Source organism: Capricornis sumatraensis, unplaced genomic scaffold (genome assembly GCF_032405125.1).
Source record: "Capricornis sumatraensis isolate serow.1 unplaced genomic scaffold, serow.2 scaffold10, whole genome shotgun sequence".
Classification (NCBI taxonomy): Eukaryota; Metazoa; Chordata; class Mammalia; order Artiodactyla; family Bovidae; genus Capricornis; species Capricornis sumatraensis.
The window spans coordinates 2,332,045-2,472,469 of NW_027184621.1; positions in this window are offsets into that span (position 1 = coordinate 2,332,045).

Below are 140,425 nucleotides of genomic sequence, written 5' to 3' on the forward strand. Positions count from 1 at the left end.
AGGGCTGTCCCACGTGCCACCGTGGTGTGAGTCGATCCTCGGCGTGAAAGATGAGCCAGTGCAGGGCAAAGAGGTTCCTCTGGAATGGACTGAGACATCTGGGGGACTCTTGGAATGGTGGTACGACCATGGAGTTCCTCTCGCCTTTCCTGTTGAGAGTGCCTCCTCTTGAGATGCGACGGGAAAGCCGGGAATTCTTTCCCGTTGAAAGCAGGGAAAGGATCCCTCATCTCGAGCTACGAGGGGGAAACGGGGCTCCTCTCGATGTGGGCGGGACCATCGTGCTTCCTCTCGAGTGGACACGGGAATGGCGGTGAACTTCTTGAGTTGCAGCAAGGGTGTGAAAGACCCTTTCGAAGTTCCAGAGGTTGGGTGTCATTAGTCTCCAGACGCCTCATCGGAAATAGGCCTCATCTCGCCTGGAAGGGAGAACTTCCTGGATTTTCTCGAGTTGCGGCAGGTGTTCTCGAGTTACGACGGGGACCTCAGGGACCCGCCCTGGTGGCCTCAGGAGAGGCCAGTCCCCATGCGAGTTGCTAGGGGGCCTCTCGGGATTCCTCTCCCGTCGATACCGGGGCCAAAAACCTTGTGTGGAGTCAGGGCCGGAACCGAGGATTCCTCTCAGGGGCTGACATGGATCTTTGGGTACTTCTGGAGTCTCCCCAGGGGAGTCAGGCCTCGTCTCGAGTGGGGGCATGCACGTGCGCTTTCCTTCCAGGCTGTAGCAGCAATGTCACGCTTCCCGTCGCGTGGATCAAAGGATCTGTGGTTTTCCCTCGAGGCTTTCCCTCGAGGCTTTCCCACAGAGCTGTCCCACGTGCCACCGTGGTGTGAGTCGATCCTCGGCGTGAAAGATGAGCCAGTGCAGGGCAAAGAGGTTCCTCTGGAATGGACTGAGACATCTGGGGGACTCTTGGAATGGTGGTACGACCATGGAGTTCCTCTCGCCTTTCCTGTTGAGAGTGCCTCCTCTTGAGATGCGACGGGAACGCCGGGAATTCTTTCCCGTTGAAAGCAGGGAAAGGATCCCTCATCTCTAGCTACGAGGGGGAAACGGGGCTCCTCGGGATGTGGGCGGGACCATCGTGCTTCCTCTCGAGTGGACACGGGTATGTCGGTTAACTTCTTGAGTTGCAGCAAGGGTGTGAAAGACCCTTTCGAAGTTCCAGAGGTTAGGTGTCATTAGTCTCCAGACGCCTCATCGGAAATAGGCCTCATCTAGCCTGGAAGAGAGAACTTCCTGGATTTTCTCGAGGTGCGGCAGGTGTTCTCTAGTTACGACGGGTACCACAGGGACCCGCCCTGATGGCCTCAGGAGAGGCCAGTCCCCATGCGAGTTGCTAGGGGGCCTCTCGGGATTCCTCTCCCATCGATCCCGGGGCCAAAAACCTTGTGTGGAGTCAGGGCCGGAACCGAGGATTCCTCTCAGGGGCTGACATGGATCTTTGGGTACTTCTGGAGTCTCCCCAGGGGAGTCAGGCCTCGTCTCGAGTGGGGGCATGCACGTGCGCTTTCCTTCCAGGCTGTAGCAGCAATGTCACGCTTCCCGTCGCGTGGATCAAAGGATCTGTGGTTTTCCCTCGAGGCTTTCCCTCGAGGCTTTCCCACAGGGCTGTCCCACGTGCCACCGTGGTGTGAGTCGATCCTCGGCGTGAAAGATGAGCCAGTGCAGGGCAAAGAGGTTCCTCTGGAATGGACTGAGACATCTGGGGGACTCTTGGAATGGTGGTACGACCATGGAGTTCCTCTCGCCTATCCTGTTGAGAGTGCCTCCTCTTGAGATGCGACGGGAACGCCGGGAATTCTTTCCCGTTGAAAGCAGGGAAAGGATCCCTCATCTCGAGCTACGAGGGGGAAACGGGGCTCCTCGGGATGTGGGCGGGACCATCGTGCTTCCTCTCGAGTGGACACGGGTATGTCGGTGAACTTCTTGAGTTGCAGTAAGGGTGTGAAAGACCCTTTCGAAGTTCCAGAGTTTAGGTGTCATTAGTCTTCAAACGCCTCATCGGAAATAGGATTCTTCTCGCCTGGAAGGGAGAACTTCCTGGATTTTCTCGAGTTGGGACAGGTGTTCTCGAGTTACGACGGGGACCTCAGGGACCCGCCCTGGTGGCCTCAGGAGAGGCCAGTCCCCATGCGAGTTGCTAGGGGGCCTCTCGGGATTCCTCTCCCGTCGATACCGGGGCCAAAAACCTTGTGTGGAGTCAGGGCCGGAACCGAGGATTCCTCTCAGGGGCTGACATGGATCTTTGGGTACTTCTGGAGTCTCCCCAGGGGAGTCAGGCCCCGTCTCTAGTGGGGGCATGCACGTGCGCTTTCCTTTCAGTCTATAGCAGCAATGTCATGCTTCCCCTCGCCTGGATCAAAGGATCTGTGGTTTTCCCTCGAGGCTTTCCCTTGAGGCTTTCGCACAGGGCTGTCCCACGTGCCACCGTGGTGTGAGTCGATCCTCGGCGTGAAAGATGAGCCAGTGCAGGGCAAAGAGGTTCCTCTGGAATGGACTGAGACATCTGGGGGACTCTTGGAATGGTGGTACGACCATGGAGTTCCTCTCGCCTTTCCTGTTGAGAGTGCCTCCTCTTGAGATGCGACGGGAACGCCGGGAATTCTTTCCCGTTGAAAGCAGGGAAAGGATCCCTCATCTCGAGCTACGAGGGGGAAACGGGGCTCCTCTGGATGTGGGCGGGACCATCGTGCTTCCTCTCGAGTGGACACGGGTATGGCGGTGAACTTCTTGAGTAGCAGCAAGGGTGTGAAAGACCCTTTCGAAGTTCCAGAGGTTAGGTGTCGTTAGTCTCCAGACGCCTCATCGGAAATAGGCCTCATCTCGCCTGGAAGGGAGAACTTCCTGGATTTTCTCGAGTTGTGGCAGGTGTTCTCGAGTTACGACGGGGACCTCAGGGACCCGCCCTGGTGGCCTCAGTAACGGCCAGTCCCTATGCGAGTTGCTAGGGGGCCTCTCGGGATTCCTCTCCCGTCGATACCGGGGCCAAAAACCTTGTGTGGAGTCAGGGCCGGAACCGAGGATTCCTCTCAGGGGCTGACATGGATATTTGGGTACTTCTGGAGTCTCCCCAGGGGAGTCAGGCCTCGTCTCGAGTGGGGGCATGCACGTGCGCTTTCCTTCCAGGCTGTAGCAGCAATGTCACGCTTCCCGTCGCGTGGATCAAAGGATCTGTGGTTTTCCCTTGAGGCTTTGCCTCGAGGCTTTCCCACAGGGCTGTCCCACGTGCCACCGTGGTGTGAGTCGATCCTCGGCGTGAAAGATGAGCCAGTGCAGGGCAAAGAGGTTCCTCTGGAATGGACTGAGACATCTGGGGGACTCTTGGAATGGTGGTACGACCATGGAGTTCCTCTCGCCTTTCCTGTTGAGAGTGCCTCCTCTTGAGATGCGACGGGAACGCTGGGAATTCTTTCCCGTTGAAAGCAGGGAAAGGATCCCTCATCTCGAGCTACGAGGGGGAAACGGGGCTCCTCTGGATGTGGGCGGGACCCTCGTGCTTCCTCTCGACTGGAGACGGGTATGGCGGTGAACTTCTTGAGTTGCAGCAAGGGTGTGAAAGACCCTTTCGAAGTTCCAGAGGTTACGTGTCAGTCTCCAGACGCCTCATCGGAAATAGACCTCATCTCGCCTGGAAGGGAGAACTTCCTGGATTTTCTCGAGGTGCGGCAGGTGTTCTCGAGTTACGACGGGTACCACAGGGACCAGCCCTGATGGCCTCAGGAGAGGCCAGTCCCCATGCGAGTTGCTAGGGGGCCTCTCGGGATTCCTCTCCCGTCGATACCGGGGCCAAAAACCTTGTGTGGAGTCAGGGCCGGAACCGAGGATTCCTCTCAGGGGCTGACATGGATCTTTGGGTACTTCTGGAGTCTCCCCAGGGGAGTCAGGCCTCATCTCAAGTGGGGGCATGCACGTGCGCTTTCCTTCCAGGCTGTAGCAGCAATGTCACGCTTCCCGTCGCGTGGATCAAAGGATCTGTGGTTTTCCCTTGAGGCTTTGCCTCGAGGCTTTCCCACAGGGCTGTCCCACGTGCCACCGTGGTGTGAGTCGATCCTCGGCGTGAAAGATGAGCCAGTGCAGGGCAAAGAGGTTCCTCTGGAATGGACTGAGACATCTGGGGGACTCTTGGAATGGTGGTACGACCATGGAGTTCCTCTCGCCTTTCCTGTTGAGAGTGCCTCCTCTTGAGATGCGACGGGAAAGCCGGGAATTCTTTCCCGTTGAAAGCAGGGAAAGGATCCCTCATCTCGAGCTACGAGGGGGAAACGGGGCTCCTCTGGATGTGGGCGGGACCATCGTGCTTCCTCTCGAGTGGACACGGGAATGGCGGTGAACTTCTTGAGTTGCAGCAAGGGTGTGAAAGACCCTTTCGAAGTTCCAGAGGTTAGGTGTCGTTAGTCTCCAGACGCCTCATCGGAAATAGGCCTCATCTCGCCTGGAAGGGAGAACTTCCTGGATTTTCTCGAGTTGTGGCAGGTGTTCTCGAGTTACGACGGGGACCTCAGGGACCCGCCCTGGTGGCCTCAGGAACGGCCAGTCCCCATGGGAGTTGCTAGGGGGCCTCTCGGGATTCCTCTCCCGTCGATACCGGGGCCAAAAACCTTGTGTGGAGTCAGGGCCGGAATCGAGGATTCCTCTCAGGGGCTGACATGGATCTTTGGGTACTTCTGGAGTCTCCCCAGGGCCGTCAGGCCTCGTCTCGAGTGGGGGCATGCACGTGCGCTTTCCTTCCAGGCTGTAGCAGCAATGTCACGCTTCCCGAGGCCTGGATCAAAGGATCTGTGGTTTTCCCTCGAGGCTTTCATCCGAGGCTTTCACACAGGGCTGTCCCACGTGCCACCGTGGTGTGAGTCGATCGTCGGCGTGAAAGATGAGCCAGTGCAGGGCAAAGAGGTTCCTCTGGAATGGACTGAGACATCTGGGGGACTCGTGGAATGGTGGTACGACCATGGAGTTCCTCTCGCCTTTCCTGTTGAGAGTGCCTCCTCTTGAGATGCGATGGGAACGCCGGGAATTCTTTCCCGTTGAACGCAGGGAAAGGATCCCTCATCTCGAGCTACGAGGGGGAAACGGGGCTCCTCTGGATGTGGGCGGGACCATCGTGCTTCCTCTCGAGTGGAGACGGGTATGGCGGTGAACTTCTTGAGTCGCAGCAAGGGTGTGAAAGACCCTTTCGAAGTTCCAGAGTTTAGGTGTCATTAGTCTCCAAACGCCTCATCGGAAATAGGATTCTTCTCGCCTGGAAGGGAGAACTTCCTGGATTTTCTCGAGGTGCTGCAGGTGTTCTCGAGTTACGACGGAGACCTCAGGGACCCGCCCTGGTGGCCTCAGGAGAGGCCAGTCCCCATGCGTGTTGCTAGGGGGCCTCTCGGAATTCCTCTCCCGTCGATACCGGGGCCAATATCCTTGTGTGGAGTCAGGGCCGGAACCGAGGATTCCTCTCAGGGGCTGACATGGATCTTTGGGTACTTCTGGAGTCTCCCCAGGGGAGTCAGGCCTCGTCTCGAGTGGGGGCATGCACGTGCGCTTTCCTTCCAGGCTGTAGCAGCAATGTCACGCTTCCCGTCGCGTGGATCAAAGGATCTGTGGTTTTCCCTCGAGGCTTTCCCTCGAGGCTTTCCCACAGGGCTGTCCCACGTGCCACGGTGGTGTGAGTCGATTCTCGGCGTGAAAGATGAGCCAGTGCAGGGCAAAGAGGTTCCTCTGGAATGGACTGAGACATCTGGGGGACTCTTGGAGTGGTGGTACGACCATGGAGTTCCTCTCGCCTTTCCTGTTGAGAGTGCCTCCTCTTGAGATGCGACGGGAATGCCGGGAATTCTTTCCCGTTGAAAGCAGGGAAAGGATCCCTCATCTCGAGCTACAAGGGGGAAACGGGGCTCCTCTGGATGTGGGCGGGACCATCGTGCTTTCTCTCGTGTGGAGACGGGTATGGCGGTAAACTTCTTGAGTTGCAGCAAGGGTGTGAAAGACCCTTTCGAAGTTCCAGAGGTTGGGTGTCATTAGTCTCCAGACGCCTCATCGGAAATAGGCCTCATCTCGCCTGGAAGGGAGAACTTCCTGGATTTTCTCGAGTTGCGGCAGGTGTTCTCGAGTTACGACGGGGACCTCAGGGACCCGCCCTGGTGCCTCAGGAGAGGCCAGTCCCCATGCGAGTTGCTAGGGGGCCTCTCGGGATTCCTCTCCCATCGATACCGGGGCCAAAAACCTTGTGTGGAGTCAGGGCCGGAACCGAGGATTCCTCTCAGGGGCTGACATGGATCTTTGGGTACTTCTGGAGTCTCCCCAGGGGGGTCAGGCCTCGTCTCGAGTGGGGGCATGCACGTGCGCTTTCCTTTCAGGCTGTAGCAGCAATGTCACGCTTCCCGTCGCGTGGATCAAAGGATCTGTGGTTTTCCCTCGAGGCTTTCCCTCGAGGCTTTCCCACAGGGCTGTCCCACGTGCCACCGTGGTGTGAGTCGATCCTCGGCGTGAAAGATGAGCCAGTGCAGGGCAAAGAGGTTCCTCTGGAATGGACTGAGACATCTGGGGGACTCTTGGAATGGTGGTACGACCATGGAGTTCCTCTCGCCTTTCCTGTTGAGAGTGCCTCCTCTTGAGATGCGACGGGAACGCCGGGAATTCTTTCCCGTTGGAAGCAGGGAAAGGATCCCTCATCTCAAGCTACGAGGGGGAAACGGGGCTCCTCGGGATGTGGGCGGGACCATCGTGCTTCCTCTCGAGTGGACACGGGTATGTCGGTGAACTTCTTGAGTTGCAGCAAGGGTGTGAAAGACCCTTTCGAAGTTCCAGAAGTTAGGTGTCATTAGTCTCCAGACGCCTCATCGGAAATAGGCCTCATCTAGCCTGGAAGGGAGAACTTCCTGGATTTTCTCGAGGTGCGGCAGGTGTTCTCGAGTTACGACGGGTACCACAGGGACCCGCCCTGATTGCCTCAGGAGAGGCCAGTCCCCATGCGAGTTGCTAGGGGGCCTCTCGGGATTCCTCTCCCATCGATACCGGGGCCAAAAACCTTGTGTGGAGTCAGGGCCAGAACCGAGGATTCCTCTCAGGGGCTGACATGGATCTTTGGGTACTTCTGGAGTCTCCCCAGGGGAGTCAGGCCTCGTCTCGAGTGGGGGCATGCACGTGCGCTTTCCTTCCAGGCTGTAGCAGCAATGTCAAGCTTCCTGTTGCGTGGATCAAAGGATCTGTGGTTTTCCCTCGAGGCTTTCCCTCGAGGCTTTCCCACAGGGCTGTCCCACGTACCACCGTGGTGTGGGTCGATCCTCGGCGTGAAAGATGAGCCAGTGCAGGGCAAAGAGGTTCCTCTGGAATGGACTGAGACATCTGGGGGACTCTTGGAATGGTGGTACGACCATGGAGTTCCTCTCGCCTTTCCTGTTGAGAGTGCCTCCTCTTGAGATGCGATGGGAATGCCGGGAATTCTTTCCCGTTGAAAGCAGGGAAAGGATCCCTCATCTCAAGCTACGAGGGGGAAACGGGGCTCCTCGGGATGTGGGCGGGACCATCGTGCTTCCTCTCGAGTGGACACGGGTATGTCGGTGAACTTCTTGAGTTGCAGCAAGGGTGTGAAAGACCCTTTCGAAGTTCCAGAGGTTAGGTGTCATTAGTCTCCAGACGCCTCATCGGAAATAGGCCTCATCTAGCCTGGAAGGGAGAACTTCCTGGATTTTCTCGAGGTGCGGCAGGTGTTCTCGAGTTACGACGGGTACCACAGGGACCCGCCCTGATGGCCTCAGGAGAGGCCAGTCCCCATGCGAGTTGCTAGGGGGCCTCTCAGGATTCCTCTCGCGTCGATACCGGGGCCAAAAACCTTGTGTGGAGTCAGGGCCAGAACCGAGGATTCCTCTCAGGGGCTGACATGGATCTTTGGGTACTTCTGGAGTCTCCCCAGAGGAGTCAGGCCTCGTCTCGAGTGGGGGCATGCACGTGCGCTTTCCTTCCAGGATGTAGCAGCAATGTCAAGCTTCCTGTCGCGTGGATCAAAGGATCTGTGGTTTTCCCTCGAGGCTTTCCCTCGAGGCTTTCCCACAGGGCTGTCCCACGTGCCACCGTGGTGTGAGTCGATCCTCGGCGTGAAAGATGAGCCAGTGCAGGGCAAAGAGGTTCCTCTGGAATGGACTGAGACATCTGGGGGACTCTTGGAATGGTGGTACGACCATGGAGTTCCTCTCGCCTTTCCTGTTGAGAGTGCCTCCTCTTGAGATGCGACGGGAATGCCGGGAATTCTTTCCCGTTGAAAGCAGGGAAAGGATCCCTCATCTCAAGCTACGAGGGGGAAACGGGGCTCCTCTGGATGTGGGCGGGACCATCGTGCTACCTCTCGTGTGGAAACGGGTTTGGCGGTAAACTTCTTGAGTTGCAGCAAGGGTGTGAAAGACCCTTTAGAAGTTCCAGAGGTTAGGTGTCATTAGTCTCCAGACGCCTCATCGGAAATAGGCCTCATCTCGCCTGGAAGGGAGAACTTCCTGGATTTTCTCGAGTTGCGGCACGTGTTCCCGAGTTACGACGGGGACCTCAGGGACCCGCCCTGGTGGCCTCAGGAGAGGCCAGTCCCCATGCGAGTTGCTAGGGGGCCTCTCGGGATTCCTCTCCCGTCGATACCGGGGCCAAAAACCTTGTGTGGAGTCAGGGCCGGAAACGAGGATTCCTCTCAGGGGCTGACATGGATCTTTGGGTACTTCTGGAGTCTCCCCACGGGAGTCAGGCCTCGTCTCGAGTGGGGGCATGCACGTGTGCTTTCCTTCCAGGCTGTAGCAGCAATGTCACGCTTCCCGTCGCGTGGATCAAAGGATCTGGGGTTTTCCTTCGAGGCTTTCCCTCGAGGCTTTCCCACAGGGCTCTCCCACGTGCCACCGTGGTGTGAGTCGATCCTCGGCGTGAAAGATGAGCCAGTGCAGGGCAAAGAGGTTCCTCTGGAATGGACTGAGACATCTGGCGGACTCTTGGAATGGTGGTACGACCATGGAGTTCCTCTTGCCTTTCCTGTTGAGAGTGCCTCCTCTTGAGATGCGATGGGAACGCCGGGAATTCTTTCCCGTTGAAAGCAGGGAAAGGATCCCTCATCTCGAGCTACGAGGGGGAAACGGGGCTCCTCGGGATGTGGGCGGGACCATCGTACTTCCTCTCGAGTGGACACGGGTATGTCGGTGAACTTCTTGAGTTGCAGCAAGGGTGTGAAAGACCCTTTCGAATTTCCAGAGGTTAGGTGTCATTAGTCTCCAGACGCCTCATCGGAAATAGGCCTCATCTAGCCTGGAAGGGAGAACTTCCTGGATTTTCTCGAGGTGCGGCAGGTGTTCTCGAGTTACGATGGGTACCACAGGGACCCGCCCTGATGGCCTCAGGAGAGGCCAGTCCCCATGCGAGTTGCTAGGGGGCCTCTCGGGATTCCTCTCCCGTCGATACCGGGGCCAAAAACCTTGTGTGGAGTCAGGGCCAGAACCGAGGATTCCTCTCAGGGGCTGACATGGATCTTTGGGTACTTCTAGAGTCTCCCCAGGGGAGTCAGGCCTGGTCTTGAGTGGGGGCATGGACGTGCGCTTTCCTTCCAGGCTGTAGCAGCAATGTCACGCTTCCCGTTGCGTGGATCAAATGATCTGTGGTTTTCTCTCGAGGCTTTCCCACAGGGCTGTCCCATGTGCCACCGTGGTGTGAGTCGATCCTCGGAGTGAAAGATGAGCCAGTGCAGGGCAAGAGGTTCCTCTGGAATGGACTGAGACATCTGAGGGACTCTTGGAATGGTGGTACGACCATGGAGTTCCTCTCGCCTTTCCTGTTGAGAGTGCCTCCTCTTGAGATGCGACGGGATCGCTGGGAATACTTTCCCATTGAAAGCAGGGAAAGGATCCCTCATCTCGAGCTACGAGGGGGAAACGGGGCTCCTCTGGATGTGGGCGGGACTATCGTGCTTCCTCTCGAGTGGAGACGGGTATGGCGGTGAACTTCTTGAGTTGCAGCAAGGGTGTGAAAGACCCTTTCGAAGTTCCAGAGGTTACGTGTCAGTCTCCAGACGCCTCATCGGAAATAGACCTCATCTCGCCTGGAAGGGAGAACTTCCTGGATTTTCTCGAGTTGCGGCAGGTGTTCCCGAGTTACGACGGGGACCTCAGGGACCCGCCCTGGTGGCCTCAGGAGAGGCCAGTCCCCATGCGAGTTGCTAGGGGGCCTCTCGGGATTCCTCTCCCGTCGATACCGGGGCAAAAACCTTGTGTGGAGTCAGGGCCGGAACCGAGGATTCCTCTCAGGGGCTGACATGGATCTTTGGGTACTTCTGGAGTCTCCCCAGGGGAGTCAGGCCTCGTCTCGAGTGGGGGCATGCACGTGTGCTTTCCTTCCAGGCTGTAGCAGCAATGTCACGCTTCCCGTCGCGTGCATCAAAGGATCTGTGGTTTTCCCTCGAGGCTTTCCCTCGAGGCTTTCCCACAGGGCTGTCCCACGTGCCACCGTGGTGTGAGTCGATCCTCGGCGTGAAAGATGAGCCAGTGCAGGGCAAAGAGGTTCCTCTGGAATGGACTGAGACATCTGGGGGACTCTTGGAATGGTGGTACGACCATGGAGTTCCTCTCGCCTTTCCTGTTGAGAGTGCCTCCTCTTGAGATGCGACGGGAACGCCGGGAATTCTTTCCCGTTGGAAGCAGGGAAAGGATCCCTCATCTCGAGCTACGAGGGGGAAACGGGGCTCCTCGGGATGTGGGCGGGACCATCGTGCTTCCTCTCGAGTGGACACGGGTATGTCGGTGAACTTCTTGAGTTGCAGCAAGGGTGTGAAAGACCCTTTCGAAGTTCCAGAGGTTACGTGTCAGTCTCCAGACGCCTCATCGGAAATAGACCTCATCTCGCCTGGAAGGGAGAATTTCCTGGATTTTCTCGAGGTGCGGCAGGTGTTCTCGAGTTACGACTGGTACCACAGGGACCCGCCCTGATGGCCTCAGGAGAGGCCAGTCCCCATGCGTGTTGCTAGGGGGCCTCTCGGGATTCCTCTCCCGTCGATACTGGGGCCAAATACCTTGTGTGGAGTCAGGGCCGGAACCGAGGATTCCTCTCAGGGGCTGACATGGATCTTTGGGTACTTCTAGAGTCTCCCCAGGGGAGTCAGGCCTCGTCTCGAGTGGGGGCATGCACGTGCGCTTTCCTTCCAGGCTGTAGCAGCAATGTCACGCTTCCCGTGGCCTGGATCAAAGGATCTGTGGTTTTCCCTCGAGGCTTTCCCTCGAGGCTTTCCCACAGGGCTGTCCCATGTGCCACCGTGGTGTGAGTCGATCCTCGGAGTGAAAGATGAGCCAGTGCAGGGCAAAGAGGTTCCTCTGGAATGGACTGAGACATCTGGGGGACTCTTGGAATGGTGGTACGACCATGGAGTTCCTCTCGCCTTTCCTGTTGAGAGTGCCTCCTCTTGAGATGCGACGGGAACGCTGGGAATTCTTTCCCGTTGAAAGCAGGGAAAGGATCCCTCATCTCGAGCTACGAGGGGGAAACGGGGCTCCTCTGGATGTGGGCGGGACCATCGTGCTTCCTCTCGAGTGGAGACGGGTATGGCGGTGAACTTCTTGAGTTGCTGCAAGGGTGTGAAAGACCCTTTCGAAGTTCCAGAGGTTACGTGTCAGTCTCCAGACGCCTCATCGGAAATAGACCTCATCTCGCCTGGAAGGGAGAACTTCCTGGATTTTCTCGAGGTGCGGCAGGTGTTCTCGAGTTACGACTGGTACCACAGGGACCCGCCCTGATGGCCTCAGGAGAGGCCAGTCCCCATGCGAGTTGCTAGGGGGCCTCTCGGGATTCCTCTCCCGTCGATACTGGGGCCAAATACCTTGTGTGGAGTCAGGGCCGGAACCGAGGATTCCTCTCAGGGGCTGACATGGATCTTTGGGTACTTCTGGAGTCTCCCCAGGGGAGTCAGGCCTCGTCTCGAGTGGGGGCATGCACGTGCGCTTTCCTTCCAGGCTGTAGCAGCAATGTCACGCTTCCCGTCGCGTGGATCAAAGGATCTGTGGTTTTCCCTCTAGGCTTTCCCTCGAGGCTTTCCCACAGGGCTGTCCCACGTGCCACCGTGGTGTGAGTCGATTCTCGGCGTGAAAGATGAGCCAGTGCAGGGCAAAGAGGTTCCTCTGGAATGGACTGAGACATCTGGGGGACTCTTGGAATGGTGGTACGACCATGGAGTTCCTCTCGCCTTTCCTGTTGAGAGTGCCTCCTCTTGAGATGCGACGGGAATGCCCGGAATTCTTTCCCGTTGAAAGCAGGGAAAGGATCCCTCATCTCGAGCTACGAGGGGGAAACGGGGCTCCTCTGGATGTGGGCGGGACCATCGTGCTTTCTCTCGTGTGGAGACGGGTATGGCGGTAAACTTCTTGAGTTGCAGCAAGGGTGTGAAAGACCCTTTCGAAGTTCCAGAGTTTGGGTGTCATTAGTCTCCAGACGCCTCATCGGAAATAGGCCTCATCTCGCCTGGAAGGGAGAACTTCCTGGATTTTCTCGAGTTGCGGCAGGTGTTCTCGAGTTACGACGGGGACCACAGGGACCCGCCCTGGTGGCCTCAGGAGAGGCCAGTCCCCATGCGAGTTGCTAGGGGGCCTCTCGGGATTCCTCTCCCGTCGATACCGGGGCCAAAAACCTTGTGTGGAGTCAGGGCCAGAACCGAGGATTCCTCTCAGGGGCTGACATGGATCTTTGGGTACTTCTGGAGTCTCCCCAGGGGAGTCAGGCCTCGTCTCGAGTGGGGGCATGCACGTGCGCTTTCCTTCCAGGCTGTAGCAGCAATGTCACGCTTCCCGTCGCGTGGATCAAAGGATCTGTGGTTTTCCCTCGAGGCTTTCCCTCGAGGCTTTCCCACAGGGCTGTCCCACGTGCCACCGTGGTGTGAGTCGATCCTCGGCGCGAAAGATGAGCCAGTGCAGGGCAAAGAGGTTCCTCTGGAATGGACTGAGACATCTGGGGGACTCTTGGAATGGTGGTACGACCATGGAGTTCCTCTCGCCTTTCCTGTTAAGAGTGCCTCCTCTTGAGATCCGACGGGAACGCCGGGAATTCTTTCCCGTTGAAAGCAGGGAAAGTATCCCTCATCTCGAGCTCCGAGGGGGAAACGGGGCTCCTCTGGATGTGGGCGGGACCATCGTGCTTCCTCTCGAGTGGAGACGGGTATGGCGGTGAACTTCTTGAGTTGCAGTAAGGGTGTGAAAGACCCTTTCGAAGTTCCAGAGGTTAGGTGTCATTAGTCTCCAGACGCCTCATCGGAAATAGGCCTCATCTCGCCTGGAAGGGAGAACTTCCTGGATTTTCTCGAGTTGCGGCAGGTGTTCTCGAGTTACGGCGGGGACCTCAGGGACCCGCCCTGGTGGCCTCAGGAGAGGCCAGTCCCCATGCGAGTTGCTAGGGGGCCTCTCGGGATTCCTCTCCCGTCGATACCGGGGCCAAAAACCTTGTGTGGAGTCAGGGCCGGAACCGAGGATTCCTCTCAGGGGCTGACATGGATCTTTGGGTACTTCTACAGTCTCCCCAGGGGAGTCAGGCCTCGTCTCGAGTGGGGGCATGCACGTGTGCTTTCCTTTCAGGCTGTAGCAGCAATGTCACGCTTCCCGTCGCGTGGATCAAATGATCTGTGGTTTTCCCTCGAGGCTTTCCCTCGAGGCTTTCCCACAGGGCTGTCCCACGTGCCACCGTGGTGTGAGTCGATCCTCGGCGTGAAAGATGAGCCAGTGCAGGGCAAAGGGGTTCCTCTGGAATGGACTGAGACATCTGGGGGACTCTTGGAATGGTGGTACGACCATGGAGTTCCTCTCGCCTTTCCTGTTGAGAGTGCCTCCTCTTGAGATGCGACGGGAACGCCGGGAATTCTTTCCCGTTGAAAGCAGGGAAAGGATCCCTCATCTCGAGCTACGAGGGGGAAACGGGGCTCCTCTGGATGTGGGCGGGACCATCGTGCTTCCTCTCGAGTGGACACGGGTATGGCGGTGAACTTCTTGAGTTGCAGCAAGGGTGTGAAAGACCCTTTCGAAGTTCCAGAGGTTAGGTGTCATTAGTCTCCAGACGCCTCATCGGAAATAGGCCTCATCTCGCCTGGAAGGGAGAACTTCCTGGATTTTCTCGAGTTGCGGCAGGTGTTCTTGAGTTACGACGGGGAACTCAGGGACCCGCCCTGGTGGCCTCAGGAGAGGCCAGTCCCCATGCGATGTGCTAGGGGGCCTCTCGGGATTCCTCTCCCGTCGATACCGGGGCCAAAAACCTTGTGTGGAGTCAGGGCCGGAACCGAGGATTCCTCTCAGGGGCTGACATGGATCTTTGGGTACTTCTGGAGTCTCCCCAGGGGAGTCAGGCCTCGTCTCGAGTGGGGGCATGCACGTGCGCTTTCCTTCCAGGCTGTAGCAGCAATGTCACGCTTCCTGTCCCGTGGATCAAAGGATCTGTGGTTTTCCCTCGAGGCTTTCCCTCGAGGCTTTCCCACAGGGCTGTCCCACGTGCCACCGTGGTGTGAGTCGATCCTCGGCGTGAAAGATGAGCCAGTGCAGGGCAAAGAGGTTCCTCTGGAATGGACTGAGACATCTGGGGGACTCTTGGAATGGTGGTACGACCATGGAGTTCCTCTCGCCTTTCCTGTTGAGAGTGCCTCCTCTTGAGATGCGACGGGAACGCCGGGAAATCTTCCCTGTTGAAAGCAGGGAAAGGATCCATCATCTCGAGCTCCGAGGGGGAAACGGGGCTCCTTTGGATGTGGGCGGGACCATCATGCTTCCTCTCGAGTGGAGACGGGTATGGCGGTGAACTTCTTGAGTTGCAGCAAGGGTGTGAAAGACCCTTTCGAAGTTCCAGAGGTTAGGTGTCATTAGTCTCCAGACGACTCATCGGAAATAGGCCTCATCTCGCCTGGAAGGGAGAACTTCCTGGATTTTCTCGAGTTGGGGCAGGTGTTCTCGAGTTACGACGGGGACCTCAGGGACCCGCCCTGGTGGCCTCAGGAGAGGCCAGTCCCCATGCGAGTTGCTAGGGGGCCTCTCGGGATTCCTCTCCCGTCGATACCGGGGCCAAAAACTTTGTATGGAGTCAGGGCCGGAACCGAGGATTCCTCTCAGGGGCTGACATGGATCTTTGGGTTCTTCTGGAGTCCCGCCAGGGGAGTCAGGCCTCGTCTCGAGTGGGGGCATGCACGTGCGCTTTCCTTCCAGGCTGTAGCAGCAATGTCACGCTTCCAGTCGCGTGGATCAAAGGATCTGTGGTTTTCCCTCGAGGCTTTACCTCGAGGCTTTCCCACAGGGCTGTCCCACGTGCCTCCGTGGTGTGAGTCGATCCTCGGCGTGAAAGATGAGCCAGTGCAGGGCAAAGAGGTTCCTCTGGAATGGACTGAGACATCTGGGGGACTCTAGGAATGGTGGTACGACCATGGAGTTCCTCTCGCCTTTCCTGTTGAGAGTGCCTCCTCTTGAGATGCGACGGGAACGCCGGGAATTCCTTCCCGTTGAAAGCAGGAAAGGATCCCTCATCTCGAGCTCCGAGAGGGAAACGGGGCTCCTCTGGATGTGGGCGGGACCATCGTGCTTCCTCTCGAGTGGAGACGGGTATGGCGGTGAACTTCTTGAGTTGCAGCAAGAGTGTGAAAGACCCTTTCGAAATTCCAAAGGTTAGGTGTCATTAGTCTCCAGACGCCTCATCGGAAATAGGCCTCATCTCGCCTGGAAGGGAGAACTTCCTGGATTTTCTCGAGTTGCGGCAGGTGTTCTCGAGTTAAGACGGGGACCTCAGGGACCCGCCCTGGTGGCCTCAGGAGAGGCCAGTCCCCATGCGAGGTGCTAGGGGGCCTCTCGGGATTCCTCTCCCGTCGATACCGGGGCCAAAAAGCTTGTGTGGAGTCAGGGCCGGAACCGAGGATTCCTCTCAGGGGCTGACATGGATCTTTGGGTACTTCTGGAGTCTCCCCAGGGGAGTCAGGCCTCGACTCGAGTGGGGGCATGCACGTGCGCTTTCCTTCCAGGCTGTAGCAGCAATGTCACGCTTCCCGTGGCGTGTATCAAAGGATCTGTGGTTTTCCCTCGAGACTTTCCCACAGGGCTGTCCCACGTGCCACCGTGGTGTGAGTCGATCCTCGGCGTGAAAGATGAGCCAGTGCAGGGCAAAGAGGTTCCTCTGGAATGGACTGAGACATCTGGGGGACTCTTGGAATGGTGGTACGACCATGGAGTTCCTCTCGCCTTTCCTGTTGAGAGTGCCTCCTCTTGAGATTCGACGGGAACGCCGGGAATTCTTTCCCGTTGAAAGCAGGGAAAGGATCCCTCATCTCGAGCTACGAGGGGGAAACGGGGCTCCTCTGGATGTGGGCGGGACCATCGTGCTTCCTCTCGAGTGGACACGGGTATGGCGGTGAACTTCTTGAGTTGCAGCAAGGGTGTGAAAGACCCTTTCGAAGTTCCAGAGGTTAGGTGTCATTAGTCTCCAGACGCCTCATCGGAAATAGGCCTCATCTCGCCTGGAAGGGAGAACTTCCTGGATTTTCTCGAGTTGCGGCAGGTGTTCTTGAGTTACGACGGGGACCTCAGGGACCCGCCCTGGTGGCCTCAGGAGAGGCCAGTCCCCATGCGATGTGCTAGGGGGCCTCTCGGGATTCCTCTCCCGTCGATACCGGGGCCAAAAACCTTGTGTGGAGTCAGGGCCGGAACCGAGGATTCCTCTCAGGGGCTGACATGGATCTTTGGGTACTTCTGGAGTCTCCCCAGGGGAGTCAGGCCTCGTCTCGAGTGGGGGCATGCACGTGCGTTTTCTTTCCATGCTGTAGCAGCAATGTCACGCTTCCCGTTGCGTGAATCAAAGGATCTGTGGTTTTCCCTCGAGGCTTTCCCACAGGGCTGTCCCACGTGCCACCGTGGTGTGAGTCGATCCTCGGCGTGAAAGATGAGCCAGTGCAGGGCAAAGAGGTTCCTCTGGAATGGACTGAGACATCTGGGGGACTCTTGGAATGGTGGTACGACCATGGAGTTCCTCTCGCCTTTCCTGTTGAGAGTGCCTCCTCTTGAGATGCGACGGGAACTCCGGGAATTCTTTCCCGTTGAAAGCAGGCAAAGGATCCCTCATCTCGAGCTACGAGGGGGAAACGGGGCTCCTCTGGATGTGGGCGGGACCATCGTGCTTCGTCTCGAGTGGAGACGGGTATGGCGGTGAACTTCTTGAGTTGCAGCAAGGGTGTGAAAGACCCTTTCGAAGTTCCAGAGGTTAGGTGTCATTCGTCTCCAGACGCCTCATCGGAAATAGGCCTCATCTCGCCTGGAAGGGAGAACTTCCTGGATTTTCTCGAGTTGCGGCAGTTGTTCTCGAGTTACGACGGGGACCTCAGGGACCCGCCCTGGTGGCCTCAGGAGTGGCCAGTCACCATGCGAGTTGCTAGGGGGCCTCTCGGGATTCCTCTCCCGTCGATACCGGGGCCAAAAACCTTGTGTGGAGTCAGGGCCGGAACCGAGGATTCCTCTCAGGGGCTGACATGGATCTTTGGGTACTTCTGGAGTCTCCCCAGGGGAGTCAGGCCTCGTCTCGAGTGGGGGCATGCACGTGCGCTTTCCTTCCAGGCTGTAGCAGCAATGTCACGCTTCCCGAAGCGTGGATCATAGGATCTGTGGTTTTCCCTCGAGGCTTTCCCTCGAGGCTTTCCCACAGGGCTGTCCCACGTGCCACCGTGGTGTGAGTCGATCCTCGGCGTGAAAGATGAGCCAGTGCAGGGCAAAGAGCTTCCTCTGGAATGGACTGAGACATCTGGGGGACTCTTGGAATGGTGGTACGACCATGGAGTTCCTCTCGCCTTTCCTGTTGAGAGTGCCTCCTCTTGAGATTCGACGGGAACGCCGGGAATTCTTTCCCGTTGAAAGCAGGGAAAGGATCCCTCATCTCGAGCTACGAGGGGGAAACGGGGCTCCTCTGGATGTGGGCGGGACCATCGTGCTTCCTCTCGAGTGGACACGGGTATGGCGGTGAACTTCTTGAGTTGCAGCAAGGGTGTGAAAGACCCTTTCGAAGTTCCAGAGGTTAGGTGTCATTAGTCTCCAGACGCCTCATCGGAAATAGGCCTCATCTCGCCTGGAAGGGAGAACTTCCTGGATTTTCTCGAGTTGCGGCAGGTGTTCTTGAGTTACGACGGGGACCTCAGGGACCCGCCCTGGTGGCCTCAGGAGAGGCCAGTCCCCATGCGATGTGCTAGGGGGCCTCTCGGGATTCCTCTCCCGTCGATACCGGGGCCAAAAACCTTGTGTGGAGTCAGGGCCGGAACCGAGGATTCCTCTCAGGGGCTGACATGGATCTTTGGGTACTTCTGGAGTCTCCCCAGGGGAGTCAGGCCTCGTCTCGAGTGGGGGCATGCACGTGCGTTTTCTTTCCATGCTGTAGCAGCAATGTCACGCTTCCCGTTGCGTGAATCAAAGGATCTGTGGTTTTCCCTCGAGGCTTTCCCACAGGGCTGTCCCACGTGCCACCGTGGTGTGAGTCGATCCTCGGCGTGAAAGATGAGCCAGTGCAGGGCAAAGAGGTTCCTCTGGAATGGACTGAGACATCTGGGGGACTCTTGGAATGGTGGTACGACCATGGAGTTCCTCTCGCCTTTCCTGTTGAGAGTGCCTCCTCTTGAGATGCGACGGGAACTCCGGGAATTCTTTCCCGTTGAAAGCAGGCAAAGGATCCCTCATCTCGAGCTACGAGGGGGAAACGGGGCTCCTCTGGATGTGGGCGGGACCATCGTGCTTCGTCTCGAGTGGAGACGGGTATGGCGGTGAACTTCTTGAGTTGCAGCAAGGGTGTGAAAGACCCTTTCGAAGTTCCAGAGGTTAGGTGTCATTAGTCTCCAGACGCCTCATCGGAAATAGGCCTCATCTCGCCTGGAAGGGAGAACTTCCTGGATTTTCTCGAGTTGCGGCAGTTGTTCTCGAGTTACGACGGGGACCTCAGGGACCCGCCCTGGTGGCCTCAGGAGTGGCCAGTCACCATGCGAGTTGCTAGGGGGCCTCTCGGGATTCCTCTCCCGTCGATACCGGGGCCAAAAACCTTGTGTGGAGTCAGGGCCAGAACTGAGGATTCTTCTCAGGGGCTGATATGGATCTTTGGGTACTTCTGGTGTCTCGCCAGGGGAGACAGGCCTCGTCTCGTGAGGGGGCATGCACGTGCACTTTACTTCCAGGCTGTAGCAGCAATGTCACGCTTCCCGTCGCGTGGATCAAAGGATCTGTGGTTTTCCCTCGAGGCTTTCCCTCGAGGCTTTCCCACAGGGCTGTCCCACGTGCCTCCGTGGTGTGAGTCGATCCTCTGCGTGAAAGATGAGCCAGTGCAGGGCAAAGAGCTTCCTCTGGAATGGACTGAGACATCTGGGGGACTCTTGGAATGGTGGTACGACCATGGAGTTCCTCTCGCCTTTCCTGTTGAGAGTGCCTCCTCTTGAGATGCGACGGGAACGCCGGGAATTCTTTCCCGTTGAAAGCAGGCAAAGGATCCCACATCTCGAGCTACGAGGGGGAAACGGGGCTCCTCTGGATGTGGGCGGGACCATCCTGCTTCCTCTCGAGTGGAGACGGGTATGGAAGTGAACTTCTTGAGTTGCAGCAAGGGTGTGAAAGACCCTTTCGAAGTTCCAGAGGTTAGGGGTCATTAGTCTCCAGACGCCTCATCGGAAATAGGCCTCATCTCGCCTGGAAGGGAGAACTTCCTGGGTTTTCTCGAGATGCGGCAGGTGTTCTCGAGTTACGACGGGGACCTCAGGGACCCGCCCTGGTGGCCTCAGGTGAGGCCAGTCCACATGCGAGTTGCTAGGGGGCCTCGCGGGATTCCTCTCCCGTCGATACCGGGGCCAAAAACCTTGTGTGGAGTCAGGGCCGGAAACGAGGATTCCTCTCAGGGGCTGACATGGATCTTTGGGTACTTCTGGAGTCTCCGCAGGGGAGTCAGGCCTCGTCTCGAGTGGGGGCATGCACGTGCGTTTTCTTTCCAGGCTGTAGCAGCAATGTCACGCTTCCCTTCGCGTGGATCAAAGGATCTGTGGTTTTCCCTCGAGGCTTTCCCACAGGGCTGTCCCACGTGCCACCGTGGTGTGAGTCGATCCTCGGCGTGAAAGATGAGCCAGTGCAGGGCAAAGAGTTTCCTCTGGAATGGACTGAGACATCTGGGGGACTCTTGGAATGGTGGTACGACCATGGAGTTCCTCTCGCCTTTCCTGTTGAGAGTGCCTCCTCTTGAGTTGCGACGGGAACGCCGGGAATTTTTTCCCGTTGAAAGCAGGAAAAGGATCCCTCATCTCGAGCTACGAGGGGGAAACGGGGCTCCTCTGGATGTGGGCGGGACCATCGTGCTTCCTCTCGAGTGGAGACGGGTATGGCGGTGAACTTCTTGAGTTGCAGCAAGGGTGTGAAAGACCCTTTCGAAGTTCCAGAGGTTAGGTGTCATTAGTCTCCAGACGCCTCATCAGAAATAGGCCTCATCTCGCCTGGAAGGGAGAACTTCCTGGATTTTCTCGAGTTGCGGCAGGTGTTCTCGAGTTACGACGGGGACCTCTGGGACCCGCCCTGGTGGCCTCAGGAGAGGCCAGTCCCTATGCGAGTTGCTAGGGGGCCTCTCGGGATTCCTCTCCCGTCGATACCGGGGCCAAAAACCTTGTGTGGAGTCAGGGCCGGAACCGAGGATTCCTCTCAGGGGCTGACATGGATCTTTGGGTACTTCTGGAGTCTCCCCAGGGGAGTCAGGCCTCGTCTCGAGTGGGGGCATGCACGTGCGCTTTCCTTCCAGGCTGTAGCAGCAATGTCACGCTTCCCGTCGCGTGGATCATAGGATCTGTGGTTTTCCCTCGAGGCTTTCCCTCGAGGCTTTCCCACAGGGCTGTCCCACGTGCCACCGTGGTGTGAGTCGATCCTCGGCGTGAAAGATGAGCCAGTGCAGGGCAAAGAGCTTCCTCTGGAATGGACTGAGACATCTGGGGGACTCTTGGAATGGTGGTACGACCATGGAGTTCCTCTCGCCTTTCCTGTTGAGAGTGCCTCCTCTTGAGATTCGACGGGAACGCCGGGAATTCTTTCCCGTTGAAAGCAGGGAAAGGATCCCTCATCTCGAGCTACGAGGGGGAAACGGGGCTCCTCTGGATGTGGGCGGGACCATCGTGCTTCCTCTCGAGTGGACACGGGTATGGCGGTGAACTTCTTGAGTTGCAGCAAGGGTGTGAAAGACCCTTTCGAAGTTCCAGAGGTTAGGTGTCATTAGTCTCCAGACGCCTCATCGGAAATAGGCCTCATCTCGCCTGGAAGGGAGAACTTCCTGGATTTTCTCGAGTTGCGGCAGGTGTTCTTGAGTTACGACGGGGACCTCAGGGACCCGCCCTGGTGGCCTCAGGAGAGGCCAGTCCCCATGCGATGTGCTAGGGGGCCTCTCGGGATTCCTCTCCCGTCGATACCGGGGCCAAAAACCTTGTGTGGAGTCAGGGCCGGAACCGAGGATTCCTCTCAGGGGCTGACATGGATCTTTGGGTACTTCTGGAGTCTCCCCAGGGGAGTCAGGCCTCGTCTCGAGTGGGGGCATGCACGTGCGTTTTCTTTCCATGCTGTAGCAGCAATGTCACGCTTCCCGTTGCGTGAATCAAAGGATCTGTGGTTTTCCCTCGAGGCTTTCCCACAGGGCTGTCCCACGTGCCACCGTGGTGTGAGTCGATCCTCGGCGTGAAAGATGAGCCAGTGCAGGGCAAAGAGGTTCCTCTGGAATGGACTGAGACATCTGGGGGACTCTTGGAATGGTGGTACGACCATGGAGTTCCTCTCGCCTTTCCTGTTGAGAGTGCCTCCTCTTGAGATGCGACGGGAACTCCGGGAATTCTTTCCCGTTGAAAGCAGGCAAAGGATCCCTCATCTCGAGCTACGAGGGGGAAACGGGGCTCCTCTGGATGTGGGCGGGACCATCGTGCTTCGTCTCGAGTGGAGACGGGTATGGCGGTGAACTTCTTGAGTTGCAGCAAGGGTGTGAAAGACCCTTTCGAAGTTCCAGAGGTTAGGTGTCATTAGTCTCCAGACGCCTCATCGGAAATAGGCCTCATCTCGCCTGGAAGGGAGAACTTCCTGGATTTTCTCGAGTTGCGGCAGTTGTTCTCGAGTTACGACGGGGACCTCAGGGACCCGCCCTGGTGGCCTCAGGAGTGGCCAGTCACCATGCGAGTTGCTAGGGGGCCTCTCGGGATTCCTCTCCCGTCGATACCGGGGCCAAAAACCTTGTGTGGAGTCAGGGCCAGAACTGAGGATTCTTCTCAGGGGCTGATATGGATCTTTGGGTACTTCTGGTGTCTCGCCAGGGGAGACAGGCCTCGTCTCGTGAGGGGGCATGCACGTGCACTTTACTTCCAGGCTGTAGCAGCAATGTCACGCTTCCCGTCGCGTGGATCAAAGGATCTGTGGTTTTCCCTCGAGGCTTTCCCTCGAGGCTTTCCCACAGGGCTGTCCCACGTGCCTCCGTGGTGTGAGTCGATCCTCTGCGTGAAAGATGAGCCAGTGCAGGGCAAAGAGCTTCCTCTGGAATGGACTGAGACATCTGGGGGACTCTTGGAATGGTGGTACGACCATGGAGTTCCTCTCGCCTTTCCTGTTGAGAGTGCCTCCTCTTGAGATGCGACGGGAACGCCGGGAATTCTTTCCCGTTGAAAGCAGGCAAAGGATCCCACATCTCGAGCTACGAGGGGGAAACGGGGCTCCTCTGGATGTGGGCGGGACCATCCTGCTTCCTCTCGAGTGGAGACGGGTATGGAAGTGAACTTCTTGAGTTGCAGCAAGGGTGTGAAAGACCCTTTCGAAGTTCCAGAGGTTAGGGGTCATTAGTCTCCAGACGCCTCATCGGAAATAGGCCTCATCTCGCCTGGAAGGGAGAACTTCCTGGGTTTTCTCGAGATGCGGCAGGTGTTCTCGAGTTACGACGGGGACCTCAGGGACCCGCCCTGGTGGCCTCAGGTGAGGCCAGTCCACATGCGAGTTGCTAGGGGGCCTCGCGGGATTCCTCTCCCGTCGATACCGGGGCCAAAAACCTTGTGTGGAGTCAGGGCCGGAAACGAGGATTCCTCTCAGGGGCTGACATGGATCTTTGGGTACTTCTGGAGTCTCCGCAGGGGAGTCAGGCCTCGTCTCGAGTGGGGGCATGCACGTGCGTTTTCTTTCCAGGCTGTAGCAGCAATGTCACGCTTCCCTTCGCGTGGATCAAAGGATCTGTGGTTTTCCCTCGAGGCTTTCCCACAGGGCTGTCCCACGTGCCACCGTGGTGTGAGTCGATCCTCGGCGTGAAAGATGAGCCAGTGCAGGGCAAAGAGTTTCCTCTGGAATGGACTGAGACATCTGGGGGACTCTTGGAATGGTGGTACGACCATGGAGTTCCTCTCGCCTTTCCTGTTGAGAGTGCCTCCTCTTGAGTTGCGACGGGAACGCCGGGAATTTTTTCCCGTTGAAAGCAGGAAAAGGATCCCTCATCTCGAGCTACGAGGGGGAAACGGGGCTCCTCTGGATGTGGGCGGGACCATCGTGCTTCCTCTCGAGTGGAGACGGGTATGGCGGTGAACTTCTTGAGTTGCAGCAAGGGTGTGAAAGACCCTTTCGAAGTTCCAGAGGTTAGGTGTCATTAGTCTCCAGACGCCTCATCAGAAATAGGCCTCATCTCGCCTGGAAGGGAGAACTTCCTGGATTTTCTCGAGTTGCGGCAGGTGTTCTCGAGTTACGACGGGGACCTCTGGGACCCGCCCTGGTGGCCTCAGGAGAGGCCAGTCCCTATGCGAGTTGCTAGGGGGCCTCTCGGGATTCCTCTCCCGTCGATACCGGGGCCAAAAACCTTGTGTGGAGTCAGGGCCGGAACCGAGGATTCCTCTCAGGGGCTGACATGGATCTTTGGGTACTTCTGGAGTCTCCCCAGGGGAGTCAGGCCTCGTCTCGAGTGGGGGCATGCACGTGCGCTTTCCTTCCAGGCTGTAGCAGCAATGTCACGCTTCCCGTCGCGTGGATCATAGGATCTGTGGTTTTCCCTCGAGGCTTTCCCTCGAGGCTTTCCCACAGGGCTGTCCCACGTGCCACCGTGGTGTGAGTCGATCCTCGGCGTGAAAGATGAGCCAGTGCAGGGCAAAGAGCTTCCTCTGGAATGGACTGAGACATCTGGGGGACTCTTGGAATGGTGGTACGACCATGGAGTTCCTCTCGCCTTTCCTGTTGAGAGTGCCTCCTCTTGAGATGCGACGGGAACGCCGGGAATTCTTTCCCGTTGAAAGCAGGCAAAGGATCCCTCATCTCGAGCTACGAGGGGGAAACGGGGCTCCTCTGGATGTGGGCGGGACCATCCTGCTTCGTCTCGAGTGGAGACGGGTATGGAAGTGAACTTCTTGAGTTGCAGCAAGGGTGTGAAAGACCCTTTCGAAGTTCCAGAGGTTAGGTGTCATTAGTCTCCAGACGCCTCATCGGAAATAGGCCTCATCTCGCCTGGAAGGGAGAACTTCCTGGATTTTCTCGAGATGCGGCAGGTGTTCTCGAGTTACGACGGGGACCTCAGGGACCCGCCCTGGTGGCCTCAGGAGAGGCCAGTCCACATGCGAGTTGCTAGGGGGCCTCGCGGGATTCCTCTCCCGTCGATACCGGGGCCAAAAACCTTGTGTGGAGTCAGGGCCGGAAACGAGGATTCCTCTCAGGGGCTGACATGGATCTTTGGGTACTTCTGGAGTCTCCGCAGGGGAGTCAGGCCTCGTCTCGAGTGGGAGCATGCACGTGCGTTTTCTTTCCAGGCTGTAGCAGCAATGTCACGCTTCCCGTCGCGTGGATCAAAGGATCTGTGGTTTTCCCTCGAGGCTTTCCCACAGGGCTGTCCCACGTTCCACCGTGGTGTGAGTCGATCCTCGGCGTGAAAGATTAGCCAGTGCAGGGCACAGAGGTTCCTCTGGAATGGACTGAGACATCTGGGGGACTCTTGGAATGGTGGTACGACCATGGAGTTCCTCTCGCCTTTCCTGTTGAGAGTGCCTCCTCTTGAGGTGCGACGGGAACGCCGGGAATTCTTTCCCGTTGAAAGCAGGGAAAGGATCCCTCATCTCGAACTACGAGGGGGAAACGGGGCTCCTCTGGATGTGGGCGGGACCATCGTGCTTCCTCTCTAGTGGAGACGGGTATTGCCGGGGTCCAGCCCCGGTGGATCCAGGGAATTCGAAGGGTGGACGGCGTTGGCGTGGAAAGACTTGTTTTTTTATTAATATAAGATTAGATTAAGAAACTGTAGTGCAGTAGGAAGATTAAGTGGAGAAAGAGGGCTGAATAGCTTGGTTTCTGCGGAAGACCAATAAAATTCCAGACAAGGAATTTGCACCATCTACGTTGGGCCACCGGTGCCCGCTTGAATATCTAAGGGTGCCTCGCCTTAAGCTCCCTTTCTCGCGGATCTTAATAACCAGGGCCAATAAGTAGACCTGGCGAGCCTCCGCGCCCCAGATGGAAATTCAGCCTGAAATTAAAGTAAAGAGCAGAGGGAAGAAAAGGGAGAGAAAAAGAGAGAGAGAGAGAGACAGGGGGGGAGCCATATTCCCAAGACACCAGGCCGAGACTAGTCCGAGAAACTGGTCTGAGAATCTGGTCCCGTCCTTTATTGTTCAGAAGACCTTTTATACTTTTGATAAAACATGGAGATCAATGGGTAACACAAAGTTATGCAGCGTTAGCAGTCCAGACTCTTATCAAAACCAGGCTTTTCTCTCTGCATACCTAATTGTATACACAAGTCTTAGGTAATTTACATCATCTTCCAACCAAAAGGGCCAATTAACATTTTACAGCCTTTTTTCTGATAAGGGTTTGTCAACCACAAGACTTATTTGTGTTGATCTTCCCAAGGTCTGGTGCCACTCTCGGAAAGCACTAAAGAAAGTTACATTCTTAGACAGCAAGGATACAGCAACTTATAACAAGTAGAGGGAGTGCAGTGATTTATAGCAAAAGAGAAGCAATTAACTCAAAAGTCTAGTGTTGCTAACATCAAAACTACTATGTATCTTTTTCTACATCCTGCTTACATTAACATCCTTCCAGGTGCCTAAAAGATAAAGAATAAGGAGGTCTGGCAGCAATCCTTGAGTCAACAGTGAAAACCCTCTACCAATATAATTTTTAACTCTTTAGAAAAGGCTCTGTATCTTTAAGATGCTTTTAAGCTTTGTGCCTCCCGCGGTTGGGGGGCTGTAAGCAATTCACAAGCTGTAAGCTTTGTGCCTCTCGCGGTTGGGGGGCTGTAAGCAATTCACAAGCTGTAAGAGGTCTGGGGAACCTGTTAGGCAGACTAGAGAGCTATCAGAGGGGTTTAACTGAAACATCCCTTTCAAATGCAGAAGACTAAAACCCTGAATTGACTTTTTTCCAGAGAATATCAGAAAAGTGGAAAAGCAGAGCACAAAAGCCGGCAGATTTTTGCTGGGGTACATGCTTAGGAATATCCAGAGGGGTCCCTGAAGTCTGAGCACGCCTTGCGTATGTCAGCTTCCTTCCTCATGACCTTGTCACGGGCGGGATTCCTCACACTGGCTTCCGGCAACTCCCCCTTCTTTATTAGTTTTTTAAAAAAATTAGGTGCAGTTCAGTCGCGAGATTCCGAATGCTCTGCCGAAGAGTCCTGACAACACAAGGAAGCACGATTACAAGGAGCAGGATTATGGCACCCACAGCAGCATAGCTAGAGACAGTAGTCAGAAGAGTTTTTCCAGAAATGAAGTCAGAGAAGGTGTGGAAAAAGTCATTGGCTTCTCCTGCGGCGGTAAAATCTAATCGGGAGTGTTCCAAGGTCTGAATCTGATTATGAAGTTTCCCTAAATCTAAACTAATATCTGAGCTGTTCCAGACACCTAAAATATGATTTTTGACCCTCTCCCATTTAAAATCTGTCTCATTTACTTTCAGGGATGTAACACATATCCACCGGTAATCGGCATGACATGAAAGAGCCAATTTCATTTTCAGACTCTGTAATTCATTCCCAATATGCATTACTGCTTCTTCTAAGGCATCAATCCTTATTTCTAGCTTCCTATCTATAATTTCCTGGGTTGCCAGCGTTAGAGAAACATTTTTGGATATGGTGTCAACATATTGGGCAGTATACACTTGTTGAGACAATGATAATGCCGCCACAGTAACAGAAGTAATTGCGGTTATCAAAGCTGATATTCCCAAAACAAGTAAGCCCACAAACCGTCGTGTTCGCATTAAATCTTGTAGCTGTTGCAGTACAGCTAGGCCATGGTTATCATACCAATACGTGGCTACAGTTACAGGTACCATGAGATAGGGCGGACGTTTTAAAACCATGAAAGAGCAAACTTTATATTGAGGAGTTAAACAGGATGAAAGCATACATTGTTCACAAGACACTACATGGGGTCCACCTGTATAATTCAATTGTATGTTAAGTCTTTCAGAATCATTAGTGAAAAGAAAAACATAAGGAGAGGGTAGACAAGCTAAAATAGAGTAAATAGAGGTATTTTTTGGTCGGATTAAAATAATAGGGGCGGTAGCCGCAAGGGCTCTCCAAATTTCTGGCTGCCAAAAGGTTTTACCTCTAGTTATATAAGACAGCATAGGGGGAACAAATTGGTTATGATGCCGTCTGGTGGCAACTAACGGCCAAGAAATTGAATATTCTTTCCAATTATCCAATCTATTGATAAAGTCATCGTCAGACTCAGGGTCTTGACCTGGATTTGGGTTGCTCCAGTCCTGAATCGCACAATTTCTTCCTCCCGGCATATTGTAATCTACTCTCGAATTATAAATACAAGATTTCCAAATCGGATATCCTGAATGATCATCTATAGTTTTCCAAATAACATCTGAGGGAGCAACATCATCACAATTTGGATATTCTGATGGAGTTTTGAGAGACAAAGACTTATAGGGGCCAAGGACCCCAGGCATACGGGCTCGTAATATCCAAGCAGACCGATCCCCTATAGATGCAAATTTAGAGGTTGGGGAATCTGTCATAACTGCTTTTGTGGAGGCTCCAATGCATCCTGTCTTGGTAAAGAAGTCTCCTGTAAGGCCAGGAGGAAAATTAAAGCAGACAGGAAAATCATCTGCTAGTCCTTTAAAGGTATAATTGAAATTAATAGGGTATTGGTCTTTTGTATAGGAAGTATAAGATCCTCCCAAAAGGCGAGGCTGGTCTGTACTAACTCGTATGGGGTCACTGTTCCAAGTAACAACTTGGAAAGTTGGAGGATCCGGGAGAAACGCCCAATATTTGGTTGGAATGGGAGCAGCGCTTACCTGGCAAGAGAGCAAGGCAAGCATGGCAATAAACACCTTTTCAGGAGAGACTGACGATCCCTGTAGGGTAGCTATCCCCTGTGCCTGGCGACAGAGAGCTTTAATCTGTCCCCAGGTGGGCAAGGAGGCTTGTTGGGTTGACTGAGCTGGGCGTCCTAATGGATTCCTGCGAGGCAAAAAATCAGGGGGTGCAATATCCTGTATCTGAAGTCGTGACATCTGTCCAGTGGGTGGCTCCGATCCGCGCCTATCCGGGATCTCCAATGTCAGCTGTCCTGGGGTCAGCGGCGTTTCCCGTGCTGGCGGAGGGAGCGGGGGAAGAGGGAGTTTCTTCCTTTTTAGAGATCGCGGTGGCGGGGGATTCTGGTATCCGGGGAGCTGAGACATGGCGAATTAGTCTGTCTGGAACCCAAATCGGAGCGTCCGCGTCCTGTGGAAAAACACAAGCATACCCTCGCCCATTGGTTAATAAGGGGTCAGGACCTTTCCATTGTCCGGAAAGAAGGTCCCTCCATTTTACTAATGGTTTTGCATTCAATTGCTCTGGGCACCAATGGCGAAGCATTGCAGTGTTTCCGGATGAATCAGCATTTAAGTTATTTATTACGAAAAGAGCATGTTGCAAAATCTGATGGGGGGAACTATATTTAAATTCCCCTTCTTTTAGTTTTTGAATATGGATTTTCAGTGTTTGATGTGCTCTTTCCACAATGGCTTGTCCTTGTGGGTTATAAGGGATGCCGGTGTTATGTTTAATTTGAAATCTTGTACAGAATTGCTGAAAAGATTTAGAAGTGTAAGCAGGAGCATTATCAGTTTTTAAAGCTTTTGGCAAGCCCAGATAGGAAAAGCATGTAAAAAGATGTTGTATTACATCTTTAACTGCTTCCCCTGTACGAGCAGTGGCAATAATAACATGAGAGAAGGTATCTACAGTTACATGAACAAAAGACAGTTTTCCAAATGAAGAGACATGGGTTACATCCATTTGCCAGAGTGCATTAGGTTTGAGACCGCGAGGGTTAACTCCCAGAGGCAAAGCATTCACGGTAGTAGGACAATGTGAACAAGAACGAACAATCTCTCGGGCAGATTCTCGAGGAATTTGAAACTGGTATCGTAAGGCAGTGGCATTTTGGTGATGAAGTGAGTGAGAAGCTCGAGCTTCTTCAAAAACAGAAGCCACTGAAATCCTGGTTAACGAATCTGCCAATTCATTGAGAGCATTTAAAGGGCCAGGCAGGCCGGAATGAGCCCGAATGTGGCCGATAAAGAACGCCCGATTTCTTTTCCATATTTGCTGCTGCAGTTTAGTTAACAAATGGAAGATAGCAGTTTTGTTTTCAGGCAAAACTGCAGTCTCAATGTGTGGAAACAGCCTGACCACATACTGAGAGTCAGAATAAAGGTTAAATTCTTTCTCCGCAAACATAACAAAGGCCTCAATAACAGCTGTGATTTCAGCCCTTTGAGCTGAAGTTTCTTGTGTTTCCAAAAGTTTTTGATGATCTCTTGTGACTATAGAGGCTCTACCGTTAGCCGATCCATCAGTAAAGACTACCTGAGCATCTGAAATAGGGAACTGTTTACACCGGACAGGAAAAATAACTGGATGGTTAGACATAAAATTTAGTAAAACATGCGAGGGTAAATGATGCAAAATTTGACCACAGTAATTCCCTATGGCAATCTGCCAGTCTTCATCAAACATTAAAAGAGCATCAAGCTGCTCCTTATTATATGGAATTACAATCTCTGATGGCTCTTTACCAAACAATTCAATGCTCCGCTTCCTTCCTTTTAGCATTAATGTGGCAATTAAACCAGGATAAGAAGCCACGACTTTTTTAGCTTGGGTAGGAAGATGGATCCATTCTAAAGGGCCGCGTTGCCACAGAACTCCCGTAGGCGCCGTTGGAGTAGCTAGGCAAAGGAACTGCCACGTCATCGTCAAATCAATTCTTTTTACATAGCTATTTGATAAGGCTGCTTCTACTTTGCCTAGGGCTTCTTGAGCCTCAGCTGTTAATTGTCTTTTTGAGGTTGGATCAGGATCCCCGCGTAAAGTGTTAAAAAGAGGTTTTAATTCGGCAGTGGTTAATTTTAAATATGGTCTAATCCAATTAATATCACCTAAGAGTTTTTGATAATCATTTAAAGTAATAAGATGGTCTTTTCTCAATTGCAGCGGGGTATGAGTCACCGTTTCCGAATTTATGACTCTTCCTAAGTAAGTTATGGGCGGATTGATTTGAATTTTTTCTGGGGCAATTTTTAGGCCTCTGTCTGTCAATGCCTGGGTCAGGTCCTGGAGCACAGTCTGCAGGTGAACTCTATCAGGATGAGCTATTAAAATATCATCCATATAGTGAATCATATACACGTGTTCATATTTAGCCCTAGTATCTTCTAGAGCGGCATTAACAAATTTTTGGCATAAAGTAGGGCTATTTTTCATTCCCTGAGGCAGAACCTTCCACTGAAACCGTAAATAAGGCTGTTTAAGATTTTCTGATGGCAGACTAAAGGCAAATCGCTTTTTATCCTCAGGATTTAAGGGAATAGTGAAAAAACAATCTTGTAAATCAATAACAATTATATTATATCCCTCTGGAACGGCTACTGGGGAAGGGAGCCCAGGCTGTAAGGCCCCCATGTCCTCCATGGTGGCATTAATAGCTCTCAAATCCTGTAAAAGTCGCCATTTACCAGATTTTTTCTTAATGACAAAAATAGGAGTGTTCCAGGGGCTATTGGAGGGCTCAATATGTCCCAATTCTAATTGTTCAAAGATTAATGCTTTAGCTGCCAATAATTTTTCCTTATGCAGAGGCCACTGTTCTACCCACACCGGATCTTGAGATTTCCATGTGATGGGGTCGGCAGCAAAAACAATGGCCTCAATTATAAATTTGGATATCCCAATCCAGCACGTAGCTTGCGAGGAGTTGGGCAAATTGGCTCAATTATTCCTGTCTGTTGTTTACCCAATCCTTTTGATGGATCATAGCCCATCTGCAACATCTGAGAGGTCACTTTATCATCAGGGCTAAAAAGTAACACTCCCATTTGAGATAGCACGTCCCTCCCCCACAGGGTAAGGGGGAGCGAAGGAACGACATAAGGTTGGAAAGTTCCACGGGTATCCTCAAATTGCCAATCTAAAATTTTTGCACTTTTGGCTATTGTGGGGGCTCTTCCTATCCCCACCAAGTTATTTTCAGTAGTATGTGTGGGCCAGGAGCTGGGCCAGTCTTTTCCTGAAATGCAAGAAACATCTGCTCCTGTGTCTAATAACCCCACAATAGACTTGCCATTAATCAGGATAGTCTTCATAGGACGTTTCTGAGTAATTTCTGTTATCCAAAAAACCATATCACTAGACCCAAATCCTTTATCCTGCCTTTCATTTTGAGTAGCTGTGCGCCCAATTGCAGTGTGGTAAGGCAAAAGCAAAAGTTGGGCTATTCTTTGTCCCTGATGTATTTGGAAAGTTTTAGTTGGGGGTGAAATCATTATCTGGATTTCTCCTGTATAATCTGAGTCAATTACTCCAGGGATGATTGTGAGACCTTGCATAGCTAAGGAACTTCTGCCTAGTATAATTCCTACTAAACCTGTTGGTAATGGGCCTTTAACTCCTGTAGGTATTTTTACAGTGGGGCTATCTGGTGTTAATATTGCTGAGGTGGTGGAACTGAGGTCCAGTCCTGCGCTGCCTGGGGTTGCTCTGATGAGTTCTGCGATGGGACGAAGGGAATGAATGGGTTCAGTGAGGCTGCCCCAATTGTTGTCGGGGCCTGAGGCTGGCCCCTCAATCCGTTTCCCGACTGCTGGTCGGGGCCCAAAAAGGCTCCATTTCTATGGAATTGTGACCTACATTCTTTTGCCCAGTGATATCCTTTTTGACAACGAGGGCAGAGAGATCTAGGGAGATTAGTAGGCACAGCCGGGGAGGGAGAATTCGGCAGAGAAGAACCGGCTGCTTTTTGGGGACAAGCTCGCATAAGGTGCCCTTCCCGTCCGCAAGAGAAGCAGGCCTTGGATAAACCAATATTCTGGCCTGGACTACTGGAATGACTCTTTGACGGGTTATTTCTATTTGTAAAAAAGGACTGTACTGCCTGCTGGTAAGAATTTCCCTTTATGGCTGCAGCTATGGCAACGCCCTGCATCATCGCTGGTCCTACATCTGCACATTGCCTGATATAATCTATTATTTCCCCAGTTTTTTTAATAGGACGTAAAATGGCCTGGCAGGTAGAATTAGCATTTTCAAATGCCAGTTGTTTTATCAATATACTAGCTGCCTCAGTGTTGGAAATTACTCTGTTGACTGCCTCTGCAAGTCTTGATATAAAGTCTTCATATGGCTCTTCTGGTTTTTGTTTAACATTTGAGAAGGAAGAGGTAGATTCTTTCCCTTCAGGCAACAAACGCCAAGCCCCAAGGGCGCAGGCGGTTACTTGATCTAAAGTGGTTTTATCTAATCCCATTTGATCTCTAAGTGTTCCAAAATCATTAGTCCCTGCCAACATATTTTTTATAATATATCTTGGGCCATATTTTTGGTTAGCATCAGCCTGTTTTGGGGCTAGATCTTCATATTCAGTTCTCCAAAGTACATATTGACCTCCAGACAGACAAGCTTTAGCGACTGTCTTCCAGTCATGGGGTGTCATCCATCTGCCCGCTAAAGCTTCCACCAATGATACAGTGTACGGGGCTTTAGGCCCATACAAAGCACAAGCCTGTTTGAGTTCTTTAATCATTTTCATTGGAATGGGTTCCCAGTGGGGGGCTGTTCTCCCACCACTTCCACCAAATATTATGGGGAAACAAGCCTCAAGGTGGGGATCAAGTTCATCATCTGGGCTAGAGAAAACTCTTCTTCGGGGAGCTTCTAGTGGAGGCCCCTCACCCTTATGGGGGGGGGGGGGCAAGGGGTGTCCTATGTCACTTTCTTCGTACTTTGGGAATTTTTTATCCGTTCTGTGTTTAGGTCTTACGGATGTTTTATCTGGGGAATCTGGCCTTAAACTCTCAGGTGCATATAATCTGATGGGGGACATTTGTCTTGAGCCTCTGGAAGCAGAAGGCTTAATTAAGGAAATTTCTCTTGAATTTGTGGAAGCAGGTGGTCTGGTTGGGGAAGTTTTTATTAAGCTCTTTGGAGCAGATAATCTAATTGGAGAAGTTTCTCTTAAACTCCTTGGAGCATCTTTATTTAATAAAGACCAGTCCTCATCAGAATGATCTTGACTTACTTCCTCTTCCAAATCTTCCTCATCTGAAAGCTGCTCTTTTTTGTCATCTCTATCTATTACCTTTTCTTGGGCAGTCATTGCAGCTATCATTTGACTCAACTGCCGATAGTTAGGTGTAGCCTCCTTTTCATCACTCTCCTCTTCGATAGATACCTTTTTCTCTGCACTTTCCTCTTTAAGATGTACCTTTTCAGATTCAGGGGCAGGGTCTAGAGCGTCCCTAATTATATTCCATAAGGAAAAGGCGTCAGTAGGCACCTTTTGTGAGCCATGTTCAGCATGGTAAGTTTTTAGTTGTTTTCCTACTCTCTCCCAGGTGTCTAAGTTAACAGTGCCTTCTTCTGGAAACCAGGGACACTGTTCTTGTACAAAGGAAAAAAATGAATGAATATTGGATTTTTTAACTTTAATTCCTCGTTTAGTTAGTAACTGCAAGATTACTCCTGTAAAAAGCTGTCTTTCTTTTGATTCACTGTTACCCATGTCAGAAAATTAAGTCTTATAGAAAAGTCTACCTCAACAAAAAGGTTTTACTTTGGCGAGGGGGGTTTTGTTTTCAACCCTAAGATAGCAGGTTTCTTTTCAACCTCTAGAGCACCAGGTTTCTCTTAAACCCTTGAACACTTCCCACTCCTCCTCACCCTGTCTATCCTACAGGGGGGTCCGCGGCACCCTGAGTGGGGTCCTAGCCGTCCCGAACACTCAACACTGGGGGAGTACCCGAAAGTACTCCGGGGGGAGTGATTAAGTCACTCCGGGGGGGAGCAACAGAGAGTGCTCCGGGGGGAGCAACAGAGAGTGCTCCGGGGGGAGCTACAGAGAGTGCTCCGGGGGGAGCTTTTGCTCCGAGGAACCTACCTTCGAATAGCCTGTTCCGGGCGCCACTTGCCGGGGTCCAGCCCCGGTGGATCCAGGGAATTCGAAGGGTGGACGGCGTTGGCGTGGAAAGACTTGTTTATTTATTAATATAAGATTAGATTAAGAAACTGTAGTGCAGTAGGAAGATTAAGTGGAGAAAGAGGGCTGAATAGCTTGGTTTACGCGGAAGACCAATAAAATTCCAGACAAGGAATTTGCACCATCTACGTTGGGCCACCGGTGCCCGCTTGAATATCTAAGGGTGCCTCGCCTTAAGCTCCCTTTCTCGCGGATCTTAATAACCAGGGCAAATAAGTAGACCTGGCGAGCCTCCGCGCCCCAGATGGAAATTCAGCCTGAAATTAAAGTAAAGAGCAGAGGGAAGAAAAGGGAGAGAAAAAGAGAGAGAGAGAGAGACAGGGGGGGAGCCATATTCCCAAGACACCAGGCCGAGACTAGTCCGAGAAACTGGTCTGAGAATCTGGTCCCGTCCTTTATTGTTCAGAAGGCCTTTTATACTTTTGATAAAACATGGAGATCAATGGGTAACACAAAGTTATGCAGCGTTAGCAGTCCAGACTCTTATCAAAACCAGGCTTTTCTCTCTGCATACCTAATTGTATACACAAGTCTTAGGTAATTTACATCATCTTCCAACCAAAAGGGCCAATTAACATTTTACAGCCTTTTTTCTGATAAGGGTTTGTCAACCACAAGACTTATTTGTGTTGATCTTCCCAAGGTCTGGTGCCACTCTCGGAAAGCACTAAAGAAAGTTACATTCTTAGACAGCAAGGATACAGCAACTTATAACAAGTAGAGGGAGTGCAGTGATTTATAGCAAAAGAGAAGCAATTAACTCAAAAGTCTAGTGTTGCTAACATCAAAACTACTATGTATCTTTTTCTACATCCTGCTTACATTAACATCCTTCCAGGTGCCTAAAAGATAAAGAATAAGGAGGTCTGGCAGCAATCCTTGAGTCAACAGTGAAAACCCTCTACCAATATAATTTTTAACTCTTTAGAAAAGGCTCTGTATCTTTAAGATGCTTTTAAGCTTTGTGCCTCCCGCGGTTGGGGGGCTGTAAGCAATTCACAAGCTGTAAGCTTTGTGCCTCTCGCGGTTGGGGGGCTGTAAGCAATTCACAAGCTGTAAGAGGTCTGGGGAACCTGTTAGGCAGACTAGAGAGCTATCAGAGGGGTTTAACTGAAACATCCCTTTCAAATGCAGAAGACTAAAACCCTGAATTGACTTTTTTCCAGAGAATATCAGAAAAGTGGAAAAGCAGAGCACAAAAGCCAGCAGATTTTTGCGGGGGTACATGCTTAGGAATATCCAGAGGGGTCCCTGAAGTCTGAGCACGCCTTGCGTATGTCAGCTTCCTTCCTCATGACCTTGTCACGGGCGGGATTCCTCACACTGGCTTCCGGCAGGGTATGGTGGTGAACTTCTTGAGTTGCAGCAAGGCTGTGAAAGACCCTTTCGAAGTTCCAGAGGTAAGGTGTCATTAGTCTCCAGACGCCTCATCGGAAATAGGCCTCATCTCGCCTGGAAGGGAGAATTTCCTGGATTTTCTCGAGTTGCAGCCGGTGTTCTCGAGTTACGATGGGGACCTCAGGGACCCGCCCTGGTGGCCTCAGGAGAGGCCAGTCCCCAGGCGAGTTGCTAGGGGGCCTCTCGGGATTCCTCTCCCTTCGATACCGGGGCCAAAAACCTTGTGTGGAGTCAGGGCCGGAACCGAGGATTCCTCTCAGGGGCTGACATTGATCTTTGGGTACTTGTGGAGTCTCCACAGGGGAGTCAGGCCTCGTCTCGAGTGGGGACATGCACGTGTGCTTTCCTTCCAGGCTGTAGCAGTAATGTCACGCTTCCCGTGGCCTGGATCAAAGGATCTGTGGTTTTCCCTCGAGGCTTTCCCTCGAGGCTTTCCCACAGGGCTGTCCCACGTGCCACCGTGGTGTGAGTCGATCCTCGGCGTGAAAGATGAGCCAGTGCAGGGCAAACAGGTTCCTCTGGAATGGACTGAGACTTCTGGGGGACTCTTAGAATGGTGGTACGACCATGGAGTTCCTCTCGCCTTTCCTGTTGAGAGTGCCTCCTCTTGAGATGCGACGGGAACGCCGGGAATTCTTTCCCGTTGAAAGCAGGGAAAGGATCCCTCATCTCGAGCTACGAGGGGGAAACGGGGATCCTCTGGATGTGGGCGGGACCATCGTGCTTCCTCTCGAGTGGAGACGGGTATGGCGGTGAACTTCTTGAGTTGCAGCAAGGGTGTGAAAGACCCTTTCGAAGTTCCAGAGGTTAGGTGTCATTAGTCTCCAGACGCCTCATCGGAAATAGGCCTCATCTCGCCTGGAAGGGAGAACTTCCTGGATTTTCTCGAGTTGCAGCCGGTGTTCTCGAATTACGATGGGGACCTCAGGGACCCGCCCTGGTGGCCTCAGGAGAGGCCAGTCCCCATGCGAGTTGCTAGGGGGCCTCTCGGGATTCCTCTCCCTTCGATACCGGGGCCAAAAACCTTGTGTGGAGTCAGGGCCGGAACCGAGGATTCCTCTCAGGGGCTGACATGGATCTTTGGGTACTTGTGGAGTCTCCCCAGGGGAGTCAGGCCTCGTCTCGAGTGGGGGCATGCACGTGCGCTTTCCTTCCAGGCTGTAGCAGCAATGTCACGCTTCCCGTCGCCTGGATCAAAGGATCTGTGATTTTCCCTCCAGGCATTCCCTCGAGGCTTTCCCACAGGGCTGTCCCACGTGCCACCGTGGTGTGAGTCGATCCTCGGCGTGAAAGATGAGCCAGTGCAGGGCAAAGAGGTTCCTCTGGAATGGACTGAGACATCTGGGGGACTCTTGGAATGGTGGTACGACCATGGAGTTCCTCTCGCCTTTCCTGTTGAGAGTTCCTCCTCTTGAGATGCGACGGGAACACCGGGAATTCTTTCCCGTTGAAAGCAGGGAAAGGATCCCTCATCTCGAGCTACGAGGGGGAAACGGGGCTCCTCTGGATGTGGGCGGGACCATCGTGCTTCCTCTCGAGTGGAGACGGGTATGGCGGTGAATTTCTTGAGTTGCAGCAAGGGTGTGAAAGACCCTTTCGAAGTTCCAGAGGTTAGGTGTCATTAGTCTCCAGACGCCTCATCGGAAATAGGCCTCATCTCGCCTGGAAAGGAGAACTTCCTGGATTTTCTCGAGTTGCGGCAGGTGTTCTCGAGTTACGACGGGGACCTCAGGGACCCGCCCTGGTGGCCTCAGGAGAGGCCAGTCCCCATGCGAGTTGCTAGGGGGCCTCTCGGGATTCCTCTCCCGTCGATACCGGGGCCAAAAACCTTGTGTGGAGTCAGGGCCGGAACCGAGGATTCCTCTCAGAGGCTGACATGGATCTTTGGGTACTTCTGGAGTCTCCCCAGGGGAGTCAGGCCTCGTCTCGAGTGGGGGCATGCACGTGCGCTTTCCTTCCAGGCTGTAGCAGCAATGTCACGCTTCCCGTCGCGTGGATCAAAGGATCTGTGGTTTTCCCTCGAGGCTTTCCCACAGGGCTGTCCCACGTGCCACCGTGGTGTGAGTCGATCCTCGGCGTGAAAGATGAGCCAGTGCAGGGCAAAGAGGTTCCTCTGGAATGGACTGAGACATCTGGGGGACTCTTGGAATGGTGGTACGACCATGGAGTTCCTCTCGCCTTTCCTGTTGAGAGTGCCTCCTCTTGAGATGCGACGGGAACGCCGGGAATTCTTTCCCGTTGAAAGCAGGGAAAGGATCCCTCATCTCGAGCTACGAGGGGGAAACGGGGCTCCTCTGGATGTGGGCGGGACCATCGTGCTTCCTCTCGAGTGGAGACGGGTATGGCGGTGAACTTCTTGAGTTGCAGCAAGGGTGTGAAAGACCCTTTCGAAGTTCCAGAGGTTAGGTGTCATAAGTCTCCAGACGCCTCATCGGAAATAGGCCTAATCTCGCCTGGAAGGGAGAACTTCCTGGATTTTCTCGAGTTGCGGCAGCTGTTCTGGAGTTACGACGGGGACCTCAGGGACCCGCACTGGTGGCCTCAGGAGAGGCCAGTCCCCATGCGAGTTGCTAGGGGGCCTCTCGGGATTCCTCTCCCGTCGATACCGGGGCCAAAAACCTTGTGTGGAGTCAGGGCCGGAACCGAGGATTCCTCTCAGGGGCTGACATGGATCTTTGGGTACTTCTGGAGTCTCCACAGGGGAGTCAGGCCTCGTCTCGAGTGGGGGCATGCACGTGCGCTTTCCTTCCAGGCTGTAGCAGCAATGTCACGCTTCCCTTCGCGTGGATCAAAGGATCTGTGGTTTCCCTCGAGGCTTTCCCTCGAGGCTTTCCCACAGGGCTGTCCCACGTGCCACCGTGGTGTGAGTCGATCCTGGCGTGAAAGATGAGCCAGTGCAGGGCACAGAGGTTCCTCTGGAATGGACTGAGACATCTGGGGGACTCTTGGAATGGTGGTACGACCATGGAGTTCCTCTCGCCTTTCCTGTTGAGAGTGCCTCCTTTTGAGATGCGACGGGAACGCCGGGAATTCTTTCCCGATGAAAGCAGGGAAAGGATCGCTCATCTCGAGCTACGAGGGGGAAACGGGGCTCCTCTGGATGTGGGCGGGACCATCGTGCTTCCTCTCGAGTGGAGACGGGTATGGCGGTGAACTTCTTGAGTTGCAGCAAGCGTGTGAAAGACCCTTTCGAAGTTCCAGAGGTTAGGTGTCATTAGTCTCCAGACGCCTCATCGGAAATAGGCCTCATCTCGCCTGGAAGGGAGAACTTCCTGGATTTTCTCGAGTTGCGGCAGGTGCTCTCGAGTTACGACGGGGACCTCAGGGACCCGCCCTGGTGGCCTCAGGAGAGGCCAGTCCCCATGCGAGATGCTAGGGTGCCTCTCGGGATTCCTCTCCCATCGATACCGGGGCCAAAAACTTTGTGTGGAGTCAGGTCCGGAAACGAGGATTCCTCTCAGGGGCTGACATGGATCTTTGGGTACTTCTGGAGTCTCCCCAGGGGAGTCAGGCCTCGTCTCGAGTCGGGGCATGCACGTGCGCTTTCCTTCCAGGCTGTAGCAGCAATGTCACGCTTCCCGTCGCGTGGATCAAAGGATCTGTGGTTTTCCCTCGAGGCTTTCCCACAGGGCTGTCGCACGTGCCACCGTGGTGTGAATCGATCCTCGGCGTGAAAGATGAGCCAGTGCAGGGCAAAGAGATTCCTCTGGAATGGACTGAGACATCTGGGGGACTCTTGGAATGGTGGTACGACCATGGAGTTCCTCTCGCCTTTCCTGTTGAGAGTGCCTCCTCTTGAGATGCGACGGGAACGCCGGGAATTCGTTCCCGTTGAAAGCAGGGAAAGGATCCCACATCTCGAGCTACGATGGGGAAACGGGGCTCCTCTGGATGTGGGCGGGACCATCGTGTTTCCTCTCGAGTGGAGACGGGTATGGCGGTGAACTTCTTGAGTTGCAGCAAGGGTGTGAAAGACCCTTCCGAAGTTCCAGAGGTTTGGTGTTATTAGTCTCCAGATGCCTCATCGGAAATAGGCCTCATCTCGCCTGGAATGGTGAACTTCCTGGATTTTCTCGAGTTGCGGCAGGTGTTCTCGAGTTACGACGGGGACCTCAGGGACCCGCCCTGGTGGCCTCAGGAGAGGCCAGTCCCCATGCGAGTTGCTAGGGGGCCTCTCGGGATTCCTCTCCCGTCGATACCGGGGCCAAAAACCTTGTGTGGAGTCAGGGCCGGAACCGAGGATTCCTCTCAGAGGCTGACATGGATCTTTGGGTACTTCTGGAGTCTCCCCAGGGGAGTCAGGCCTCGTCTCGAGTGGGGGCATGCACGTGCGCTTTCCTTCCAGGCTGTAGCAGCAATGTCACGCTTCCCTTCGCGTGGATCAAAGGATCTGTGGTTTTCCCTCGAGGCTTTCCCTCGAGGCTTTCCCACAGGGCTGTCCCACGTGCCACCGTGGTGTGAGTCGATCCTCGGCGTGAAAGATGAGCCAGTGCAGGGCAAAGAGGTTCCTCTGGAATGGACTGAGACATCTGGGGGACTCTTGGAATGGTGGTACGACCATGGAGTTCCTCTCGCCTTTCCTGTTGAGAGTGCCTTCTCTTGAGATGCGACGGGAACGCCGGGAATTCTTTCCCGTTGAAAGCAGGCAAAGGATTCCTCATCTCGAGCTACGAGGGGGAAACGGGGCTCCTCTGGATGTGGGCGGGACCATCGTGCTTCCTCTCGAGTGGACACGGGTATGGCGGTGAACTTCTTGAGTTGCAGCAAGGTTGTGAAAGACCCTTTCGAAGTTCCAGAGGTTAGGTGTCATTAGTCTCCAGACGCCTCATCAGAAATAGGCCTTATCACGCCTGGAAGGGAGAACTTCCTGGATTTTCTCGAGTTGCGGCAGGTGTTCTCGAGTTACGACGGGGACCTCAGGGACCCGCTCTGGTGGCCTCAGGAGAGGCCAGTCCCCATGCGAGGTGCTAGGGGGCCTATCGGGATTCCTCTCCCGTCGATACCGGGGCCAAAAACCTTGTGTGCAGTCAGGGCCGGAACCGAGGATTCCTCTCAGGGGCTGACATGGATCTTTGGGTACTTGTGGAGTCTCCCCAGGGGAGTCAGGCCTCGTCTCGAGTGGGGGCATGCACGTGCGCTTTCCTTCCAGGCTGTAGCAGCAATGTCACGCTTCCCGTCGCGTGGATCAAAGGATCTGTGGTTTTCCCTCGAGGCTTTCCCACAGGGCTGTCCCACGTGCCACCGTGGTGTGAGTCGATCCTCGGCGTGAAAGATGAGCCAGTGCAGGGCAAAGAGGTTCCTCTGGAATGGACTGAGACATCTGGGGGACTCTTGGAATGGTGGTACGACCATGGAGTTCCTCTCGCCTTTCCTGTTGAGAGTGCCTCCTCTTGAGATGCGACGGGAACGCCGGGAATTCTTTCCCGTTGAAAGCAGGCAAAGGATCCCTCATCTCGAGCTCCGAGGGGGAAACGGGGCTCCTCTGGATGTGGGCGGGACCATCGTGCTTCCTCTCGAGTGGAGACGCATATGGCGGTGAACTTCTTGAGTTGCAGCAAGGGTGTGAAAGACCCTTTCGAAGTTCCAGAGTTTAGGTGTCATTAGTCTCCAGACGCCTCATCGGAAATAGGCCTCATCTCGCCTGGAAGGGAGAACTTCCTGGATTTTCTCGAGTTGCGGCAGGTGTTCACGAGTTACGACGGGGACTTCAGGGACCCGCCCTGGTGGCCTCAGGAGAGGCCAGTCCCCATGGGCGTTGCTAGGGGGCCTCTCGGGATTCCTCTCCCGTCGATACCGGGGCCAAAAACCTTGTGTGGAGTCAGGGCCGGAACCGAGGATTCCTCTCAGGGGCTGACATGGATCTTTGGGTACTTCTGGAGTCTCCCCAAGGGAGTCAGGGCTCGTCTCGAGTTGGGGCATGCACGTGCGCTTTCCTTCCAGGCTGTAGCAGCAATGTCACGCTTCCCGTCGCATGGATCAAAGGATCTGTGGTTTTCCCTCGAGGCTTTCCCTCGAGGCTTTCCCAAAGGGCTGTCCCACGTGCCACCGTGGTGTGAGTCGATCCTCGGCGTGAAAGATGAGCCAGTGCAGGGCAAAGAGGTTCCTCTGGAATGGACTGAGACATCTGGGGGACTCTTGGAATGGTGGTACGACCATGGAGTTCCTCTCGCCTTTCCTGTTGAGAGTGCCACCTCTTGAGATGCGACGGGAACGCCGGGAATTCTTTCCCGTTGAAAGCAGGGAAAGGATCCCTCATTTCGAGCCACGAGGGGGAAACGGGGCTCCTCTGGATGTGGGCGGGACCATCGTGCTTCCTCTCGAGTGGAGACGGGTATGGCGGTGAACTTCTTGAGTTGCAGCAAGGGTGTGAAAGACCCTTTCGAAGTCCCAGAGGTTAGGTGTCATTAGTCTCCAGACGCCTCATCGGAAATAGGCCTCATCTCGCCTGGAAGGGAGAACTTCCTGGATTTTCTCGAGTTGCGGCAGGTGTTCTCGAGTTACAACGGGGACCTCAGGGACCCGCCCTGGTGGCCTCAGGAGAGGCCAGTCCCCATGCGAGTTGCTAGGGGGCCTCTCGGGATTCCTCTCCCGTCGATACCGGGGTCAAAAACCTTGTGTGGAGTCAGGGCCGGAACCGAGGATTCCTCTCAGGGGCTGACATGGATCTTTGGGTACTTCTGGAGTCTCCCCAGGGGAGTCAGGCCTCGTCTCGAGTCGGGGCATGCACGTGCGCTTTACTTCCAGGCTGTAGCAGCAATGTCACGCTTCCCGTGGCGTGGATCAAAGGATCTGTGGTTTTCCGTCGAGGCTTTCCCTCGAGGCTTTCCCGCAGGGCTGTCCCACGTTCCACCGTGGTGTGAGTCGATCCTCGGCGTGAAAGATGAGCCAGTGCAGGGCAAAGAGGTTCCTCTGGAATGGACTGAGACATCTGGGGGACTCTTGGAATGGTGGTACGACCATGGAGTTCCTCTCGCCTTTCCTGTTGAGAGTGCCTCCTCTTGAGATGCGACGGGAACGCCGGGAATTCTTTCCCGTTGAAAGCAGGGAAAGGATCCCTCATCTCGAGCTACGAGGGGGAAACGGGGCTCCTCTGGATGTGGGTAGGACCATCGTGCTTCCTCTCGAGTGGAGACGGGTATGGCGGTGAACTTCTTGAGTTGCAGCAAGGGTGTGAAAGACCCTTTCGAAGTTCCAGAGGTTACGTGTCAGTCTCCAGATGCCTCATCGGAAATAGACCTCATCTCGCCTGGAAGGGAGAACTTCCTGGATTTTCTCGAGGTGCGGCAGGTGTTCTCGAGTTACGACGGGGACCTCAGGGACCCGCCCTGGTGGCCTCAAGAACAGCCAGTCCCCATGCGAGGTGCTAGGGGGCCTCTCGGGATTCCTCTCCCGTCGATACCGAGGCCAAAAACCTTGTGTGCAGTCAGGGCCGAAAACGAGGATTCCTCTCAGGGGCTGACATGGATCTTTGGGTACTTCTGGAGTCTCCCCAGGGGAGTCAGGCCTCGTCTCGAGTGGGGGCATGCACGTGCGCTTTCCTTCCAGGCTGTAGCAGCAATGTCACGCTTCCCGTGGCGTGGATCAAAGGATCTGTGGTTTTCCCTCGAGGCTTTCCCACAGGGCTGTCCCACGTGCCACCGTGGTGTGAGTCGATCCTCGGCGTGAAAGATGAGCCAGTGCAGGGCAAAGAGGTTCCTCTGGAATGGACTGAGACATCTGGGGGACTCTTGGAATGGTGGTACGACCATGGAGTTCCTCTCGCCTTTCCTGTTGAGAGTGCCTCCTCTTGAGATGCGACGGGAACGCCGGGAATTCTTTCCCGTTGAAAGCAGGGAAAGGATCCCTCATCTCTAGCTACGAGGGGGAAACGGGGCTCCTCGGGATGTGGGCGGGACCATCGTGCTTCCTCTCGAGTGGACACGGGTATGTCGGTTAACTTCTTGAGTTGCAGCAAGGGTGTGAAAGACCCTTTCGAAGTTCCAGAGGTTAGGTGTCATTAGTCTCCAGACGCCTCATCGGAAATAGGCCTCATCTAGCCTGGAAGAGAGAACTTCCTGGATTTTCTCGAGGTGCGGCAGGTGTTCTCTAGTTACGACGGGTACCACAGGGACCCGCCCTGATGGCCTCAGGAGAGGCCAGTCCCCATGCGAGTTGCTAGGGGGCCTCTCGGGATTCCTCTCCCGTCGATCCCGGGGCCAAATACTTTGTGTGGAGTCAGGGCCAGAACCGAGGATTCCTCTCAGGGGCTGACATGGATCTTTGGGTACTTCTAGAGTCTCCCCAGGGGAGTCAGGCCTCGTCTCGAGTGGGGGCATGCACGTGCGCTTTCCTCCCAGGCTGTAGCAGCAATGTCACGCTTCCCGTCGCGTGGATCAAAGGATCTGTGGTTTTCTCTCGAGGCTTTCCCTCGAGGCTTTCCCACAGGGCTGTCCCACGTGCCACCGTGGTGTGAGTCGATCCTCGGAGTGAAAGATGAGCCAGTGCAGGGCAAAGAGGTTCCTCTGGAATGGACTGAGACATCTGGGGGACTCTTGGAATGGTGGTACGACCATGGAGTTCCTCTCGCCTTTCCTGTTGAGAGTGCCTCCTCTTGAGATGCGACGGGAACGCTGGGAATTCTTTCCCGTTGAAAGCAGGGAAAGGATCCCTCATCTCGAGCTACGAGGGGGAAACGGGGCTCCTCTGGATGTGGGCGGGACCCTCGTGCTTCCTCTCGAGTGGAGACGGGTATGGCGGTGAACTTCTTGAGTTGCAGCAAGGGTGTGAAAGACCCTTTCAAAGTTCCAGAGGTTACGTGTCAGTCTCCAGACGCCTCATCGGAAATAGACCTCATCTCGCCTGGAAGGGAGAACTTCCTGGATTTTCTCGAGGTGCGGCAGGTGTTCTCGAGTTACGACGGGTACCACAGGGACCAGCCCTGATGGCCTCAGGAGAGGCCAGTCCCCATGCGAGTTGCTAGGGGGCCTCTCGGGATTCCTCTCCCGTCGATACTGGGGCCAAAAACCTTGTGTGGAGTCAGGGCCGGAACCGAGGATTCCTCTCAGGGGCTGACATGGATCTTTGGGTACTTCTGGAGTCTCCCCAGGGGAGTCAGGCCTCGTCTCGAGTGGGGGCATGCACGTGCGCTTTCCTTCCAGGCTGTAGCAGCAATGTCACGCTTCCCGTCGCGTGGATCAAAGGATCTGTGGTTTTCCCTCAAGGCTTTCCCTCGAGGCTTTCCCACAGGGCTGTCCCACGTGCCACCGTGGTGTGGGTCGATCCTCGGCGTGAAAGATGAGCCAGTGCAGGGCAAAGAGGTTCCTCTGGAATGGACTGAGACATCTGGGGGACTCTTGGAATGGTGGTACGACCATGGAGTTCCTCTCGCCTTTCCTGTTGAGAGTGCCTCCTCTTGAGATGCGACGGGAACGCTGGGAATTCTTTCCCGTTGAAAGCAGGGAAAGGATCCCTCATCTCGAGCTACGAGGGGAAACGGGGCTCCTCTGGATGTGGGCGGGATCATCGTGCTTCCTCTCGAGGGGAGACGGGTATGGCAGAGAACTTCTTGAGTTGCAGCAAGGGAGTGAAAGACCCTTTCGAAGTTCCAGAGGTTAGGTGTCATTAGTCTCCAGACGCCTCATCGGAAATAGGCCTCATCTCGCCTGGAAGGGAGAACTTCCTGGATTTTCTCGAGTTGCGGCAGGTGTTCTCGAGTTACGACGGGGACCTCAGGTACCAGCCCTGGTGGCCTCAGGAGAGGCCAATCCCCATGCGAGTTGCTAGAGGGACTCTGGGATTCCTCTCCCGTCGATACCGGGTCCAAAAACCTTGTGTGGAGTCAGGGCCGGAACCGAGGTTTCCTCTCTGGGGCTGACATGGATCTTTGGGTACTTCTGGAGTCTCCCCAGGGGAGTCAGGCCTCGTCTCGAGTGGGGGCATGCACGTGCGCTTTCCTTCCAGGCTGTAGCAGCAATGTCACGCTTCCCGTGGCGTGGATCAAAGGATCTGTGGTTTTCCCTCGAGGCTTTCCCACAGGGCTGTCCCACGTGCCACCGTGGTGTGAGTCGATCCTCGGCGTGAAAGATGAGCCAGTGCAGGGCAAAGAGGTTCCTCTGGAATGGACTGAGACATCTGGGGGACTCTTGGAATGGTGGTACGACCATGGAGTTCCTCTCGCCTTTCCTGTTGAGAGTGCCTCCTCTTGAGATGCGACGGGAACGCCGGGAATTCTTTCCCGTTGAAAGCAGGGAAAGGATCCCTCATCTCTAGCTACGAGGGGGAAACGGGGCTCCTCGGGATGTGGGCGGGACCATCGTGCTTCCTCTCGAGTGGACACGGGTATGTCGGTTAACTTCTTGAGTTGCAGCAAGGGTGTGAAAGACCCTTTCGAAGTTCCAGAGGTTAGGTGTCATTAGTCTCCAGACGCCTCATCGGAAATAGGCCTCATCTAGCCTGGAAGAGAGAACTTCCTGGATTTTCTCGAGTTGCGGCAGGTGTTCTCGAGTTACGACGGGGACCTCAGGTACCAGCCCTGGTGGCCTCAGGAGAGGCCAATCCCCATGCGAGGTGCTAGGGGGCCTCTCGGGATTCCTCTCCCGTCGATACCGAGGCCAAAAACCTTGTGTGCAGTCAGGGCCGAAAACGAGGATTCCTCTCAGGGGCTGACATGGATCTTTGGGTACTTCTGGAGTCTCCCCAGGGGAGTCAGGCCTCGTCTCGAGTGGGGGCATGCACGTGCGCTTTCCTTCCAGGCTGTAGCAGCAATGTCACGCTTCCTGTCCCGTGGATCAAAGGATCTGTGGTTTTCCCTCGAGGCTTTCCCTCGAGGCTTTCCCACAGGGCTGTCCCACGTGCCACCGTGGTGTGAGTCGATCCTCGGCGTGAAAGATGAGCCAGTGCAGGGCAAAGAGGTTCCTCTGGAATGGACTGAGACATCTTGGGGACTCCTTGAATGGTGGTACGACCATGGAGTTCCTCTCGCCTTTCCTGTTGAGAGTGCCTCCTCTTGAGATGCGACGGGAACGCCGGGAAATCTTCCCTGTTGAAAGCAGGGAAAGGATCCATCATCTCGAGCTCCGAGGGGGAAACGGGGCTCCTTTGGATGTGGGCGGGACCATCATGCTTCCTCTCGAGTGGAGACGGGTATGGCGGTGAACTTCTTGAGTTGCAGCAAGGGTGTGAAAGACCCTTTCGAAGTTCCAGAGGTTAGGTGTCATTAGTCTCCAGACGACTCATCGGAAATAGGCCTCATCTCGCCTGGAAGGGAGAACTTCCTGGATTTTCTCGAGTTGGGGCAGGTGTTCTCGAGTTACGACGGGGACCTCAGGGACCCGCCCTGGTGGCCTCAGGAGTGGCCAGTCACCATGCGAGTTGCTAGGGGGCCTCTCGGGATTCCTCTCCCTTCGATACCGGGGCCAAAAACCTTGTGTGGAGTCAGGGCCAGAACTGAGGATTCTTCTCAGGGGCTGATATGGATCTTTGGGTACTTCTTGTGTCTCGCCAGGGGAGACAGGCCTCGTCTCGTGAGGGGGCATGCACGTGCACTTTACTTCCAGGCTGTAGCAGCAATGTCACGCTTCCCGTCGCGTGGATCAAAGGATCTGTGGTTTTCCCTCGAGGCTTTCCCACAGGGCTGTCCCACGTGCCTCCGTGGTGTGAGTCGATCCTCTGCGTGAAAGATGAGCCAGTGCAGGGCAAAGAGCTTCCTCTGGAATGGACTGAGACATCTGGGGGACTCTTGGAATGGTGGTACGACCATGGAGTTCCTCTCGCCTTTCCTGTTGAGAGTGCCTCCTCTTGAGATGCGACGGGAACGCCGGGAATTCTTTCCCGTTGAAAGCAGGCAAAGGATCCTACATCTCGAGCTACGAGGGGGAAACGGGGCTCCTCTGGATGTGGGCGGGACCATCCTGCTTCCTCTCGAGTGGAGACGGGTATGGAAGTGAACTTCTTGAGTTGCAGCAAGGGTGTGAAAGACCCTTTCGAAGTTCCAGAGGTTAGGGGTCATTAGTCTCCAGACGCCTCATCGGAAATAGGCCTCATCTCGCCTGGAAGGGAGAACTTCCTGGGTTTTCTCGAGATGCGGCAGGTGTTCTCGAGTTACGACGGGGACCTCAGGGACCCGCCCTGGTGGCCTCAGGTGAGGCCAGTCCACATGCGAGTTGCTAGGGGGCCTCGCGGGATTCCTCTCCCGTCGATACCGGGGCCAAAAACCTTGTGTGGAGTCAGGGCCGGAAACGAGGATTCCTCTCAGGGGCTGACATGGATCTTTGGGTACTTCTGGAGTCTCCGCAGGGGAGTCAGGCCTCGTCTCGAGTGGGGGCATGCACGTGCGTTTTCTTTCCAGGCTGTAGCAGCAATGTCACGCTTCCCTTCGCGTGGATCAAAGGATCTGTGGTTTTCCCTCGAGGCTTTCCCACAGGGCTGTCCCACGTGCCACCGTGGTGTGAGTCGATCCTCGGCGTGAAAGATGAGCCAGTGCAGGGCAAAGAGTTTCCTCTGGAATGGACTGAGACATCTGGGGGACTCTTGGAATGGTGGTACGACCATGGAGTTCCTCTCGCCTTTCCTGTTGAGAGTGCCTCCTCTTGAGTTGCGACGGGAACGCCGGGAATTTTTTCCCGTTGAAAGCAGGAAAAGGATCCCTCATCTCGAGCTACGAGGGGGAAACGGGGCTCCTCTGGATGTGGGCGGGACCATCGTGCTTCCTCTCGAGTGGACACGGGTATGGCGGTGAACTTCTTGAGTTGCAGCAAGGGTGTGAAAGACCCTTTCGAAGTTCCAGAGGTTAGGTGTCATTAGTCTCCAGACGCCTCATCAGAAATAGGCCTCATCTCGCCTGGAAGGGAGAACTTCCTGGATTTTCTCGAGTTGCGGCAGGTGTTCTCGAGTTACGACGGGGACCTCTGGGACCCGCCCTGGTGGCCTCAGGAGAGGCCAGTCCCTATGCGAGTTGCTAGGGGGCCTCTCGGGATTCCTCTCCCGTCGATACCGGGGCCAAAAACCTTGTGTGGAGTCAGGGCCGGAACCGAGGATTCCTCTCAGGGGCTGACATGGATCTTTGGGTACTTCTGGAGTCTCCCCAGGGGAGTCAGGCCTCGTCTCGAGTGGGGGCATGCACGTGCGCTTTCCTTCCAGGCTGTAGCAGCAATGTCACGCTTCCCGTCGCGTGGATCATAGGATCTGTGGTTTTCCCTCGAGGCTTTCCCTCGAGGCTTTCCCACAGGGCTGTCCCACGTGCCACCGTGGTGTGAGTCGATCCTCGGCGTGAAAGATGAGCCAGTGCAGGGCAAAGAGCTTCCTCTGGAATGGACTGAGACATCTGGGGGACTCTTGGAATGGTGGTACGACCATGGAGTTCCTCTCGCCTTTCCTGTTGAGAGTGCCTCCTCTTGAGATGCGACGGGAACGCCGGGAATTCTTTCCCGTTGAAAGCAGGCAAAGGATCCCTCATCTCGAGCTACGAGGGGGAAACGGGGCTCCTCTGGATGTGGGCGGGACCATCCTGCTTCGTCTCGAGTGGAGACGGGTATGGAAGTGAACTTCTTGAGTTGCAGCAAGGGTGTGAAAGACCCTTTCGAAGTTCCAGAGGTTAGGTGTCATTAGTCTCCAGACGCCTCATCGGAAATAGGCCTCATCTCGCCTGGAAGGGAGAACTTCCTGGATTTTCTCGAGATGCGGCAGGTGTTCTCGAGTTACGACGGGGACCTCAGGGACCCGCCCTGGTGGCCTCAGGAGAGGCCAGTCCACATGCGAGTTGCTAGGGGGCCTCGCGGGATTCCTCTCCCGTCGATACCGGGGCCAAAAACCTTGTGTGGAGTCAGGGCCGGAAACGAGGATTCCTCTCAGGGGCTGACATGGATCTTTGGGTACTTCTGGAGTCTCCGCAGGGGAGTCAGGCCTCGTCTCGAGTGGGAGCATGCACGTGCGTTTTCTTTCCAGGCTGTAGCAGCAATGTCACGCTTCCCGTCGCGTGGATCAAAGGATCTGTGGTTTTCCCTCGAGGCTTTCCCACAGGGCTGTCCCACGTTCCACCGTGGTGTGAGTCGATCCTCGGCGTGAAAGATTAGCCAGTGCAGGGCACAGAGGTTCCTCTGGAATGGACTGAGACATCTGGGGGACTCTTGGAATGGTGGTACGACCATGGAGTTCCTCTCGCCTTTCCTGTTGAGAGTGCCTCCTCTTGAGGTGCGACGGGAACGCCGGGAATTCTTTCCCGTTGAAAGCAGGGAAAGGATCCCTCATCTCGAACTACGAGGGGGAAACGGGGCTCCTCTGGATGTGGGCGGGACCATCGTGCTTCCTCTCTAGTGGAGACGGGTATTGCCGGGGTCCAGCCCCGGTGGATCCAGGGAATTCGAAGGGTGGACGGCGTTGGCGTGGAAAGACTTGTTTTTTTATTAATATAAGATTAGATTAAGAAACTGTAGTGCAGTAGGAAGATTAAGTGGAGAAAGAGGGCTGAATAGCTTGGTTTACGCGGAAGACCAATAAAATTCCAGACAAGGAATTTGCACCATCTACGTTGGGCCACCGGTGCCCGCTTGAATATCTAAGGGTGCCTCGCCTTAAGCTCCCTTTCTCGCGGATCTTAATAACCAGGGCAAATAAGTAGACCTGGCGAGCCTCCGCGCCCCAGATGGAAATTCAGCCTGAAATTAAAGTAAAGAGCAGAGGGAAGAAAAGGGAGAGAAAAAGAGAGAGAGAGAGAGACAGGGGGGGAGCCATATTCCCAAGACACCAGGCCGAGACTAGTCCGAGAAACTGGTCTGAGAATCTGGTCCCGTCCTTTATTGTTCAGAAGGCCTTTTATACTTTTGATAAAACATGGAGATCAATGGGTAACACAAAGTTATGCAGCGTTAGCAGTCCAGACTCTTATCAAAACCAGGCTTTTCTCTCTGCATACCTAATTGTATACACAAGTCTTAGGTAATTTACATCATCTTCCAACCAAAAGGGCCAATTAACATTTTACAGCCTTTTTTCTGATAAGGGTTTGTCAACCACAAGACTTATTTGTGTTGATCTTCCCAAGGTCTGGTGCCACTCTCGGAAAGCACTAAAGAAAGTTACATTCTTAGACAGCAAGGATACAGCAACTTATAACAAGTAGAGGGAGTGCAGTGATTTATAGCAAAAGAGAAGCAATTAACTCAAAAGTCTAGTGTTGCTAACATCAAAACTACTATGTATCTTTTTCTACATCCTGCTTACATTAACATCCTTCCAGGTGCCTAAAAGATAAAGAATAAGGAGGTCTGGCAGCAATCCTTGAGTCAACAGTGAAAACCCTCTACCAATATAATTTTTAACTCTTTAGAAAAGGCTCTGTATCTTTAAGATGCTTTTAAGCTTTGTGCCTCCCGCGGTTGGGGGGCTGTAAGCAATTCACAAGCTGTAAGCTTTGTGCCTCTCGCGGTTGGGGGGCTGTAAGCAATTCACAAGCTGTAAGAGGTCTGGGGAACCTGTTAGGCAGACTAGAGAGCTATCAGAGGGGTTTAACTGAAACATCCCTTTCAAATGCAGAAGACTAAAACCCTGAATTGACTTTTTTCCAGAGAATATCAGAAAAGTGGAAAAGCAGAGCACAAAAGCCGGCAGATTTTTGCTGGGGTACATGCTTAGGAATATCCAGAGGGGTCCCTGAAGTCTGAGCACGCCTTGCGTATGTCAGCTTCCTTCCTCATGACCTTGTCACGGGCGGGATTCCTCACACTGGCTTCCGGCAACTCCCCCTTCTTTATTAGTTTTTTAAAAAAATTAGGTGCAGTTCAGTCGCGAGATTCCGAATGCTCTGCCGAAGAGTCCTGACAACACAAGGAAGCACGATTACAAGGAGCAGGATTATGGCACCCACAGCAGCATAGCTAGAGACAGTAGTCAGAAGAGTTTTTCCAGAAATGAAGTCAGAGAAGGTGTGGAAAAAGTCATTGGCTTCTCCTGCGGCGGTAAAATCTAATCGGGAGTGTTCCAAGGTCTGAATCTGATTATGAAGTTTCCCTAAATCTAAACTAATATCTGAGCTGTTCCAGACACCTAAAATATGATTTTTGACCCTCTCCCATTTAAAATCTGTCTCATTTACTTTCAGGGATGTAACACATATCCACCGGTAATCGGCATGACATGAAAGAGCCAATTTCATTTTCAGACTCTGTAATTCATTCCCAATATGCATTACTGCTTCTTCTAAGGCATCAATCCTTATTTCTAGCTTCCTATCTATAATTTCCTGGGTTGCCAGCGTTAGAGAAACATTTTTGGATATGGTGTCAACATATTGGGCAGTATACACTTGTTGAGACAATGATAATGCCGCCACAGTAACAGAAGTAATTGCGGTTATCAAAGCTGATATTCCCAAAACAAGTAAGCCCACAAACCGTCGTGTTCGCATTAAATCTTGTAGCTGTTGCAGTACAGCTAGGCCATGGTTATCATACCAATACGTGGCTACAGTTACAGGTACCATGAGATAGGGCGGACGTTTTAAAACCATGAAAGAGCAAACTTTATATTGAGGAGTTAAACAGGATGAAAGCATACATTGTTCACAAGACACTACATGGGGTCCACCTGTATAATTCAATTGTATGTTAAGTCTTTCAGAATCATTAGTGAAAAGAAAAACATAAGGAGAGGGTAGACAAGCTAAAATAGAGTAAATAGAGGTATTTTTTGGTCGGATTAAAATAATAGGGGCGGTAGCCGCAAGGGCTCTCCAAATTTCTGGCTGCCAAAAGGTTTTACCTCTAGTTATATAAGACAGCATAGGGGGAACAAATTGGTTATGATGCCGTCTGGTGGCAACTAACGGCCAAGAAATTGAATATTCTTTCCAATTATCCAATCTATTGATAAAGTCATCGTCAGACTCAGGGTCTTGACCTGGATTTGGGTTGCTCCAGTCCTGAATCGCACAATTTCTTCCTCCCGGCATATTGTAATCTACTCTCGAATTATAAATACAAGATTTCCAAATCGGATATCCTGAATGATCATCTATAGTTTTCCAAATAACATCTGAGGGAGCAACATCATCACAATTTGGATATTCTGATGGAGTTTTGAGAGACAAAGACTTATAGGGGCCAAGGACCCCAGGCATACGGGCTCGTAATATCCAAGCAGACCGATCCCCTATAGATGCAAATTTAGAGGTTGGGGAATCTGTCATAACTGCTTTTGTGGAGGCTCCAATGCATCCTGTCTTGGTAAAGAAGTCTCCTGTAAGGCCAGGAGGAAAATTAAAGCAGACAGGAAAATCATCTGCTAGTCCTTTAAAGGTATAATTGAAATTAATAGGGTATTGGTCTTTTGTATAGGAAGTATAAGATCCTCCCAAAAGGCGAGGCTGGTCTGTACTAACTCGTATGGGGTCACTGTTCCAAGTAACAACTTGGAAAGTTGGAGGATCCGGGAGAAACGCCCAATATTTGGTTGGAATGGGAGCAGCGCTTACCTGGCAAGAGAGCAAGGCAAGCATGGCAATAAACACCTTTTCAGGAGAGACTGACGATCCCTGTAGGGTAGCTATCCCCTGTGCCTGGCGACAGAGAGCTTTAATCTGTCCCCAGGTGGGCAAGGAGGCTTGTTGGGTTGACTGAGCTGGGCGTCCTAATGGATTCCTGCGAGGCAAAAAATCAGGGGGTGCAATATCCTGTATCTGAAGTCGTGACATCTGTCCAGTGGGTGGCTCCGATCCGCGCCTATCCGGGATCTCCAATGTCAGCTGTCCTGGGGTCAGCGGCGTTTCCCGTGCTGGCGGAGGGAGCGGGGGAAGAGGGAGTTTCTTCCTTTTTAGAGATCGCGGTGGCGGGGGATTCTGGTATCCGGGGAGCTGAGACATGGCGAATTAGTCTGTCTGGAACCCAAATCGGAGCGTCCGCGTCCTGTGGAAAAACACAAGCATACCCTCGCCCATTGGTTAATAAGGGGTCAGGACCTTTCCATTGTCCGGAAAGAAGGTCCCTCCATTTTACTAATGGTTTTGCATTCAATTGCTCTGGGCACCAATGGCGAAGCATTGCAGTGTTTCCGGATGAATCAGCATTTAAGTTATTTATTACGAAAAGAGCATGTTGCAAAATCTGATGGGGGGAACTATATTTAAATTCCCCTTCTTTTAGTTTTTGAATATGGATTTTCAGTGTTTGATGTGCTCTTTCCACAATGGCTTGTCCTTGTGGGTTATAAGGGATGCCGGTGTTATGTTTAATTTGAAATCTTGTACAGAATTGCTGAAAAGATTTAGAAGTGTAAGCAGGAGCATTATCAGTTTTTAAAGCTTTTGGCAAGCCCAGATAGGAAAAGCATGTAAAAAGATGTTGTATTACATCTTTAACTGCTTCCCCTGTACGAGCAGTGGCAATAATAACATGAGAGAAGGTATCTACAGTTACATGAACAAAAGACAGTTTTCCAAATGAAGAGACATGGGTTACATCCATTTGCCAGAGTGCATTAGGTTTGAGACCGCGAGGGTTAACTCCCAGAGGCAAAGCATTCACGGTAGTAGGACAATGTGAACAAGAACGAACAATCTCTCGGGCAGATTCTCGAGGAATTTGAAACTGGTATCGTAAGGCAGTGGCATTTTGGTGATGAAGTGAGTGAGAAGCTCGAGCTTCTTCAAAAACAGAAGCCACTGAAATCCTGGTTAACGAATCTGCCAATTCATTGAGAGCATTTAAAGGGCCAGGCAGGCCGGAATGAGCCCGAATGTGGCCGATAAAGAACGCCCGATTTCTTTTCCATATTTGCTGCTGCAGTTTAGTTAACAAATGGAAGATAGCAGTTTTGTTTTCAGGCAAAACTGCAGTCTCAATGTGTGGAAACAGCCTGACCACATACTGAGAGTCAGAATAAAGGTTAAATTCTTTCTCCGCAAACATAACAAAGGCCTCAATAACAGCTGTGATTTCAGCCCTTTGAGCTGAAGTTTCTTGTGTTTCCAAAAGTTTTTGATGATCTCTTGTGACTATAGAGGCTCTACCGTTAGCCGATCCATCAGTAAAGACTACCTGAGCATCTGAAATAGGGAACTGTTTACACCGGACAGGAAAAATAACTGGATGGTTAGACATAAAATTTAGTAAAACATGCGAGGGTAAATGATGCAAAATTTGACCACAGTAATTCCCTATGGCAATCTGCCAGTCTTCATCAAACATTAAAAGAGCATCAAGCTGCTCCTTATTATATGGAATTACAATCTCTGATGGCTCTTTACCAAACAATTCAATGCTCCGCTTCCTTCCTTTTAGCATTAATGTGGCAATTAAACCAGGATAAGAAGCCACGACTTTTTTAGCTTGGGTAGGAAGATGGATCCATTCTAAAGGGCCGCGTTGCCACAGAACTCCCGTAGGCGCCGTTGGAGTAGCTAGGCAAAGGAACTGCCACGTCATCGTCAAATCAATTCTTTTTACATAGCTATTTGATAAGGCTGCTTCTACTTTGCCTAGGGCTTCTTGAGCCTCAGCTGTTAATTGTCTTTTTGAGGTTGGATCAGGATCCCCGCGTAAAGTGTTAAAAAGAGGTTTTAATTCGGCAGTGGTTAATTTTAAATATGGTCTAATCCAATTAATATCACCTAAGAGTTTTTGATAATCATTTAAAGTAATAAGATGGTCTTTTCTCAATTGCAGCGGGGTATGAGTCACCGTTTCCGAATTTATGACTCTTCCTAAGTAAGTTATGGGCGGATTGATTTGAATTTTTTCTGGGGCAATTTTTAGGCCTCTGTCTGTCAATGCCTGGGTCAGGTCCTGGAGCACAGTCTGCAGGTGAACTCTATCAGGATGAGCTATTAAAATATCATCCATATAGTGAATCATATACACGTGTTCATATTTAGCCCTAGTATCTTCTAGAGCGGCATTAACAAATTTTTGGCATAAAGTAGGGCTATTTTTCATTCCCTGAGGCAGAACCTTCCACTGAAACCGTAAATAAGGCTGTTTAAGATTTTCTGATGGCAGACTAAAGGCAAATCGCTTTTTATCCTCAGGATTTAAGGGAATAGTGAAAAAACAATCTTGTAAATCAATAACAATTATATTATATCCCTCTGGAACGGCTACTGGGGAAGGGAGCCCAGGCTGTAAGGCCCCCATGTCCTCCATGGTGGCATTAATAGCTCTCAAATCCTGTAAAAGTCGCCATTTACCAGATTTTTTCTTAATGACAAAAATAGGAGTGTTCCAGGGGCTATTGGAGGGCTCAATATGTCCCAATTCTAATTGTTCAAAGATTAATGCTTTAGCTGCCAATAATTTTTCCTTATGCAGAGGCCACTGTTCTACCCACACCGGATCTTGAGATTTCCATGTGATGGGGTCGGCAGCAAAAACAATGGCCTCAATTATAAATTTGGATATCCCAATCCAGCACGTAGCTTGCGAGGAGTTGGGCAAATTGGCTCAATTATTCCTGTCTGTTGTTTACCCAATCCTTTTGATGGATCATAGCCCATCTGCAACATCTGAGAGGTCACTTTATCATCAGGGCTAAAAAGTAACACTCCCATTTGAGATAGCACGTCCCTCCCCCACAGGGTAAGGGGGAGCGAAGGAACGACATAAGGTTGGAAAGTTCCACGGGTATCCTCAAATTGCCAATCTAAAATTTTTGCACTTTTGGCTATTGTGGGGGCTCTTCCTATCCCCACCAAGTTATTTTCAGTAGTATGTGTGGGCCAGGAGCTGGGCCAGTCTTTTCCTGAAATGCAAGAAACATCTGCTCCTGTGTCTAATAACCCCACAATAGACTTGCCATTAATCAGGATAGTCTTCATAGGACGTTTCTGAGTAATTTCTGTTATCCAAAAAACCATATCACTAGACCCAAATCCTTTATCCTGCCTTTCATTTTGAGTAGCTGTGCGCCCAATTGCAGTGTGGTAAGGCAAAAGCAAAAGTTGGGCTATTCTTTGTCCCTGATGTATTTGGAAAGTTTTAGTTGGGGGTGAAATCATTATCTGGATTTCTCCTGTATAATCTGAGTCAATTACTCCAGGGATGATTGTGAGACCTTGCATAGCTAAGGAACTTCTGCCTAGTATAATTCCTACTAAACCTGTTGGTAATGGGCCTTTAACTCCTGTAGGTATTTTTACAGTGGGGCTATCTGGTGTTAATATTGCTGAGGTGGTGGAACTGAGGTCCAGTCCTGCGCTGCCTGGGGTTGCTCTGATGAGTTCTGCGATGGGACGAAGGGAATGAATGGGTTCAGTGAGGCTGCCCCAATTGTTGTCGGGGCCTGAGGCTGGCCCCTCAATCCGTTTCCCGACTGCTGGTCGGGGCCCAAAAAGGCTCCATTTCTATGGAATTGTGACCTACATTCTTTTGCCCAGTGATATCCTTTTTGACAACGAGGGCAGAGAGATCTAGGGAGATTAGTAGGCACAGCCGGGGAGGGAGAATTCGGCAGAGAAGAACCGGCTGCTTTTTGGGGACAAGCTCGCATAAGGTGCCCTTCCCGTCCGCAAGAGAAGCAGGCCTTGGATAAACCAATATTCTGGCCTGGACTACTGGAATGACTCTTTGACGGGTTATTTCTATTTGTAAAAAAGGACTGTACTGCCTGCTGGTAAGAATTTCCCTTTATGGCTGCAGCTATGGCAACGCCCTGCATCATCGCTGGTCCTACATCTGCACATTGCCTGATATAATCTATTATTTCCCCAGTTTTTTTAATAGGACGTAAAATGGCCTGGCAGGTAGAATTAGCATTTTCAAATGCCAGTTGTTTTATCAATATACTAGCTGCCTCAGTGTTGGAAATTACTCTGTTGACTGCCTCTGCAAGTCTTGATATAAAGTCTTCATATGGCTCTTCTGGTTTTTGTTTAACATTTGAGAAGGAAGAGGTAGATTCTTTCCCTTCAGGCAACAAACGCCAAGCCCCAAGGGCGCAGGCGGTTACTTGATCTAAAGTGGTTTTATCTAATCCCATTTGATCTCTAAGTGTTCCAAAATCATTAGTCCCTGCCAACATATTTTTTATAATATATCTTGGGCCATATTTTTGGTTAGCATCAGCCTGTTTTGGGGCTAGATCTTCATATTCAGTTCTCCAAAGTACATATTGACCTCCAGACAGACAAGCTTTAGCGACTGTCTTCCAGTCATGGGGTGTCATCCATCTGCCCGCTAAAGCTTCCACCAATGATACAGTGTACGGGGCTTTAGGCCCATACAAAGCACAAGCCTGTTTGAGTTCTTTAATCATTTTCATTGGAATGGGTTCCCAGTGGGGGGCTGTTCTCCCACCACTTCCACCAAATATTATGGGGAAACAAGCCTCAAGGTGGGGATCAAGTTCATCATCTGGGCTAGAGAAAACTCTTCTTCGGGGAGCTTCTAGTGGAGGCCCCTCACCCTTATGGGGGGGGGGGGGCAAGGGGTGTCCTATGTCACTTTCTTCGTACTTTGGGAATTTTTTATCCGTTCTGTGTTTAGGTCTTACGGATGTTTTATCTGGGGAATCTGGCCTTAAACTCTCAGGTGCATATAATCTGATGGGGGACATTTGTCTTGAGCCTCTGGAAGCAGAAGGCTTAATTAAGGAAATTTCTCTTGAATTTGTGGAAGCAGGTGGTCTGGTTGGGGAAGTTTTTATTAAGCTCTTTGGAGCAGATAATCTAATTGGAGAAGTTTCTCTTAAACTCCTTGGAGCATCTTTATTTAATAAAGACCAGTCCTCATCAGAATGATCTTGACTTACTTCCTCTTCCAAATCTTCCTCATCTGAAAGCTGCTCTTTTTTGTCATCTCTATCTATTACCTTTTCTTGGGCAGTCATTGCAGCTATCATTTGACTCAACTGCCGATAGTTAGGTGTAGCCTCCTTTTCATCACTCTCCTCTTCGATAGATACCTTTTTCTCTGCACTTTCCTCTTTAAGATGTACCTTTTCAGATTCAGGGGCAGGGTCTAGAGCGTCCCTAATTATATTCCATAAGGAAAAGGCGTCAGTAGGCACCTTTTGTGAGCCATGTTCAGCATGGTAAGTTTTTAGTTGTTTTCCTACTCTCTCCCAGGTGTCTAAGTTAACAGTGCCTTCTTCTGGAAACCAGGGACACTGTTCTTGTACAAAGGAAAAAAATGAATGAATATTGGATTTTTTAACTTTAATTCCTCGTTTAGTTAGTAACTGCAAGATTACTCCTGTAAAAAGCTGTCTTTCTTTTGATTCACTGTTACCCATGTCAGAAAATTAAGTCTTATAGAAAAGTCTACCTCAACAAAAAGGTTTTACTTTGGCGAGGGGGGTTTTGTTTTCAACCCTAAGATAGCAGGTTTCTTTTCAACCTCTAGAGCACCAGGTTTCTCTTAAACCCTTGAACACTTCCCACTCCTCCTCACCCTGTCTATCCTACAGGGGGGTCCGCGGCACCCTGAGTGGGGTCCTAGCCGTCCCGAACACTCAACACTGGGGGAGTACCCGAAAGTACTCCGGGGGGAGTGATTAAGTCACTCCGGGGGGGAGCAACAGAGAGTGCTCCGGGGGGAGCAACAGAGAGTGCTCCGGGGGGAGCTACAGAGAGTGCTCCGGGGGGAGCTTTTGCTCCGAGGAACCTACCTTCGAATAGCCTGTTCCGGGCGCCACTTGCCGGGGTCCAGCCCCGGTGGATCCAGGGAATTCGAAGGGTGGACGGCGTTGGCGTGGAAAGACTTGTTTATTTATTAATATAAGATTAGATTAAGAAACTGTAGTGCAGTAGGAAGATTAAGTGGAGAAAGAGGGCTGAATAGCTTGGTTTACGCGGAAGACCAATAAAATTCCAGACAAGGAATTTGCACCATCTACGTTGGGCCACCGGTGCCCGCTTGAATATCTAAGGGTGCCTCGCCTTAAGCTCCCTTTCTCGCGGATCTTAATAACCAGGGCAAATAAGTAGACCTGGCGAGCCTCCGCGCCCCAGATGGAAATTCAGCCTGAAATTAAAGTAAAGAGCAGAGGGAAGAAAAGGGAGAGAAAAGGAGAGAGAGAGAGAGACAGGGGGGGAGCCAGATTCCCAAGACACCAGGCCGAGACTAGTCCGAGAAACTGGTCTGAGAATCTGGTCCCGTCCTTTATTGTTCAGAAGGCCTTTTATACTTTTGATAAAACATGGAGATCAATGGGTAACACAAAGTTATGCAGCGTTAGCAGTCCAGACTCTTATCAAAACCAGGCTTTTCTCTCTGCATACCTAATTGTATACACAAGTCTTAGGTAATTTACATCATCTTCCAACCAAAAGGGCCAATTAACATTTTACAGCCTTTTTTCTGATAAGGGTTTGTCAACCACAAGACTTATTTGTGTTGATCTTCCCAAGGTCTGGTGCCACTCTCGGAAAGCACTAAAGAAAGTTACATTCTTAGACAGCAAGGATACAGCAACTTATAACAAGTAGAGGGAGTGCAGTGATTTATAGCAAAAGAGAAGCAATTAACTCAAAAGTCTAGTGTTGCTAACATCAAAACTACTATGTATCTTTTTCTACATCCTGCTTACATTAACATCCTTCCAGGTGCCTAAAAGATAAAGAATAAGGAGGTCTGGCAGCAATCCTTGAGTCAACAGTGAAAACCCTCTACCAATATAATTTTTAACTCTTTAGAAAAGGCTCTGTATCTTTAAGATGCTTTTAAGCTTTGTGCCTCCCGCGGTTGGGGGGCTGTAAGCAATTCACAAGCTGTAAGCTTTGTGCCTCTCGCGGTTGGGGGGCTGTAAGCAATTCACAAGCTGTAAGAGGTCTGGGGAACCTGTTAGGCAGACTAGAGAGCTATCAGAGGGGTTTAACTGAAACATCCCTTTCAAATGCAGAAGACTAAAACCCTGAATTGACTTTTTTCCAGAGAATATCAGAAAAGTGGAAAAGCAGAGCACAAAAGCCAGCAGATTTTTGCGGGGGTACATGCTTAGGAATATCCAGAGGGGTCCCTGAAGTCTGAGCACGCCTTGCGTATGTCAGCTTCCTTCCTCATGACCTTGTCACGGGCGGGATTCCTCACACTGGCTTCCGGCAGGGTATGGTGGTGAACTTCTTGAGTTGCAGCAAGGCTGTGAAAGACCCTTTCGAAGTTCCAGAGGTAAGGTGTCATTAGTCTCCAGACGCCTCATCGGAAATAGGCCTCATCTCGCCTGGAAGGGAGAATTTCCTGGATTTTCTCGAGTTGCAGCCGGTGTTCTCGAGTTACGATGGGGACCTCAGGGACCCGCCCTGGTGGCCTCAGGAGAGGCCAGTCCCCAGGCGAGTTGCTAGGGGGCCTCTCGGGATTCCTCTCCCTTCGATACCGGGGCCAAAAACCTTGTGTGGAGTCAGGGCTGGAACCGAGGATTCCTCTCAGGGGCTGACATTGATCTTTGGGTACTTGTGGAGTCTCCACAGGGGAGTCAGGCCTCGTCTCGAGTGGGGACATGCACGTGTGCTTTCCTTCCAGGCTGTAGCAGTAATGTCACGCTTCCCGTGGCCTGGATCAAAGGATCTGTGGTTTTCCCTCGAGGCTTTCCCTCGAGGCTTTCCCACAGGGCTGTCCCACGTGCCACCGTGGTGTGAGTCGATCCTCGGCGTGAAAGATGAGCCAGTGCAGGGCAAACAGGTTCCTCTGGAATGGACTGAGACTTCTGGGGGACTCTTAGAATGGTGGTACGACCATGGAGTTCCTCTCGCCTTTCCTGTTGAGAGTGCCTCCTCTTGAGATGCGACGGGAACGCCGGGAATTCTTTCCCGTTGAAAGCAGGGAAAGGATCCCTCATCTCGAGCTACGAGGGGGAAACGGGGATCCTCTGGATGTGGGCGGGACCATCGTGCTTCCTCTCGAGTGGAGACGGGTATGGCGGTGAACTTCTTGAGTTGCAGCAAGGGTGTGAAAGACCCTTTCGAAGTTCCAGAGGTTAGGTGTCATTAGTCTCCAGACGCCTCATCGGAAATAGGCCTCATCTCGCCTGGAAGGGAGAACTTCCTGGATTTTCTCGAGTTGCAGCCGGTGTTCTCGAATTACGATGGGGACCTCAGGGACCCGCCCTGGTGGCCTCAGGAGAGGCCAGTCCCCATGCGAGTTGCTAGGGGGCCTCTCGGGATTCCTCTCCCTTCGATACCGGGGCCAAAAACCTTGTGTGGAGTCAGGGCCGGAACCGAGGATTCCTCTCAGGGGCTGACATGGATCTTTGGGTACTTGTGGAGTCTCCCCAGGGGAGTCAGGCCTCGTCTCGAGTGGGGGCATGCACGTGCGCTTTCCTTCCAGGCTGTAGCAGCAATGTCACGCTTCCCGTCGCCTGGATCAAAGGATCTGTGATTTTCCCTCCAGGCATTCCCTCGAGGCTTTCCCACAGGGCTGTCCCACGTGCCACCGTGGTGTGAGTCGATCCTCGGCGTGAAAGATGAGCCAGTGCAGGGCAAAGAGGTTCCTCTGGAATGGACTGAGACATCTGGGGGACTCTTGGAATGGTGGTACGACCATGGAGTTCCTCTCGCCTTTCCTGTTGAGAGTTCCTCCTCTTGAGATGCGACGGGAACACCGGGAATTCTTTCCCGTTGAAAGCAGGGAAAGGATCCCTCATCTCGAGCTACGAGGGGGAAACGGGGCTCCTCTGGATGTGGGCGGGACCATCGTGCTTCCTCTCGAGTGGAGACGGGTATGGCGGTGAATTTCTTGAGTTGCAGCAAGGGTGTGAAAGACCCTTTCGAAGTTCCAGAGGTTAGGTGTCATTAGTCTCCAGACGCCTCATCGGAAATAGGCCTCATCTCGCCTGGAAAGGAGAACTTCCTGGATTTTCTCGAGTTGCGGCAGGTGTTCTCGAGTTACGACGGGGACCTCAGGGACCCGCCCTGGTGGCCTCAGGAGAGGCCAGTCCCCATGCGAGTTGCTAGGGGGCCTCTCGGGATTCCTCTCCCGTCGATACCGGGGCCAAAAACCTTGTGTGGAGTCAGGGCCGGAACCGAGGATTCCTCTCAGACGCTGACATGGATCTTTGGGTACTTCTGGAGTCTCCCCAGGGGAGTCAGGCCTCGTCTCGAGTGGGGGCATGCACGTGCGCTTTCCTTCCAGGCTGTAGCAGCAATGTCACGCTTCCCGTCGCGTGGATCAAAGGATCTGTGGTTTTCCCTCGAGGCTTTCCCACAGGGCTGTCCCACGTGCCACCGTGGTGTGAGTCGATCCTCGGCGTGAAAGATGAGCCAGTGCAGGGCAAAGAGGTTCCTCTGGAATGGACTGAGACATCTGGGGGACTCTTGGAATGGTGGTACGACCATGGAGTTCCTCTCGCCTTTCCTGTTGAGAGTGCCTCCTCTTGAGATGCGACGGGAACGCCGGGAATTCTTTCCCGTTGAAAGCAGGGAAAGGATCCCTCATCTCGAGCTACGAGGGGGAAACGGGGCTCCTCTGGATGTGGGCGGGACCATCGTGCTTCCTCTCGAGTGGAGACGGGTATGGCGGTGAACTTCTTGAGTTGCAGCAAGGGTGTGAAAGACCCTTTCGAAGTTCCAGAGGTTAGGTGTCATAAGTCTCCAGACGCCTCATCGGAAATAGGCCTAATCTCGCCTGGAAGGGAGAACTTCCTGGATTTTCTCGAGTTGCGGCAGCTGTTCTGGAGTTACGACGGGGACCTCAGGGACCCGCACTGGTGGCCTCAGGAGAGGCCAGTCCCCATGCGAGTTGCTAGGGGGCCTCTCGGGATTCCTCTCCCGTCGATACCGGGGCCAAAAACCTTGTGTGGAGTCAGGGCCGGAACCGAGGATTCCTCTCAGGGGCTGACATGGATCTTTGGGTACTTCTGGAGTCTCCACAGGGGAGTCAGGCCTCGTCTCGAGTGGGGGCATGCACGTGCGCCTTCCTTCCAGGCTGTAGCAGCAATGTCACGCTTCCCTTCGCGTGGATCAAAGGATCTGTGGTTTTCCCTCGAGGCTTTCCATCGAGGCTTTCCCACAGGGCTGTCCCACGTGCCACCGTGGTGTGAGTCGATCCTGGCGTGAAAGATGAGCCAGTGCAGGGCAAAGAGGTTCCGCTGGAATGGACTGAGACATCTGGGGGACTCTTGGAATGGTGGTACGACCATGGAGTTCCTCTCGCCTTTCCTGTTGAGAATGCCTCCTTTTGAGATGCGACGGGAACGCCGGGAATTCTTTCCCGTTGAAAGCAGGGAAAGGATCCCTCATCTCGAGCTACGAGGGGGAAACGGGGCTCCTCTGGATGTGGGCGGGACCATCGTGCTTCCTCTCGAGTGGAGACGGGTATGGCGGTGAACTTCTTGAGTTGCAGCAAGGGTGTGAAAGACCCTTTCGAAGTTCCAGAGGTTAGGTGTCATTAGTCTCCAGACGCCTCATCGGAAATAGGCCTCATCTCGCCTGGAAGGGAGAACTTCCTGGATTTTCTCGAGTTGCGGCAGGTGTTCTCGAGTTACGACGGGGACCTCAGGGACCCGCCCTGGTGGCCTCAGGAGAGGCCAGTCCACATGCGAGTTGCTAGGGGGCCTCTCGGGATTCCTCTCCCGTCGATACCGGGGCCAAAAACCTTGTGTGGAGTCAGGGCCGGAACCGAGGATTCCTCTCAGGGGCTGACATGGATCTTTGGGTACTTGTGGAGTCTCCACAGGGGAGTCAGGCCTCGTCTCGAGTGGGGGCATGCACGTGCGCTTTCCTTCCAGGCTGTAGCAGCAATGTCACGCTTCCCTTCGCGTGGATCAAAGGATCTGTGGTTTCCCTCGAGGCTTTCCCTCGAGGCTTTCCCACAGGGCTGTCCCACGTGCCACCGTGGTGTGAGTCGATCCTGGCGTGAAAGATGAGCCAGTGCAGGGCACAGAGGTTCCTCTGGAATGGACTGAGACATCTGGGGGACTCTTGGAATGGTGGTACGACCATGGAGTTCCTCTCGCCTTTCCTGTTGAGAGTGCCTCCTTTTGAGATGCGACGGGAACGCCGGGAATTCTTTCCCGTTGAAAGCAGGGAAAGGATCGCTCATCTCGAGCTACGAGGGGGAAACGGGGCTCCTCTGGATGTGGGCGGGACCATCGTGCTTCCTCTCGAGTGGAGACGGGTATGGCGGTGAACTTCTTGAGTTGCAGCAAGGGTGTGAAAGACCCTTTCGAAGTTCCAGAGGTTAGGTGTCATTAGTCTCCAGACGCCTCATCGGAAATAGGCCTCATCTCGCCTGGAAGGGAGAACTTCCTGGATTTTCTCGAGTTGCGGCAGGTGCTCTCGAGTTACGACGGGGACCTCAGGGACCCGCCCTGGTGGCCTCAGGAGAGGCCAGTCCCCATGCGAGATGCTAGGGTGCCTCTCGGGATTCCTCTCCCATCGATACCGGGGCCAAAAACTTTGTGTGGAGTCAGGTCCGGAAACGAGGATTCCTCTCAGGGGCTGACATGGATCTTTGGGTACTTCTGGAGTCTCCCCAGGGGAGTCAGGCCTCGTCTCGAGTCGGGGCATGCACGTGCGCTTTCCTTCCAGGCTGTAGCAGCAATGTCACGCTTCCCGTCGCGTGGATCAAAGGATCTGTGGTTTTCCCTCGAGGCTTTCCCACAGGGCTGTCGCACGTGCCACCGTGGTGTGAATCGATCCTCGGCGTGAAAGATGAGCCAGTGCAGGGCAAAGAGATTCCTCTGGAATGGACTGAGACATCTGGGGGACTCTTGGAATGGTGGTACGACCATGGAGTTCCTCTCGCCTTTCCTTTTGAGAGTGCCTCCTCTTGAGATGCGACGGGAACGCCGGGAATTCGTTCCCGTTGAAAGCAGGGAAAGGATCCCACATCTCGAGCTACGATGGGGAAACGGGGCTCCTCTGGATGTGGGCGGGACCATCGTGTTTCCTCTCGAGTGGAGACGGGTATGGCGGTGAACTTCTTGAGTTGCAGCAAGGGTGTGAAAGACCCTTCCGAAGTTCCAGAGGTTTGGTGTTATTAGTCTCCAGATGCCTCATCGGAAATAGGCCTCATCTCGCCTGGAATGGTGAACTTCCTGGATTTTCTCGAGTTGCGGCAGGTGTTCTCGAGTTACGACGGGGACCTCAGGGACCCGCCCTGGTGGCCTCAGGAGAGGCCAGTCCCCATGCGAGTTGCTAGGGGGCCTCTCGGGATTCCTCTCCCGTCGATACCGGGGCCAAAAACCTTGTGTGGAGTCAGGGCCGGAACCGAGGATTCCTCTCAGAGGCTGACATGGATCTTTGGGTACTTGTGGAGTCTCCCCAGGGGAGTCAGGCCTCGTCTCGAGTGGGGGCATGCACGTGCGCTTTCCTTCCAGGCTGTAGCAGCAATGTCACGCTTCCCGTCGCGTGGATCAAAGGATCTGTGGTTTTCCCTCGAGGCTTTCCCACAGGGCTGTCCCACGTGCCACCGTGGTGTGAGTCGATCCTCGGCGTGAAAGATGAGCCAGTGCAGGGCAAAGAGGTTCCTCTGGAATGGACTGAGACATCTGGGGGACTCTTGGAATGGTGGTACGACCATGGAGTTCCTCTCGCCTTTCCTGTTGAGAGTGCCTCCTCTTGAGATGCGACGGGAACGCCGGGAATTCTTTCCCGTTGAAAGCAGGGAAAGGATCCCTCATCTCGAGCTCCGAGGGGGAAACGGGGCTCCTCTGGATGTGGGCGGGACCATCGTGCTTCCTCTCGAGTGGAGACGCATATGGCGGTGAACTTCTTGAGTTGCAGCAAGGGTGTGAAAGACCCTTTCGAAGTTCCAGAGTTTAGGTGTCATTAGTCTCCAGACGCCTCATCGGAAATAGGCCTCATCTCGCCTGGAAGGGAGAACTTCCTGGATTTTCTCGAGTTGCGGCAGGTGTTCACGAGTTACGACGGGGACCTCAGGGACACGCCCTGGTGGCCTCAGGAGAGGCCAGTCCCCATGGGCGTTGCTAGGGGGCCTCTCGGGATTCCTCTCCCATCGATACCGGGGCCAAAAACCTTGTGTGGAGTCAGGGCCGGAACCGAGGATTCCTCTCAGGGGCTGACATGGATCTTTGGGTACTTCTGGAGTCTCCCCAAGGGAGTCAGGGCTCGTCTCGAGTTGGGGCATGCACGTGCGCTTTCCTTCCAGGCTGTAGCAGCAATGTCACGCTTCCCGTCGCATGGATCAAAGGATCTGTGGTTTTCCCTCGAGGCTTTCCCTCGAGGCTTTCCCAAAGGGCTGTCCCACGTGCCACCGTGGTGTGAGTCGATCCTCGGCGTGAAAGATGAGCCAGTGCAGGGCAAAGAGGTTCCTCTGGAATGGACTGAGACATCTGGGGGACTCGTGGAATGGTGGTACGACCATGGAGTTCCTCTCGCCTTTCCTGTTGAGAGTGCCACCTCTTGAGATGCGACGGGAACGCCGGGAATTCTTTCCCGTTGAAAGCAGGGAAAGGATCCCTCATTTCGAGCCACGAGGGGGAAACGGGGCTCCTCTGGATGTGGGCGGGACCATCGTGCTTCCTCTCGAGTGGAGACGGGTATGGCGGTGAACTTCTTGAGTTGCAGCAAGGGTGTGAAAGACCCTTTCGAAGTCCCAGAGGTTAGGTGTCATTAGTCTCCAGACGCCTCATCGGAAATAGGCCTCATCTCGCCTGGAAGGGAGAACTTCCTGGATTTTCTCGAGTTGCGGCAGGTGTTCTCGAGTTACAACGGGGACCTCAGGGACCCGCCCTGGTGGCCTCAGGAGAGGCCAGTCCCCATGCGAGTTGCTAGGGGGCCTCTCGGGATTCCTCTCCCGTCGATACCGGGGTCAAAAACCTTGTGTGGAGTCAGGGCCGGAACCGAGGATTCCTCTCAGGGGCTGACATGGATCTTTGGGTACTTCTGGAGTCTCCCCAGGGGAGTCAGGCCTCGTCTCGAGTCGGGGCATGCACGTGCGCTTTACTTCCAGGCTGTAGCAGCAATGTCACGCTTCCCGTGGCGTGGATCAAAGGATCTGTGGTTTTCCGTCGAGGCTTTCCCTCGAGGCTTTCCCGCAGGGCTGTCCCACGTTCCACCGTGGTGTGAGTCGATCCTCGGCGTGAAAGATGAGCCAGTGCAGGGCAAAGAGGTTCCTCTGGAATGGACTGAGACATCTGGGGGACTCTTGGAATGGTGGTACGACCATGGAGTTCCTCTCGCCTTTCCTGTTGAGAGTGCCTCCTCTTGAGATGCGACGGGAACGCCGGGAATTCTTTCCCGTTGAAAGCAGGGAAAGGATCCCTCATCTCGAGCTACGAGGGGGAAACGGGGCTCCTCTGGATGTGGGTAGGACCATCGTGCTTCCTCTCGAGTGGAGACGGGTATGGCGGTGAACTTCTTGAGTTGCAGCAAGGGTGTGAAAGACCCTTTCGAAGTTCCAGAGGTTACGTGTCAGTCTCCAGATGCCTCATCGGAAATAGACCTCATCTCGCCTGGAAGGGAGAACTTCCTGGATTTTCTCGAGGTGCGGCAGGTGTTCTCGAGTTACGACGGGGACCTCAGGGACCCGCCCTGGTGGCCTCAAGAACAGCCAGTCCCCATGCGAGGTGCTAGGGGGCCTCTCGGGATTCCTCTCCCGTCGATACCGAGGCCAAAAACCTTGTGTGCAGTCAGGGCCGAAAACGAGGATTCCTCTCAGGGGCTGACATGGATCTTTGGGTACTTCTGGAGTCTCCCCAGGGGATTCAGGCCTCGTCTCGAGTGGGGGCATGCACGTGCGCTTTCCTTCCAGGCTGTAGCAGCAATGTCACGCTTCCCGTGGCGTGGATCAAAGGATCTGTGGTTTTCCCTCGAGGCTTTCCCTCGAGGCTTTCCCACATGGCTGTGCCACGTGCCACCGTGGTGTGAGTCGATCCTCGGCGTGAAAGATGAGCCAGTGCAGGGCAAAGAGGTTCCTCTGGAATGGACTGAGACATCTGGGGGACTCTTGGAATGGTGGTACGACCATGGAGTTCCTCTCGCCTTTCCTGTTGAGAGTGCCTCCTCTTGAGATGCGACGGGAATGACGGGAATACTTTCCCGTTGAAAGCAGGGAAAGGATCCCTCATCTCGAGCTACGAGGGGGAAACGGGGCTCCTCTGGATGTGGGCGGGACCATCGTGCTTCCTCTCGAGTGGAGACGGGTATGGCGGTGAACTTCTTGAGTTGCAGCAAGTGTGTGAAAGACCCTTTCGAAGTTCCAGAGGTTAGGTGTCATTAGTCTCCAGACGCCTCATCGGAAATAGGCCTCATCTCGCCTGCAAGGGAGAACTTCCTTGATTTTCTCGAGTTGCGGTAGGTGTTCTCGAGTTACGACGGGGACCTCAGGGACCCGCCCTGGTTGCCTCAAGAGGCCAGTCCCCATGCGATTTGCTACGGGGCCTCTCGGGATTCCTCTCCCGTCGATACTGGGGCCAAAAACCTTGTGTGGAGTCAGGGCCGTAACCGAGGATTCCTCTCAGGGGCTGACATGGATCTTTGGGTACTTCTGGAGTCTCCCCAGGGGAGTCAGGCCTCGTCTCGAGTGGGGGCATGCACGTGCGCTTTCCTTCCAGGCTGTAGCAGCAATGTCACGCTTCCCGTGGCGTGGATCAAAGGATCTGTGGTTTTCCCTCGAGGCTTTCCCACAGGGCTGTCCCACGTGCCACCGTGGTGTGAGTCGATCCTCGGCGTGAAAGATGAGCCAGTGCAGGGCAAAGAGGTTCCTCTGGAATGGACTGAGACATCTGGGGGACTCTTGGAATGGTGGTACGACCATGGAGTTCCTCTCGCCTTTCCTGTTGAGAGTGCCTCCTCTTGAGATGCGACGGGAACGCCGGGAATTCTTTCCCGTTGAAAGCAGGGAAAGGATCCCTCATCTCGAGCTACGAGGGGGAAACGGGGCTCCTCTGGATGTGGGCGGGACCATCGTGCTTCCTCTCGAGTGGACACGGGTATGGCGGTGAACTTCTTGAGTTGCAGCAAGGGTGTGAAAGACCCTTTCGAAGTTCCAGAGGTTAGGTGTCATTAGTCTCCAGACGCCTCATCGGAAATAGGCCTCATCTCGCCTGGAAGGGAGAACTTCCTGGATTTTCTCGAGTTGCGGCAGGTGTTCTCGAGTTACGACGGGGACCTCAGGGACCCGCTCTGGTGGCCTCAGGAGAGGCCAGTCCCCATGCGAGGTGCTAGGGGGCCTATCGGGATTCCTCTCCCGTCGATACCGGGGCCAAAAACCTTGTGTGCAGTCAGGGCCGGAACCGAGGATTCCTCTCAGGGGCTGACATGGATCTTTGGGTACTTCTGGAGTCTCCCCAGGGGAGTCAGGCCTCGTCTCGAGTGGGGGCATGCACGTGCGCTTTCCTTCCAGGCTGTAGCAGCAATGTCACGCTTACCGTCGCGTGGATCAAAGGATCTGTGGTTTTCCCTCGAGGCTTTCCCACAGGGCTGTCCCACGTGCCACCGTGGTGTGAGTCGATCCTCGGCGTGAAAGATGAGCCAGTGCAGGGCAAAGAGGTTCCTCTGGAATGGACTGAGACATCTGGGGGACTCTTGGAATGGTGGTACGACCATGGAGTTCCTCTCGCCTTTCCTGTTGAGAGTGCCTCCTCTTGAGATGCGACGGGAACGCCGGGAATTCTTTCCCGTTGAAAGCAGGGAAAGGATCCCTCATCTCGAGCTACGAGGGGGAAACGGGGCTCCTCTGGATGTGGGCGGGACCATCGTGCTTCCTCTCGAGTGGAGACGGGTATGGCGGTGAACTTCTTGAGTTGCAGCAAGGGTGTGAAAGACCCTTTCGAATTTCCAGAGGTTAGGTGTCATTAGTCTCCAGACGACTCATCGGAAATAGGCCTCATCTCGCCTGGAAGGGAGAACTTCCTGGATTTTCTGGAGTTGCGGCAGGTGTTCTCGAGTTACGACGGGGACCTCAGGGACCCGCCCTGGTGGCCTCAGGAGAGGCCAGTACCCATGCGAGGTGCTAGGGGGCCTCTCGGGATTCCTCTCCCGTCGATACCGGGGCCAAAAACCTTGTGTGGAGTCAGGGCCGGAACCGAGGATTCCTCTCAGGGGCTGACATGGATCTTTGGGTACTTCTGGAGTCTCCCCAGGGGAGTCAGGCCTCGTCTCGAGTGGGGGCATGCACGTGTGCTTTCCTTACAGGCTGTAGCAGCAATGTCACGCTTCCCGTGGCGTGGATCAAAGGATCTGTGGTTTTCCCTCGAGGCTTTCCCACAGGGCTCTCCCACGTGCCACCGTGGTGTGAGTCGATCCTCGGCGTGAAAGATGAGCCAGTGCAGGGCAAAGAGGTTCCTCTGGAATGGACTGAGACATCTGGGGGACTCTTGGAATGGTGGTACGACCATGGAGTTCCTCTCACCTTTCCTGTTGAGAGTGCCTCCTCTTGAGATGCGACGGAAACGCCGGGAATTCTTTTCCGTTGAAAGCAGGGAAAGGATCCCACATCTTGAGCTACGAGGGGGAATCGGGGCTCCTCTGGATGTGGGCGGGACCATCTTGCTTCCTCTCGAGTGGAGACGGGTATGGCGGTGAACTTCTTGAGTTGCAGCAAGGGTGTGAAAGACCCTTTCGAAGTTCCAGAGGTTAGGTGTCATTAGTCTCCAGACGCCTCATCGGAAATAGGCCTCATCTCGCCTGGAAGGGAGAACTTCCTGGATTTTCTCGAGTTGCGGCAGGTGTTCTCGAGTTACGACGGGGACCTCAGGGACCCGCCCTGGTGGCCTCAGGAGTGGCCAGTCCCCATGCGAGGTGCTAGGGGGCCTCTCGGGATTCCTCTCCCGTCGATACCGGGGCCAAAAACCTTGTGTGAAGTCAGGGCCGGAACCGAGGATTCTTCTCAGGGGCTGACATGGATCTTTGGGTACTTGTGGAGTCTCCCCAGGGGAGTCAGGCCTCGTCTCGAGTGGGGGCATGCACGTGCGCTTTCCTTACAGGCTGTAGCAGCAATGTCACGCTTCCCATGGCGTGGATCAAAGGATCTGTGGTTTTCCCTCGAGGCTTTCCCACAGGGCTGTCCCACGTGCCACCGTGGTGTGAGTCGATCCTCGGCGTGAAAGATGAGCCAGTGCAGGGCAAAGAGGTTCCTCTGGAATGGACTGAGACATCTGGGGGACTCTTGGAATGGTGGTACGACCATGGAGTTCCTCTCGCCTTTCCTGTTGACAGTGCCTCCTCTTGAGATGCGACGGGAACGCCGGGAATTCTTTCCCGTTGAAAGCAGGGAAAGGATCCCTCATCTTGAGCTACGAGGGGGAAACGGGGCTCTTCTGGATGTGGGCGGGACCATCGTGCTTCCTCTCGAGTGGAGACGGGTATGGCGGTGAACTTCTTGAGTTGCAGCAAGGGTGTGAAAGACCCTTTCGAAGTTCGAGAGGTTAGGTGTCATTAGTCTCCAGACGCCTCATCGGAAATAGGCCTCATCTCGCCTGGAAGGCAGAACTTCCTGGATTTTCTCGAGTTGCGGCAGGTGTTCTCGAGTTACGACGGGGACCTCAGGGACCCGCCCTGTTGGCCTCAGGAGAGGCCAGTCCCCATGCGAGGTGCTAGGGGGCCTCTCGGGATTCCTCTCCCGTCGATACCGGGGCCAAAAACCTTGTGTGCAGTCAGGGCCGGAACCGAGGATTCCTCTCAGGGGCTGACATGGATCTTTGGGTACTTCTGGAGTCTCCCCACGGGAGTCAGGCCTCGTCTCGAGTGGGGGCAAGCACGTGCGCTTTCCTTCCAGGCTGTAGCAGCAATGTCACGCTTCCCGTCGCGTGGATCAAAGGATCTGTGGTATTCCCTCGAGGCTTTCCCTCGAGGCTTTCCCACAGGGCTGTCCCACGTGCCACCGTGGTGTGAGTCGATCCTCGGCGTGAAAGATGAGCCAGTGCAGGGCAAAGAGGTTCCTCTGGAATGGACTGAGACATCTGGGGGACTCGTGGAATGGTGGTACGACCATGGAGTTCCTCTCGCCTTTCCTGTTGAGAGTGCCACCTCTTGAGATGCGACGGGAACGCCGGGAATTCTTTCCCGTTGAAAGCAGGGAAAGGATCCCTCATTTCGAGCCACGAGGGGGAAACGGGGCTCCTCTGGATGTGGGCGGGACCATCGTGCTTCCTCTCGAGTGGAGACGGGTATGGCGGTGAACTTCTTGAGTTGCAGCAAGGTTGTGAAAGACCCTTTCGAAGTCCCAGAGGTTAGATGTCATTAGTCTCCAGACGCCTCATCGGAAATAGGCCTCATCTCGCCTGGAAGGGAGAACTTCCTGGATTTTCTCGAGTTGCGGCAGGTGTTCTCGAGTTACAACGGGGACCTCAGGGACCCGCCCTGGTGGCCTCAGGAGAGGCCAGTCCCCATGCGAGTTGCTAGGGGGCCTCTCGGGATTCCTCTCCCGTCGATACCGGGGTCAAAAACCTTGTGTGGAGTCAGGGCCGGAACCGAGAATTCATCTCAGGGGCTGACATGGATCTTTGGGTACTTCTGGAGTCTCCCCAGGGGAGTCAGGCCTCGTCTCGAGTCGGGGAATGCACGTGCGCTTTACTTCCAGGCTGTAGCAGCAATGTCACGCTTCCCGTGGCGTGGATCAAAGGATCTGTGGTTTTCCGTCGAGGCTTTCCCTCGAGGCTTTCCCGCAGGGCTGTCCCACATTCCACCGTGGTGTGAGTCGATCCTCGGCGTGAAAGATGAGCCAGTGCAGGGCAAAGAGGTTCCTCTGGAATGGACTGAGACATCTGGGGGACTCTTGGAATGGTGGTACGACCATGGAGTTCCTCTCGCCTTTCCTGTTGAGAGTGCCTCCTCTTGAGATGTGACGGGAACGCCGGGAATTCTTTCCCGTTGAAAGCAGGGAAAGGATCCCTCATCTCGAGCTACGAGGGGGAAACGGGGCTCCTCTGGATGTGGGTAGGACCATCGTGCTTCCTCTCGAGTGGAGACGGGTATGGCGGTGAACTTCTTGAGTTGCAGCAAGGGTGTGAAAGACCCTTTCGAAGTTCCAGAGGTTAGGTGTCATTAGTCTCCAGACGCCTCATCGGAAATAGGCCTCATCTCGCCTGCAAGGGAGAACTTCCTTGATTTTCTCGAGTTGCGGTAGGTGTTCTCGAGTTACGACGGGGACCACAGGGACCCGCCCTGGTTGCCTCAAGAGGCCAGTCTCCATGCGATTTGCTATGGGGCCTCTCGGGATTCCTCTCCCGTCGATACCGGGGCCAAAAACCTTGTGTGGAGTCAGGGCCGTAACCGAGGATTCCTCTCAGGGGCTGACATGGATCTTTGGGTACTTCTGGAGTCTCCCCAGGGGAGTCAGGCCTCGTCTCGAGTGGGGGCATGCACGTGCGCTTTCCTTCCAGGCTGTAGCAGCAATGTCACGCTTCCCGTGGCGGGGATCAAAGGATCTGTGGTTTTCCCTCGAGGCTTTCCCACAGGGCTGTCCCACGTGCCACCGTGGTGTGAGTCGATCCTCGGCGTGAAAGATGAGCCAGTGCAGGGCAAAGAGGTTCCTCTGGAATGGACTGAGACATCTGGGGGACTCTTGGAATGGTGGTACGACCATGGAGTTCCTCTCGCCTTTCCTGTTGAGAGTGCCTCCTCTTGAGATGCGACGGGAATGCCGGGAATTCTTTCCCGTTGAAAGCAGGGAAAGGATCCCTCATCTCGAGCTACGAGGGGGAAACGGGGCTCCTCTGGATGTGGGCGGGACCATCGTGCTTCCTCTCGAGTGGACACGGGTATGGCGGTGAACTTCTTGAGTTGCAGCAAGGTTGTGAAAGACCCTTTCGAAGTTCCAGAGGTTAGGTGTCATTAGTCTCCAGACGCCTCATCGGAAATAGGCCTCATCTCGCCTGGAAGGGAGAACTTCCTGGATTTTCTCGAGTTGCGGCAGGTGTTCTCGAGTTACGACGGGGACCTCAGGGACCCGCTCTGGTGGCCTCAGGAGAGGCCAGTCCCCATGCGAGGTGCTAGGGGGCCTATCGGGATTCCTCTCCCGTCGATACCGGGGCCAAAAACCTTGTGTGCAGTCAGGGCCGGAACCGAGGATTCCTCTCAGGGGCTGACATGGATCTTTGGGTACTTCTGGAGTCTCCCCAGGGGAGTCAGGCCTCGTCTCGAGTGGGGGCATGCACGTGCGCTTTCCTTCCAGGCTGTAGCAGCAATGTCACGCTTACCGTCGCGTGGATCAAAGGATCTGTGGTTTTCCCTCGAGGCTTTCCCACAGGGCTGTCCCACGTGCCACCGTGGTGTGAGTCGATCCTCGGCGTGAAAGATGAGCCAGTGCAGGGCAAAGAGGTTCCTCTGGAATGGACTGAGACATCTGGGGGACTCTTGGAATGGTGGTACGACCATGGAGTTCCTCTCGCCTTTCCTGTTGAGAGTGCCTCCTCTTGAGATGCGACGGGAACGCCGGGAATTCTTTCCCGTTGAAAGCAGGGAAAGGATCCCTCATCTCGAGCTACGAGGGGGAAACGGGGCTCCTCTGGATGTGGGCGGGACCATCGTGCTTCCTCTCGAGTGGAGACGGGTATGGCGGTGATCTTCTTGAGTTGCAGCAAGGGTGTGAAAGACCCTTTCGAATTTCCAGAGGTTAGGTGTCATTAGTCTCCAGACGACTCATCGGAAATAGGCCTCATCTCGCCTGGAAGGGAGAACTTCCTGGATTTTCTGGAGTTGCGGCAGGTGTTCTCGAGTTACGACGGGGACCTCAGGGACCCGCCCTGGTGGCCTCAGGAGAGGCCAGTACCCATGCGAGGTGCTAGGGGGCCTCTCGGGATTCCTCTCCCGTCGATACCGGGGCCAAAAACCTTGTGTGGAGTCAGGGCCGGAACCGAGGATTCCTCTCAGGGGCTGACATGGATCTTTGGGTACTTCTGGAGTCTCCCCAGGGGAGTCAGGCCTCGTCTCGAGTGGGGGCATGCACGTGTGCTTTCCTTACAGGCTGTAGCAGCAATGTCACGCTTCCCGTGGCGTGGATCAAAGGATCTGTGGTTTTCCCTCGAGGCTTTCCCTCGAGGCTTTCCCACAGGGCTGTCCCACGTGCCACCGTGGTGTGAGTCGATCCTCGGCGTGAAAGATGAGCCAGTGCAGGGCAAAGAGCTTCCTCTGGAATGTACTGAGACATCTGGGGGACTCTTGGAATGGTGGTATGACCATGGAGTTCCTCTCGCCTTTCCTGTTGAGAGTGCCTGCTCTTGAGATGCGACGGGAACGTCGGGAATTCTTTCCCGTTGAAAGCAGGGAAAGGATCCCTCATCTCGAGCTATGAGGGGAAACGGGGCTCCTCTGGATGTGGGCAGGACCATCGTGCTTCCTCTCGAGTGGAGACGGGTATGGCAGTGAACTTCTTGAGTTGCAGCAAAGGTGTGAAAGACCCTTTCGAAGTTCCAGAGTTAGGTGTCATTAGTCTCCAGACGCCTCATCGGAAATAGGCCTCATCTCGCCTGGAAGGGAGAACTTCCTGCATTTTCTCGGGTTGCGGCAGGTGTTCTCGAGTTACGACGGGGACCTCAGGGACCCGCCCTGGTGGGCTCAGGAGAGGCCAGTCCCCATGCGAGGTGCTAGGGGGCCTCTCGGGATTCCTCTCCCGTCGATACCGTGGCCAAAAGCCTTGTGTGCAGTCAGGGCCGGAACCGAGGATTCCTCTCAGGGGCTGACATGGATCTTTGGGTACTTCTGGAGTCTCCCCAGGGGAGTCAGGCCTCGTCTCGAGTGGGAGCATGCACGTGCGCTTTCCTTTCAGGCTTTAGCAGCAATGTCACGCTTCCCGTCGCATGGATCAAACAATCTGTGTTTTTCCCTCGAGGCTTTCCCTCGAGGCTTTCGCACAGGGCTGTCCCACATGCCACCGTGGTGTGAGTCGATCCTCGGCGTGAAAGATGAGCCAGTGCAGGGCAAAGAGGTTCCTCTGGAATGGACTGAGACATCTGGGGGACTCTTGGAATGGTGGTACGACCATGGAGTTCCTCTCGCCTTTCCTGTTGAGAGTGCCTCCTCTTGAGATGCGACGGGAACGCCGGGAATTCTTTCCCGTTGAAAGCAGGGAAAGGATCCCTCATCTCGAGCTACGAGGGGGAAACGGGGCTCCTCTGGATGTGGGCGGGACCATCGTGCTTCCTCTCGAGTGGAGACGGGTATGGCGGTGAACTTCTTGAGTTGCAGCAAGGGTGTGAAAGACCCTTTCGAAGTTCCAGAGGTTAGGTGTCATTAGTCTCCAGAGGCCTCATCGGAAATAGGCCTCATCTCGCCTGGAAGGGAGAACTTCCTGGATTTTCTCGAGTTGCGGCAGGTGTTCTCGAGTTACGACGGGTACCTCAGGGACCCGCCCTGGTGGCCTCAGGAGAGGCCAGTCCCCATGCGAGTTGCTAGGGGGCCTCTCTGGATTCCTCTCCCGTCGATACCGGGCCCAAAAACCTTGTGTGGAGTCAGGGCCGGATCCGAGGATTCCTCTCAGGGCCTGACATGGATCTTTGGGTACTTGTGGAGTCTCCCCAGGGGAGTCAGGCCTCGTCTCTAGTGGGGGCATGCACGTGCGCATTCCTTCCAGGCTGTAGCAGCAATGTCACGCTTCCCGTTGCGTGGATCAAAGGATCTGTGGTTTTCCCTCGAGGCTTTCCCTCGAGGCTTTCCCACAGGGCTGTTCCACGTGCCACCGTGATGTGAGTCGATCCTCGGCATGAAAGATGAGCCAGTGCAGGGCAAAGAGGTTCCTCTGGAATGGACTGAGACATCTGGGGGACTCTTGGAATGGTGGTACGACCATGGAGTTCCTCTCGCCTTTCCTGTTGAGAGTGCCTCCTCTTGAGATGCGACGGGAACGCCGGGAATTCGTTCCCGTTGAAAGCAGGGAAAGGATCCCTCATCTCGAGCTACGAGGGGGAAACGGGGCTCCTCTGGATGTGGGCGGGACCATCGTGCTTCCTCTCGAGTGGAGACGGGTATGGCAGTGAACTTATTGAGTTGCAGCAAGGGTGTGAAAGACCCTTTCGAAGTTCCAGAGGTTAGGTGTCATTAGTCTCCAGACGCCTCATCGGAAATAGGCCTCATCTCGCCTGGAAGGGAGAACTTCCTGGATTTTCTCGAGTTGCGGCAGGTGTTCTCGAGTTACGACGCGGACCTCAGGGACCCGCCCTGGTGGCCTCAGGAGAGGCCAGTCCCCATGCGAGGTGCTAGGGGGCCTCTCGGGATTCCTCTCCCGTCGATACCGGGGCCAAAAACCTTGTGCGGAGTCAGGGCCAGAACCGAGGATTCCTCTCAGGGGCTGACATGGATCTTTGTGTACTTGTGGAGTCTCCCCAGGGGAGTCAGGCCTCGTCTCGAGTGGGGGCATGCATGTGCGCTTTCCTTCCAGGCTGTAGCAGCAATGTCACGCTTCCCGTCGCGTGGATCAAAGGATCTGTGGTTTTCCCTCGAGGCTTTCCCTCGAGGCTTTCCCACAGGGCTGTCCCACGTGCCACCGTGGTGTGAGTCGATCCTCGGCGTGAAAGATGAGCCAGTGCAGGGCAAAGAGGTTCCTCTGGAATGGACTGAGACATCTGGGGGACTCTTGGAATGGTGGTACGACCATGGAGTTCCTCTCGCCTTTCCTGTTGAGAGTGCCTCCTCTTGAGATGCGACATGAACGCCGGGAATTCTTTCCCGTTGAAACCAGGGAATGGATCCCTCATCTCGAGCTACGAGGGGGAAACGGGGCTCCTCTGGATGTGGGCGGGACCATCGTGCTTCCTCTCGAGTGGAGACGGGTATGGCAGTGAACTTCTTGAGTTGCAGCAAGGGTGTGAAAGACCCTTTCGAAGTTCCAGAGGTTAGGTGTCATTAGTCTCCAGACGCCTCATCGGAAATAGGCCTCATCTCGCCTGGAAGGGAGAACTTCCTGGATTTTCTCGAGTTGCGGCAGGTGTTCTCGAGTTACGACGGGGACCTCAGGGACCCGCCCTGGTGGCCTCAGGAGAGGCCAGTCCCCATGCGATGTGCTTGGGGGCCTCTCGAGATTCCTCTCCCGTTGATACCGGGGCCAAAAACCTTGTGTGGAGTCAGGGCCGGAACCGAGGATTCCTCTCAGGGGCTGACATGGATCTTTGGGTACTTCTGGAGTCTCCCCAGGGGAGTCAGGCCTCGTCTCGAGTGGGGGCATGCACGTGCGCTTTCCTTCCAGGCTGTAGCACCAATGTCACGCTTCCCGTGGCGTGGATCAAAGGATCTGTGGTTTTCCCTCGAGGCTTTCCCTCGAGGCTTTCCCACAGGGCTGTCCCACGTGCCACCGTGGTGTGAGTCGATCCTCGGCGTGAAAGATGAGCCAGTGCAGGGCAAAGAGGTTCCTCTGGAATGGACTGAGACATCTGGGGGACTCTTGGAATGGTGCTACGACCATGGAGTTCCTCTCGACTTTCCTGTTGAGAGTGCCTCCTCTTGAGATGCGACGGGAATGCCGGGAATTCGTTCCCGTTGAAAGCAGGGAAAGGATCCCTCATCTCGAGCTTCGAGGGGGAAACGGGGCTCCTCTGGATGTGGGCGGGACCATCGTGCTTCCTCTCGAGTGGAGACGGGTATGGCGGTGAACTTCTTGAGTTGCAGCAAGGGTGTGAAAGACCCTTTCGAAGTTCCAGAGGTTAGGTGTCATTAGTCTCCAGACGCCTCATCGGAAATAGGCCTCATCTCGCCTGGAAGGGAGAACTTCCTGTATTTTCTCGAGTTGCGGCAGCTGCTCTCGAGTTACGACGCGGACCTCAGGGACCCGCCCTGGTGGACTCAGGAGAGGCCAGTCCCCATGCGAGTTGCTAGGGGGCCTCTCGGGATTCCTCTCCCGTCGATACCGGGGCCAAAAACCTTGTGCGGAGTCAGGGCCAGAACCGAGGATTCCTCTCAGGGGCTGACATGGATCTTTGTGTACTTGTGGAGTCTCCCCAGGGGAGTCAGGCCTCGTCTCGAGTGGGGGCATGTATGTGCGCTTTCCTTCCAGGCTGTAGCAGCAATGTCACGCTTCCCGTCGCGTGGATCAAAGGATCTGTGGTTTTCCCTCGAGGCTTTCCCTCGAGGCTTTCCCACAGGGCTCTCCCTCGTGCCACCGTGGTGTGAGTCGATCCTCGGCGTGAAAGATGAGCCAGTGCAGGGCAAAGAGTTTCCTCTGGAATGGACTGAGACATCTGGGGGACTCTTGGAATGGTGGTACGACCATGGAGTTCCTCTCGCCTTTCCTGTTGAGAGTGCCTCCTCTTGAGATGCGACGTGAACGCCGGGAATTCTTTCCCGTTGAAAGCAGGGAAAGGATCCCTCATCTCGAGCTACGAGGGGGAAACGGGGCTCCTCTGGATGTGGGCGGGACCATCGTGCTTCCTCTCGAGTGGAGACGGGTATGGCGGTGAACTTCTTGAGTTGCAGCAAGGGTGTGAAAGACCCTTTCGAAGTTTCAGAGGTTAGGTGTCATTAGTCTCCAGAGGCCTCATCGGAAATAGGCCTCATCTCGCCTGGAAGGGAAAACTTCCTGGATTTTCTCGAGTTGTGGCAGGTGTTCTCGAGTTACGACGGGGACCTCAGGGACCCGCCCTGGTGGCCTCAGGAGTGGCCAGTCCCCATGCGATGTGCTAGGGGGCCTCTCGGGATTACTCTCCCGTCGATACCGGGGCCAAAAACCTTGTGTGGAGTCAGGGCCGGAACCGAGGATTCCTCTCAAGGGTTGACATGGATCTTTGGGTACTTGTGGAGTCTCCCCAGGGGAGTCAGGCCTCGTCTCGAGTGGGGGCATGCACGTGCGCTTTCCTTCCAGGCTGTAGCAGCAATGTCACGCTTCCCGTGGCGTGGATCAAAGGATCTGTGGTTTTCCCTCGAGGCTTTCCCTCGAGGCTTTCCCACAGGGCTGTCCCACGTGCCACCGTGGTGTGAGTCGATCCTCGGCGTGAAAGATGAGCCAGTGCAGGGCAAAGAGCTTCCTCTGGAATGTACTGTGACATCTGGGGGACTCTTGGAATGGTGGTATGACCATGGAGTTCCTCTCGCCTTTCCTGTTGAGAGTGCCTCCTCTTGAGATGCGACGGGAACGTCGGGAATTCTTTCCCGTTGAAAGCAGGGAAAGGATCCCTCATCTCGAGCTATGAGGGGAAACGGGGCTCCTCTGGATGTGGGCGGGACCATCGTGCATGCTCTCGAGTATAGACGGGTATGGCGGTGAACTTCTTGAGTTGCAGCAAGGGTGTGAAAGACCCTTTCGAAGTTCCAGAGTTTAGGTGTCATTAGTCTCCAGACGCCTCATCGGAAATAGGCCTCATCTCGCCTAGAAGGGAGAACTTCCTGGATTTTCTGGAGTTGCGGCAGGTGTTCTCGAGTTACGACGGGGATCTCAGGGACCCGCCCTGGTGGCCTCAGGAGAGGCCAGTCCCCATGCGAGTTGCTAGGGGGCCTCTCGGGATTCCTCTCCCGTCGATACCGGGGCCAAAAACCTTGTGTGGAGTCAGGGCCGGAACCGAGGATTCCTCTCAGGGGCTGACATGTATCTTTGGGTACTTCTGGAGTCTCCCCAGGGGAGTCAGGCCTCGTCTCGAGTGGGGGCATGCACGTGCGCTCTCCATCCAGGCTGTAGCAGCAATGTCACGCTTCCCGTGGCGTGGATCAAAGGATCTATGGTTTTCCCTCGAGGCTTTCCCTCGAGGCTTTCCCACAGGGCTGTCCCACGTGCCACCGTGGTGTGAGTCGATTCTCGGCGTGAAAGACGAGCCAGTGTAGGGCAAAGAGGTTCCTCTGGAATGGACTGAGACATCTGGGGGACTCTTGGAATGGTGGTACGACCAAGAAGTTCCTCTCGCCTTTCCTGTTGAGAGTGCCTCCTCTTGAGATGCGACGGGAACGCCGGGAATTCTTTCCCGTTGAACGCAGGGAAAGGATCCCTCATCTCGAGCTACGAGGGGGAAACGGGGCTCCTCTGGATGTGGGCGGGACCATCGTGCTTCCTCTCGAGTGGAGACGGGTATGGCGGTGAACTTCTTGAGTTGCAGCAAGGGTGTGAAAGACCCTTTCGAAGTTCCAGAGGTTAGGTGTCATTAGTCTCCAGACGCCTCATCGGAAATAGGCCTCATCTCGCCTGGAAGGGAGAACTTCCTGTATTTTCTCGAGTTGCGGCAGCTGTTCTCGAGTTACGACGCGGACCTCAGGGACCCGCCCTGGTGGACTCAGGAGAGGCCAGTCCCCATGCGAGGTGCTAGGGGGCCTCTCGGGATTCCTCTCCCGTCGATACCGGGGCCAAAAACCTTGTGCGGAGTCAGGGCCAGAACCGAGGATTCCTCTCAGGGGCTGACATGGATCTTTGTGTACTTGTGGAGTCTCCCCAGGGGAGTCAGGCCTCGTCTCGAGTGGGGGCATGTATGTGCGCTTTCCTTCCAGGCTGTAGCAGCAATGTCACGCTTCCCGTCGCGTGGATCAAAGGATCTGTGGTTTTCCCTCGAGGCTTTCCCTCGAGGCTTTCCCACAGGGCTGTCCCTCGTGCCACCGTGGTGTGAGTCGATCCTCGGCGTGAAAGATGAGCCAGTGCAGGGCAAAGAGGTTCCTCTGGAATGGACTGAGACATCTGGGTGACTCTTGGAATGGTGGTACGACCATGGAGTTCCTCTCGCCTTTCCTGTTGAGAGTGCCTCCTCTTGAGATGCGACGTGAACGCCGGGAATTCTTTCCCGTTGAAAGCAGGGAAAGGATCCCTCATCTCGAGCTACGAGGGGGAAACGGGGCTCCTCTGGATGTGGGCGGGACCATCGTGCTTCCTCTCGAGTGGAGACGGGTATGGCGGTGAACTTCTTGAGTTGCAGCAAGGGTGTGAAAGACCCTTTCGAAGTTCCAGAGGTTAGGTTTCATTAGTCTCCAGAGGCCTCATCGGAAATAGGCCTCATCTCGCCTGGAAGGGAGAACTTCCTGGATTTTCTCGAGTTGTGGCAGGTGTTCTCGAGTTACGACGGGGACCTCAGGGATCCGCCCTGGTGGCCTCAGGAGTGGCCAGTCCCCATGCGAGGTGCTAGGGGGCCTCTCGGGATTCCTCTCCCGTCGATACCGGGGCCAAAAACCTTGTGTGGAGTCAGGGCCGGAACCGAGGATTCCTCTCAAGGGTTGACATGGATCTTTGGGTACTTGTGGAGTCTCCCCAGGGGAGTCAGGCCTCGTCTCGAGTGGGGGCATGCACGTGCGCTTTCCTTCCAGGCTGTAGCAGCAATGTCACGCTTCCCGTGGCATGGATCAAAGGATCTGTGGTTTTCCCTCGAGGCTTTCCCTCGAGGCTTTCCCACAGGGCTGTCCCACGTCCCTCCGTGGTGTGAGTCGATCCTCGGCGTGAAAGATGAGCCAGTGCAGGGCAAAGAGGTTCCTCTGGAATGGACTGAGACATCTGGGGGACTCTTGGAATGGTGGTACGACCATGGAGTTCCTCTCGCCTTTCCTGTTGAGAGTGCCTCCTCTTGAGATGCGACGGGAACGTCGGGAATTCTTTCCCGTTGAAAGCAGGGAAAGGATCCCTCATCTCGAGCTATGAGGGGAAACGGGGCTCCTCTGGATGTGGGCGGGCCCATCGTGCATCCTCTCGAGTATAGACGGGTATGGCGGTGAACTTCTTGAGTTGCAGCAAGGGTGTGAAAGACCCTTTCGAAGTTCCAGAGGTTAGGTGTCATTAGTCTCCAGACGCCTCATCGGAAATAGGCCTCATCTCGCCTGCAAGGGAGAACTTCCTGGATTTTCTCGAGTTGCGGCAGGTGTTCTCGAGTTACGACGGGTACCTCAGGGACCCGCCCTGGTGGCCTCAGGAGAGGCCAGTCCCCATGCGAGTTGCTAGGGGGCCTCTCTGGATTCCTCTCCCGTCGATACCGGGTCCAAAAACCTTGTGTGGAGTCAGGGCCGGATCCGAGGATTCCTCTCAGGGCCTGACATGGATCTTTGGGTACTTGTGGAGTCTCCCCAGGGGAGTCAGGCCTCGTCTCTAGTGGGGGCATGCACGTGCGCATTCCTTCCAGGCTGTAGCAGCAATGTCACGCTTCCCGTTGCGTGGATCAAAGGATCTGTGGTTTTCCCTCGAGGCTTTCCCTCGAGGCTTTCCCACAGGGCTGTTCCACGTGCCACCGTGATGTGAGTCGATCCTCGGCATGAAAGATGAGCCAGTGCAGGGCAAAGAGGTTCCTCTGGAATGGACTGAGACATCTGGGGGACTCTTGGAATGGTGGTACGACCATGGAGTTCCTCTCGCCTTTCCTGTTGAGAGTGCCTCCTCTTGAGATGCGACGGGAACGCCGGGAATTCGTTCCCGTTGAAAGCAGGGAAAGGATCCCTCATCTCGAGCTACGAGGGGGAAACGGGGCTCCTCTGGATGTGGGCGGGACCATCGTGCTTCCTCTCGAGTGGAGACGGGTATGGCGGTGAACTTCTTGAGTTGCAGCAAGGGTGTGAAAGACCCTTTCGAAGTTCCAGAGATTAGGTGTCATTAGTCTCCAGACGCCTCATGGGAAATAGGCCTCATCTCGCCTGGAAGGGAGAACTTCCTGGATTTTCTCGAGTTGCGGCAGGTGTTCTCGAGTTACGACGCGGACATCAGGGACCCGCCCTGGTGGACTCAGGAGAGGCCAGTCCCCATGCGAGGTGCTAGGGGGCCTCACGGGATTCCTCTCCCGTCGATACCGGGGCCAAAAACCTTGTGCGGAGTTAGGGCCAGAACCGAGGATTCCTCTCAGGGGCTGACATGGATCTTTGTGTACTTGTGGAGTCTCCCCAGGGGAGTCAGGCCTCGTCTCGAGTGGGGGCATGCATGTGCGCTTTCCTTCCAGGCTGTAGCAGCAATGTCACGCTTCCCGTCGCGTGGATCAAAGGATCTGTGGTTTTCCCTCGAGGCTTTCCCTCGAGGCTTTCCCACAGGGCTGTCCCACGTGCCACCGTGGTGTGAGTCGATCCTCGGCGTGAAAGATGAGCCAGTGCAGGGCAAAGAGGTTCCTCTGGAATGGACTGAGACATCTGGGGGACTCTTGGAATGGTGGTACGACCATGGAGTTCCTCTCGCCTTTCCTGTTGAGAGTGCCTCCTCTTGAGATGCGACGTGAACGCCGGGAATTCTTTCCCGTTGAAAGCAGGGAAAGGATCCCTCATCTCGAGCTACGAGGGGGAAACGGGGCTCCTCTGGATGTGGGCGGGACCATCGTGCTTCCTCTCGAGTGGAGACGGGTATGGCAGTGAACTTCTTGAGTTGCAGCAAGGGTGTGAAAGACCCTTTCGAAGTTCCAGAGGTTAGGTGTCATTAGTCTCCAGACGCATCATCGGAAATAGGCCTCATCTCGCCTGGAAGGGAGAACCTCCTGGATTTTCTCGAGTTGCGGCAGGTGTTCTCGAGGTACGACGGGGACCTCAGGGACCCGCCCTGGTGGCCTCAGGAGAGGCCAGTCCCCATGCGATGTGCTAGGGGGCCTCTCGAGATTCCTCTCCCGTCGATACCAGGGCCAAAAACCTTGTGTGGAGTCACGGCCGGAACCGAGGATTCCTCTCAGGGGCTGACATGTATCTTTGTGTACTTCTGGAGTCTCCCCAGGGAAGTCAGGCCTCGTCTCGAGTGGGGGCATGCACGTGCGCTTTCCTTCCAGGCTGTAGCAGCAATGTCACGCTTCCCGTGGCGTGGATCAAAGGATCTGTGGTTTTCCCTCGAGGCTTTCCCTCGAGGCTTTCCCACATGGCTGTCCCACGTGCCACCGTGGTGTGAGTCGATCCTCGGCGTGAAAGATGAGCCAGTGCAGGGCAAAGAGGTTCCTCTGGAATGGACTGAGACATCTGGGGGACTCTTGGAATGGTGCTACGACCATGGAGTTCCTCTCGACTTTCCTGTTGAGAGTACCTCGTCTTGATATGCGACGGGAACGCCGGGAATTCTTTCCCGTTGAAAGCAGGGAAAGGATCCATCATCTCGAGCTACGAGGGGGAAACGGGGCTCCTCTGGATGTGGGCGGGACCATCGTGCTTCCTCTCGAGTGGAGACGGGTATGGCGGTGAACTTCTTGAGTTGCAGCAAGGGTGTGAAAGACCCTTTCGAAGTTCCAGAGGTTAGGTGTCATTAGTCTCCAGACGCCTCATCGGAAATAGGCCTCATCTCGCCTGGAAGGGAGAACTTCCTGGATTTTCTCGAGTTGCCGCAGGTGTTCTCGAGTTACGACGGGGACCTCAGGGACCCGCCCTGGTGGCCTCAGGAGTGGCCAGTCCCCATGCGAGGTGCTAGGGGGCCTCTCGGGATTCCTCTCCCGTCGATACCGGGGCCAAAAACCTTGTGTGGAGTCAGGGCCGGAACCGAGGATTCCTCTCAAGGGCTGACATGGATCTTTGGGTACTTGTGGAATCTCCCCAGGGGAGTCAGGCCTCGTCTCGAGTGGGGGCATGCATGTGCGCATTCCTTCCAGGCTTTAGCAGCAATGTCACGCTTCCCGTTGCGTGGATCAAAGGATCTGTGGTTTTCCCTCGAGGATTTCCCTCGAGGCTTTCCCACAGGGCTTTCCCACGTGCCACCGTGGTGTGAGTCGATCCTCGGCGTGAAAGATGAGCCAGTGCAGGGCAAAGAGGTTCCTCTGGAATGGACTGAGACATCTGGGGGACTCTTGGAATGGTGGTACGACCATGGAGTTCCTCTCGCCTTTCCTGTTGAGAGTGCCTCCTCTTGAGATGCGACGGGAACGCCGGGAATTCGTTCCCGTTGAAAGCAGGGAAAGGATCCCTCATCTCGAGCTACGAGGTGGAAACGGGGCTCCTCTGGATGTGGGCGGGACCATCGTGCTTCCTCTCAAGTGGAGACGGGTATGGCGGTGAACTTCTTGAGTTGCAGCAAGGGTGTGAAAGACCCTTTCGAAGTTCCAGTGGTTAGGTGTCATTAGTCTCCAGAGGCCTCATCGGAAATAGGCCTCATCTCGCCTGGAAGGGAGAACTTCCTGGATTTTCTCGAGTTGCGGCAGGTATTCTCGAGTTACGACGCGGACCTCAGGGACCCGCCCTGGTGGCCTCAGGAGAGGCCAGTCCCCATGCGAGGTGCTAGGGGGCCTCTCGGGATTCCTCTCCCGTCGATACCGGGGCCAAAAGCCTTTTGCGGAGTCAGGGCCAGAACCGAGGATTCCTCTCAGGGGCTGACATGGATCTTTGTGTACTTGTGGAGTCTCCCCAGGGGAGTCAGGCCTCGTCTCGAGTGGGGGCATGCATGTGCGCTTTCCTTCCAGGCTGTAGCAGCAATGTCACGCTTCCCGTCGCGTGGATCAAAGGATCTGTGGTTTTCCCTCGAGGCTTTCCCACAGGGCTGTCCCACGTGCCACCGTGGTGTGAGTCGATCCTCGGCGTGAAAGATGAGCCAGTGCAGGGCAAAGAGGTTCCTCTGGAATGGACTGAGACATCTGGGGGACTCTTGGAATGGTGGTACGACCATGGAGTTCCTCTCGCCTTTCCTGTTGAGAGTGCCTCCTCTTGAGATGCGACGTGAACGCCGGGAATTCTTTCCCGTTGAAACCAGGGAAAGGATCCCTCATCTCGAGCTACGAGGGGGAAACGGGGCTCCTCTGGATGTGGGCGGGACCATCGTGCTTCCTCTCGAGTGGAGACGGGTATGGCAGTGAACTTCTTGAGTTGCAGCAAGGGTGTGAAAGACCCTTTCGAAGTTCCAGAGGTTAGGTGTCATTAGTCTCCAGACGCCTCATCGGAAATAGGCCTCATCTCGCCTGGAAGGGAGAACTTCCTGGATTTTCTCGAGTTGCGGCAGGTGTTCTCGAGTTACGACGGGGACCTCAGGGACCCGCCCTGGTGGCCTCAGGAGAGGCCAGTCCCCATGCGATGTGCTAGGGGGCCTCTAGAGATTCCTCTCCCGTTGATACCGGGGCCAAAAACCTTGTGTGGAGTCAGGGCCGGAACCGAGGATTCCTCTCAGGGGCTGACATGTATCTTTGGGTACTTCTGGAGTCTCCCCAGGGGAGTCAGGCCTCGTCTCGAGTGGGGGCATGCACGTGCGCTTTCCTTCCAGGCTGTAGCAGCATTGTCACGCTTCCCGTGGCGTGGATCAAAGGATCTGTGGTTTTCCCTCGAGGCTTTCCCTCGAGGCTTTCCCACAGGGCTGTCCCACGTGCCACCGTGGTGTGAGTCGATCCTCGGCGTGAAAGATGAGCCAGTGCAGGGCAAAGAGGTTCCTCTGGAATGGACTGAGACATCTGGGGGACTCTTGGAATGGTGCTACGACCATGGAGTTCCTCTCGACTTTCCTGTTGAGAGTGCCTCCTCTTGAGATGCGACGGGAACGCCGGGAATTCGTTCCCGTTGAAAGCAGGGAAAGGATCCCTCATCTCGAGCTACGAGGGGGAAACGGGGCTCCTCTGGATGTGGGCGGGACCATCGTGCTTCCTCTCGAGTGGAGACGGGTATGGCGGTGAACTTCTTGAGTTGCAGCAAGGGTGTGAAAGACCCTTTCGAAGTTCCAGAGGTTAGGTGTCATTAGTCTCCAGACGCCTCATCGGAAATAGGCCTCATCTCGCCTGGAAGGGAGAACTTCCTGGATTTTCTCGAGTTGCGGCAGGTGTTCTCGAGTTACGACGCGGACCTCAGGGACCCGCCCTGGTGGACTCAGGAGAGGCCAGTCCCCATGCGAGGTGCTAGGGGGCCTCTCGGGATTCCTCTCCCGTCGATACCGGGGCCAAAAACCTTGTGCGGAGTCAGGGCCAGAACCGAGGATTCCTCTCAGGGGCTGACATGGATCTTTGTGTACTTGTGGAGTCTCCCCAGGGGAGTCAGGCCTCGTCTCGAGTGGGGGCATGCATGTGCGCTTTCCTTCCAGGCTGTAGCAGCAATGTCACGCTTCCCGTCCCGTGGATCAAAGGATCTGTGGTTTTCCCTCGAGGCTTTCCCTCGAGGCTTTCCCACAGGGCTGTCCCTCGTGCCACCGTGGTGTGAGTCGATCCTCGGCGTGAAAGATGAGCCAGTGCAGGGCAAAGAGGTTCCTCTGGAATGGACTGAGACATCTGGGGGACTCTTGGAATGGTGGTACGACCATGGAGTTCCTCTCGCCTTTCCTGTTGAGAGTGCCTCCTCTTGAGATGCGACGTGAACGCCGGGAATTCTTTCCCGTTGAAAGCAGGGAAAGGATCCCTCATCTCGAGCTACGAGGGGGAAACGGGGCTCCTCTGGATGTGGGCGGGACCATCGTGCTTCCTCTCGAGTGGAGACGGGTATGGCAGTGAACTTCTTGAGTTGCAGCAAGGGTGTGAAAGACCCTTTCGAAGTTCCAGAGGTTAGGTGTCATTAGTCTCCAGAGGCCTCATCGGAAATAGGCCTCATCTCGCCTGCAAGGGAGAACTTCCTGGATTTTCTCGAGTTGCGGCAGGTGTTCTCGAGTTACGACGGGTACCTCAGGGACCCGCCCTGGTGGCCTCAGGAGAGGCCAGTCCCCATGCGAGTTGCTAGGGGGCCTCTCTGGATTCCTCTCCCGTCGATACCGGGGCCAAAAACCTTGTGTGGAGTCAGGGCCGGATCCGAGGATTCCTCTCAGGGGCTGACATGGATCTTTGGGTACTTGTGGAGTCTCCCCAGGGGAGTCAGGCCTCGTCTCTAGTGGGGGCATGCACGTGCGCATTCCTTCCAGGCTGTAGCAGCAATGTCACGCTTCCCGTTGCGTGGATCAAAGGATCTGTGGTTTTCCCTCGAGGCTTTCCCTCGAGGCTTTCCCACAGGGCTGTTCCACGTGCCACCGTGGTGTGAGTCGATCCTCGGCGTGAAAGATGAGCCAGTGCAGGGCAAAGAGGTTCCTCTGGAATGGACTGAGACATCTGGGGGACTCTTGGAATGGTGGTACGACCATGGAGTTCCTCTCGCCTTTCCTGTTGAGAGTGCCTCCTCTTGAGATGCGACGGGAACGCCGGGAATTCGTTCCCGTTGAAAGCAGGGAAAGGATCCCTCATCTCGAGCTACGAGGGGGAAACGGGGCTCCTCTGGATGTGGGCGGGACCATCGTGCTTCCTCTCGTGTGGAAACGGGTATGGCGGTGAACTTCTTGAGTTGCAGCAAGGGTGTGAAAGACCCTTTCGAAGTTCCAGAGGTTAGGTGTCATTAGTCTCCAGACGCCTCATCGGAAATAGGCCTCATCTCGCCTGGAAGGGAGAACTTCCTGGATTTTCTCGAGTTGCGGCAGGTGTTCTCGAGTTACGACGCGGACCTCAGGGACCCGCCCTGGTGGACTCAGGAGAGGCCAGTCCCCATGCGAGGTGCTAGGGGGCCTCTCGGGATTCCTCTCCCGTCGATACCGGGGCCAAAAACCTTGTGCGGAGTCAGGGCCAGAACCGAGGATTGCTCTCAGGGGCTGACATGGATCTTTGTGTACTTGTGGAGTCTCCCCAGGGGAGTCAGGCCTCGTCTCGAGTGGGGGCATGCATGTGCGCTTTCCTTCCAGGCTGTAGCAGCAATGTCACGCTTCCCGTGGCGTGGATCAAAGGATCTGTGGTTTTCCCTCGAGGCTTTCCCTCGAGGCTTTCCCACAGCGCTGTCCCACGTGCCACCGTGGTGTGAGTCGATCCTCGGCGTGAAAGATGAGCCAGTGCAGGGCAAAGAGGTTCCTCTGGAATGGACTGAGACATCTGGGGGACTCTTGGAATGGTGGTACGACCATGGAGTTCCTCTCGCCTTTCCTGTTGAGAGTGCCTCCTCTTGAGATGCGACGTGAACGCCGGGAATTCTTTCCCGTTGAAAGTAGGGAAAGGATCCCTTATCTCGAGCTACGAGGGGGAAACGGGGCTCCTCTGGATGTGGGCGGGACCATCGTGCTTCCTCTCGAGTGGAGACGGGTATGGCAGTGAACTTCTTGAGTTGCAGCAAGGGTGTGAAAGACCCTTTCGAAGTTCAAGAGGTTAGGTGTCATTAGTCTCCAGACGCCTCATCGGAAATAGGCCTCATCTCGCCTGGAAGGGAGAACTTCCTGGATTTTCTCGAGTTGCGGCAGGTGTTCTCGAGTTACGACGGGTACCTCAGGGACCCGCCCTGGTGGCCTCAGGAGAGGCCAGTCCCCATGCGAGGTGCTAGGGGGCCTATCGGGATTCCTCTCCCGTCGATACCGTGGCCAAAAGCCTTGTGTGGAGTCAGGTCCGGAACCGAGGATTCCTCTCAGGGGCTGACATGGATCTTTGGGTAAATCTGGAGTCTCCCCAGGGGAGTCAGGCCTCGTCTCGAGTCGGGGCATGCACGTGCGCTTTCCTTTCAGGCTGTAGCAGCAATGTCACGCTTCCCGTCGCATGGATCAAACAATCTGTGTTTTTCCATCGAGGCTTTCCCTCGAGGCTTTCCCACAGGGCTGTCCCACATGCCACCGTGGTGTGAGTCGATCCTCGGCGTGAAAGATGAGCCAGTGCAGGGCAAAGAGGTTCCTCTGGAATGGACTGAGACATCTGGGGGACTCTTGGAATGGTGGTACGACCATGGATTTCCTCTCGCCTTTCCTGTTGAGAGTGCCTCCTCTTGAGATGCGACGGGAACGCCGGGAATTCTTTCCCGTTGAAAGAAGGGAAAGGATCCATCATCTCGAGCTACGAGGGGGAAACGGGGCTCCAATGGATGTGGGCGGGACCATCGTGCTTCCTCTCGAGTGGAGACGGGTATGGCGGTGAACTTCTTGAGTTGCAGCAAGGGTGTGAAAGACCCTTTCGAAGTTCCAGAGGTTAGGTGTCATTAGTCTCCAGACGCCTCATCGGAAATAGGCCTCATCTCGCCTGGAAGGGAGAACTTCCTGGATTTTCTCGAGTTGTGGCAGGTGTTCTCGAGTTACGACGGGGACCTCAGGGACCCGCCCTGGTGGCCTCAGGAGTGGCCAGTCCCCATGCGAGGTGCTAGGGGGCCTTTCGGGATTCCTCTCCCGTCGATACCGGGGCCAAAAACCTTGTGTGGAGTCAGGGCCGGAACCGAGGATTCCTCTCAAGGGCTGACATGGGTCTTTGGGTACTTGTGGAGTCTCCCCAGGGGAGTCAGGCCTCGTCTCGAGTGGGGGCATGCACGTGCGCTTTCCTTCCAGGCTGTAGCAGCAATGTCACGCTTCCCGTGGCGTGGATCAAAGGATCTGTGGTTTTCCCTCGAGGCTTTCCCTCGAGGCTTTCCCACAGGGCTGTCCCACGTGCCACCGTGGTGTGAGTCGATCCTCGGCGTGAAAGATGAGCCAGTGCAGGGCAAAGAGCTTCCTCTGGAATGGACTGAGACATCTGGGGGACTCTTGGAATGGTGGTACGACCATGGAGTTCCTCTCGCCTTTCCTGTTGAGAGTGCCTCCTCTTGAGATGCGACGGGAACGTCGGGAATTCTTTCCCGTTGAAAGCAGGGAAAGGATCCCTCATCTCGAGCTATGAGGGGAAACGGGGCTCCTCTGGATGTGGGCGGGCCCATCGTGCATCCTCTCGAGTATAGACGGGTATGGCGGTGAACTTCTTGAGTTGCAGCAAGGGTGTGAAAGACCCTTTCGAATTTCCAGAGGTTAGGTGTCATTAGTCTCCAGACGCCTCATCGGAAATAGGCCTCATCTCGCCTGGAAGGGAGAACTTCCTGGATTTTCTCGAGTTGCGGCAGGTGTTCTCGAGTTACGACGGGGACCTCAGGGACCCGCCCTGGTGGCCTCAGGAGAGGCCAGTCCCCATGCGAGTTGCTAGGGGGCCTCTCGGGATTCCTCTCCCGTCGATACCGGGGCCAAAAACCTTGTGTGGAGTCAGGGCCGGAACCGAGGATTCCTCTCAGGGGCTGACATGGATCTTTGGGTACTTGTGGAGTCTCCCCAGGGGAGTCAGGCCTCGTCTCGAGTGGGGGCATGCACGTGCGCTTTCCTTCCAGGCTGTAACGGCAATGTCACGCTTCCCGTCGAGTGGATCAAAGGATCTGTGGTTTTCCCTCGAGGCTTTCCCTCGAGGCTTTCCCACAGGGCTGTCCCACGTGCCACCGTGGTGTGAGTCGATCCTCAGCGTGAAAGATGAGCCAGTGCAGGGCAAAGAGGTTCCTCTGGAATGGACTGAGACATCTGGGGGACTCTTGGAATGGTGGTACGACCATGGAGTTCCTCTCGCCTTTCCTGTTGAGAGTGCCTCCTCTTGAGTTGCGACGGGAACGCCGGGAATTCTTTCCCGTTGAAAGCAGGGAAAGGATCCCTCATCTCGAGCTACGAGGGGGAAACGGGGCTCCTCTGGATGTGGGCGGGACCATCGTGCTTCCTCTCGAGTGGAGACGGGTATGGCGGTGAACTTCTTGAGTTGCAGCAAGGGTGTGAAAGACCCTTTCGAAGTTCCAGAGGTTAGGTGTCATTAGTCTCCAGACGCCTCATCGGAAATAGGCCTCATCTCGCCTGGAAGGGAGAACTTCCTGGATTTTCTCGAGTTGCGGCAGGTGTTCTCGAGTTACGACGGGTACCTCAGGGACCCGCCCTGGTGGCCTCAGGAGAGGCCAGTCCCCATGCGAGTTGCTAGGGGGCCTCTCGGGATTACTCTCCCGTCGATACCGGGGCCAAAAACCTTGTGTGGAGTCAGGGCCGGATCCGAGGATTCCACTCAGGGACTGACATGGATTTTTGGGTACTTGTGGAGTCTCCCCAGGGGAGTCAGGCCTCGTCTCGAGTGGGGGAATGCACGTGCGCTTTCGTTCCAGGCTGTAGCAGCAATGTCACGCTTCCCGTCAGGTGGATCAAAGGATCTGTGGTTTTCCCTCGAGGCTTTCCCTCGAGGCTTTCCCACAGGGCTGTCCCACGTGCCACCGTGGTGTGAGTCGATCCTCGGCGTGAAAGATGAGCCAGTGCAGGGCAAAGAGGTTCCTCTGGAATGGACTGAGACATCTGGGGGACTCTTGGAATGGTGGTACGACCATGGATTTCCTCTCGCCTTTCCTGTTGAGAGTGCCTCCTCTTGAGATGCGACGGGAACGCCAGGAATTCTTTCCCGTTGAAAGCAGCGAAAGGATCCCTCATCTCGAGCTCCGAGGGGGAAACGGGGCTCCTCTGGATGTGGGCGGGACCATCGTGCTTCCTCTCGAGTGGAGACGGGTATGGCAGTGAACTTCTTGATTGCAGCAAGGGTGTGAAAGACCCTTTCGAAGTTCCAGAGGTTAGGTGTCATTAGTCTCCAGACACCTCATCGGAAATAGGCCTCATCTCGCCTGGAATGGAGAACTTCCTGGATTTTCTCGAGTTGTGGCAGGTGTTCTCGAGTTACGACGGGGACCTCAGGGACCCGCCCTGGTGGCCTCAGGAGAGGCCAGTCCCCATGCGAGGTGCTAGGGGGCCTCTCGGTATTCCTCTCCCGTCGATACCGGGGCCAAAATCCTTGTGTGCAGTCAGGGCCGGAACCGAGGATTCCTCTCAGCGGCTGACATGGATCTTTGGGTACGTCTGGAGTCTCCCCAGGGGAGTCAGGCCTCGTCTCGAGTGGGGGCATGCACGTGCGCTTTCCTTCCAGGCTGTGGCAGCAATGTCACGCTTCCCATCTCGTGGATCAAAGGATCTGTGGTTTTCCCTCGAGGCTTTCCCACAGGGATGTCCCACGTGCCACCGTGGTGTGAGTCGATTCTCGGCGCGAAAGATGAGCCAGTGCAGGGCAAAGAGGTTCCTCTGGAATGGACTGAGACATCTGGGGGACTCTTGGAATGGTGGTACGACCATGGAGTTCCTCTTGCCTTTCCTGTTGAGAGTGCCTCCTCTTGAGATGCAACGGGAACGCCAGGAATTCTTTCCCGTTGAAAGCAGGGAAAGGATCCCTCATCTCGAACTACGAGGGGGAAACGGGGCTCCTCTGGATGTGGGCGGGACCATCGTGCTTCCTCTCGAGTGGAGACGGGTATGGCGGTGAAATTCTTGAGTTGCAGCAAGGGTGTGAAAGACCCTTTCGAAGTTCCAGAGGTTAGGTGTCATTAGTCTCCAGACGCCTCATAGGAAATAGGCCTCATTTCGCCTGGAAAGGAGAACTTCCTGGATTTTCTCGAGTTGCGGCAGGTGTTCTCGAGTTACGACTGGGACCTCAGGGACCCGCCTTGGTGTCCTCAGGAACGGCCAGTCCCCATGCTAGTTGCTAGGGGGCCTCTCGGGATTCCTCACCCGTCGATACCGGGGCCAAAAACCTTGTGTGGAGTCAGGGCCGGAACCGAGGATTCCTCTCAGGGGCTGACATGGATCTTTGGGTACTTCTGGAGTCTCCCCAGGGGAGTCAGGCCTCGTCTCGAGTGGGGGCATGCACGTGCGCTTTCCTTCCAGGCTGTAGCAGCAATGTCATGCTTCCCGACGCGTGGATCAAAGGATCTGTGGTTTTCCCTCGAGGCTTTCCCTCGAGGCTTTCCCACAGGGCTGTCCCACGTGCCACCGTGGTGTGAGTCGATCCTCGGCGTGAAAGATGAGCCAGTGCAGGGCAAAGAGGTTCCTCTGGAATGGACTGAGATATCTGGGGGACTCTTGGAATGGTGGTACGACCATGGAGTTCCTCTCGCCTTTCCTGTTGAGAGTGCCTCCTCTTGAGATGCGACGGAAACGCCGGGAATTCTTTCCCGTTGAAAGCAGGGAAAGGATCCCTCATCTCGAGCTACGAGGGGGAAACGGGGCTCCTCTGGATGTGGGCGGGACCATCGTGCTTCCTCTCGAGTGGAGACGGGTATGGCGGTGAACTTCTTGAGTTGCAGCAAGGGTGTGAAAGACACTTTCGAAGTTCCAGAGGTTAGGTGTCATTAATCTCCAGACGCCTCATCGGAAATAGGCCTCATCTCGCCTGGAAGGGAGAACTTCCTGGATTTTCTCGACTTGCGGCAGGTGTTCTCGAGTTACGACGGGGACCTCAGGGACCCGCCCTGGTGGCCTCAGGAACGGCCAGTCCCCATGCTAGTTGCTAGGGGGCCTCTCGGGATTCCTCTCCCGTCAATACCGGGGCCAAAAACCTTGTGTGGAGTCAGGGCCGGAACCGAGGATTCCTCTGAGGGGCTGACATGGATCTTTGGGTACTTCTGGAGTCTCCCCAGGGGAGTCAGGCCTCGTCTCGAGTGGGGGCATGCACGTGCGCTTTCCTTCCAGGCTGTAGCAGCAATGTCACGCTTCCCGTCCCGTGGATCAAAGGATCTGTGGTTTTCCCTCGAGGCTTTCCCTCGAGGCTTTCCCACAGGGCTGTCCCACGTGCCACCGTTGTGTGTGTCGATCCTCGGCGTGAACGATGAGCCAGTGCAGGGCAAAGAGGTTCCTCTGGAATGGACTGAGACATCTGGGGGACTCTTGGAATGGTGGTACGACCATGGAGTTCCTCTCGCCTTTCCTGTTGAGAGTGCCTCCTCTTGAGATGCGACGGGAACGCCGGGAATTCTTTCCCGTTGAAAGCAGGGAAAGGATCCCTCATCTCGAGCTACGAGGGGGAAACGGGGCTCCTCTGGATGTGGGCGGGACGATCGTGCTTCCTCTCGAGTGGACACGGGTATGGCGCTGAACTTCTTGAGTTGCAGCAAGGGTGTGAAAGACCCTTTCGAAGTTCCAGAGGTTAGGAGTCATTCGTCTCCAAACGCCTCATCGGAAATAGGCCTCATCTCGCCTGGAAGGGAGAACTTCCTGGATTTTCTCGAGTTGCGGCAGGTGTTCTCGAGTTACGACGGGGACCTCAGGGACCCGCCCTGGTGGCCTCAGGAGAGGCCAGTCCCCATGCGAGTTACTAGGGGGCCTCTCGGGATTCCTCTCCGGTCGATACCGGGGCAAAAAACCTTGTGTGGAGTCAGGGCCGGAACCGAGGATTCCTCTCAGGGGCTGACATGGATCTTTGGGTACTTCTGGAGTCTCCCCAGGGGAGTCAGGCCTCGTCTCGAGTGGGGGCATGCACGTGCGCTTTCCTTCCAGGCTGTAGCAGCAATGTCACGCTTCCCGTAGCGTGGATCAAAGGATCTGTGGTTTTCCCTCGAGGCTTTCGATCGAGGCTTTCCCACAGGGCTGTCCCACGTGCCACGGTGGTGTGAGTCGATCCTCGGCGTGAAAGATGAGCCAGTGCAGGGCAAAGAGGTTCCTCTGGAATGGACTGAGACATCTGGGGGACTCTTGGAATGATGGTACGACCATGGAGTTCCTCTCGCCTTTCCTGTTGAGAGTGCCTCCTCTTGAGATGCGACGGGAACGCCGGGAATTCTTTCCCGTTGAAAGCAGGGAAAGGATCCCTCATCTCGAGCTACGAGGGGGAAACTGGGCTCCTCTGGATGTGGGCGGGACCATCGTGCTTCCTCTCGAGTGGAGACGGGTATGGCGGTGAACTTCTTGAGTTGCAGCAAGGATGTGAAAGACCCTTTCGAAGTTCCAGAGGTTAGGTGTCATTAGTCTCCAGAGGCCTCATCGGAAATAGGCCTCATCTCGCCTGGAAGGGAGAACTTCCTGGATTTTCTCAAGTTGCGGCAGGTGTTCTCGAGTTACGACGGGGACCTCAGGGACCCGCCCTGGTGGCCTCAGGAGAGGCCAGTCCCCATGCGAGTTGCTAGGGGGCCTCTCGGGATTCCTCTCCCGTAGATACCGGGGCCAAAAACCTTGTGTGGAGTCAGGGCCGGAACCGAGGATTCCTCTCAGGGGCTGACATGGATCTTTGGGTACTTGTGGAGTCTCCCCAGGGGAGTCAGGCCTCGTCTCGAGAGGGGGCATGCACGTGCGCTTTCCTTCCAGGCTGTAGCAGCAATGTCACGCTTCCCGTGGCCTGGATCAAAGGATCTGCGGTTTTCCCTCGAGGCTTTCGCTCGAGGCTTTCCCACAGGGCTGTCCCACGTGCCACGGTGGTGTGAGTTGATCCTCGGCGTGAAAGATGAGCCAGTGCAGGGCAAAGAGGTTCCTCTGGAATGGACTGAGACATCTGGGGGACTCTTGGAATGATGGTACGACCATGGAGTTCCTCTCGCCTTTCCTGTTGAGAGTGCCTCCTCTTGAGATGCGACGGGAACGCCGGGAATTCTTTCCCGTTGAAAGCAGGGAAAGGATCCCTCATCTCGAGCTACGAGGGGGAAACTGGGCTCCTCTGGATGTGGGCGGGACCATCGTGCTTCCTCTCGAGTGGAGACGGGTATGGCGGTGAACTTCTTGAGTTGCAGCAAGGGTGTGAAAGACCCTTTCGAAGTTCCAGAGGTTAGGTGTCATTCGTCTCCAAACGCCTCATCGGAAATAGGCCTCATCTCGCCTGGAAGGGAGAACTTCCTGGATTTTCTCGAGTTGCGGCAGGTGTTCTCGAGTTACGACGGGGACCTCAGGGACCCGCCCTGGTGGCCTCAGGAGAGGCCAGTCCCCATGCGAGTTACTAGGGGGCCTCTCGGGATTCCTCTCCGGTCGATACCGGGGCAAAAAACCTTGTGTGGAGTCAGGGCCGGAACCGAGGATTCCTCTCACGGGCTGATATGGATCTTTGGGTACTTCTGGAGTCTCGCCAGGGGAGACAGGCCTCATCTCGAGTGGGGGCATGCACGTGCGCTTTCCTTCCAGGCTGTAGCAGCAATGTCACGCTTCCCATCGCGTGGATCAAAGGATCTGTGGTTTTCTCTCGAGGCTTTCCCTCGAGGCTTCCCACAGGGCTGTCCCACGTGCCACCATGGTGTGAGTCGATCCTCGGCGTGAAAGATGAGCCAGTGCAGGGCAAAGAGGTTCCTCTGGAAAGGACTGAGACATCTGCGGGACTCTTGGAATGGTGGTACGACCATGGAGTTCCTCTCGCCTTTCCTGTTGAGAGTGCCTCCTCTTGAGATGCGACGGGAACGCCGGGAATTCTTTCCCGTTAAAAGCAGGGAAAGGATCGCTCATCTCGAGCTAGGAGGGGGAAACGGGGCTCCTCTGGATGTGGGCGGGACCATCGTGCTTCCTCTCGAGTGGAGACGGGTATGGCGGTGAACTTCTTGAGTTGCAGCAAGGGTGTGAAAGACCCTTTCGAAGTTCCAGAGTTTAGGTGTCATTAGTCTCCAGACGCCTCATCGGAAATAGGCCTCATCTCGCCTGGAAGGGAGAACTTCCTGGATTTTCTCGAGTTGCGGCAGGTGTTCTCGAGTTACGACGGGGACCTCAGGGACCTGCCCTGGTGGCCTCAGGAGAGGCCAGTCCCCATGCGAGTTGCTAGGGGGCCTCTCGGGATTCCTCTCCCGTCGATACCGGGGCCAAAAACCTTGTGTGGAGTCAGGGCCGGAACCGAGGAATCCTCTCAGGGGCTGACATGAATCTTTGGGTACTTCTGGAGTCTCCCCATGGGAGTCAGGCCTCGTCTCGAGTGGGGGCATGCACATGCGCTTTCCTTCCAGGCTGTAGCAGCAATGTCACGCTTCCCGTGGCGTGGATCAAAGGATGTGTGTTTTTCCCTCGAGGCTTTCCCTCGAGGCTTTCCCACAGGGCTGTCCCACGTGCCACCGTGGTGTGAGTCGATCCTCGGCGTGAAAGATGAGCCAGTGCAGGGCAAAGAGGTTCCTCTGGAATGGACTGAGACATCTGGGGGACTCTTGGAATGGTGGTACGACCATGGAGTTCCTCTCGCCTTTCCTGTTGAGAGTGCTTGCTCTTGAGATGCGACGGGAACGCCGGGAATTCTTTCCCATTGAAAGTAGGGAAAGGATCGCTCATCTCGAGCAAGGAGGGGGAAACGGGGCTCCTCTGGATGTGGGCGGGACCATCGTGCTTCCTCTAGAGTGGAGATGGGTATGGCGGTGAACTTCTTGAGTTGCAGCAAGGGTGTGAAAGACCCTTTCGAAGTTCCAGAGTTTAGGTGTCATTAGTCTCCAGACGCCTCATCGGAAATAGGCCTCATCTCGCCTGGAAGGGAGAACTTCCTGGATTTTCTCGAGTTGCGGCAGGTGTTCTCGAGTTACGACGGGGACCTCAGGGACCCGCCCTGGTGGCCTCAGGAGAGGCCAGTCCCCATGCGAGTTGCTGGGGGCCTCTCGGGATTCCTCTCCCGTCGATACCGGGGCCAAAAACCTTGTGTGGAGTCAGGGCCGGAACCGAGGATTCCTCTCAGTGGCTGACATGGATCTTTGGGTACTTCTGGAGTCTCACCAGGGGAGTCAGGCCTCGTCTCGAGTGGGGGCATGCACGTGCGCTTTCCTTCAAGGCTGTAGCAGCAATGTCACGCTTCCGGTGGCGTGAATCAAACGATCAGTGGTTTTCCCTCGAGGCTTTCCCTCGAGGCTTTCCCACAGGGCTGTCCCACGTGCCACCGTGGTGTGAGTCGATCCTCGGCGTGAAAGATGAGCCAGTGTAGGGCAAAGAGCTTCCTCTGGAATGGACTGAGACATCTGGGGGACTCTTGGAATGGTGGTACGACCATGGAGTTCCTCTCGCCTTTCCTGTTGAGAGTGCCTCCTCTTGAGATGCGACGGGAACGCCGGGAATTCTTTCCCGTTGAAAGCAGGGAAAGGATCCCTCATCTCGAGCTACGAGGGGGAAACATGGCTACTCTGGATGTGGGCGGGACCATCGTGCTTCCTCTCGAGTGGAGACGGGTGTGGCGGTGAACTTCTTGAGTTGCAGCAAGGGTGTGAAAGACCCTTTCGAAGTTCCAGAGGTTAGGTGTCATTAGTCTCCAGACGCCTCATCGGAAATAGGCCTCATCTCGCCTGGAAGGGAGAACTTCCTGGATTTTCTCGAGTTGCGGCAGGTGTTCTCGAGTTACGACGGGGACCTCAGGGACCGGCCATCGTGGCCTCAGGAGAGGCCAGTCCCCATGCGAGTTGCTAGGGGGCCTCTCGGGATTCCTCTCCCGTCGATACCGGGGCCAAAAACCTTGTGTGGAGTCAGGGCCGGAACCGAGGATTCCTCTCAGTGGCTGACATGGATCTTTGGGTACTTCTGGAGTCTCCTCAGGGGAGTCAGGCCTCGTCTCGAGTGGGGGCATGCACGTGCGCTTTCCTTCAAGGCTGTTGCAGCAATGTCACGCTTCCCGTGGCGTGAATCAAACGATCTGTGGTTTTCCCTCGAGGCTTTCCCTCGAGGCTTTCCCACAGGGCTGTCCCACGTGCCACCGTGGTGTGAGTCGATCCTCGGCGTGAAAGATGAGCCAGTGTAGGGCAAAGAGGTTCCTCTGGAATGGACTGAGACATCTGGGGGACTCTTGGAATGGTGGTACGACCATGGAGTTCCTCTCGCCTTTCCTGTTGAGAGTGCCTCCTCTTGAGATGCGACGGGAACGCCGGGAATTCTTTCCCGTTGAAAGCAGGGAAAGGATCCCTCATCTCGAGCTACGAGGGGGAAACGGGGCTCCTCTGAATGTGGGCGGGACTATCGTGCTTCCTCTCGAGTGGAGACGGGTATGGCGGTGAACTTCTTGAGTTGCAGCAAGGGTGTGAAAGACCCTTTCGAAGTTCCAGAGGTTAGGTGTCATTAGTCTCCAGACGCCTCATCGGAAATAGGCCTTATCTCGCCTGGAAGGGAGAACTTCCTGGATTTTCTCGAGTTGCGGCAGGTGTTCTCGAGTTACGACGGGGACCTCAACTACCCGCCCTGGTGGCCTCAGGAGAGGCCAGTCCCCATGCGAGTTGCTAGGGGGCCACTCGGGATTCCTCTCCCGTCGATACCGGGGCCAAAAACCTTGTGTGGAGTCAGGGCCGGAACCGAGGAATCCTCTCAGGGGCTGACATGAATCTTTGGGTACTTCTGTAGTCTCCCCATGGGAGTCAGGCCTCGTCTCGAGTGGGGGCATGCACGTGCGCTTTCCTTCCAGGCTGTAGCAGCAATGTCACGCTTCCCGTGGCGTGGATCAAAGGATCTGTGTTTTTCCCTCGAGGCTTTCCCTCGAGGCTTTCCCACAGGGCTGTCCCACGTGCCACCGTGTTGTGAGTCGATCCTCGGCGTGAAAGATGAGCCAGTGCAGGGCAAAGAGCTTCCTCTGGAATGGACTGAGACATCTGGGGGACTCTTGGAATGGTGGTACGACCATGGAGTTCCTCTCGCCTTTCCTTTGAGACTGCCTCCTCTTGAGATGCGACGGGAACGCCGGGAATTCTTTTCCGTTGAAAGCAGGGAAAGGATCCCTCATCTCGAGCTACGAGGGGGAAACGGGGCTCCTCTGGATGTGGGCGGGACCATCGTGCTTCCTCTCGAGTGGAGACGGGTGTGGCGGTGAACTTCTTGAGTTGCAGCAAGGGTGTGAAAGACCCTTTCGAAGTTCCAGAGGTTAGGTGTCATTAGTCTCCAGACGCCTCATCGGATATAGGCCTCATCTCGCCTGGAAGGGGGAACTTCCTGGAATTTCTCGAGTTGTGGCAGGTGTTCTCGAGTTACGACGGGGACCTCAGGGACCCGCCCTGTGGCCTCAGGAGAGGCCAGTCCCCATGCGAGTTGCTAGGGGGCCTCTCGGGATTCCTCTCCCGCCGATACCAGGGCCAAAAACCTTGTGTGGAGTCAGGGCCTGAACCGAGGATTCCTCTCAGGGGCTGACATGGATCTTTGGGTACTTCTGGAGTCTCCCCAGGGGAGTCAGGCCTCGTCTCGAGTCGGGGCATGCACGTGCACTTTCCTTCCATGCTGTAGCAGCAATGTCACGCTTCCCGTGGCCTGGATCAAAGGATCTGTGGTTTTCCCTCGAGGCTTTCCCTCGAGGCTTTCCCACAGCGCTGTCCCACGTGCCACCGTGGTGTGAGTCGATCCTCGGCGTGAAAGATGAGCCAGTGCAGGGCAAAGAGGTTCCTCTGGAATGGACTGAGACATCTGGGGGACTCTTGGAATGGTGGTACGACCATGGAGTTCCTCTCGCCTTTCCTGTTGAGAGTGCCTCCTCTTGTGATGCGATGGGAACGCCGGGAATTCTTTCCCATTGAAAGCAGGGAAAGGATTCCTCATCTCGAGCTACGAGGGGGAAAGGGGGCTCCTCTGGATGTGGGCGGGACGATCGTGCTTCCTCTCGAGTGGACCCGGGTATGGCGGTGAACTTCTTGAGTTGCAGCAAGGGTGTGAAAGACCCTTTCGAAGTTCCAGAGGTTAGGTGTCATTAGTCTCCAGAGGCCTCATCGGAAATAGGCCTCATCTCGCCTGGAAGGGAGAACTTCCTGGATTTTCTCAAGTTGCGGCAGGTGTTCTCGAGTTACGACGGGGACCTCAGGGACCCGCCCTGGTGGCCTCAGGAGAGGCCAGTCCCCATGCGAGTTGCTAGGGGGCCTCTCGGGATTCCTCTCCCGTAGATACCGGGGCCAAAAACCTTGTGTGGAGTCAGGGCCGGAACCGAGGATTCCTCTCAGGGGCTGACATGGATCTTTGGGTACTTGTGGAGTCTCCCCAGGGGAGTCAGGCCTCGTCTCGAGAGGGGGCATGCACGTGCGCTTTCCTTCCAGGCTGTAGCAGCAATGTCACGCTTCCCGTGGCCTGGATCAAAGGATCTGCGGTTTTCCCTCGAGGCTTTCGCTCGAGGCTTTCCCACAGGGCTGTCCCACGTGCCACGGTGGTGTGAGTTGATCCTCGGCGTGAAAGATGAGCCAGTGCAGGGCAAAGAGGTTCCTCTGGAATGGACTGAGACATCTGGGGGACTCTTGGAATGATGGTACGACCATGGAGTTCCTCTCGCCTTTCCTGTTGAGAGTGCCTCCTCTTGAGATGCGACGGGAACGCCGGGAATTCTTTCCCGTTGAAAGCAGGGAAAGGATCCCTCATCTCGAGCTACGAGGGGGAAACTGGGCTCCTCTGGATGTGGGCGGGACCATCGTGCTTCCTCTCGAGTGGAGACGGGTATGGCGGTGAACTTCTTGAGTTGCAGCAAGGGTGTGAAAGACCCTTTCGAAGTTCCAGAGGTTAGGTGTCATTCGTCTCCAAACGCCTCATCGGAAATAGGCCTCATCTCGCCTGGAAGGGAGAACTTCCTGGATTTTCTCGAGTTGCGGCAGGTGTTCTCGAGTTACGACGGGGACCTCAGGGACCCGCCCTGGTGGCCTCAGGAGAGGCCAGTCCCCATGCGAGTTACTAGGGGGCCTCTCGGGATTCCTCTCCGGTCGATACCGGGGCAAAAAACCTTGTGTGGAGTCAGGGCCGGAACCGAGGATTCCTCTCACGGGCTGATATGGATCTTTGGGTACTTCTGGAGTCTCGCCAGGGGAGACAGGCCTCATCTCGAGTGGGGGCATGCACGTGCGCTTTCCTTCCAGGCTGTAGCAGCAATGTCACGCTTCCCATCGCGTGGATCAAAGGATCTGTGGTTTTCTCTCGAGGCTTTCCCTCGAGGCTTCCCACAGGGCTGTCCCACGTGCCACCATGGTGTGAGTCGATCCTCGGCGTGAAAGATGAGCCAGTGCAGGGCAAAGAGGTTCCTCTGGAAAGGACTGAGACATCTGCGGGACTCTTGGAATGGTGGTACGACCATGGAGTTCCTCTCGCCTTTCCTGTTGAGAGTGCCTCCTCTTGAGATGCGACGGGAACGCCGGGAATTCTTTCCCGTTAAAAGCAGGGAAAGGATCGCTCATCTCGAGCTAGGAGGGGGAAACGGGGCTCCTCTGGATGTGGGCGGGACCATCGTGCTTCCTCTCGAGTGGAGACGGGTATGGCGGTGAACTTCTTGAGTTGCAGCAAGGGTGTGAAAGACCCTTTCGAAGTTCCAGAGTTTAGGTGTCATTAGTCTCCAGACGCCTCATCGGAAATAGGCCTCATCTCGCCTGGAAGGGAGAACTTCCTGGATTTTCTCGAGTTGCGGCAGGTGTTCTCGAGTTATGACGGGGACCTCAGGGACCTGCCCTGGTGGCCTCAGGAGAGGCCAGTCCCCATGCGAGTTGCTAGGGGGCCTCTCGGGATTCCTCTCCCGTCGATACCGGGGCCAAAAACCTTGTGTGGAGTCAGGGCCGGAACCGAGGAATCCTCTCAGGGGCTGACATGAATCTTTGGGTACTTCTGGAGTCTCCCCATGGGAGTCAGGCCTCGTCTCGAGTGGGGGCATGCACATGCGCTTTCCTTCCAGGCTGTAGCAGCAATGTCACGCTTCCCGTGGCGTGGATCAAAGGATGTGTGTTTTTCCCTCGAGGCTTTCCCTCGAGGCTTTCCCACAGGGCTGTCCCACGTGCCACCGTGGTGTGAGTCGATCCTCGGCGTGAAAGATGAGCCAGTGCAGGGCAAAGAGGTTCCTCTGGAATGGACTGAGACATCTGGGGGACTCTTGGAATGGTGGTACGACCATGGAGTTCCTCTCGCCTTTCCTGTTGAGAGTGCTTGCTCTTGAGATGCGACGGGAACGCCGGGAATTCTTTCCCATTGAAAGTAGGGAAAGGATCGCTCATCTCGAGCAAGGAGGGGGAAACGGGGCTCCTCTGGATGTGGGCGGGACCATCGTGCTTCCTCTAGAGTGGAGATGGGTATGGCGGTGAACTTCTTGAGTTGCAGCAAGGGTGTGAAAGACCCTTTCGAAGTTCCAGAGTTTAGGTGTCATTAGTCTCCAGACGCCTCATCGGAAATAGGCCTCATCTCGCCTGGAAGGGAGAACTTCCTGGATTTTCTCGAGTTGCGGCAGGTGTTCTCGAGTTACGACGGGGACCTCAGGGACCCGCCCTGGTGGCCTCAGGAGAGGCCAGTCCCCATGCGAGTTGCTGGGGGCCTCTCGGGATTCCTCTCCCGTCGATACCGGGGCCAAAAACCTTGTGTGGAGTCAGGGCCGGAACCGAGGATTCCTCTCAGTGGCTGACATGGATCTTTGGGTACTTCTGGAGTCTCACCAGGGGAGTCAGGCCTCGTCTCGAGTGGGGGCATGCACGTGCGCTTTCCTTCAAGGCTGTAGCAGCAATGTCACGCTTCCGGTGGCGTGAATCAAACGATCAGTGGTTTTCCCTCGAGGCTTTCCCTCGAGGCTTTCCCACAGGGCTGTCCTACGTGCCACCGTGGTGTGAGTCGATCCTCGGCGTGAAAGATGAGCCAGTGTAGGGCAAAGAGGTTCCTCTGGAATGGACTGAGACATCTGGGGGACTCTTGGAATGGTGGTACGACCATGGAGTTCCTCTCGCCTTTCCTGTTGAGAGTGCCTCCTCTTGAGATGCGACGGGAACGCCGGGAATTCTTTCCCGTTGAAAGCAGGGAAAGGATCCCTCATCTCGAGCTACGAGGGGGAAACATGGCTACTCTGGATGTGGGCGGGACCATCGTGCTTCCTCTCGAGTGGAGACGGGTGTGGCGGTGAACTTCTTGAGTTGCAGCAAGGGTGTGAAAGACCCTTTCGAAGTTCCAGAGGTTAGGTGTCATTAGTCTCCAGACGCCTCATCGGAAATAGGCCTCATCTCGCCTGGAAGGGAGAACTTCCTGGATTTTCTCGAGTTGCGGCAGGTGTTCTCGAGTTACGACGGGGACCTCAGGGACCGGCCATCGTGGCCTCAGGAGAGGCCAGTCCCCATGCGAGTTGCTAGGGGGCCTCTCGGGATTCCTCTCCCGTCGATACCGGGGCCATAAACCTTGTGTGGAGTCAGGGCCGGAACCGAGGATTCCTCTCAGTGGCTGACATGGATCTTTGGGTACTTCTGGAGTCTCCTCAGGGGAGTCAGGCCTCGTCTCGAGTGGGGGCATGCACGTGCGCTTTCCTTCAAGGCTGTTGCAGCAATGTCACGCTTCCCGTGGCGTGAATCAAACGATCTGTGGTTTTCCCTCGAGGCTTTCCCTCGAGGCTTTCCCACAGGGCTGTCCCACGTGCCACCGTGGTGTGAGTCGATCCTCGGCGTGAAAGATGAGCCAGTGTAGGGCAAAGAGGTTCCTCTGGAATGGACTGAGACATCTGGGGGACTCTTGGAATGGTGGTACGACCATGGAGTTCCTCTCGCCTTTCCTGTTGAGAGTGCCTCCTCTTGAGATGCGACGGGAACGCCGGGAATTCTTTCCCGTTGAAAGCAGGGAAAGGATCCCTCATCTCGAGCTACGAGGGGGAAACGGGGCTCCTCTGAATGTGGGCGGGACTATCGTGCTTCCTCTCGAGTGGAGACGGGTATGGCGGTGAACTTCTTGAGTTGCAGCAAGGGTGTGAAAGACCCTTTCGAAGTTCCAGAGGTTAGGTGTCATTAGTCTCCAGACGCCTCATCGGAAATAGGCCTTATCTCGCCTGGAAGGGAGAACTTCCTGGATTTTCTCGAGTTGCGGCAGGTGTTCTCGAGTTACGACGGGGACCTCAACTACCCGCCCTGGTGGCCTCAGGAGAGGCCAGTCCCCATGCGAGTTGCTAGGGGGCCACTCGGGATTCCTCTCCCGTCGATACCGGGGCCAAAAACCTTGTGTGGAGTCAGGGCCGGAACCGAGGAATCCTCTCAGGGGCTGACATGAATCTTTGGGTACTTCTGTAGTCTCCCCATGGGAGTCAGGCCTCGTCTCGAGTGGGGGCATGCACGTGCGCTTTCCTTCCAGGCTGTAGCAGCAATGTCACGCTTCCCGTGGCGTGGATCAAAGGATCTGTGTTTTTCCCTCGAGGCTTTCCCTCGAGGCTTTCCCACAGGGCTGTCCCACGTGCCACCGTGTTGTGAGTCGATCCTCGGCGTGAAAGATGAGCCAGTGCAGGGCAAAGAGCTTCCTCTGGAATGGACTGAGACATCTGGGGGACTCTTGGAATGGTGGTACGACCATGGAGTTCCTCTCGCCTTTCCTTTGAGACTGCCTCCTCTTGAGATGCGACGGGAACGCCGGGAATTCTTTTCCGTTGAAAGCAGGGAAAGGATCCCTCATCTCGAGCTACGAGGGGGAAACGGGGCTCCTCTGGATGTGGGCGGGACCATCGTGCTTCCTCTCGAGTGGAGACGGGTGTGGCGGTGAACTTCTTGAGTTGCAGCAAGGGTGTGAAAGACCCTTTCGAAGTTCCAGAGGTTAGGTGTCATTAGTCTCCAGACGCCTCATCGGATATAGGCCTCATCTCGCCTGGAAGGGGGAACTTCCTGGAATTTCTCGAGTTGTGGCAGGTGTTCTCGAGTTACGACGGGGACCTCAGGGACCCGCCCTGGTGCCTCAGGAGAGGCCAGTCCCCATGCGAGTTGCTAGGGGGCCTCTCGGGATTCCTCTCCCGCCGATACCGGGGCCAAAAACCTTGTGTGGAGTCAGGGCCTGAACCGAGGATTCCTCTCAGGGGCTGACATGGATCTTTGGGTACTTCTGGAGTCTCCCCAGGGGAGTCAGGCCTCGTCTCGAGTCGGGGCATGCACGTGCACTTTCCTTCCATGCTGTAGCAGCAATGTCACGCTTCCCGTGGCCTGGATCAAAGGATCTGTGGTTTTCCCTCGAGGCTTTCCCTCGAGGCTTTCCCACAGCGCTGTCCCACGTGCCACCGTGGTGTGAGTCGATCCTCGGCGTGAAAGATGAGCCAGTGCAGGGCAAAGAGGTTCCTCTGGAATGGACTGAGACATCTGGGGGACTCTTGGAATGGTGGTACGACCATGGAGTTCCTCTCGCCTTTCCTGTTGAGAGTGCCTCCTCTTGTGATGCGATGGGAACGCCGGGAATTCTTTCCCATTGAAAGCAGGGAAAGGATTCCTCATCTCGAGCTACGAGGGGGAAAGGGGGCTCCTCTGGATGTGGGCGGGACGATCGTGCTTCCTCTCGAGTGGACCCGGGTATGGCGGTGAACTTCTTGAGTTGCAGCAAGGGTGTGAAAGACCCTTTCGAAGTTCCAGAGGTTAGGTGTCATTAGTCTCCAGACGCCTCATCGGAAATAGGCCTCATCTCGCCTGGAAGGGGGAAGTTCCTGGAATATCTCGAGTTGCGGCAGGTGTTCTCGAGTTAAGACGGGGACCTCAGGGACCCGCCCTGGTGGCCTCAGGAGAGGCCAGTCCCCATGCGAGTTGCTAGGGGGCCTCTCGGGATTCCTCTCCCGTCGATACCGGGGCCAAAAACCTTGTGTGGAGTCAGGGCCAGAACCGAGGATTCCTCTCAGGGGCTGACATGGATCTTTGGGTACTTCTGGAGTCTCCCCAGGGGAGTCAGGCCTCGTCTCGGGTCGGGGCATGCACGTGCACTTTCCTTCCAGGCTGTAGCAGCAATGTCAAGCTTCCCGTGGCGTGGATCAAAGGATCTGTGGTTTTCCCTCGAGGCTTTCCCTCGAGGCTTTCCCACAGGGCTGTCCCACGTGCCACCGTGGTGTGAGTCGATCCTCGGCGTGAAAGATGAGCCAGTGCAGGGCAAAGAGGTTCCTCTGGAATGGACTGAGACATCTGGAGGACTCTTGGAATGGTGGTACGACCATGGAGTTCCTCTCGCCTTTGCTGTTGAGAGTGCCTCCTCTTGAGATGGGACGGGAACACCGGGAATTCTTTCCCGTTGAAAGCAGGGAAAGGATCCCTCATTTCGAGCTCCGAGGGGGAAACGGGGCTCCTCGGGATGTGGGCGGGACCATCGTGCTTCCTCTCGAGTGGAGACGGGTATGGCGGTGAACTTCTTGAGTTGCAGCAAGGGTGTGAAAGACCCTTTCGAAGTTCCAGAGGTTAGGTGTCATTAGTCTCCAGACGCCTCATCGGAAATAGGCCTCATCTCGCCTGGAAGGGAGAACTTCCTGGATTTTCTCGAGTTGCGGCAGGTGTTCTCGAGTTACGACGGGGACCTCAGGGACCCGCCCTGGTGGCCTCAGGAGAGGCCAGTCCCCATGCGACTTGCTAGGGGGCCTCTCGGGATTCCTCTCCCGTCGATACCGGGGCCAAAAACCTTGTGTGGAGTCAGGGCGGGAACCGAGGATTCCTGTCAGGGGCTGACATGGATCTTTGGGTACTTCTGGAGTCTCCCCAGGGGAGTCAGGCCTCGTCTCGAGTCGGGGCATGCACGTGCACTTTCCTTCCAGGCTGTAGCAGCAATGTCACGCTTCCCGTGGCGTGGATCAAAGGATCTGTGGTTTTCCCTCGAGGCTTTCCCTCGAGGCTTTCCCACAGGGCTGTCCCACGTGCCACCGTGGTTTGAGTCGATCCTCGGCGTGAAAGATGAGCCAGTGCAGGGCAATGAGCTTCCTGTGGAATGGACTGAGACATCTGGGGGACTCTTGGAATGGTGGTACGACCATGGAGTTCCTCTCTCCTTTCCTGTTGAGAGTGCCTCCGCTTCAGATGCGACGGGAACGCCGGGAATTCTTTCCCATTGAAAGCAGGGAAAGGATTCCTCATCTCGAGCTACGAGGGGGATAGGGGGCACCTCTGGATGTGGGCGGGACGATCGTGCTTCCTCTCGAGTGGAGACGGGTATGGCGGTGAACTTCTTGAGTTGCAGCAAGGGTGTGAAAGACCCTTTCGAAGTTCCAGAGGTTAGGTGTCATTAGTCTCCAGACGCCTCATCGGAAATAGGCCTCATCTCGCCTGGAAGGGAGAACTTCCTGGATTTTCTCGAGTTGCGGCAGGTGTTCTCGAGTTACGACGGGGACCTCAGGGACCCGCCCTGGTGGCCTCAGGAGAGGCCAGTCCCCATGCGAGTTGCTAGGGGGCCTCTCGGGATTCCTCTCCCGTCGATACCCGGGCCAAAAACCTTGTGTGGAGTCAGGGCCGGAACCGAGGATTCCTCTCAGGGGCTGACATGGATCTTTGGGTACTTCTGGAGTCTCCCCAGGGGAGTCAGGCCTCGTCTCGAGTGGGGGCATGCACGTGCGCTTTCCTTCCAGGCTGTAGCAGCAATGTCATGCTTCCCGACGCGTGGATCAAAGGATCTGTGGTTTTCCCTCGAGGCTTTCCCTCGAGGCTTTCCCACAGGGCTGTCCCACGTGCCACCGTGGTGTGAGTCGATCCTCGGCGTGAAAGATGAGCCAGTGCAGGGCAAAGAGGTTCCTCTGGAATGGACTGAGATATCTGGGGGACTCTTGGAATGGTGGTACGACCATGGAGTTCCTCTCGCCTTTCCTGTTGAGAGTGCCTCCTCTTGAGATGCGACGGAAACGCCGGGAATTCTTTCCCGTTGAAAGCAGGGAAAGGATCCCTCATCTCGAGCTACGAGGGGGAAACGGGGCTCCTCTGGATGTGGGCGGGACCATCGTGCTTCCTCTCGAGTGGAGACGGGTATGGCGGTGAACTTCTTGAGTTGCAGCAAGGGTGTGAAAGACACTTTCGAAGTTCCAGAGGTTAGGTGTCATTAATCTCCAGACGCCTCATCGGAAATAGGCCTCATCTCGCCTGGAAGGGAGAACTTCCTGGATTTTCTCGAGTTGCGGCAGGTGTTCTCGAGTTACGACGGGGACCTCAGGGACCCGCCCTGGTGGCCTCAGGAACGGCCAGTCCCCATGCTAGTTGCTAGGGGGCCTCTCGGGATTCCTCTCCCGTCAATACCGGGGCCAAAAACCTTGTGTGGAGTCAGGGCCGGAACCGAGGATTCCTCTGAGGGGCTGACATGGATCTTTGGGTACTTCTGGAGTCTCCCCAGGGGAGTCAGGCCTCGTCTCGAGTGGGGGCATGCACGTGCGCTTTCCTTCCAGGCTGTAGCAGCAATGTCACGCTTCCCGTCCCGTGGATCAAAGGATCTGTGGTTTTCCCTCGAGACTTTCCCTCGAGGCTTTCCCACAGGGCTGTCCCACGTGCCACCGTTGTGTGTGTCGATCCTCGGCGTGAACGATGAGCCAGTGCAGGGCAAAGAGGTTCCTCTGGAATGGACTGAGACATCTGGGGGACTCTTGGAATGGTGGTACGACCATGGAGTTCCTCTCGCCTTTCCTGTTGAGAGTGCCTCCTCTTGAGATGCGACGGGAACGCCGGGAATTCTTTCCCGTTGAAAGCAGGGAAAGGATCCCTCATCTCGAGCTACGAGGGGGAAACGGGGCTCCTCTGGATGTGGGCGGGACGATCGTGCTTCCTCTCGAGTGGACACGGGTATGGCGCTGAACTTCTTGAGTTGCAGCAAGGGTGTGAAAGACCCTTTCGAAGTTCCAGAGGTTAGGAGTCATTCGTCTCCAAACGCCTCATCGGAAATAGGCCTCATCTCGCCTGGAAGGGAGAACTTCCTGGATTTTCTCGAGTTGCGGCAGGTGATCTCGAGTTACGACGGGGACCTCAGGGACCCGCCCTGGTGGCCTCAGGAGAGGCCAGTCCCCATGCGAGTTACTAGGGGGCCTCTCGGGATTCCTCTCCGGTCGATACCGGGGCAAAAAACCTTGTGTGGAGTCAGGGCCGGAACCGAGGATTCCTCTCAGGGGCTGACATGGATCTTTGGGTACTTCTGGAGTCTCCCCAGGGGAGTCAGGCCTCGTCTCGAGTGGGGGCATGCACGTGCGCTTTCCTTCCAGGCTGTAGCAGCAATGTCACGCTTCCCGTAGCGTGGATCAAAGGATCTGTGGTTTTCCCTCGAGGCTTTCGCTCGAGGCTTTCCCACAGGGCTGTCCCACGTGCCACGGTGGTGTGAGTCGATCCTCGGCGTGAAAGATGAGCCAGTGCAGGGCAAAGAGGTTCCTCTGGAATGGACTGAGACATCTGGGGGACTCTTGGAATGATGGTACGACCATGGAGTTCCTCTCGCCTTTCCTGTTGAGAGTGCCTCCTCTTGAGATGCGACGGGAACGCCGGGAATTCTTTCCCGTTGAAAGCAGGGAAAGGATCCCTCATCTCGAGCTACGAGGGGGAAACTGGGCTCCTCTGGATGTGGGCGGGACCATCGTGCTTCCTCTCGAGCGGAGACGGGTATGGCGGTGAACTTCTTGAGTTGCAGCAAGGATGTGAAAGACCCTTTCGAAGTTCCAGAGGTTAGGTGTCATTAGTCTCCAGAGGCCTCATCGGAAATAGGCCTCATCTCGCCTGGAAGGGAGAACTTCCTGGATTTTCTCAAGTTGCGGCAGGTGTTCTCGAGTTACGACGGGGACCTCAGGGACCCGCCCTGGTGGCCTCAGGAGAGGCCAGTCCCCATGCGAGTTGCTAGGGGGCCTCTCGGGATTCCTCTCCCGTAGATACCGGGGCCAAAAACCTTGTGTGGAGTCAGGGCCGGAACCGAGGATTCCTCTCAGGGGCTGACATGGATCTTTGGGTACTTGTGGAGTCTCCCCAGGGGAGTCAGGCCTCGTCTCGAGAGGGGGCATGCACGTGCGCTTTCCTTCCAGGCTGTAGCAGCAATGTCACGCTTCCCGTGGCCTGGATCAAAGGATCTGCGGTTTTCCCTCGAGGCTTTCGCTCGAGGCTTTCCCACAGGGCTGTCCCACGTGCCACGGTGGTGTGAGTTGATCCTCGGCGTGAAAGATGAGCCAGTGCAGGGCAAAGAGGTTCCTCTGGAATGGACTGAGACATCTGGGGGACTCTTGGAATGATGGTACGACCATGGAGTTCCTCTCGCCTTTCCTGTTGAGAGTGCCTCCTCTTGAGATGCGACGGGAACGCCGGGAATTCTTTCCCGTTGAAAGCAGGGAAAGGATCCCTCATCTCGAGCTACGAGGGGGAAACTGGGCTCCTCTGGATGTGGGCGGGACCATCGTGCTTCCTCTCGAGTGGAGACGGGTATGGCGGTGAACTTCTTGAGTTGCAGCAAGGGTGTGAAAGACCCTTTCGAAGTTCCAGAGGTTAGGTGTCATTCGTCTCCAAACGCCTCATCGGAAATAGGCCTCATCTCGCCTGGAAGGGAGAACTTCCTGGATTTTCTCGAGTTGCGGCAGGTGTTCTCGAGTTACGACGGGGACCTCAGGGACCCGCCCTGGTGGCCTCAGGAGAGGCCAGTCCCCATGCGAGTTACTAGGGGGCCTCTCGGGATTCCTCTCCGGTCGATACCGGGGCAAAAAACCTTGTGTGGAGTCAGGGCCGGAACCGAGGATTCCTCTCACGGGCTGATATGGATCTTTGGGTACTTCTGGAGTCTCGCCAGGGGAGACAGGCCTCATCTCGAGTGGGGGCATGCACGTGCGCTTTCCTTCCAGGCTGTAGCAGCAATGTCACGCTTCCCATCGCGTGGATCAAAGGATCTGTGGTTTTCTCTCGAGGCTTTCCCTCGAGGCTTCCCACAGGGCTGTCCCACGTGCCACCATGGTGTGAGTCGATCCTCGGCGTGAAAGATGAGCCAGTGCAGGGCAAAGAGGTTCCTCTGGAAAGGACTGAGACATCTGCGGGACTCTTGGAATGGTGGTACGACCATGGAGTTCCTCTCGCCTTTCCTGTTGAGAGTGCCTCCTCTTGAGATGCGACGGGAACGCCGGGAATTCTTTCCCGTTAAAAGCAGGGAAAGGATCGCTCATCTCGAGCTAGGAGGGGGAAACGGGGCTCCTCTGGATGTGGGCGGGACCATCGTGCTTCCTCTCGAGTGGAGACGGGTATGGCGGTGAACTTCTTGAGTTGCAGCAAGGGTGTGAAAGACCCTTTCGAAGTTCCAGAGTTTAGGTGTCATTAGTCTCCAGACGCCTCATCGGAAATAGGCCTCATCTCGCCTGGAAGGGAGAACTTCCTGGATTTTCTCGAGTTGCGGCAGGTGTTCTCGAGTTACGACGGGGACCTCAGGGACCTGCCCTGGTGGCCTCAGGAGAGGCCAGTCCCCATGCGAGTTGCTAGGGGGCCTCTCGGGATTCCTCTCCCGTCGATACCGGGGCCAAAAACCTTGTGTGGAGTCAGGGCCGGAACCGAGGAATCCTCTCAGGGGCTGACATGAATCTTTGGGTACTTCTGGAGTCTCCCCATGGGAGTCAGGCCTCGTCTCGAGTGGGGGCATGCACATGCGCTTTCCTTCCAGGCTGTAGCAGCAATGTCACGCTTCCCGTGGCATGGATCAAAGGATGTGTGTTTTTCCCTCGAGGCTTTCCCTCGAGGCTTTCCCACAGGGCTGTCCCACGTGCCACCGTGGTGTGAGTCGATCCTCGGCGTGAAAGATGAGCCAGTGCAGGGCAAAGAGGTTCCTCTGGAATGGACTGAGACATCTGGGGGACTCTTGGAATGGTGGTACGACCATGGAGTTCCTCTCGCCTTTCCTGTTGAGAGTGCTTGCTCTTGAGATGCGACGGGAACGCCGGGAATTCTTTCCCATTGAAAGTAGGGAAAGGATCGCTCATCTCGAGCAAGGAGGGGGAAACGGGGCTCCTCTGGATGTGGGCGGGACCATCGTGCTTCCTCTAGAGTGGAGATGGGTATGGCGGTGAACTTCTTGAGTTGCAGCAAGGGTGTGAAAGACCCTTTCGAAGTTCCAGAGTTTAGGTGTCATTAGTCTCCAGACGCCTCATCGGAAATAGGCCTCATCTCGCCTGGAAGGGAGAACTTCCTGGATTTTCTCGAGTTGCGGCAGGTGTTCTCGAGTTACGACGGGGACCTCAGGGACCCGCCCTGGTGGCCTCAGGAGAGGCCAGTCCCCATGCGAGTTGCTGGGGGCCTCTCGGGATTCCTCTCCCGTCGATACCGGGGCCAAAAACCTTGTGTGGAGTCAGGGCCGGAACCGAGGATTCCTCTCAGTGGCTGACATGGATCTTTGGGTACTTCTGGAGTCTCACCAGGGGAGTCAGGCCTCGTCTCGAGTGGGGGCATGCACGTGCGCTTTCCTTCAAGGCTGTAGCAGCAATGTCACGCTTCCGGTGGCGTGAATCAAACGATCAGTGGTTTTCCCTCGAGGCTTTCCCTCGAGGCTTTCCCACAGGGCTGTCCCACGTGCCACCGTGGTGTGAGTCGATCCTCGTCGTGAAAGATGAGCCAGTGTAGGGCAAAGAGCTTCCTCTGGAATGGACTGAGACATCTGGGGGACTCTTGGAATGGTGGTACGACCATGGAGTTCCTCTCGCCTTTCCTGTTGAGAGTGCCTCCTCTTGAGATGCGACGGGAACGCCGGGAATTCTTTCCCGTTGAAAGCAGGGAAAGGATCCCTCATCTCGAGCTACGAGGGGGAAACATGGCTACTCTGGATGTGGGCGGGACCATCGTGCTTCCTCTCGAGTGGAGACGGGTGTGGCGGTGAACTTCTTGAGTTGCAGCAAGGGTGTGAAAGACCCTTTCGAAGTTCCAGAGGTTAGGTGTCATTAGTCTCCAGACGCCTCATCGGAAATAGGCCTCATCTCGCCTGGAAGGGAGAACTTCCTGGATTTTCTCGAGTTGCGGCAGGTGTTCTCGAGTTACGACGGGGACCTCAGGGACCGGCCATCGTGGCCTCAGGAGAGGCCAGTCCCCATGCGAGTTGCTAGGGGGCCTCTCGGGATTCCTCTCCCGTCGATACCGGGGCCAAAAACCTTGTGTGGAGTCAGGGCCGGAACCGAGGATTCCTCTCAGTGGCTGACATGGATCTTTGGGTACTTCTGGAGTCTCACCAGGGGAGTCAGGCCTCGTCTCGAGTGGGGGCATGCACGTGCGCTTTCCTTCAAGGCTGTAGCAGCAATGTCACGCTTCCGGTGGCGTGAATCAAACGATCAGTGGTTTTCCCTCGAGGCTTTCCCTCGAGGCTTTCCCACAGGGCTGTCCCACGTGCCACCGTGGTGTGAGTCGATCCTCGGCGTGAAAGATGAGCCAGTGTAGGGCAAAGAGCTTCCTCTGGAATGGACTGAGACATCTGGGGGACTCTTGGAATGGTGGTACGACCATGGAGTTCCTCTCGCCTTTCCTGTTGAGAGTGCCTCCTCTTGAGATGCGACGGGAACGCCGGGAATTCTTTCCCGTTGAAAGCAGGGAAAGGATCCCTCATCTCGAGCTACGAGGGGGAAACATGGCTACTCTGGATGTGGGCGGGACCATCGTGCTTCCTCTCGAGTGGAGACGGGTGTGGCGGTGAACTTCTTGAGTTGCAGCAAGGGTGTGAAAGACCCTTTCGAAGTTCCAGAGGTTAGGTGTCATTAGTCTCCAGACGCCTCATCGGAAATAGGCCTCATCTCGCCTGGAAGGGAGAACTTCCTGGATTTTCTCGAGTTGCGGCAGGTGTTCTCGAGTTACGACGGGGACCTCAGGGACCGGCCATCGTGGCCTCAGGAGAGGCCAGTCCCCATGCGAGTTGCTAGGGGGCCTCTCGGGATTCCTCTCCCGTCGATACCGGGGCCAAAAACCTTGTGTGGAGTCAGGGCCGGAACCGAGGATTCCTCTCAGTGGCTGACATGGATCTTTGGGTACTTCTGGAGTCTCCTCAGGGGAGTCAGGCCTCGTCTCGAGTGGGGGCATGCACGTGCGCTTTCCTTCAAGGCTGTTGCAGCAATGTCACGCTTCCCGTGGCGTGAATCAAACGATCTGTGGTTTTCCCTCGAGGCTTTCCCTCGAGGCTTTCCCACAGGGCTGTCCCACGTGCCACCGTGGTGTGAGTCGATCCTCGGCGTGAAAGATGAGCCAGTGTAGGGCAAAGAGGTTCCTCTGGAATGGACTGAGACATCTGGGGGACTCTTGGAATGGTGGTACGACCATGGAGTTCCTCTCGCCTTTCCTGTTGAGAGTGCCTCCTCTTGAGATGCGACGGGAACGCCGGGAATTCTTTCCCGTTGAAAGCAGGGAAAGGATCCCTCATCTCGAGCTACGAGGGGGAAACGGGGCTCCTCTGAATGTGGGCGGGACTATCGTGCTTCCTCTCGAGTGGAGACGGGTATGGCGGTGAACTTCTTGAGTTGCAGCAAGGGTGTGAAAGACCCTTTCGAAGTTCCAGAGGTTAGGTGTCATTAGTCTCCAGACGCCTCATCGGAAATAGGCCTTATCTCGCCTGGAAGGGAGAACTTCCTGGATTTTCTCGAGTTGCGGCAGGTGTTCTCGAGTTACGACGGGGACCTCAACTACCCGCCCTGGTGGCCTCAGGAGAGGCCAGTCCCCATGCGAGTTGCTAGGGGGCCACTCGGGATTCCTCTCCCGTCGATACCGGGGCCAAAAACCTTGTGTGGAGTCAGGGCCGGAACCGAGGAATCCTCTCAGGGGCTGACATGAATCTTTGGGTACTTCTGTAGTCTCCCCATGGGAGTCAGGCCTCGTCTCGAGTGGGGGCATGCACGTGCGCTTTCCTTCCAGGCTGTAGCAGCAATGTCACGCTTCCCGTGGCGTGGATCAAAGGATCTGTGTTTTTCCCTCGAGGCTTTCCCTCGAGGCTTTCCCACAGGGCTGTCCCACGTGCCACCGTGTTGTGAGTCGATCCTCGGCGTGAAAGATGAGCCAGTGCAGGGCAAAGAGCTTCCTCTGGAATGGACTGAGACATCTGGGGGACTCTTGGAATGGTGGTACGACCATGGAGTTCCTCTCGCCTTTCCTTTGAGACTGCCTCCTCTTGAGATGCGACGGGAACGCCGGGAATTCTTTTCCGTTGAAAGCAGGGAAAGGATCCCTCATCTCGAGCTACGAGGGGGAAACGGGGCTCCTCTGGATGTGGGCGGGACCATCGTGCTTCCTCTCGAGTGGAGACGGGTGTGGCGGTGAACTTCTTGAGTTGCAGCAAGGGTGTGAAAGACCCTTTCGAAGTTCCAGAGGTTAGGTGTCATTAGTCTCCAGACGCCTCATCGGATATAGGCCTCATCTCGCCTGGAAGGGGGAACTTCCTGGAATTTCTCGAGTTGTGGCAGGTGTTCTCGAGTTACGACGGGGACCTCAGGGACCCGCCCTGGTGCCTCAGGAGAGGCCAGTCCCCATGCGAGTTGCTAGGGGGCCTCTCGGGATTCCTCTCCCGCCGATACCGGGGCCAAAAACCTTGTGTGGAGTCAGGGCCTGAACCGAGGATTCCTCTCAGGGGCTGACATGGATCTTTGGGTACTTCTGGAGTCTCCCCAGGGGAGTCAGGCCTCGTCTCGAGTCGGGGCATGCACGTGCACTTTCCTTCCATGCTGTAGCAGCAATGTCACGCTTCCCGTGGCCTGGATCAAAGGATCTGTGGTTTTCCCTCGAGGCTTTCCCTCGAGGCTTTCCCACAGCGCTGTCCCACGTGCCACCGTGGTGTGAGTCGATCCTCGGCGTGAAAGATGAGCCAGTGCAGGGCAAAGAGGTTCCTCTGGAATGGACTGAGACATCTGGGGGACTCTTGGAATGGTGGTACGACCATGGAGTTCCTCTCGCCTTTCCTGTTGAGAGTGCCTCCTCTTGTGATGCGATGGGAACGCCGGGAATTCTTTCCCATTGAAAGCAGGGAAAGGATTCCTCATCTCGAGCTACGAGGGGGAAAGGGGGCTCCTCTGGATGTGGGCGGGACGATCGTGCTTCCTCTCGAGTGGACCCGGGTATGGCGGTGAACTTCTTGAGTTGCAGCAAGGGTGTGAAAGACCCTTTCGAAGTTCCAGAGGTTAGGTGTCATTAGTCTCCAGACGCCTCATCGGAAATAGGCCTCATCTCGCCTGGAAGGGGGAAGTTCCTGGAATATCTCGAGTTGCGGCAGGTGTTCTCGAGTTAAGACGGGGACCTCAGGGACCCGCCCTGGTGGCCTCAGGAGAGGCCAGTCCCCATGCGAGTTGCTAGGGGGCCTCTCGGGATTCCTCTCCCGTAGATACCGGGGCCAAAAACCTTGTGTGGAGTCAGGGCCGGAACCGAGGATTCCTCTCAGGGGCTGACATGGATCTTTGGGTACTTGTGGAGTCTCCCCAGGGGAGTCAGGCCTCGTCTCGAGAGGGGGCATGCACGTGCGCTTTCCTTCCAGGCTGTAGCAGCAATGTCACGCTTCCCGTGGCCTGGATCAAAGGATCTGCGGTTTTCCCTCGAGGCTTTCCCTCGAGGCTTCCCACAGGGCTGTCCCACGTGCCACGGTGGTGTGAGTTGATCCTCGGCGTGAAAGATGAGCCAGTGCAGGGCAAAGAGGTTCCTCTGGAATGGACTGAGACATCTGGGGGACTCTTGGAATGATGGTACGACCATGGAGTTCCTCTCGCCTTTCCTGTTGAGAGTGCCTCCTCTTGAGATGCGACGGGAACGCCGGGAATTCTTTCCCGTTGAAAGCAGGGAAAGGATCCCTCATCTCGAGCTACGAGGGGGAAACTGGGCTCCTCTGGATGTGGGCGGGACCATCGTGCTTCCTCTCGAGTGGAGACGGGTATGGCGGTGAACTTCTTGAGTTGCAGCAAGGGTGTGAAAGACCCTTTCGAAGTTCCAGAGGTTAGGTGTCATTCGTCTCCAAACGCCTCATCGGAAATAGGCCTCATCTCGCCTGGAAGGGAGAACTTCCTGGATTTTCTCGAGTTGCGGCAGGTGTTCTCGAGTTACGACGGGGACCTCAGGGACCCGCCCTGGTGGCCTCAGGAGAGGCCAGTCCCCATGCGAGTTACTAGGGGGCCTCTCGGGATTCCTCTCCGGTCGATACCGGGGCAAAAAACCTTGTGTGGAGTCAGGGCCGGAACCGAGGATTCCTCTCACGGGCTGATATGGATCTTTGGGTACTTCTGGAGTCTCGCCAGGGGAGACAGGCCTCATCTCGAGTGGGGGCATGCACGTGCGCTTTCCTTCCAGGCTGTAGCAGCAATGTCACGCTTCCCATCGCGTGGATCAAAGGATCTGTGGTTTTCTCTCGAGGCTTTCCCTCGAGGCTTCCCACAGGGCTGTCCCACGTGCCACCATGGTGTGAGTCGATCCTCGGCGTGAAAGATGAGCCAGTGCAGGGCAAAGAGGTTCCTCTGGAAAGGACTGAGACATCTGCGGGACTCTTGGAATGGTGGTACGACCATGGAGTTCCTCTCGCCTTTCCTGTTGAGAGTGCCTCCTCTTGAGATGCGACGGGAACGCCGGGAATTCTTTCCCGTTAAAAGCAGGGAAAGGATCGCTCATCTCGAGCTAGGAGGGGGAAACGGGGCTCCTCTGGATGTGGGCGGGACCATCGTGCTTCCTCTCGAGTGGAGACGGGTATGGCGGTGAACTTCTTGAGTTGCAGCAAGGGTGTGAAAGACCCTTTCGAAGTTCCAGAGTTTAGGTGTCATTAGTCTCCAGACGCCTCATCGGAAATAGGCCTCATCTCGCCTGGAAGGGAGAACTTCCTGGATTTTCTCGAGTTGCGGCAGGTGTTCTCGAGTTACGACGGGGACCTCAGGGACCTGCCCTGGTGGCCTCAGGAGAGGCCAGTCCCCATGCGAGTTGCTAGGGGGCCTCTCGGGATTCCTCTCCCGTCGATACCGGGGCCAAAAACCTTGTGTGGAGTCAGGGCCGGAACCGAGGAATCCTCTCAGGGGCTGACATGAATCTTTGGGTACTTCTGGAGTCTCCCCATGGGAGTCAGGCCTCGTCTCGAGTGGGGGCATGCACATGCGCTTTCCTTCCAGGCTGTAGCAGCAATGTCACGCTTCCCGTGGCGTGGATCAAAGGATGTGTGTTTTTCCCTCGAGGCTTTCCCTCGAGGCTTTCCCACAGGGCTGTCCCACGTGCCACCGTGGTGTGAGTCGATCCTCGGCGTGAAAGATGAGCCAGTGCAGGGCAAAGAGGTTCCTCTGGAATGGACTGAGACATCTGGGGGACTCTTGGAATGGTGGTACGACCATGGAGTTCCTCTCGCCTTTCCTGTTGAGAGTGCTTGCTCTTGAGATGCGACGGGAACGCCGGGAATTCTTTCCCATTGAAAGTAGGGAAAGGATCGCTCATCTCGAGCAAGGAGGGGGAAACGGGGCTCCTCTGGATGTGGGCGGGACCATCGTGCTTCCTCTAGAGTGGAGATGGGTATGGCGGTGAACTTCTTGAGTTGCAGCAAGGGTGTGAAAGACCCTTTCGAAGTTCCAGAGTTTAGGTGTCATTAGTCTCCAGACGCCTCATCGGAAATAGGCCTCATCTCGCCTGGAAGGGAGAACTTCCTGGATTTTCTCGAGTTGCGGCAGGTGTTCTCGAGTTACGACGGGGACCTCAGGGACCCGCCCTGGTGGCCTCAGGAGAGGCCAGTCCCCATGCGAGTTGCTGGGGGCCTCTCGGGATTCCTCTCCCGTCGATACCGGGGCCAAAAACCTTGTGTGGAGTCAGGGCCGGAACCGAGGATTCCTCTCAGTGGCTGACATGGATCTTTGGGTACTTCTGGAGTCTCACCAGGGGAGTCAGGCCTCGTCTCGAGTGGGGGCATGCACGTGCGCTTTCCTTCAAGGCTGTAGCAGCAATGTCACGCTTCCGGTGGCGTGAATCAAACGATCAGTGGTTTTCCCTCGAGGCTTTCCCTCGAGGCTTTCCCACAGGGCTGTCCCACGTGCCACCGTGGTGTGAGTCGATCCTCGGCGTGAAAGATGAGCCAGTGTAGGGCAAAGAGCTTCCTCTGGAATGGACTGAGACATCTGGGGGACTCTTGGAATGGTGGTACGACCATGGAGTTCCTCTCGCCTTTCCTGTTGAGAGTGCCTCCTCTTGAGATGCGACGGGAACGCCGGGAATTCTTTCCCGTTGAAAGCAGGGAAAGGATCCCTCATCTCGAGCTACGAGGGGGAAACATGGCTACTCTGGATGTGGGCGGGACCATCGTGCTTCCTCTCGAGTGGAGACGGGTGTGGCGGTGAACTTCTTGAGTTGCAGCAAGGGTGTGAAAGACCCTTTCGAAGTTCCAGAGGTTAGGTGTCATTAGTCTCCAGACGCCTCATCGGAAATAGGCCTCATCTCGCCTGGAAGGGAGAACTTCCTGGATTTTCTCGAGTTGCGGCAGGTGTTCTCGAGTTACGACGGGGACCTCAGGGACCGGCCATCGTGGCCTCAGGAGAGGCCAGTCCCCATGCGAGTTGCTAGGGGGCCTCTCGGGATTCCTCTCCCGTCGATACCGGGGCCAAAAACCTTGTGTGGAGTCAGGGCCGGAACCGAGGATTCCTCTCAGTGGCTGACATGGATCTTTGGGTACTTCTGGAGTCTCACCAGGGGAGTCAGGCCTCGTCTCGAGTGGGGGCATGCACGTGCGCTTTCCTTCAAGGCTGTAGCAGCAATGTCACGCTTCCGGTGGCGTGAATCAAACGATCAGTGGTTTTCCCTCGAGGCTTTCCCTCGAGGCTTTCCCACAGGGCTGTCCCACGTGCCACCGTGGTGTGAGTCGATCCTCGGCGTGAAAGATGAGCCAGTGTAGGGCAAAGAGCTTCCTCTGGAATGGACTGAGACATCTGGGGGACTCTTGGAATGGTGGTACGACCATGGAGTTCCTCTCGCCTTTCCTGTTGAGAGTGCCTCCTCTTGAGATGCGACGGGAACGCCGGGAATTCTTTCCCGTTGAAAGCAGGGAAAGGATCCCTCATCTCGAGCTACGAGGGGGAAACATGGCTACTCTGGATGTGGGCGGGACCATCGTGCTTCCTCTCGAGTGGAGACGGGTGTGGCGGTGAACTTCTTGAGTTGCAGCAAGGGTGTGAAAGACCCTTTCGAAGTTCCAGAGGTTAGGTGTCATTAGTCTCCAGACGCCTCATCGGAAATAGGCCTCATCTCGCCTGGAAGGGAGAACTTCCTGGATTTTCTCGAGTTGCGGCAGGTGTTCTCGAGTTACGACGGGGACCTCAGGGACCGGCCATCGTGGCCTCAGGAGAGGCCAGTCCCCATGCGAGTTGCTAGGGGGCCTCTCGGGATTCCTCTCCCGTCGATACCGGGGCCAAAAACCTTGTGTGGAGTCAGGGCCGGAACCGAGGATTCCTCTCAGTGGCTGACATGGATCTTTGGGTACTTCTGGAGTCTCCTCAGGGGAGTCAGGCCTCGTCTCGAGTGGGGGCATGCACGTGCGCTTTCCTTCAAGGCTGTTGCAGCAATGTCACGCTTCCCGTGGCGTGAATCAAACGATCTGTGGTTTTCCCTCGAGGCTTTCCCTCGAGGCTTTCCCACAGGGCTGTCCCACGTGCCACCGTGGTGTGAGTCGATCCTCGGCGTGAAAGATGAGCCAGTGTAGGGCAAAGAGGTTCCTCTGGAATGGACTGAGACATCTGGGGGACTCTTGGAATGGTGGTACGACCATGGAGTTCCTCTCGCCTTTCCTGTTGAGAGTGCCTCCTCTTGAGATGCGACGGGAACGCCGGGAATTCTTTCCCGTTGAAAGCAGGGAAAGGATCCCTCATCTCGAGCTACGAGGGGGAAACGGGGCTCCTCTGAATGTGGGCGGGACTATCGTGCTTCCTCTCGAGTGGAGACGGGTATGGCGGTGAACTTCTTGAGTTGCAGCAAGGGTGTGAAAGACCCTTTCGAAGTTCCAGAGGTTAGGTGTCATTAGTCTCCAGACGCCTCATCGGAAATAGGCCTTATCTCGCCTGGAAGGGAGAACTTCCTGGATTTTCTCGAGTTGCGGCAGGTGTTCTCGAGTTACGACGGGGACCTCAACTACCCGCCCTGGTGGCCTCAGGAGAGGCCAGTCCCCATGCGAGTTGCTAGGGGGCCACTCGGGATTCCTCTCCCGTCGATACCGGGGCCAAAAACCTTGTGTGGAGTCAGGGCCGGAACCGAGGAATCCTCTCAGGGGCTGACATGAATCTTTGGGTACTTCTGTAGTCTCCCCATGGGAGTCAGGCCTCGTCTCGAGTGGGGGCATGCACGTGCGCTTTCCTTCCAGGCTGTAGCAGCAATGTCACGCTTCCCGTGGCGTGGATCAAAGGATCTGTGTTTTTCCCTCGAGGCTTTCCCTCGAGGCTTTCCCACAGGGCTGTCCCACGTGCCACCGTGTTGTGAGTCGATCCTCGGCGTGAAAGATGAGCCAGTGCAGGGCAAAGAGCTTCCTCTGGAATGGACTGAGACATCTGGGGGACTCTTGGAATGGTGGTACGACCATGGAGTTCCTCTCGCCTTTCCTTTGAGACTGCCTCCTCTTGAGATGCGACGGGAACGCCGGGAATTCTTTTCCGTTGAAAGCAGGGAAAGGATCCCTCATCTCGAGCTACGAGGGGGAAACGGGGCTCCTCTGGATGTGGGCGGGACCATCGTGCTTCCTCTCGAGTGGAGACGGGTGTGGCGGTGAACTTCTTGAGTTGCAGCAAGGGTGTGAAAGACCCTTTCGAAGTTCCAGAGGTTAGGTGTCATTAGTCTCCAGACGCCTCATCGGATATAGGCCTCATCTCGCCTGGAAGGGGGAACTTCCTGGAATTTCTCGAGTTGTGGCAGGTGTTCTCGAGTTACGACGGGGACCTCAGGGACCCGCCCTGGTGCCTCAGGAGAGGCCAGTCCCCATGCGAGTTGCTAGGGGGCCTCTCGGGATTCCTCTCCCGCCGATACCGGGGCCAAAAACCTTGTGTGGAGTCAGGGCCTGAACCGAGGATTCCTCTCAGGGGCTGACATGGATCTTTGGGTACTTCTGGAGTCTCCCCAGGGGAGTCAGGCCTCGTCTCGAGTCGGGGCATGCACGTGCACTTTCCTTCCATGCTGTAGCAGCAATGTCACGCTTTCCGTGGCCTGGATCAAAAGATCTGTGGTTTTCCCTCGAGGCTTTCCCTCGAGGCTTTCCCACAGCGCTGTCCCACGTGCCACCGTGGTGTGAGTCGATCCTCGGCGTGAAAGATGAGCCAGTGCAGGGCAAAGAGGTTCCTCTGGAATGGACTGAGACATCTGGGGGACTCTTGGAATGGTGGTACGACCATGGAGTTCCTCTCGCCTTTCCTGTTGAGAGTGCCTCCTCTTGTGATGCGATGGGAACGCCGGGAATTCTTTCCCATTGAAAGCAGGGAAAGGATTCCTCATCTCGAGCTACGAGGGGGAAAGGGGGCTCCTCTGGATGTGGGCGGGACGATCGTGCTTCCTCTCGAGTGGACCCGGGTATGGCGGTGAACTTCTTGAGTTGCAGCAAGGGTGTGAAAGACCCTTTCGAAGTTCCAGAGGTTAGGTGTCATTAGTCTCCAGACGCCTCATCGGAAATAGGCCTCATCTCGCCTGGAAGGGGGAAGTTCCTGGAATATCTCGAGTTGCGGCAGGTGTTCTCGAGTTAAGACGGGGACCTCAGGGACCCGCCCTGGTGGCCTCAGGAGAGGCCAGTCCCCATGCGAGTTGCTAGGGGGCCTCTCGGGATTCCTCTCCCGTCGATACCGGGGCCAAAAACCTTGTGTGGAGTCAGGGCCAGAACCGAGGATTCCTCTCAGGGGCTGACATGGATCTTTGGGTACTTCTGGAGTCTCCCCAGGGGAGTCAGGCCTCGTCTCGGGTCGGGGCATGCACGTGCACTTTCCTTCCAGGCTGTAGCAGCAATGTCAAGCTTCCCGTGGCGTGGATCAAAGGATCTGTGGTTTTCCCTCGAGGCTTTCCCTCGAGGCTTTCCCACAGGGCTGTCCCACGTGCCACCGTGGTGTGAGTCGATCCTCGGCGTGAAAGATGAGCCAGTGCAGGGCAAAGAGCTTCCTCTGGAATGGACTGAGACATCTGGAGGACTCTTGGAATGGTGGTACGACCATGGAGTTCCTCTCGCCTTTGCTGTTGAGAGTGCCTCCTCTTGAGATGGGACGGGAACACCGGGAATTCTTTCCCGTTGAAAGCAGGGAAAGGATCCCTCATTTCGAGCTACGAGGGGGAAACGGGGCTCCTCTGGATGTGGGCGGGACCATCGTGCTTCCTCTCGAGTGGAGACGGGTATGGCGGTGAACTTCTTGAGTTGCAGCAAGGGTGTGAAAGACCCTTTCGAAGTTCCAGAGGTTAGGTGTCATTAGTCTCCAGACGCCTCATCGGAAATAGGCCTCATCTCGCCTGGAAGGGAGAACTTCCTGGATTTTCTCGAGTTGCGGCAGGTGTTCTCGAGTTACGACGGGGACCTCAGGGACCCGCCCTGGTGGCCTCAGGAGAGGCCAGTCCCCATGCGACTTGCTAGGGGGCCTCTCGGGATTCCTCTCCCGTCGATACCGGGGCCAAAAACCTTGTGTGGAGTCAGGGCGGGAACCGAGGATTCCTGTCAGGGGCTGACATGGATCTTTGGGTACTTCTGGAGTCTCCCCAGGGGAGTCAGGCCTCGTCTCGAGTCGGGGCATGCACGTGCACTTTCCTTCCAGGCTGTAGCAGCAATGTCACGCTTCCCGTGGCGTGGATCAAAGGATCTGTGGTTTTCCCTCGAGGCTTTCCCTCCAGGCTTTCCCACAGGGCTGTCCCACGTGCCACCGTGGTGTGAGTCGATCCTCGGCGTGAAAGATGAGCCAGTGCAGGGCAATGAGCTTCCTGTGGAATGGACTGAGACATCTGGGGGACTCTTGGAATGGTGGTACGACCATGGAGTTCCTCTCTCCTTTCCTGTTGAGAGTGCCTCCGCTTCAGATGCGACGGGAACGCCGGGAATTCTTTCCCATTGAAAGCAGGGAAAGGATTCCTCATCTCGAGCTACGAGGGGGATAGGGGGCACCTCTGGATGTGGGCGGGACGATCGTGCTTCCTCTCGAGTGGAGACGGGTATGGCGGTGAACTTCTTGAGTTGCAGCAAGGGTGTGAAAGACCCTTTCGAAGTTCCAGAGGTTAGGTGTCATTAGTCTCCAGACGCCTCATCGGAAATAGGCCTCATCTCGCCTGGAAGGGAGAACTTCCTGGATTTTCTCGAGTTGCGGCAGGTGTTCTCGAGTTACGACGGGGACCTCAGGGACCCGCCCTGGTGGCCTCAGGAGAGGCCAGTCCCCATGCGAGTTGCTAGGGGGCCTCTCGGGATTCCTCTCCCGTCGATACCCGGGCCAAAAACCTTGTGTGGAGTCAGGGCCGGAACCGAGGATTCCTCTCACGGGCTGATATGGATCTTTGGGTACTTCTGGAGTCTCGCCAGGGGAGACAGGCCTCATCTCGAGTGCGGGCATGCACGTGCGCTTTCCTTCCAGGCTGTAGCAGCAATGTCACCCTTCCCATCGCGTGGATCAAAGGATTTGTGGTTTTCCCTCGAGGCTTTCCCTCGAGGCTTTCCCACAGGGCTGTACCACGTGCCACCGTGGTGTGAGTCGATACTCGGCGTGAAAGATGAGCCAGTGCAGGGCAAAGAGGTTCCTCTGGAATGGACTGAGACATCTGTGGGACTCTTGGAATGGTGGTACGACCATGGAGTTCCTCTCGCCTTTCCTGTTGAGAGTGCTTGCTCTTGAGATGCGACGGGAACGCCGGGAATTCTTTCCCATTGAAAGTAGGGAAAGGATCGCTCATCTCGAGCTAGGAGGGGGAAACGGGGCTCCTCTGGATGTGGGCGGGACCATCGTGCTTCCTCTAGAGTGGAGATGGGTATGGCGGTGAACTTCTTGAGTTGCAGCAAGGGTGTGAAAGACCCTTTCGAAGTTCCAGAGTTTAGGTGTCATTAGTCTCCAGACGCCTCATCGGAAATAGGCCTCATCTCGCCTGGAAGGGAGAACTTCCTGGATTTTCTCGAGTTGCGGCAGGTGTTCTCGAGTTACGACGGGGACCTCAGGGACCCGCCCTGGTGGCCTCAGGAGAGGCCAGTCCCCATGCGAGTTGCTAGGGGGCCTCTCGGGATTCCTCTCCCGTCGATACCGGGGCCAAAAACCTTGTGTGGAGTCAGGGCCGGAACCGAGGATTCCTCTCAGTGGCTGACATGGATCTTTGGGTACTTCTGGAGTCTCACCAGGGGAGTCAGGCCTCGTCTCGAGTGGGGGCATGCACGTGCGCTTTCCTTCAAGGCTGTAGCAGCAATGTCACGCTTCCCGTGGCGTGAATCAAACGATCAGTGGTTTTCCCTCGAGGCTTTCCCTCGAGGCTTTCCCACAGGGCTGTCCCACGTGCCACCGTGGTGTGAGTCGATCCTCGGCGTGAAAGATGAGCCAGTGTAGGGCAAAGAGCTTCCTCTGGAATGGACTGAGACATCTGGGGGACTCTTGGAATGGTGGTACGACCATGGAGTTCCTCTCGCCTTTCCTGTTGAGAGTGCCTCCTCTTGAGATGCGACGGGAACGCCGGGAATTCTTTCCCGTTGAAAGCAGGGAAAGGATCCCTCATCTCGAGCTACGAGGGGGAAACGGGGCTACTCTGGATGTGGGCGGGACCATCGTGCTTCCTCTCGAGTGGAGACGGGTGTGGCGGTGAACTTCTTGAGTTGCAGCAAGGGTGTGAAAGACCCTTTCGAAGTTCCAGAGGTTAGGTGTCATTAGTCTCCAGACGCCTCATCGGAAATAGGCCTCATCTCGCCTGGAAGGGAGAACTTCCTGGATTTTCTCGAGTTGCGGCAGGTGTTCTCGAGTTACGACGGGGTCCTCAGGGACCCGCCCTGGTGGCCTCAGGAACGGCCAGTCCCCATGCGAGTTGCTAGGGGGCCTCTCGGGATTCCTCTCCCGTCGATACCGGGGCCAAAAACCTTGTGTGGAGTCAGGGCCGGAACCGAGGATTCCTCTCATTGGCTGACATGGATCTTTGGGTACTTCTGGAGTCTCCTCAGGGGAGTCAGGCCTCGTCTCGAGTGGGGGCATGCACGTGCGCTTTCCTTCAAGGCTGTTGCAGCAATGTCACGCTTCCCGTGGCGTGAATCAAACGATCTGTGGTTTTCCCTCGAGGCTTTCCCTCGAGGCTTTCCCACAGGGCTGTCCCACGTGCCACCGTGGTGTGAGTCGATCCTCGGCGTGAAAGATGAGCCAGTGTAGGGCAAAGAGGTTCCTCTGGAATGGACTGAGACATCTGGGGGACTCTTGGAATGGTGGTACGACCATGGAGTTCCTCTCGCCTTTCCTGTTGAGAGTGCCTCCTCTTGAGATGCGACGGGAACGCCGGGAATTCTTTCCCGTTGAAAGCAGGGAAAGGATCCCTCATCTCGAGCTACGAGGGGGAAACGGGGCTCCTCTGGATGTGGGCGGGACTATCGTGCTTCCTCTCGAGTGGAGACGGGTATGGCGGTGAACTTCTTGAGTTGCAGCAAGGGTGTGAAAGACCCTTTCGAAGTTCCAGAGGTTAGGTGTCATTAGTCTCCAGACGCCTCATCGGAAATAGGCCTTATCTCGCCTGGAAGGGAGAACTTCCTGGATTTTCTCGAGTTGCAGCAGGTGTTCTCGAGTTACGAGGGGGACCTCAACTACCCGCCCTGGTGGCCTCAGGAGAGGCCAGTCCCCATTCGAGTTGCTAGGGGGCCTCTCGGGATTCCTCTCCCGTCGATACCGGGGCCAAAAACCTTGTGTGGAGTCAGGGCCGGAACCGAGGAATCCTCTCAGGGGCTGACATGAATCTTTGGGTACTTCTGTAGTCTCCCCATGGGAGTCAGGCCTCGTCTCGAGTGGGGGCATGCACGTGCGCTTTCCTTCCAGGCTGTAGCAGCAATGTCACGCTTCCCGTGGCGTGGATCAAAGGATCTGTGGTTTTCCCTCGAGGCTTTCCCTCGAGGCTTTCCCACAGGGCTGTCCCACGTGCCACCGTGGTGTGAGTCGATCCTCGGCGTGAAAGATGAGCCAGTGCAGGGCAAAGAGCTTCCTCTGGAATGGACTGAGACATCTGGGGGACGCTTGGAATGGTGGTACGACCATGGAGTTCCTCTCGCCTTTCCTTTGAGACTGCCTCCTCTTGAGATGCGACGGGAACGCCGGGAATTCTTTTCCGTTGAAAGCAGGGAAAGGATCCCTCATCTCGAGCTACGAGGGGGAAACGGGGCTCCTCTGGATGTGGGCGGGACCATCGTGCTTCCTCTCGAGTGGAGACGGGTGTGGCGGTGAACTTCTTGAGTTGCAGCAAGGGTGTGAAAGACCCTTTCGAAGTTCCAGAGGTTAGGTGTCATTAGTCTCCAGACGCCTCATCGGATATAGGCCTCATCTCGCCTTCAAGGGGGAACTTCCTGGAATTTCTCGAGTTGTGGCAGGTGTTCTTGAGTTACGACGGGGACCTCAGGGACCCGCCCTGGTGGCCTCAGGAGAGGCCAGTCCCCATGCGAGTTGCTAGGGGGCCTCTCGGGATTCCTCTCCCGCCGATACCGGGGCCAAAACCTTGTGTGGAGTCAGGGCCTGAACCGAGGATTCCTCTCAGGGGCTGACATGGATCTTTGGGTACTTGTGGAGTCTCCCCAGGGGAGTCAGGCCTCGTCTCGAGTCGGGGCATGCACGTGCACTTTCCTTCCATGCTGTAGCAGCAATGTCACGCTTCCCGTGGCCTGGATCAAAGGATCTGTGGTTTTCCCTCGAGGCTTTCCCTCGAGGCTTTCCCACAGGGCTGTCCCACGTGCCACCGTGGTGTGAGTCGATCCTCGGCGTGAAAGATGAGCCAGTGCAGGGCAAAGAGCTTCCTCTGGAATGGACTGAGACATCTGGGGGACTCTTGGAATGGTGGTACGAACATGGAGTTCCTCTCGCCTTTCCTGTTGAGAGTGCCTCCGCTTGAGATGCGACGGGAACGCCGGGAATTCTTTCCCATTGAAAGCAGGGAAAGGATTCCTCATCTCGAGCTACGAGGGGGAAAGGGGGCTCCTCTGGATGTGGGCGGGACGATCGTGCTTCCTCTCATGTGGACCCGGGTATGGCGGTGAACTTCTTGAGTTGCAGCAAGGGTGTGAAAGACCCTTTCGAAGTTCCAGAGGTTAGGTGTCATTAGTCTCCAGACGCCTCATCGGAAATATGCCTCATCTCGCCTGGAAGGGGGAACTTCCTGGAATATCTCGAGTTGCGGCAGGTGTTCTCGAGTTAAGACGGGGACCTCAGGGACCCGCCCTGGTGGCCTCAGGAGAGGCCAGTCCCCATGCGAGTTGCTAGGGGGCCTCTCGGGATTCCTCTCCCGTCGATACCGGGGCCAAAAACCTTGTGTGGAGTCAGGGCCGTAACCGAGGATTCCTCTCAGGGGCTGACATGGATCTTTGGGTACTTCTGGAGTCTCCCCAGGGGAGTCAGGCCTCGTCTCGAGTCGGGGCATGCACGTGCACTTTCCCTCCAGGCTGTAGCAGCAATGTCACGCTTCCCGTCGCGTGGATCAAAGGATCTCTGGTTTTCCCTCGAAGCTTTCCCTCGAGGCTTTCCCACAGGGCTGTCCCACGTGCCACCGTGGTGTGAGTCGATTCTCGGCGTGAAAGATGAGCCAGTGCAGGGCAAAGAGGTTCCTCTGGAATGGACTGAGACATCTGGGGGACTCTTGGAATGGTGGTACGACCATGGAGTTCCTCTCGCCTTTCCTGTTGAGAGTGCCTCCGCTTGAAATGCGACGGGAACGCCGGGAATTCTTTCCCATTGAAAGCAGGGAAAGGATTCCTCATCTCGAGCTACGAGGGGGAAAGGGGGCTCCTCTGGATGTGGGCGGGACGATCGTGCTTCCTCTCGAGTGGAGACGGGTATGGCGGTGAACTTCTTGAGTTGCAACAAGGGTGTGAAAGACCCTTTCGAAGTTCCAGAGGTTAGGTGTCATTAGTCTCCAGACGCCTCATTGGAAATAGGCCTCATCTCACCTGGAAGGGAGAACTTCCTGGATTTTCTCGAGTTGCGGCAGGTGTTCTCGAGTTACGACGGGGACCTCAGGGACCGGCCCTGGTGGCCTCAGGAGAGGCCAGTCCCCATGCGAGTTGCTAGGGGGCCTCTCCGGATTCCTCTCCCATCGATACCCGGGCCAAAAACCTTGTGTGGAGTCAGGGCCGGAACCGAGGATTCCTCTCAGGGGCTGACATGGATCTTTGGGTACTTCTGGAGTCTCGCCAGGGGAGACAGGCCTCATCTCGAGTGGGGGCATGCACGTGCGCTTTCCTTCCAGGCTGTAGCAGCAATGTCACGCTTCCCGTGGCGTGGATCAAAGGATCTGTGGTTTTCCCTCGAGGCTTTCCCTCGAGGCTTTCCCACAGGGCTGTCCCACGTGCCACCGTGGTGTGAGTCGATCCTCGGCGTGAAAGATGAGCCAGTGCAGGGCAAAGAGGTTCCTCTGGAATGGACTGAGACATCTGGGGGACTCTTGGAATGGTGGTACGACCATGGAGTTCCTCTCGCCTTTCCTGTTGAGAGTGCCTCCTCTTGAGATGCGACGGGAACGCCGGGAATTCTTTCCCGTTGAAAGCAGGGAAAGGATCGCTCATCTCGAGCTAGGAGGGGGAAACGGGGCTCCTCTGGATGTGGGCGGGACCATCGTGCTTCCTCTCGAGTGGAGACGGGTATGGCGGTGAACTTCTTGAGTTGCAGCAAGGGTGTGAAAGACCCTTTCGAAGTTCCAGAGGTTAGGTGTCATTAGTCTCCAGACGCCTCATCGGAAATAGGCCTCATCTCGCCTGGAAGGGAGAACTTCCTGGATTTTCTCGAGTTGCGGCAGGTGTTCTCGAGTTACGACGGGGACCTCAGGGACCCGCCCTGGTGGCCTCAGGAGAGGCCAGTCCCCATGCGACTTGCTAGGGGGCCTCTCGGGATTCCTCTCCCGTCGATAACGGAGCCAAAAACCTTGTGTGGAGTCAGGGCCGGAACCGAGGATTCCTCTCAGGGGCTGACATGGATCTGTGGGTACTTCTGGAGTCTCCCCATGGGAGTCAGGCCTCGTCTCGAGTGGGGGCATGCACGTGCGCTTTCCTTCCAGGCTGTAGCAGCAATGTCACGCTTCCCGTGGCGTGGATCAAAGGATCTGTGGTTTTCCCTCGAGGCTTTCCCTCGAGGCTTTCCCACAGGGCTGTCCCACGTGCCACCGTGGTGTGAGTCGATCCTCGGCGTGAAGGATGAGCCAGTGCAGGGCAAAGAGGTTCCTCTGGAATGGACTGAGACATCTGGGGGACTCTTGGAATGGTGGTACGACCATGGAGTTCCTCTCGCCTTTCCTGTTGAGAGTGCCTCCTCTTGAGATGCGACGGGAACGCCGGGAATTCTTTCCCGTTGAAAGCAGGGAAAGGATCCCTCATCTCGAGCTACGAGGGAGAAACGGGGCTCCTCTGGATGTGGGCGGGACCATCGTGCTTCCTCTCGAGTGGAGAGGGGTGTGGCGGTGAACTTCTTGAGTTGCAGCAAGGGTGTGAAAGACCCTTTCGAAGTTCCAGAGGTTAGGTGTCATTAGTCTCCAGACGCCTCATCGGAAATAGGCCTCATCTCGCCTGGAAGGGGGAACTTCCTGGAATTTCTCGAGTTGTGGCAGGTGTTCTCGAGTTACGACGGGGACCTCAGGGACCCGCCCTGGTGGCCTCAGGAGAGGCCAGTCCCCATGCGAGTTGCTAGGGGGCCTCTCGGGATTCCTCTCCCGGGAATACCGGGGCCAAAAACCTTGTGTGGAGTCAGGGCCTGAACCGAGGATTCCTCTCAGGGGCTGACATGGATCTTTGGGTACTTCTGGAGTCTCCTCAGGGGAGTCAGGCCTCGTCTCGCGTCGGGGCATGCACGTGCACTTTCCTTCCAGGCTGTAGCAGCAATGTCACGCTTCCCGTGGCGTGGATCAAAGGATCTGTGGTTTTCCCTTGAGGCTTTCCCTCGAGGCTTTCCCACAGGGCTGTCCCACGTGCCACCGTGGTGTGAGTCGATCCTCGGCGTGAAAGATGAGCCAGTGCAGGGCAAAGAGGTTCCTCTGGAATGGACTGAGACATCTGGGGGACTCTTGGAATGGTGGTACGACCATGGAGTTCCTCTCGCCTTTCCTGTTGAGAGTGCCTCCTCTTGAGATGCAACGGGAACGCCGGGAATTCTTTCCCGTTGAAAGCAGGGAAAGGATCCCTCATCTCGAGCTACGAGGGGGAAAGGGGGATCCTCTGGATGTGGGCGGGACGATCGTGCTTCCTCTCGAGTGGAGACGGGTATGGCGGTGAACTTCTTGAGTTGCAGCAAGGGTGTGAAAGACCCTTTCGAAGTTCCAGAGGTTAGGTGTCATTAGTCTCCAGACGCCTCATCGGAAATAGGCCTCATCTCGCCTGGAAGGGGGAACTTCCTGGAATATCTCGAGTTGCGGCAGGTGTTCTCGAGTTACGACGGGGACCTCAGTGACCCGCCCTGGTGGCCTCAGGAGAGGCCAGTCCCCATGCGAGTTGCTAGGGGGCCTCTCGGGATTACTCTCCCGTCGATACCGGGGCCAAAAACCTTGTGTGGAGTCAGGGCCGTAACCGAGGATTACTCTCAGGGGCTGACATGGATCTTTGGGTACTTGTGGAGTCTCCCCAGGGGAGTGAGGCCTCGTCTCGAGTCGGGGCATGCACATGCACTTTCCTTCCAGGCTGTAGCAGCAATGTCACGCTTCCCGTGGCGTGGATCAAAGGATCTGTGGTTTTCCCTCGAGGCTTTCCCTCGAGGCTTTCCCACAGGGCTGTCCCACGTGCCACCGTGGTGTGAGTCGATCCTCGGCGTGAAAGATGAGCCAGTGCAGGGCAAAGAGGTTCCTCTGGAATGGACTGAGACATCTGGGGGACTCTTGGAATGGTGGTACGACCATGGAGTTCCTCTCGCCTTTCCTGTTGAGAGTGCCTCCTCTTGAGATGCGACGGGAACGCCGGGAATTCTTTCCCGTTGAAAGCAGGGAAAGGATCGCTCATCTCGAGCTAGGAGGGGGAAACGGGGCTCCTCTGGATGTGGGCGGGACCATCGTGCTTCCTCTCGAGTGGAGACGGGTATGGCGGTGAACTTCTTGAGTTGCAGCAAGGGTGTGAAAGACCCTTTCGAAGTTCCAGAGGTTAGGTGTCATTAGTCTCCAGACGCCTCATCGGAAATAGGCCTCATCTCGCCTGGAAGGGAGAACTTCCTGGATTTTATCGAGTTGCGGCAGGTGTTCTCGAGTTACGACGGGGACCTCAGGGACCCGCCCTGGTGGCCTCAGGAGAGGCCAGTCCCCATGCGACTTGCTAGGGGGCCTCTCGGGATTCCTCTCCCGTCGATAACGGAGCCAAAAACCTTGTGTGGAGTCAGGGCCTGAACCGAGGATTCCTCTCAGGGGCTGACATGGATCTTTGGGTACTTCTGGAGTCTCCTCAGGGGAGTCAGGCCTCGTCTTGCGTCGGGGCATGCACGTGCACTTTCCTTCCAGGCTGTAGCAGCAATGTCACGCTTCCCGTGGCGTGGATCAAAGGATCTGTGGTTTTCCCTTGAGGCTTTCCCTCGAGGCTTTCCACAGGGCTGTCCCACGTGCCACCGTGGTGTGAGTCGATCCTCGGCGTGAAAGATGAGCCAGTGCAGGGCAAAGAGGTTCCTCTGGAATGGACTGAGACATCTGGGGGACTCTTGGAATGGTGGTACGACCATGGAGTTCCTCTCGCCTTTCCTGTTGAGAGTGCCTCCTCTTGAGATGCAACGGGAACGCCGGGAATTCTTTCCCGTTGAAAGCAGGGAAAGGATCCCTCATCTCGAGCTACGAGGGGGAAAGGGGGCTTCTCTGGATGTGGGCGGGACGATCGTGCTTCCTCTCGAGTGGAGACGGGTATGGCGGTGAACTTCTTGAGTTGTAGCAAGGGTGTGAAAGACCCTTTCGAAGTTCCAGAGGTTAGGTGTCATTAGTCTCCAGACGCCTCATCGGAAATAGGCCTCATCTCGCCTGGAAGGGGGAACTTCCTGGAATATCTCGAGTTGCGGCAGGTGTTCTCGAGTTACGACGGGGACCTCAGGGACCCGCCCTGGTGGCCTCAGGAGAGGCCAGTCCCCATGCGAGTTGCTAGGGGGCCTCTCGGGATTCCTCTCCCGTCGATACCGGGGCCAAAAACCTTGTGTGGAGTCAGGGCCGTAACCGAGGATTCCTCTCAGGGGCTGACATGGATCTTTGGGTACTTCTGGAGTCTCCCCAGGGGAGTGAGGCCTCGTCTCGAGTCGGGGCATGCACATGCACTTTCCTTCCAGGCTGCAGCAGCAATGTCACGCTTCCCGTGGGGTGGATCAAAGGATCTGTGGTTTTCCCTTGAGGCTTTCCCTCGAGGCTTTCCCACAGGGCTGTCCCACGTGCCACCGTGGTGTGAGTCGATCCTCGGCGTGAAAGATGAGCCAGTGCAGGGCAAAGAGCTTCCTCTGGAATGGACTGAGACATCTGGGGGACTCTTGGAATGGTGGTACGACCATGGAGTTCCTCTCGCCTTTCCTGTTGAGAGTGCCTCCTCTTGAGATGCAACGGGAACGCCGGGAATTCTTTCCCGTTGAAAGCAGGGAAAGGATCCCTCATCTCGAGCTACGAGGGGGAAACGGGGCTCCTCTGGATGTGGGCGGGACCATCGTGCTTCCTCTCGAGTGGAGACGGGTATGGCGGTGAACTTCTTGAGTTGCAGCAAGGGTGTGAAAGACCCTTTCGAAGTTCCAGAGGTTAGGTGTCATTAGTCTCCAGACGCCTAATCGGAAATAGGCCTCATCCCGCCTGGAAGGGGGAACTTCCTGGAATTTCTCGAGTTGTGGCAGGTGTTCTCGAGTTATGACGGGGACCTCAGGGACCCGCCCTGGTGGCCTCAGGAGAGGCCAGTCCCCATGCGAGTTGCTAGGGGGCCTCTCGGGATTCCTCTCCCGTCGATACCGGGGCAAAAACCTTGTGTGGAGTCAGGGCCGGAACCGAGGATTCCTCTCAGGGGCTGACATGGATCTTTGGGTACTTCTGGAGTCTCCCCAGGGGAGTCAGGCCTCGTCTCGAGTCGGGGCATGCACGTGCACTTTCCTTCCAGGCTGTAGCAGCAATGTCACGCTTCCCGTGGCGTGGATCAAAGGATCTGTGGTTTTCCCTCGAGGCTTTCCCTCGAGGCTTTCCCACAGGGCTGTCCCACGTGCCACCGTGGTGTGAGTCGATCCTCGGCGTGAAAGATGAGCCAGTGCAGGGCAAAGAGGTTCCTCTGGAATGGACTGAGACATCTGGGGGACTCTTGGAATGGTGGTAAGACCATGGAGTTCCTCTCGCCTTTCCTGTTGAGAGTGCCTCCGCTTGAGATGCGACGGGAACGCCGGGAATTCTTTCCCATTGAAAGCAGGGAAAGGATTCCTCATCTCGAGCTACGAGGGGGAAAGGGGGATCCTCTGGATGTGGGCGGGACGATCGTGCTTCCTCTCGAGTGGAGACGGGTATGGCGGTGAACTTCTTGAGTTGCAGCAAGGGTGTGAAAGACCCTTTCAAAGTTCCAGAGGTTAGGTGTCATTAGTCTCCAGACGCCTCATCGGAAATAGGCCTCATCTCGCCTGGAAGGGAGAACTTCCTGGATTTTCTCGAGTTGCGGCAGGTGTTCTCGAGTTACGACGGGGACCTCAGGGACCCGCCCTGGTGGCCTCAGGAGAGGCCAGTCCCCATGCGAGTTGCTAGGGGGCCTCTCGGGATTCCTCTCCCTTCGATACCGGGGCCATAAACCTTGTGTGGAGTCACGGCCGGAACCGAGGATTCCTCGCACGGGCTGATATGGATCTTTGGGTACTTCTGGAGTCTCGCCAGGGGAGACAGGCCTCATCTCGAGTGGGGGCATGCACGTGCGCTTTCCTTCCAGGCTGTAGCAGCAATGTCACGCTTCCCGTGGCGTGGATCAAAGGATCTGTGGTTTTCCCTCGAGGCTTTCCCTCGAGGCTTTCCCACAGGGCTGTCCCACGTGCCACCGTGGTGTGAGTCGATCCTCGGCGTGAAAGATGAGCCAGTGCAGGGCAAAGAGGTTCCTCTGGAATGGACTGAGACATCTGGGGGACTCTTGGAATGGTGGTACGACCATGGAGTTCCTCTCGCCTTTCCTGTTGAGAGTGCCTCCTCTTGAGATGCGACGGGAACGCCGGGAAATCTTTCCCGTTGAAAGCAGGGAAAGGATCGCTCATCTCGAGCTAGGAGGGGGAAACGGGGCTCCTCTGGATGTGGGCGGGACAATCGTGCTTCCTCTAGAGTGGAGACGGGTATGGCGGTGAACTTCTTGAGTTGCAGCAAGGGTGTGAAAGACCCTTTCGAAGTTCCAGAGTTTAGGTGTCATTAGTCTCCAGACGCCTGATCGGAAATAGGCCTCATCTCGCCTGGAAGGGAGAACTTCCTGGATTTTCTCGAGTTGCGGCAGGTGTTCTCGAGTTACGACGGGGACCTCAGGGACCCGCCCTGGTGGCCTCAGGAGAGGCCAGTCCCCATGCGAGTTGCTAGGGGGCCTCTCGGGATTCCTCTCCCGTCGATACTGGGGCCAAAAACCTGTGTGGTGTCAAGGCCGGAACCGAGGATTTCTCTCAGGGGCTGACATGGATCTTTGGGTACTTCTGGAGTCTCCCCAGGGTAGTCAGGCCTTGTCTCGAGTCGGGGCATGCACGTGCGCTTTCCTTCCAGGCCTTAGCAGCAATGTCACGCTTCCCGTCGCGTGGATCAAAGGATCTGTGGTTTTCCCTCGAGGCTTTCCCTCGAGGCTTTCCCACAGGGCTGTCCCACGTGCCACCGTGGTGTGAGTCGATCCTCGGCGTGAAAGATGAGCCATTGTAGGGCAAAGAGGTTCCTCTGGAATGGACTGAGACATCTGGGGGACTCTTGGAATGGTGGTACGACCATGGAGTTCCTCTCGCCTTTCCTGTTGAGAGTGTCTCCTCTTGAGATGCGACGGGAACGCCGGGAATTCTTTCCCGTTGAAAGCAGGGAAAGGATCCCTCATCTCGAGCTACGAGGGGAAACGGGGCTCCTCTGGATGTGGGCGGGACTATCGTGCTTCCTCTCGAGTGGAGACGGGTATGGCGGTGAACTTCTTGAGTTGCAGCAAGGGTGTGAAAGACCCTTTCGAAGTTCCAGAGGTTAGGTGTCATTAGTCTCCAGACGCCTCATCGGAAATAGGCCTCATCTCGCCTGGAAGGGAGAACTTCCTGGATTTTCTCGAGTTGCGGCAGGTGTTCTCGAGTTACGACGGGGACCTCAGGGACCCGCCCTGGTGGCCTCAGAAGAGGCCAGTCCCCATGCGAGTTGCTAGGGGGCCTCTCGGTATTCCTCTCCCATCGATACCGGGGCCAAAAACCTTGTGTGGAGTTAGGGCCGGAACCGAGGATTTCTTACAGTGGCTGATATGGATCTTTGGGTACTTCTGGAGTCTCGCCAGGGGAGACAGGCCTCATCTCGAGTGGGGGCATGCACGTGCGCTTTCCTTCCAGGCTGTAGCAGCAATGTCACGCTTCCCATCGCGTGGATCAAAGGATTTGTGGTTTTCCCTCGAGGCTTTCCCACAGGGCTGTCCCACGTGCCACCGTGGTGTGAGTCGATCCTCGGCGTGAAAGATGAGCCAGTGCAGGGCAAAGAGGTTCCTCTGGAATGGACTGAGACATCTGGGGGACTCTTGAAATGGTGGTACGACCATGCAGTTTCTCTCGCCTTTCTTGTTGAGAGTGCCTCCTCTTGAGATGCGACGGGAACGCCGGGAATTCTTTCCCGTTGAAAGCAGGGAAAGGATCCCTCATCTCGAGCTACGAGGGGGAAACGGGGCTCCTCTGGATGTGGGCGGGACCATCGTGCTTCCTCTCGAGTGGAGACGAGTATGGCGGTGAACTTCTTGAGTTGCAGCAAGGGTGTGAAAGACCCTTTCGAAGTTCCAGAGGTTAGGTGTCATTAGTCTCCAGACGCCTGATCGGAAATAGGCCTCATCTCGCCTGGAAGGGAGAACTTCCTGGATTTTCTCGAGTTGCGGCAGGTGTTCTCGAGTTACGACGGGGACCACAGGGACCCGCCCTGATGGCCTCAGGAGAGGCCAGTCCCCATGCGAGTTGCTAGGGGGCCTCTCGGGATTCCTATCCCGTCGATACCGGGGCCAAAAACCTTGTGTGGAGTCAGGGCCGGAACCGAGGATTCCTCTCAGGGGCTGACATGGATCTTTGGGTACTTCTGGAGTCTCCTCAGGGGAGTCAGGCCTCGTCTCGCGTCGGGGAATGCACGTGCACTTTCTTTCCAGGCTGTAGCAGCAATGTCTTGCTTCCCGTCGCGTGGATCAAAGGATCTGTGGTTTTCCCTCGAGGCTTTCCCTCGAGGCTTTCCCACAGGGCTGTCCCACGTGCCACCGTGGTGTGAGTCGATCCTCGGCGTGAAAGATAAGCCAGTGCAGGGCAAAGAGCTTCCTCTGGAATGGACTGAGACATCTGGGGGACTCTTGGAATGGTGGTACGACCATGGAGTTCCTCTCGCCTTTCCTGTTGAGAGTGCCTCCTCTTGAGATGCAACGGGAACGCCGGGAATTCTTTCCCGTTGAAAGCAGGGAAAGGATCGCTCATCTCGAGCTAGGAGGGGGAAACGGGGCTCCTCTGGATGTGGGCCGGACCATCGTGCTTCCTCTCGAGTGGAGACGGGTGTGGCGGTGAATTTCTTGAGTTGCAGCAAGGGTGTGAAAGACCCTTTCGAAGTTCCAGAGGTTAGGTGTCATTAGTCTCCAGACGCCTAATCGGAAATAGGCCTCATCTCGCCTGGAAGGGGGAACTTCCTGGAATTTCTC